Genomic DNA, 144,179 nt, shown 5'->3' on the forward strand with positions numbered 1-144,179 from the left:
TCAAGGTCTAGAGAGCTTTGGGCTCTTTTGAAGGCTAAGTTTTCTTCAAAGATCACATCCCTACTTAGTTCAATATTCTTTTGACAAGGTATATATATCATGTAGGCTTTGGAGGTTTCACTATATCCTACAAAGATTCCCCTTTTTTGAGAAGGCTCTAATTTTAATCTTTTCTCCTTAGGTACATGAATATAGATAGGGCATCCAAAAACCCTAAGGTGGCTTATATCCGTTTTTTATTTAGTAAAGACTTCCTTAGGGGTCTTATCTTCAAGATGAGAGTGGGGACATCTGTTTTGAATATATACAGCAGTGCTAGTTGCTTTTGCCCAAAGATTGATATTTAAATTCTGATCAAGAATCATAGCTTTGGCAGCTTCAATGATTGTCCTATTTTTTTCTTTCTACTATCCCATTTTGTTGAGGGTTGTAAGGTATTGTTAACTCCCTCTTAATCCCTGTTTTTTTACAAAACTCTTTAAATAATTCTGATGTATATTCCCCCCCATTATCAGTTCCTAGGGTTTTAATTTTGTTTCCTAAGTACTTCTCTGTTAGTGATTTGAATTTTTTAAACCTATTAAGGATCTCTGATTCTTTACATTTCAGAAAGTAGATCTAGGTTTTCCTAGAGTAGTCATCAACAAATATTACATAATACAGAAATCCCCCCAATGAATTTACAGACATAGGTCCACATACATCAGAATGAACTAACTCTTAAAATTTTACTTGTTTTCCTAGTACTACTCTGAAAAGCACCCTTAGTATTTTTACCTAGGGCACATCTTGTGCATGCCCCTGAATGATATTGTTTTAGCTTAGTTAGACCTCTGACAAGGTCTTCCATTGATGATAAAACTCTAAAATTTAGGTGGCCTAGTCTTCTATGCCAGATTTCATTGGCATCTGTAGTTTCATGAATTAGGGCTAAGTTGGGTTTTGTGCATAACTCATACAAGTAGCCTTGTCTTTGACCAATTATTTTAGCTTTCTTAATGGATGAGTTCTTTGGCCAAGCCAATACTTTGTTGTCCATGAAGGTCACTTTGTATCCATTGTCCTCCAATGCTGATATTGAGACTAGATTCCTCTTAATTTGGCAAATAATGTACATTTCTATATGTTATAATATTTTATAACCCAAATGAGTAGCATAGAATAGAAGGAATAGAATATGGCCCTGAAAAACAAACAATTAAGTTTAAGAAATTCTATCAATTGAAACTATATATATATATATATTTGGAGACACATTATATGGCCTGAAAGGAGCTTATGAGAGGAGATTGATAGACAAATGTAATTATGCCAAAATTGAGTCAACCAGACACTCCATGCATGTATATCTAAAAATTTGCTTCGATTGGTAGTTCCAATACATATTATTGTTGATTTTGGTAGTTGGATTACATTTTCAAACAACGAACATTAATTTAAAATTGAATATGCAATGTTCTAGGCTTCCTTCACTTCAATGCGGGATAAAATTTAAGACCAAAATAGGTTATAGGCTTCTATCACTCTCCTAAGTACCCAATTTTGTAGACCAATTAAACCTGCAATGGTATGTGTTCTTGCTTGTTGCCTAAAAACATGCCACATCTTCCTTGATCTCATGCACTTCTTTATCGTTTATTACAAGTGACACTACAGCAATCTATACCCAGAGTTCAGATGAAATGAAAATTTTAATTTTTGATAATCATCATTTCTGAGGACGCTTTCTGTCAATATAAAATTGGATTTTTTAATAGCTGTATTGTTCCTTCCTGTGATGCTTAGGTTTTCACTAGAATTATTCTTCTGTCATAACAAGGACTAATGGGCAAATCCAAATTTAATAGGTCAATAGAACTAGGGCCCCTGATGTAAATGGAAGTTCACCATTACCATAGTTTAAGTTCCTTGAAAGAAGTTACATGTAGGTGTCCTAAAAGACTTAACACTATGGATTTAAGCAAAACCATATACAAAAGGCTGCCTGAGATGTGATCAATTAGGCATAATCTTTCCTTCCAAACTACACTTTAGCTCTGGTGTTAACATTCTTGTCTGATCTGGACATTTCAATGACCAGTGAATAGCACTCAATTATGGTTTTTTTTTGCTGTGATTCACCCTGCCTGTAAAATTTACTATATGTTCCTGGGAGCTGAGAAATGTCAATGCAATGCTACCCAGAGAGAAAAGCATTTAAAACACATACTTGTTATACAGATAAAATGAGATAAACAATGCAGATGATGCATATATAAAGCAGAAGCATTTCCCGTTTGAGACAATTCAAGAAGAGTTGCAATTAAGTCATTGGATACCAGGCAATCTTGTTGCCATCCGGAATATATATCCCCTCTGAAATGATTCGCTGTAGTTTGTTTGTTTACTTCTTCAACAAATGCTAACAGGACTCTGTTATATTGCACAGTTTGAATACAATGTAAGAAAACTATTGAATGAAAATCCTCCAATATCAAGATATTCACATTTGGATTAACAACTACATGAAATCAATAGCTAAAAAAGACTGAAGAAAAAACATGCTAAGCATTTAAATTACACTTAAGAAATATTGGGATGCTGAATTGTAATTTACCTCACTTTTTTCACATTTTCCCAGTAACAATCATAATTACATTGCATCAATAAACTTTTGAACTTTAGTTTGGGCTCGTTCTTTTTCTTCCGGTCCATCCAAGTCTCCAATATTGTCATGATACTCCTGAAGAAAAATTGATATGCAGGAATGACCCAAAAGGAACTTAGATTAATGATAAATATTAATAAAGGAGGTAAAGAATGCTAAAATTAACTAACATCTCAGTACAATATAACAAAATGATAATCACAAATCATACAGCCATGAGATAAGAAGAATAAAATACGTTATGAAAGATAACACTTCTAGCTTCTATTAACCAGAACTCAAAGCAAAGGAATCTATATCAATAGATAGTATAGTATATGCTTGTAACATTCAGCATTTCCCTCCCTCACACAGTGGATTCAAAGGGGATGGCCTCTCATGGCTTCCATTGCAGTAGGGTCAGGCAGCATCCTGCCATAACTTAAGTTCTGTGTAGCTTTAGTACATCTGCATCATATCCATATCTGTGTATCAGCACAATCGACACCACAAAAACCTTGTCTGTAGCATCTGCCCACTTGGCATTAAACCTTAATGCTGGTCCAATGACAGCACAAACTCAGTGTTGCACCATGACCATGCGAACAGCTTCAACTAATTTATCTTCCACTGGAGTCGATTCAATTTATAATTCATACTGTTTGTATTTAAATTACCATGCACTTGAGAAAGACGTATATTTACAGTTCTCAATCTCTCCTATAAGCATTGTTCCACAGAGTTCTGGGGCCACAAGATGGGGGAACGCTGGGAATAGGTTTCAGAGATGTGGGGACCATGGACCCAAATTTGTGGACAGCAAGGACACAGAAGTTTGTGGAACAGATATACACACACACAACCAAAACAAATTTTATTTTTTGTTCTTTAAAACAAGAGTGGAAGTTAGGATTTGGAGACAGAACCAATGGTGAAGCTGAGGAATCTGACCAATCTAAATGATGAGGGCTCCACAGTTAAGGACAGGAATATCATCTTTCTTGAATCTATTTAATTATTTTCTTCTCTGTAATTAGAAGCTCATCACAGCAGTCGCAGAGCAGAAAATAGTAACTGTTAAGAGAGCTTGCATCCCAGAATCAGTTAACAAAACAATTCACGGCAGTTCAAATCCAATAGACTATTTTGTCTCCAATGCCTCGTAGATATTCCCTCTTTTTTCCAAGGTCAACCATCGGTACTTGCCATCACGTTGTCTTTCTGTTCAAATAATTAACATGAATCAAAATTGTTGATCTGACATTATGAAGCTTTGTTTTTTTGTTATTTTAATGAACTTTATTGCTGCCCGAGCTGTGGGGACTTCCTCGCACCATCAATAAAGTCAAAGGACTTCTAGAAGTCCACAGGCCGTTCCAGGGACATCAGGGCACCACTCCAACATCCCCAGCAGGGGGAAAACATGTCGGAGTTATCCCCTGCTTCTTGGGGGCATCCCAGCTACATCCCCACTCTGTTGGTGGGGGATGGGGACTGGGGACAGGGAACCGTTTCATCCCAGTCCTTGCATCCCCATTTCTGAAACTCTGCATTTCCATGGGGGCAACATCCCATGGAACTATGTCTAAGAGGTCTGCATCAAAACCTAAGCTACATGTGTATTAATATTCTGATTCAATATGCTTCAGAAAGACCGTTTTTACGTATTTGTCAAGGTTCCATATTTTTATGTTGTCCCAAATATTGTTACTGCAATGCAGATCTTTCTCGGCTGTAGAAAACCAACCTTTTACAATACAAATACATGTTGATCATTATTTCTTCCTTCTCCACATTATATTTTTTTATGGTACATTTGTTTTCATATATATTGGTTGAAATGCTGGTATTTCCTAGGCTGGTGATGACATGCTAAGTGAGGCCAAGGGAGTGCTCTGAATAGGAAGCTATCAATGAGCAAATGCTTCAACTTGATCTATATGCACAGTTAATGAACTTGAGTCAAAAGGACTTTCTCCATGAACAAGACCCAATCATGTAGCTACCGTATATTTCTGAAGGAGACAGACTTTGGTTGTGGCATATCATAGGGTAATGTTCACCTCAAGAGCTGCTCGTGATGTAGCAATTTGTCTCTACATTTGATTTCTCCAATTATTGTGCAGTTTACTCTGCTTCATTTTTGTCCTTTCAATTGTTTCTTTTTAGCTATGGTTCGTGCTAGATTGCTAAAGCTGTTTGTTACTCATTGTAGCATTGCATTAATAGCAAGGACAAGGTTGTCAAACTACTCATCAAATAACACAAATGGTGCAAGGATTATGTGCTCCTAGCCATTTTCAGTTGTTTCGCAAACCAGAGAGCAAGTTGTTTGTATGCATAATGCTTGTGCAGATGAATGTGGAGCTAGCAAGCTGCCCAAATGCATTACCAACTCTAGATCCTTGTGCACACATTATGTATGAGTCTTGTCCTACAAAAAGAAAGTTAGGGCCTGTGGCTTTTAAAGTGATGGAGGCATATCAATCTATACTCTGGAAACATTCTACAACACAATGTGAGGTGGGAATGGTGCATTTGGACCAAGCATAGCTGAAGGGTTCTATGGTGGAGCTGCAGTAGCATCAACTTCTAAATTGGTGCTACATCTAGGTGTGGAGTTTGCATTGCCTGCTGCTATCACTCTCACATTCCTTGGTATTCGGCCTCATGGTCTTCCTCAAACAAGATCCAAATAGTTCCTAATCATATTTTTGGAGAATCAAGCATTGGGCTATTTCCTTTGTCAACTCTTCTCTTACACTGCTCAACTCTTTCCTTCTACTGCTTGAACCATTCAAGCACATGTTTGTGTTCTTGTGCATAGGAAATTGGAGGATTTAATGTATCAACAAGAATCCGAGGTACCATTGTCACTTAGCTTCCAAATAAGCTTTGTTGAGAATATATGGTTACTTAGATGGCTCACATTTTAATTCTTCTGGATCTCCAACCTCATTTGGATATACTTTTCTACAAAAACAACAATAGAGTAAAATGTTGACTTGGAATATTTGGCAACTAGCATAAGTGGGACCTAAAAATCTTTTGCACATTTCTCAATGAGAAAGTCAGCCCAACTATCCATCACAGCATAGTAATTGTCTAGCTCCTATTTTGTGTTGTTGTGGAGATAAATACTATGGGAAAAATGTATTTGTGCATTAAGTACCACACATGGGGGAACTAGGCCTTGAATCAGTTACACATTCTCTAATTTTGGTTCAACTAATTCCTTCCCAAGAAGCTCCATGATCATTTTATAGTACTTATCCATGATATGGTTTCCATCTTGTAGCGTCATAAAATTGCGACCCTTGCAATTTTGACCGCGTTTTAGGTCCTCACCCTAGCGACTGCATCTCCCTACTCAATTGGGACCCCCCTCTGCATTATTTTTCCAAATCTCCTCTTGTTTCAGCCCTTGTGTCACCTCATGACCCTGTCCAAGCCCCAAAATAGGGGCACCCCTGTCCTGCCTCTTTGGGTGGCCGTAAAATGGGTCCATCCGACCCTTGGACCTAATTTGCTATTTAGGATTTAAAATACTAGCCAATGCATTTTTTATAGAGATGTTTAAATGGCTCATTTAGATATTATTGTTTTATAGAAACTAAAACTAAGAATAAAATAGCTTAAGTTTTATGTGTTTTATAAATCTAAATGTTTTTATAATGTAAATCTAGTTTTATGTGATCAACTAATTTGCTATTTGGGAATCCCTTTGTCGGCCTTTGGTGAGAGGAAAATTAAATCCCCCAAGGAAGGTATAAAAGGGGATCTAGTCCTCTCATAAGCAGAGATAAGCAAAAAAAGGGAAAACAAGCGGATGGTCTCTATTATGGTCATCAAGTGTTCAAGTCTTGAAGCATCCATCAAGTCTTCTCCTTCATGTGTCTTCTTCACTCATCCATTGGAGCAACATTACAACATTCATTTGCAAGCATGTGTGTGTGTTAGGGTTTTGTCATGTTACATGCCATTTCATGCAACACTTGTGATTACATTCAAGAAACAAAGCAACCATCATCAACAAATTGCAGATCTACAAGGTATACATTTCCATTATTCACATTTAAGTATTTGCAATTACTTTCTTTCAAGGTTGATTCCTCAACCTAGGTTTGACTAAGGCAAACCCCTATCCACAACCCTTCTTCCTTTCTTTTCTGTGTGTAGGTTGCAGGTGCGCGGCTGTAATTGCAGATTTAAGCTTTATTTGCAGAGACGACAAAACCATTTTCGACTCGCAAATTTTTCGGAGGACCGTGCATAACTTACACACGGTCCTGACGACTTTTCTCCAAATTTGCAAGGCAGATCTGTATCAGTCTAAACGTCTCAAATCCGAAGTTACAGCGCGATCCCGAATTGGTAGCTCCTTGTTTTATTTATTTTGTCTTCCTTTTCTACATAGTCAACAAGACAACATATCTATTTACAAAAGAGGGCAAATTACATTCCAACACTTGCAATCCACTTAGCATTCACATCCTTATTTCCCTTGGATTTGGATCTAATGGATTCAATCCCTCTTTTGAATGTAAAGTGCATTTTTGCATTAAGTAAAAATCACCCTAGTGGTTTCCTTTCTCTCTCCTAGGTAGGGAACCACGAGGGTCCAATTTTCCACTTTACATTTTAGTGAACCCGACGTTTTACATCTTAATTCTGATTTCTTACTGTTAGATCTGAGTAATTGCAATTTGAATTTCAAAATTTTATTTCCAAGTTTGATCTTTTCGCAAATTTTAGAGGTTAATTGCATAAAAACCCTAATTTTTCATTTTGAGGAAATTAAGCTTGTGAAGTATAGCATTTTAGTTGCTTGTTTCAGATCTGATTTCTATTTCAAAATTGCAATTCAAATCTGTCTTTTCATTCTGAAAATTAAATGCTTAAACAGCACAACCCTAATTTTTAAGAATCTCCTATTTTCGACCTTTCACTGCTAATTTGACCTATCTAGACATCTCCAAATCAACTTTTTTTTTTGGATTCTGCAATAAAATCATAATTTCTATCATCCCTAAAAATTTCGAAAAGAGTTGGTCGGACCGTGCATAACTTACGCACGGTCCCTAGCTTTTTTCCCGAAATTTTGGGAGTCGGAATTGACTATATTTTTCTACTTAAATCTAGGAAATTGGCATGCTTTATCAATTTTAACACCTCTTAAGGTCGAAAACAAATTCAAATTTCAACACACTCAACTTTTAAATTAATTTTCATAAAAGGGGTCCTAATTTTAGATCTTTTTCAGCAAAATTAAGATTTTATTTAAGAGACTTTCAATGGCAATCAATGGATTAGACTTATTTGCTATTTCACATATGATTACATTGTTTTTAACATATATTTATTACAATCATGTGTTGGATAATGGCTTCTTTCATTTCATGTTGCTTCTTGTCATTCATAGCACTTGATCATATTGTGTTGTTAGGATTTCAAAGTCATTTCCTTTTCAATTTGATCTCAAAGCTTTCATGTATCATTTATGTTGTATTATGGTGATGTTATTAACAAAATGCATTTCATATGTTAATCACCTTAAGGCTTTTGTAGATCCCAATCTTAGAGATCCTAATCCTTGTACCTCTCCTAGGGTTATCTTGTGTGAATGAGATGAGAACTAATGCTTCAACCAATGATCTTTTTAAAAGAGAGCAAGCATTGGAAAGCAACATGGGCCCATCTTCTTCTCATACACATGCCCTTGAGCAAGGGGGGCAAAATCAAAATATTAACATTCTTACATTTTTAGACCCTCCTTATTCTCCTAGGACCTATCTTCAACATCAAAATATATGTAGAGAGGATGATGTTATGCATTTTATTAATGATCTTTCTCGTCGCATAGAAATAAGTAAAAATGAGCCTTTAGATGATGAAGATGTTCATTCCCAATCTCCCAAAAAGGATAAGCATGATGAGAGAAAGGAGAATGTTCCTTCAAGTGATATTCCTTCCTCATCTACAAGTCCTTCTATTCCCCCTTACACATCAGATTTCAAAGAAAGTCATGATCCTATTCCCCCACCTAGTCATTTGCAACATTCTTATAGCCGTGGCTTTCATATAGTAACAAAACAAGGTTTTAGAGGACAAGGACTTGGGAAGTTTGAACAAGGAATTCGTGTCCCTATAAACCCTCCCGCACAAGCTACTACAGAATGCCTAGGAAACGAGACTCCTCTCCCTATGGACGAACTCCTTAGGCTCCAAAACTTTCAAAATCATCTTCAAGGACAACAAATCATAAGAGCCCGCAAGAATGCTTCTTCTTCAAAACGTCCTTTTTGCTCGTTTCATCAAACCCACGATCACAATGCCGATGATTGCCCTGATTTTCAGAAATCTATTCAAGAAGGCATAGACAATGGAACAATTAGAATCGTGGATAATCATCCTTCTTCTTCTAACAATTTTTCTCCTCCATGCCAAGAAGATGACTTAAAACATATTTATCATCCTGAAAGACTAGCTACAAGAATCTATTGGAGATTGAAGTATGATAAGAACATTTCCTTTCCTCCTAAAAAGTAGAATAACAATCTTGAACAAGTGAAAGGTGACGAATATTGCATTTTCCATGATTCATATTCACATTCTCTTGGACAATGTCATGTGTTTAAGAAATTTGTTCAAAAGCAATATGATCTTGCACGAATTTGTCTTACAATAGATCTAGTTGTATTTCTTGGCAAAAACATAGTGCCTTAGAACTTCTTTTCTCTTCATGTTGCTCTTCACCCTATGACATAAGTAGCCAACGTAATTGGGGGCTCTTTATCATTTGTGGTGGTGTTATTTCAATTTTAAATACCTTGGGGTAGCAACATGAAGTTCACTTTCCTTCTTCTTTCTATGGATTTATCTCTATCTTTGTGCATTATTCATTATTAGATCTCCTTTATTGTATAGAGTTATTCCTATGTGAGCTTATAAATGTTCTTTGGTTTTCCTCTTTGCTTGGAGAGGAGCATCTTTAATGAGTAATCCACTTCTTCTCTTGCCTTCATTCTCTTGGAAAACTTACCTCTTCTATGGTTTCGGTTATTCACAAGTATGATATGCCCCCTAGCATGGAATGATCTCTCATGAAATACATGTTCCTTCCGTGAGAGGATTTGTTCCATTAGGAAGGCATATTGCTTGAAAATAATCACCATTAGAAGATGTGTAACGCTTCTCCTTGTTCTCCTCACTTGGGGGGCAAGGATTTCGCTCCTTTCTCTTTCTTTCTATCTCATTTATCATTAGTTCCTTTAGGGGCTGCATTTTTCATATGTGATAATCATTTCTTACAATGGTATGTTCTTATGAATAATCCCTCTTGGGGAATATATGATGCTCTTTCTCTCTTCTCTTAGAAGATTACCACTTCTTGAGACGTGTATTTATGACATTGTTGCATGATGGATATCTTCTTGGTGTCGAAGGTAGGTATCTTTGTTCTACTTTCCTTAAAATATCAACATTAAACTACATTGACATCTTAAAGGGGGGGCACCCACACTGCTCCTTTTGTATTATGCTTCTCTTGCGCATTGTATCTCTTATACAATGGGTCATTCTCAGAACCAGAGGACAGCCTCTTAGAGAGAGATGCCGCCACTTTTCTCTTATACAGTGGGTCATTCTCGGAACTAGAGGGCAACCTCTTAGAACGAGATGTCACCACTTTTCTCCTATACAGTGGGATATTCTTGAAACCAGACGGCAGCCTCTTAGAGCAAGATGTCGCCACTTTTCTCTTATGTAGGGTGATTATTCTCGGAACCAAAGCATAGTCTCTTAGAGCGAGATGTCACACCTTTCTTGACATTTATACATCTTATATAGGTTGTAGCATACTCGGGCATAGACTCCTATGAGGTGCTTCGAACCTCACTTGCACACACGCGCATGAGATTGAGTGGAACTAACGGTGTTCTCACTCTCCTCCCTTACATGAATCACCTAGATAGAATCTAGGGGCTAGTTTTCCATGTCCTTTTTTCTCCATGGATCACCTAGTTCTAGGGGCGAGATGTCCTTGGTTCCTTTTGTTAGCCTTTCTTCTCATGGATCACCAAAGTGTGTATTCATGTTATCTCTCCTCTTCCTCTCATGAACTCATAGTTTTACTATTGATGGTTCATGGACGATGCCAGCTTTGCTCTTTTATGTAATTATTGGTGTTTACGTGATGGCATTTGTCTTTGTGTTTCAATTAGTTGTTGAAACATTTGAGTATCGAGGTCTCTTCGACTAGTTGATTTGTGGTCTTGTGTTTTGTTTTTGTCGTGTCTTTTGTACTTTGTCTTGTCTTGTTTGTCTTGTTCTTTTTGTCTTTTGTGCTCTTGCATATGTTTGAGGGAGTTAAGATCCTAACATTGGGGGCTTTTGTTCCTCAAGATTAGTGATGTCTTATACTCCTTGTGGTATTGCTTCGCATCTCCCATCTTCATCTCTCTTTCTTCTACTTTACCGGTAGTATTGGCGTAAGCCATACTCCCGCTAAAGTGGGGACTAAATGTAGCATCATAAAATTGCAACCCTTGCAATTTTGACCGCGTTCTAGGTCCTCACCCACTAAATGTAGCATCATAAAATTGCAACCCTTGCAATTTTGACCGCGTTCTAGGTCCTCACCCTAGCGACTGCATCTCCCTACTCAATTGGGACCCCCCTTTGCATTATTCTTCCAAATCTACTCCTGTTTCATCCCTTGTGTCACCTGATGACCCTGTCCAAGCCCCAAAATAGGGCAGGACAGGGGCGTGGCGCCCCTATCCCCCTTGGACAGGGGCGTGGCGCCCCTGTCCTCCCTCTTTGGGTGGCCCTAAAATAGGTCCATCTGACCCTTGGACCTAATTTCCTATTTAGAATTTAATTTCCCCTATGTCGGCCTTTGGTGAGAGGAAAATTAAATCCCCCCAGGCAGGTATAAAAGGGGATCTAGTCCTCTCATAAGCAGAGATAAGCGAAAATTGGGAAAACAAGCGGATGGTCTCTATTATGGTCATCAAGCGTTCAAGTCTTCAAGTCTTCAAGCATCCATCAAGTCTTCTCCTTCATGTGTCTACTTCACTCATCCATTGGAGCAACATTACAACATTCATTTGCAAGCATGTGTGTGTTAGGGTTTTGTCATGTTACATGCCATTTCATGCAACACTTGTGATTACATTCAAGAAGCAAAGCAACCATCATCAACAAATTGCAGATCTGCAAGGTATACATTTCCATTATTCACATTTAAGTATTTGCAATTACTTTCTTTCAAGGTTGATTCCTCAACCGGGGTTTGACTAAGGCAAACCCCTAGACACAACCCTTCTTCCCTTCTTTTTTGTGTGTAGGTTGCAGGTGCGCGGCTGTAATTGCAGATTTAGGCTTCATTTGCAGAGATGGAAAAACCCTTTTCGACTCACGGATTTTTCAGAGGACTGTGCATAACTTACACACGGTCCTGACGACTTTTCTCCAAATTTGCAGGGCAGATTTGTATCAGTCTAAACGTTTCAGATCCGATGTTACAGCGCGATCCCGATTTGGTAGCTCCTTGTTTCATTTATTTTGTCTTCCTTTTTTACATAGTCAACAAGACAACATATCCATTTACAAAAGAGGGCAAATTACATTCCAACACTTACAATCCACTTAACATTCACATCCTTATTTCCCTTGGATTTGGATCTAGTGGATTCAATCCCTCTTTTGAATGTAAAGTGCATTTTTGCATCAAGTGAAAATCACCCTAGTGGTTTCCTTTCTCTCTCCTAGGTGGGGAACCACGAGGGTCCAATTTTCCACTTTACAAATCTACAATGTAATGTCCCTTTTTTAATTTCCTAGTTTTTTGCCCTAAAATCCTACTAGGTTTACGAGCATTAACCTGCTCATGATATTTCTAATTTATTGGCGAAATTCAACCATGGGGAAGCTAGAATAAGGTGACTTGATAGGGTGTCCAAGAGATCCATCCATATGAGGTGTTGTACCTAGTTAGGTGTCTTATAGCTGTTCCCCCATCATCTTGCCATCCATCTCTCACTTCCTATGACTGAACTTCTTGGTGTATTAACTCACCATGATAGAGGAATGAGGTATAATCACAATAGAGTGCCCAGAAGCCCATGAGGTGGCGTACCTAGAAGAGTACCCCATCGCCGTTCCTGTCCTTGTAATCCCTCATTGCCCCTATCATGGCTGAATAGAACAATCAAGCAGGTTATATAATGAATCCTAAGCAGTCATAAACATACAGCATATTATAAAAAGTCATAAACAGTCAGATAAATATTATAAACAGTTATAAAGAACAGCATATTATTAATCATCAATGAACAGATAATATTCATCATGCTGTGCATAAAAAACTTATACCTAAACCCACAAGTAAATTTGAACTACTGTATATTTAATTATTAATATTCAATCTGAATTTATTCCATCTTTTTTCCTACCCTTTCTTTAAATGATCTCTCCTTTATACTTTACTGGTGGAAGAGTCACCACCTTTCTTAAGAATTGAGGCACCACCTTCCATAACAATAAGTCACCACTTTTCATACGAATTAAAGCGCCACCTTTCATTACAATTAAGTCACCACTTTCCATTGCTGCTTTTGAGAATAATATATTATTCTCCAAATTGATCTCTCTTCCATCTCTTCCTCATGTGAACTTTCTCTCCTTAAGATCTTCCCATGTGAGGGCGAGGTCAAATCTCGTCATCATGCCTGCCTCTTGGCAAGAGAGACAACCTTTCACAATTTGCATCTTTTGAAATAGTACAACCCTTCATAATTCTTGATCTTTGAAAGAGACACAACCTTATCCACTTCCCATTCCTTTCTTCTTCCACAAATCCTTCCTCGATTCACATGCTTCATTCATTTCTTCCCTCCTTATTCGTTTTCAAATGATCTCTTATCCCTCTTATATCTCATGTTTGAGAGAGTCACAACTCTTCATTCCATGGCTTTTGACCATTCATTAACTTAATACATTTTAATTATATTAAATTATTTTTATTCTTTTTATTTATTATTAAATCCTATTTCAAAATGAGGACATTACATACTAGTATGCAGAATTTGATTGTGCCACAACGATCCTTTTGGGTGCATTCTACAGAGATATTCACACGGTTGAATGTGAGTGTGACCAATGTCGTGCTAGCTTCAGCACTTTCACCAACATCTTCCTAACACTTAAATAAATATGGTATAGACTCCAAACAATTGTTATCACCCAAATATTGTAATAACTTGTATACATAGCTACTAACACTTCTACTACAATATTGATACCTGCTCAAAAGTAAAATTGTTATTTGAAGAGCAGTGATGGAAACTGTGTAAGTTTTGGCGAAGCTTCACTATGAACATTGCTAGTTAAAAAAGCATGTAAACATAGCTTTGCTTAAATAGGCTCAATTAAGAAAAAGGGTACTAAACAGCTCCTTAATGATCATTCCTGAATCACTGTAACAAGTGATTTTGCAAATCATCCAGCATGTTAACTTTCTATTCAAGTTAATCAAAAGTGGCATTCAATGTCATTTAATTCAAAGATTGGATATCTAACTGACACTTTCATGTGTGAATCATTAAAATGAGAGCATTCAACCAAATCATCCAACCATAAATGACCATTCCTTAATGCAAAAAGTAACTAGATGTCAGTTTTCTTAAGACACAATCATTGCAATGGCAGTGCATAACAATTCATGCATTGTATTTCTTATACTCGTTAAAAACACATCCTTTTCAAATGGCTATGAAATGATAACATAGGTGCCTAAACATTTTGTTATTGACATGTGCTAACTAGGTACAGTAGGTTTCCCCACATAGCTACTCAATAAGCTTTGTCAGACATGTTCCAGCTTCCACTAAAACCGACAATTGATGTCTAGTGTACTTTCTAATGATGACTCTGCATTTTAACTTCTTTATGTTTGTGTTCATTTTCAACTCAACCATCATTCATTTGTCACAATGCTATTTGATGAGATCCCTAGACATATATAACAATGGATTAATCATCGTAGACAAATGAAACTCATATGTTTAAAATAGTTCATTAGAAAGTGGCATGCATTCCACTTATCATTGCACAATTTTCTAAACAGATAAATCATAATGAGGTGCGCAGGAAGAAACAAGTGAGCTTATCTTTTAATGGGTATGTGCAAGAATAACCAATATGTATAAAATTATTTGAATAAAGTGATCAAATTTTCAGATTTAGTGGTGAAAACACATTGTGCATGAATACATCTGCACAAAAAATTCAATACTAACCATCTACCAACCACATAGATTCATACAAAACAATAAACAATAATCAACTTAACTAAGTCTAAATATAAGCTAATATAAAAATGTAATGTCCCTTTTTTGTGGCCTTTCCAATATCTTCATGAATTCCAACTTTCTTGCAGAGGGGCAAATGTTTCAAGACAGAATTGCAACAGTGGCAGTGAGTCCCATGGTACTTTCTGGGTACAGTTTTGACTTTATGGGATCTCTCCACACTTCTTGGAGAAGCTTCCTAATTATGGAAAGCGCCAATTTTTATAAGGTTTGATTTCTTGAGCGCTTAAGACTCTTTTAGCATGATCAGAATTTGATTTTGGTCCATTCTAATATTTTTCGTAACTTTGGCTGGATGTACAAAAAATAAATAAATAACTAAATGTTAAGTTGTCGGAAAAGCAAAATTAAAAGACAAACTTATGTTAATTATCTAATTGAAGGGGAAAGTCATTTTTAAGGAGCAAAAGGATAAGAAGCACCACAGTATATAGATCAAAGAAACGGGACTCGCCCGGACTTGCCTGAACTCGGCGAGTCCGAGTCCGAATCATACTCGTCGAGTCCCTAGGACTCAATCTCGGACTCGTCCGAGTCCAACGAGTAAAATCGCCAGGCTCGCCGAGTTGGCGAGTTTGGCTCAAACTCGCCAAACTCGGCGAGTCCCGAGCCCCAGACTCGGTCAGCGTCAAGCTAAAATAAAGACAAAGAAAAAATAGTTTGCAATGTTTTTTCAGTTCCGTTTTTTTTTGTTAATTATCTCCTATCCCTAAAAGTGACCTTCATTTCATTCACTTGCAAAAAAAGGAGGAGTAAAGTGAGTTGGGAAGAAAAACAAGGGTGCATAGAAGAATAACCAGCAAGGAGGAAGCTCAAGTTTTCTTCAATTTGTCACATTGGAGCTGCATTGTGTTTGGATTTGGTGCATCAAGAGTTGGATAGGAAGAATTTGCAGCTCATTTCAAGCTTGTTGTAAGAGGTAAGATTGTTTTTTTGAAGATTATTTTGTTTCTTGTATGCAAAAATTCCATTTTCTATTCATTTATTTTGAAAGTTTTACATTTTCTTTCAAAATCTTTTGTATGTTTGTATGTAGCATGTAGTATGTAGTTGTAGTGTTGTACTATGTAGGGTTTGTAAATTTCTTTTTTTTTAAAGTAGGGTTTGACAAACCCTACTTTAGCTTTTTTGAATGTATGTATTAATTTTATTTTGTGTTTGTACTGTTTTATTGCAGCAAACTTCACTTTATTATTTGCCTCAACTTCAAGTTTCACAAAACTATCCTAAAATGTCTGCTTCAGCTTCTAGACCCCCCATTAGAAAGGACCCTGCTTGGAAATATCATGAGGATTTTCCAGGGCAAGGAAACGGCAAACAAAATGTATATTTTGCAAAACAATATTCCATGGAGGTATATATAGACTGAAATACCATATTGCTGGTGTGCGTGGACATAATGCCGAACCATGCCTAAAAGCACTCCCTGAGGCCGTATGTGAATGTTATGTAATAGATGAGGAAATTGAAAAGAAAAAGAAACAAAGGGAGGATCGAGCGGCCATTGGGAGAGAGGCAAATTTAGGAAGAGGGACACAATTAGGTTGTGTTGGAGGCCCTTCTTCCTTACCTTCATATCGTCCCACTCAGTTTGCTACTACTGGTCCTTCCGCTTCTACTTCTATAAGTGGCAGTGCCACCGCCACTTCTCATGCTCCTAGCACTAGTAATTGTAGTGGGAGTGTTAGCATTGGACCTAGGATTTGTAAATCTAGGTTGGATTCCTTCTTTGTGCCTCGCACTACTCCTGGGTCCCAACCGTCGCTTGAGGGCATGGGTTGGAACAAGGAGGTCCATGATGCTGCTAAAATGGCAGTTGACAGGTTTTGGACCTACAACAGTATTCCATTCTTTGTAGCCAGGTGAATGTTTTACTAACTTTAAGTTTGATTGTTTTAATTTTTACACTTAACTTATCTCATTGAGTTTCTTTGCGACAGGTCTCCTTATTGGCAAGAAATGGTTGATGCCCTTACCATATGTGGGGTGGGGTTCAAAGCCCCTAGTGAGAGTGATTTGAGGGGACCCATTTTGTCTCAAATGGTGGATGATGTGAAGAAGGATTTAGATGAACAACGCCAGATATGAAGCACTAAAGGTTGCACCATCATGACTGATGGTTGGACGGATAGGAGAAATGGAACTCTCCTTAATTTTCTTGTTTCTTCCGCAGGTGATTGATTAATTTTAGTTTCATATAGTCTTTAATTTTTTATTTTTTATCTAATGGTTTATTGAATGATCATTGACCTAGCTTTATTTTTTTATTTCAGGGGGCACCGTTTTCATCAAGTCCATTGATGCCTCCACCCATTGCAAGAATGCCACCTACCTATGTGAGCAGATAGAGGAGGTGATTGATGAGGTGGGTGAGGAAAACGTGGTACAGGTGGTGACCGACAATACAACAAATTATATTGCTGCGGGTAAAATTTTGATTACAAACTAATTTTGTTTTCAAATTAATTACTATCTTGTAGTTTGTACCTCCATTAATTACAGTTTACAATGCAACAAATTATGTTGTTGCAGGTAGACTATTGATGGAGAGGCACCCATCTATAGTTTGGACTCCATGTGCTGCTCATTGCATTGACCCCATGTTGGAGGATATTGGAAAAATCCCATGGGTCAAGAGATGTGTAGAAAGGGCAAGAAATGTCTGCAAATTTGTATATAATCATTCATGGGTGTTGGCTCTTATGAGACAATACACAAAGCAGAAGGAGTTGCATCATCCAGGAATCACAAGATTTGCCACAAACTTCCTCACATTGCAGTCCATGCTTAGGTCTAAGTCTGCCTTGAGACGTATGATTGTTGGTGAGGAGTGGTCTTCCTCATCCTATGCTACCACCCTTATAGGGAAAGATATGGCAGACTGCATTTTTGATGAGCAAGACTTTTGGGTCCCTTGTGATGAGATAGTGAAGGTGATTTTTTTATTAATTCTACAATTTAACTTCATGTTTTATAACTTATTATATGTATTCTCTTATTTGCTCATTTTTCTAAATTACACAATATTTTCAATTTTGCAGTTTGTTAAGCCCTTGGTGGTTTTGTTGCGAGTTGCAGATGGAGATAAGCCTGCAATGGCCTATATATATGAGGGCATGGATAGGGCGAAGGAGGCCATCAAATTCGTCTATGGAGGAGATGAGAGCAAGTATGGTCCCATTTGGGAGATCATTGATAGGAGGTGGCATCATCAGCTTCATAGGCCCATCCATGCGGCAGCCTATTATCTGAATCCGGCATTCCGTTTTATCCCTTCTTTCAAGGCTGATGTGGAGGTCCTTAATGGGCTATACTCAATCATGAAGAAGATGGGACCTGCTAGTACTTCTCAGATAGACCTTATTCGAGAGCTACAGTTGTTCTCAGATGCACAAGGGAAGACCTTCTCTCGTCCTGTCGCCAAAGACGGTAGGACAACTATGATGCCACGTAAAAATAAATTGTAAGGCTTAATTTTAGTTTTATTGTATATTGTAACTTATTAAATGAGTTCATGAGTGAGACTGATTTTATTTATTTTTCTCATTTCCAACTCAGATCATTGGTGGAGCTTTTTTGGCCCAACGACACCAAATACTCAGAAGTTGGCCATTCGCATCTTGAGCCAACCATGCAGCGCATCAGGTTGTGAGCACAATTGGAGTATGTTTGAGCACATACACTCCAAGAGGCGCAATAGATTATCTGTGGAGAAGATGAATGATCTCGTCTTTGTTCACTACAACCTTCGCCTGAGAATGAGAAAGAATGCATTAGTTGACATCTCTCCTATCATTCTAGATGAGGTTGATCTTGAAGCAGAGTGGGCCAATGAGAATCAGACAGATCCTGGGACTCCTGCAGCTGTCTTTAGTGATGCTGACATTGATTGGATTGACCAGGTAGATACAGAGGTTGAGGTTGTAGCCATGGCAAAGGAGGAGCAGAGAGCACGAGCAGAGACAGGAAATACTGAGACTCAGAGTGACACAGCTATTCCTGATGTTGGTGAGCATGGCATGGTGTCACGGGGAGCGACTATGGCTGCTGAATCATCCAGGACCTACCTTAAACGCCTTTGCAGGGGGCCAGAGCGAGAGGGTGCACGGCCCTCTGAGCCATAAGCTTGTAGACTTGTAGTTGTATTTACTATTTACCTTTGGTATTTGTATGAAACATTTGATGATGATCATATGATGACATGGATTTTTTATTCCATGAGTTTTGTAATATTGTATACATTTGACAATATTTATATATCTATGCTTGTTATTTTCTTCAGCTACAATTTGCGTTTATGCTTATGTGATTTATGTATACCTATGTATGTAATCAAATGAGCCGAGTTTGATGATGTTATTGTGTCTTTAAGGTGTATTCAATAAAGGGTGTCTGAAACAAGTTTTAAATCTTTAAAAATCTCTAAATTTCTTGAGTTTTTCACTTTCCCGAGTCCAGCCGAGTCTGACGCCGAGTCCCGAGTCCGAGTACAAGTCAGCCTTGTCGAGTCCGAGCCGAGTCCGAGTCCCATTTCTTTGATATAGATAAATGAATAGATAATAACTTTGATAAATTATAACAAGAAACAGATGAAAAAAATAGTGATAAATTTGGAATACCAGTCTCTGAATTGGTTTTTGAATAATGGGAGAAAAGGGGAACTACTGGAGAGATTGGAAACTCATTTAGAGGGAGAACTCTTCTGGGCAAAGAGTAGTTGTAATAAAATCTGTTTGTAACTACCTGTGGCATATTTTGTTGCAGCTTGTGACAAGTTTCCATAGCTAGTTGCTATGTCACCGTGTTCGCCAAATTTTCAGCTTCGAGTTCAATATCCGGCAAATTTATAAAAACCGTATGAAATTCGCTAAAATTCGTTAAAATTCGCTGGTTAAGGAAGAGTTTTTTTCCGTCGGCGGATGACCACTTCACTAATGCAGTCGGCAGGTATGGGAGCCGCAAAAGGGCCGCAAGTCAACGGTATGCCCGATCGTCGGTAGGGTTTGTAATGGCGTCGGAAGACAGAGGATATAATTTTATAATCTTGCCCGATACAATGCGAACTAAAATGCCCGACAAGATTGACCCATAACGAAAACATTTTAGTATAATGTTGTTGCCCGATATAATATAAATGTTAACTAATATATTAACATTTCTTATAAAAGTTGTCCGATTTAACATTAATATATTATAAATTAAATATTTTTAATTGTTTAATTCAAAATTTTAATTATTTATATTTAAAATTTGACAAATTAAAATTAAAATATAAAAATATAATTAAACAAATTTAATATTGTTTATTATGATATTTTTTGGATATATTATTAATTTTTTTTTAAAAATCAAATTTATATAAAGCGAATTTAATGGCTAATTGTTTTTCGAATTTTTTCCTCCTGCCGAATTTCATTGTTGGCGAATTCAAACTCGAACACGAACGCAGTGACTTAGGCTGGTTGTAACAAATTCAGTAGTTGTTGTTGTAACATGTTCTATAGCTGCCTATAGAATATCAAACTAAAGTGCTTTCTTCTGCAACAGAAAATGTTTGCCTCTAGCATGTTTATCTTTGCAATAGTTAATAAACAAGTCTGAATTTATTCAGTAAATTCATTGTTGGTTTAAGTCTACTGAGAGAAACCAGGGCATGGTTGCAAGGACAAGCTATCATTAATTTAACCCCCATCCTTGTCAAAATCATTTAAGCTATAGAATGTGCATTTTACTCCCACAACTTGCATTCCAATCAAAACAAATAATCAGTACATTTCAGTGCTTACATACTCGAACCTAGTAGCCAAAAATATTTAGAAAAAAAAGCATGCACTAAAAGAAATGAATATGTTAGATTGTTTGTTATATAATGTGAAATCAAACATGAGAAACAAAACCTAAAGGTTCATGAGGTAAACCCTACAAAAAATGCACATTGAAAAAACTTATGCCTTTCTTCAAGATATTATACCTGAAGAATTCCCTTTACATTCTCCTTTGAAAGGCAATGTTGTCTGAGGAGGAGCTCTACACGGGCTCTGATCTTTGGATGACTGTTCTCACCATAAATTTATATTTAGTTTCCAGTAAAAGACCATCCAAACTATTAATATATGCTGTGCAAAAGAAAATGGGGTGTCAAACATGATAAATTGTGGAAAGTTGTTAAGTACACTTACTCAGAGTACCATAGATGACCAAGTATTACAGCAATCAACTGCAGTGGAGAAAATACAAGTGAAGATGTTTATATATTGATATGCATCATGTATTCTTCAAAGCTATAAATGAAAAATACTTGACATGTCTACTTTAAATCAAACAATTTTAATGAATTTCAAATACAAAAAGATTCAGTGTTCAAATTGTATGGAGCTCACTTACTTGAAGAGTATAGAGTCCAGACTCAAGCTTTCGATTGTATCTTTCATCATCATCTATCTGTTAAAAATAAAACATATTATTCTCTATAATAGGTTATGATGACTAAAATTTATTTTTTAAAAGTCAACAATGGAACGTTACTTTTAAAAACAATATAAATACCAAAAGACTGAATCTAACGAACATGATTTTCTCTCAAATAAGCAAAGAAACGCACTGCTATGAATGCATGTGCAAGACACATTATTTCCTTTTTTCCCATTTAAATATTCAAATAACAAGTGATGCACTAAATGTAAGAGCTGGTATAAAATGTTTTGCTACCATATGAGATTTGGTGATGGGGTGAACCTCCCAAAATCTAATAACACAAGCCACAATAGAAAAAGCACAATTGAAGATTGCAGACATACATTTTGCTGTTAATCTTAAATCGAGGATGCAATACAAAGAAAGAGATGAAATATACAATGCATACTAACAAGCTTTTCTTCAAAACCCCACACTTTGACACTTTAAACTTAGTTACCTTTCAAAATCACAATGTTGATCATCCTCTTATCCACTTACCTTATGGCATGAGTGATGGATTATCCCCAATATGTGACTATCGACATTTCCCTACATATATTTTATCAAAGTTCGAGATGCAAGAAAACCCCTATCACAATACCTTGGGCATGAGTTATAATCAAGGTTACCAAGAGACGAGGGTACTTGGAGACTCTGGAGACTGGTATCAGATTGGTACGACTAATTTTCAAAAATAGGAGACAGCGGTACTTGGAGAAGCCAATTTTTTTTTAATATAATTTAATAATTTCCAAAACATATCATGACAGAGAACTTTGAAAACAAGAACAGTGGTAAAGTTTAACATTAACGTTAAAATTGAACCATAATTGAAATTAAAATTGCTTATATTGTTGATAACTTAATACCATAGCCAGTCTCAATTGTTTAGTGAAACTAAGGTAATATAGATGTTGAGCACACTCAATATTGTTGACTAAATAGTAAAGGCAATTTCTCTTTAGACTATTTCAATGATAAGAAATCGGTCCTCTCAAGAAGTCTACACTATCAATAGATCCGGTCACTATAACTTTGCATGGATTTTTGTCTTCCTGCGAAACAGTTTCCTTATTTGTCATTTCTCTACGACTTGGCTTTGCTACAAGCTTATCTTATTTGTTTACTTCTTTTTTTTTTTGCCTTTTTACTGCATTTTGCCCTAAGTTTTCTAGGAGGAGACGTCCATTTTTGGTCAGGAGACTTTGGAGACAGCAAGAGACAGCAACCAAAAGCACCTTACATGTCAGGAAGTTTTCGTAGACGTCTCCGATACCGGTACGAGTCTCTAGGGGTAGGAGACGGATCTCCTAGTAACTATGGTTATAATCTAAGATATCGGATTCTCCTGGGTAAGCTTGGATTCGGGTCTTGGTTCACTTCCGATCCTAGTTCGAGCCTGATCCTTCGTGGATTCCCCCTGTGTTTCACCTAGGCGGCTGGGTCCTCTGTGGGTCCTGAGAATCAAAACCCACAAAGGACCCAGGCGCCTGGGTGGAACCTGGGGGGAATCCACGGAGAACCCGGGTGGACCAAGGCCCATGGGTTCCCAAAAACGAGGCCCACGAGTCAAAAAGTGACAAATTTTAATTAAAAAACACTTTTTTAATTTATTTTGTAAACAATAAACCCTAATTTTACCCCTTATGATGCATTTCATGCATCTAAACAATCATTCAACTCATTTTTCTTGCATCTCTCAAGTTTTTTTCTCTATAGGCAAGTTTTGAAGTTTTTGCATTTTTCTTCGAAGGTGTGAGACACACATCAAAGGTGTAGGAATCATTGAAGGAGGATTTAGCCATCAAAGGTGAGTGAACCTGAATTTTTTTCTAGTTTTCAAGTTTTTTTCAAATTTAAAAAAAAATTGTTTTTAAATTTTTTTTAATAAGTCTTGTATAAGATGGGGTTATAATGCCGATGTTTTTTCAAATTTTTTCAATAGTGTTGTGTTTTCTCTTTTTAGTTTAGGTGCATTATTCATATAATCATACATAATGGCTGGACCTGGAAGTGCAAATGCAAGCTCTAGTTCAATTGACCAAGTCCAAACTAAAAATAACCCATTTAAAATTGATCCAGATTCAACACATTGGCATTATACAACAATGATCAAGCAAATGTCTAGTGGTGGGAGTTTTCTTTGGTGGTGTAACCATTGTGGCATTGAGTATAGCAGCTCATACTATTGAGTGAAATGTCACCTTTACTTCATCCTCGAATGTGGAATAAAATTTTGTAAGGGCTCAGATGGCAAGGGGCTGCAAAAGCTCTAGTTTTGGAATATATTAGAGAACAAGAGGAAGCTGATAGGAGAACTGGCAACGCAAAGACTGATCATCCTCTTGCCCAGTCAAGCTCAAAGAAGCCTTCTAATAGTATTGGCTCCACAAGACTGGCTGGCCCACATCCTTTCATGCTAATACCACCAGTTGCTGCACTAGAGAATGTTGAGGTTTCATGGAAATGAGGCCCATTGGATATTGCCTTCAAAAATGAAATGAGAGTGATTGCAGATCAGAGCATTGGGCTTTGCATTTGTGGCAATGTGCTTCCTTTCAACCTTGTTAGATCACCTTACTTTCAAGACATGGTGCATACCCTTTGCAATACACCTTCTGATTATGTTTGTCTAGGGTATGAAAAGGTGTGAACCACCTTATTGGCAAAAGAGAAAGCATCTGTAGAGTCATTGTTGAAAGTCATCAAAGATACATGGCCGGAAACACATGTGTCCATTGTTTCTGATGGATGGAAAGATTGTAAAAATAGGGCATTGATCAATGTTATTGCAATGTGTCCTAAACAGGGAATGTTTTTGAAAGCATTGGATTGTGAGGGGCAAGTGAAAGATGCGAGTTTCCTTGCCAATATCCTCATAGAATGCATTGACATGGTGGGGTCTGAAAATGTTGTCCAAGTCATAACGGACAATGCTAAAAATTGTAGGGCAGTTGGGACTATAGTGGAGGCTACATATGGTCATATCTTTTGGACACCATGTGCAGCCCAGTCACTCAATTTAATCATGCAAAAGATTGGCACACAAATTGATTGGGTGAAAAAACTGTACACGGAGGGCAAGGAGATACAAATGTTTGTGACTAATAATCATATGTCACAAGCCATTTTTAGGACCTTCTCCAAGTTGGAGTTGTTGAAGGTAATTACTAATTTAAATTTATTTTTTATTTTTTTAGTTTTTATTTTTTATAGTCAATATATGAAGTGTATTTTTTTGTCATGTTAGGTTGCTGAAACACGAATTGCATCTCACACGCTCGTCTTAAGACGACTTGTGAAGGTGTGAGAGGCCTTGAGTTCTATGGTCATCAACGGATTGTGGAGTGTATGGAAGCATTCCCACACAGAAAGAGCTCGATATTATTGTTGGGCAGATGTTACACTAATTAAAAATAGAAGCAAGTAACATATTCAAGGCACACAATATTACCAATGACCGGCAGCATGCATATAAGCGTACAAAGCATAGGCCACAATATATCTTTGTTTTTACATTTTTATAATGAGGAAGATAAGAAACGGCTCGTTAAATGTATCCTTTAGAATATAGAAACGGTTCTTTAAGAACCTAAAGCCGTCTCCAAAAAAAATGAATGAATTTCAATTCAAACAACCGCTCAACAAAAACTTATGGGCCCAACCAAGAATAGGGAGTTTGTGCATTAGCTTAGCCGCCATTCACCAAGGACTACGCACCAACACATGGAGTCAAAACAAAAGAAATAATTCCAAAACAAAAATGCCAAGTGTTAAACAATGGAGCTCTTCGCTCATTCCGCCCACTTTAAAACAAAAAACTACCAAACAAACCACAATATTAATATTAATTATATTTCCTTCAAATGAAATATTAATCAGTCAAGGTGAAACATAATCATTGAAGCTCCCATCAGATGATCATGAACATAGGTAATATATTCAACACAACTAGCTGAAGTAAACAGGCAGGTAGCTCAAACAGACAGGCACATAGCTCAACCACACAAGCAAGCAGCTCAAGCAAGTAGGTGAGTAGCTCAAGCAACCAGCCAAGTAGCTCAAGCACCTCAACTAGTATTTCACTCAAATTCTCTAAACTGAAACCTTGACAATTATGCTTTGACATCAATGACAAAAAGTCCAACAATGCCCACACTCCAAAACTCCCATGTTTTGCATTGTTCACTCCCACCTACCTACCTACACAACCCAAGTAATCATTAATGACCAAAATTGACACTATAATTACTCCAAAGGGTGTTTCCCCACCTAAAAACAGTTGCCTACCTCTAGGACACAAATTCAAATATACTTTCAATCATAGTTGGCACACTCAAGAAGCTCTCAACAAGTATCTTTTGTTGGCAAGTTTCTTGTGAGAAGATTGCTGAGCTTCTAGTGAGTACTCGCCATTTTTTTTGGCAAGCACTTGCCAAAAACTCAACAAGTCCACAAAAAAGACTCGACCGATGCAATCAAGCGGGTCACACCTGGGGAATGTACAAAGAGCAATTAAATCCGTTTTTTTCCTTATAAATCCTTCAACACCCTCATTGTTTCTCACACAACAGGTTAGTAAGAAAAAAATTAATCTTTTTTCAAGAAATTTAATTAATTTTGATAGCTAAAATCAAGTATATAGGCTATTAAAAACTCGTAGTTTCCTAAAACCTATTAGTTTTAACGAATTTGCTTCCAAAAAATTGGATGTATCACCATTTTTTCATTTGTGCAGATTGTTTTAGGAATTCACGGTTTTTTCATACACTATCTTTCTGATTTTAACCTAATCATGGGAATAAAATGATAAGGGTATATTGATTTAAACTAATGCATGTTGACTTATATAAATTTTAGGGTAAACTTATGCTGATTTATAGTAATTTGAATTTCTGTGGAATTGAGGCTTAATTTTTTTGTATTTAAAATTATAATGTTGTACTTCCACTTTGTACTTGTGGGTTAACCATTAGATACAATGGCAAATAAAGAAGCCTTTGCATCTAGACCGGGCTCAATCTCAGCCCAATTGACACTGATTATAAGCACTCGTCCAACAAGAGTTAGAGACCCTACTTGGAAATATGTCATACAAGGACCTACACCTAGGAGTGTTATTTGCTTTAGATGCTAGAAGCTACTTCATGTTGGCATAAATTGTCTCAAATAACATCTTGCACTCACTCATTGCTTGTCACCATGCCAAGCCTTGTGAGAGAACAAAAAAAGAGATCAAATTTGAGATGAGTGCACACTTGGCATTGGCAGGAGAAGAAACACTTACAAAGGAAGGAAACAAAGGCAGCCATAGCAGCATTGATAGCTAGTGCCAATGGTCATGGTCCTAAGCACAAACAGATGAGTAAACAACATTTTAAGGCATAGTGGACTCCCTTTACGCTCCACGCATATGAAACATATCGACAACCTCTTCATCTACTTCAGGTAGAACGCCTACATTAGCTACATGCATGCCACAAAGCTTTTTGTGCCCAAATACATACCTCAATCATAATTGTCATTGAAAGGTACAAGGTGGAACAAGGAGGTGCATCACCAAGCAAATAAGGGATGTGCTTATTTTTGGTACTTCAACAATCTTCCTTTCAATGTGACAAGCAATCCTTATAGGGAATATTTCTTAACTGCATTGCCTGTTGCAAAAGAAGGCTACAAGGTACCTCCTTGTAAATTTTATGTGGAAGGCTGTTAAATTTATGCTTTTAAAATTATTTTATATTTATATTAAATTTCTGGATAAATTTATGTTGATTAATTAATAGTAATATATGTTCAATTTAGGCCTTTTTTGTATTTAAAAATTTTGTTCACGAATGCAACCAAAGAGGCAAAGCTAATAGTGAAAGAACAAAAAGAGCAATGGAGAAAATATGGCTACACTATTCTTTCAAATGGGTGAACAGATGGGAAAAAGGTGCACGATTATCAATTTTATGGTAACTTCAACTGGTGAGATGATTTTTTTGAACTCGGTTGATGCATCTAACAAAGTAAAAATGCAAAAACTTTGTCTAATGTTGGAGGTAGTTGTCATGGAGATGGACATAGAGAATGTGGTTCAAATCATAACAGATAATGTAGCAGCATGTGTGCATGTGTAGCTTGTTGCGAGTTTGCTCCAAGACAAGCATTGGACACTTTTGGACAATTCGCATGGTACATTGCCTTGCCTCCTTTTCGAGTATATAGACAAACTTGATTGGGTGAAATCAGTTGTAGATGATGCAAGGAGCATAACAAAATTTATCTACAGTCACCATTAGGTTATTAATTCGATGAGAGATCACTGCCAAAGGGAAAGAGTTGGTGTGATCGAGTGTCACAAGGTTTGCGACACTTTCCAACATTGCAAAGAATTATTGGTTTGCTGACTTCTTTGAAACAAATGTGAGTGAAGCGTGGCTAGACTCATCATATTCAAAGAACCTTAAGGAGAGAGTGTTGCAAGCATAGTCTTTTTGCAAGCATAGTCTTTGACAACCTTTTTGCACAGAGAGCTACAGAGATTATGAAGGTGACTTTAAAACTTTCATGTTAAATTCAAATTGAATATTTTATTTTTTTATTTAAGTATTTCATTATAAATTTTTAACTTTAGTCTTTTGTATTTCTAAATTGTAGATATCGAAGCCCTCGATTAGAGTTCTCTGTTTGGTAGATGGGGATCAAAACAAAATGGAGTATATTTAAAAGTGCACCTGAAATTATCACAAGGGGGGCAGCCTCAAATTTGATCCCATTTGGGAGATCATTGATTAAAAGTGGAACAATCAATTCCATCAACCCATCCATGCAGCAAGGTACTTCCTCAACCCTCATTTTTTCTATTTGGATAGCTTCTCTGATCCTAATGGAGGGGTTATTGACGACCCCATGACATGCATTTAGAGGATAACACCACAGGTTGAGGTGAGAGATCTCATTATTCAAGAATTGCACAGTTATAGGACCAGAAAAGGTAGGTTCTATTCTTTGGAGCTAGCTCAACCACTCAACCACAAGGTAATAAAATTTGGAGTGTAATGTCCCACCCCAGGTGGAACACTAGAAACTGCCACTGAACAACCTGCTTGTTTGTTTAGATTAAAAATAATATGTTTTTCTTTTAGGGTGTTCTTTCAGAGCTAGACAGAAGTGCAAGAGTGTATATTCTGTTTGGGTTTGGATTTTGTAATGTTTGATGAAGCAATATGAAACTGAGCATATGCAGCCTAAAAAGTAGAAACAAAAATTAAATTTAGAATCCTAAATAATTAAACAACAGATTATAAATGATAAATATTTAAATTTAATTTAAAATGAAAGTGAAATTATTATAGTTATGAAAGTAACCTATAACAACATATAAATATTTACAAACTTCTAAATTACACAATAGTTAATATATTCATATTTAAAATAATAACAATACAAATTAAAATTAAATATCATATTTAATTTTGATTTGTATTATTATTAATTTAAAATGTAAAAAATATCATAATAAACAATATAAAATTTGTTTAGTTATATTTATATATTTTAATTTTAATTTGTCAAATTTTAAATATAGATAATTAAAATTTTGAATTAAGTAAATAAAAATATTTAATTTGTAGTATATTAATGTTAAATCTGACAACTTTTATAATAAATGTTAATATATTAGTTAACATTTATATTAAATCGGGCAACAACATTATACAAAAATGTTTTCGTTATAGGAGTTGGTCAATATCATCGGGCATTTTAGTTGGCATTGAATCGAGTATTATATCGGGCTAAGATTATAAATTTATATCGTTTGTCTCTTGACGCGGCATCGGGCATTATACTGGTCAAGATAATAAATTTATACCGTCTTTCTCCCGATGCGACTAGAAACCCTACCGGCAGTTGGGCATACTGTCAACCTACGGCCCTTCCGCGGTCCCCATACCTCCCGATGGCATTAGTGAAGTGATCACCTGGCGACGGCAAATCTTCTGCCTGTTATCAAGCGAATTTCATAGGATTTTTATAAGTTTGCCAAATATCGAACTTGAAGCCGAAAATTCGACGAACGCGGTGACATAGGTTTTCATTGTGCGTCTATGCTCGTGGTTTCCTCTCTGCCTGCCTTTTTTGACTCTACGTTGTGCGTGGTTTCCTCTGTGCTCCACGGAAGACATGCATTTTTAACTTTCATTTTAGGGTTTAAATGACCCGATACGCCTGGATTCGTTGCTCAAAACGTGGATTTGTTTCAGGGGGAAAAAATCAGAACCCTATCTGAATCCACAAGGATTCCAGGTCGAATCTGAATCAGATACGTATCGTACCTGGATTTGGGGGAAAAATCTGACGTACCAGTAACTTAGCTTATAAGCATACCAGATAAGATTGACCTTTGTAGGAATGAAGTATGAAGGAGTTGTGAAATATTTGCAAGTCTGATTTGTAGTGGAAGCCAAGCTGGTTACTCAGAAAATGAATTAAAATGTTCCAACTTCTTCAAAACTGATATGAAAATTGTCCCACTCTACTGGTGATGACTTGTATTTGCAGACTTAACATTTATGATGCAGATTAGTGTTCTTCCTTGGCTCCAAACATCCTCAAGGAGGGTCGGCCACACAGGTAGACACCTCTCTCAGCAGTAGCAACCAAACTATCAAAATACTAACTCCAAACTCCTCTTCTAACTACTGTAATCTATCAGTTGAAGACTGCTTTCTAGCTTACCAGAACCATATAAAGGAAGGAGAATAGTGATATATCTGCCCATTAAGCAACCCAAGAGGGGTTGGCCTAGCATAAAGGCAGGTCACTCAGAAATTATGTTAAAGCTGCTCCAAACCTCTTCCAAAAACTGATACAAATACCTTCAAACTGCAGGAAATGGAGTTTCATACAAACCCCAATCTGAAAATGCATCAAAAGATTCTTGTTCACTTCCAACAAGCCAAATAGGGGGTGGCTAAACAAGCAAGCTCCTCTTTCACATTTCTATCAGCAAACACCTCTTCCAAAATTGGTTTCATTGTAGCCCAACTGAGATCCCCGAAATAGAATCTCCTTGCACACTCTTGGGTCTCTCGCAGCTGCAAGTGTGTTTACTTATGGAGGTTTTCGTCTCCAATAAGCAGCTCAAACCCCAAACCCCAAGGTTTAGACAAGCTCCACTGAGGAGACAAGAACAAGATAAAAAACCACATAACATTATGCTTTCTTCGCCTCCAAGACTCTTTTATCCTTCCTCAATGCTATGCCCTAATTAGGGCTTCAACATGGGCGCCCACTTATGGCTTTAGGTTGAGTTTAATTTAGAGTTAAATTAACTCATTATATCACTTCATTTGGTCTTAATGAAACCTTTTTAAAATAATTCACTTTTGCCTTTTAAGACCCCTTTAATATCTCCAATGACTTTATTATAAAGTCAATTTCATGATTTAATAATTAAGGCCTTTTCTAACTCACTTTATTATCATAGAAATATCACAAATAACCATAAAATGAGTGAAATCCATTTTCTCTCTCCTGGAACGTCTAGCAAGGAAGCACCTCACTCTCTCTCTAGAATCATGTATTCCTTTGAAGGAGATATTCTAGGGTTTAATGTAGTTTTGGACTGGCAACTTGGAGATAACAATATTGTCGACTGATTCCACCCATGTTTACTCTAAAGTGCCCTCTGAATTAGGAGAAAATCACCAGTCCAATGTTCTCTGCTTATCCTTATTAGTCTACGAGGACTTCATTAATAGACTGATCCTAATCTGTTGACTCTGGCTAAGGGGGCATTACATGTAGTCTTTATATCAAATGTATCTTACGAGTTTAAAATTTCAAATTTACAACTATTGATAATTTGATAAAATATAGTTTGACTTTGCTTTCTAACTCTACAATATTTTATTTTGTAGATTCTTGGTGGGTATGTTTGCACCCCAAATCTCCAAAGATTAGGCGCTCCTGATTTTGTGCCAACCTTGTAGCATATCCAGCCATGAGTGCAATTAAAGCTTGTTTGAGGCCATCCACATTAAGAAGAGTAAATTAGCTCAAAAACGCCTCATTGACCTTATCTTTGTGCAATACAACCTTCAGCTTTGCACAAGAAGAGTAGAGGACAAATTAGAGGAGCTTATTGATTTGGATGAGATTGATCCAATATAGCAATTGGAAAAGGCGAGATGAGAAACCTCCATTGCTTACTAAAGATGGAATTCTTGATTAAGAGAGACAAGCATTGGAGATGTATGTGCAACAGAAGATATGGGATTGGATGACATCGATGAGGCTAAAGAGTCATTGACATCTACTATAATGATGGACGTTGAGCCACAACATTCTATGCCAAGCAAGGAGCCATAGTAGATTCCAAGGATTAGAACCTCACCCTCTCCCCAATTTTACACTAGATTTATTAGAAATATGGATAGAGACAACTGAAGCAATAATAAACTAGCACTTGCACCAAAATGAGGTGCAATGGTTACGCTGATAGTAAAATATACTTTGGTAAATATATTAGCGGGTACAAATCCTAGATGTAAAAGGTCGATTACAAATGACAACGGGTAATTTTTGGAGCATATGACATGTTTCTTGTGTTCTTATATCACGGTATTTTTGTCATGAATTTTCAATATGCGATCAGAGTTGGGTCCTTTAATTTTTGCTTTGTAGATATTTTTATTAGCATATTAATACAACACTCATATGTTATGTTTGCTTGTGATGCATACTTGGCAATGTATTTCAAAACAAGTGTTCAACATCCTATACATATTCTTTATTATCCTATTAATCATTCAATTTAACAACTTAGTGACCCATGCATGATTAATGAATCCTCTCGTGTTCATTGTAACTACCCAAAGGCCAAAACAATAGCTATAAGCTCCTAAGTCGCATACAAAGAAACCCAACTATTCATAGGGGAAATGACCCATTAGTTGAGCATGTTCCAATGGTTGTTACAACACGTGTTGATTGAATGTCCAATTTTTTTATAATATTGCACCAATAGTTGACTTTAAAGTTGTTAGTGCTGATGATGACTACCCATAAGTAATTGAATGAAATGTATTTCTTCAAACTAAAAAGCAACAAATCATGTGATGGCACATCAGGACACCAATAGAACATGACCTTTTGGGCTTTTTTGACATCTCAACAAAAAGCATGCTGATGTGGACCTGAAACTGTAGTTACAAGCAGGGGACTTGCCAAATAAACTGCTGTAAAAAAATTGGCAGTAATTTGAAATTTTCACAAATTTTTTAGAAGCATAAAATTACGGTTTATATCTTTCCCTTGCCCTTCTCCTTCTTCACAAAATTTATCTTTCCTTCTTTGTTCCACTCAATTGTACCCGGAAAAACCCAAACCACAATAAGATATAATAGACTTTCTTTTTGAAGCACTCGTAAATTCTCCTGGTGATTTTGACCATACATCCAATTCCCAACTAACTCTTTAGCAAAGCTACAAAACCGCCACAACCATTGCGAATTCAGCCATGTTTGAATGGAAGTAGAAGTCAACGTGTTTACACTCTACCAGCATAAAATTGTGGTTGTTTTCTTCTTATAGACAAAGGGAAAGACAAGCAAGGACATCCAATTGTCAGCGACGTATATTTAATAGGTATACACTGTCCAATCCAGGCAGAAAGAATATGAACGAAGTATGCACAATAAATATATACCACTAGTATTTTTCCTTCCCCACATAATTATATGCCCTTAAATTGGTTTTGCTCTAGAATGGGCAGTGAAAATGAGCTTGGTCATAGAAACAATGTTGTCACTAGCATCAGTGAGAAAGGGGAATCCAGTTGTGGTTATTCATCTAGAGGAGATATCAGTGTTTCACCAAAAATCAGAGGATCTCCAAATGGTCCTAATCATGGAAACATGGTCCACTTTAGGACGGAACGGGATTCAGAGTTGGATAGACTGGATATGGTGGGAGAGGATTCAAAGCGTAGTTGGAAGGCCGGGTTAGGCTGATCTTCCCAAAATGCTAGAAGTTCCCATGATTGGGCTCTTTTAGAAAGCCTAATTCCTTCGGCAAATACCCAAAGGCTAAATGATGCCTTGTGTATTGCTTTGGATTCCATCTGATTTTTAAGCACCCAATAGGAACCGCACATGTTACAAAGTTGGTAGAGAAACTTATGAAAAATGGGGCTCGTGACTTTACTCATGCAACTCTTAGAAAATGGAGGAAAAATAATGCATTTATCATGATTTTCGTTGCACCAAAAAAAGTGGAGTCAATGGTTTGGCATAGTGAGTGGCCTTTTAAATCCTTTTTTCACCATGCGAAAACTTTACATTAAAGCATTTTGTCTAAAAGTTTACCAACCTTTGTTGATGACCGAAAAAATTCTCAAGCGTGAGAATTGTGGAATCCAGTGAGAAGTTCCCCACCATAAATATAGCCTATAGGCTAATAAAAAACAGATAATGTGTGTTGTTGTATATTTCATTCAAATACAACACAAATATATAGGAGTTTTAATCCCCTACATGATAGGTAACTCCCATAACAACTCTCCTATAAATATTGAGTTGTTTTAACAACTCAATACATGCCACTATTATAATAACTTATTAAACAACCCTTAACAAACCTAATAATTATTTTATGCAGCCTATGTGAACACTAATTCCCCAACACCCCCCCTTAGTGTGATCATGGGATGAAGGTACATCACAATACTTGAAGACCACACACAATAGCTCACCAAACAATATAAGGTAAGAGTAGAGACATACACATCTACTCTTGTCAAGCAATAGAGGAACTAGCCTCACTACGCTTAGTGTACTTTCATCCAAGGATAGGGACAAACACATCTACTTATTGAACCAAGGATAGGGACTAACACATCTACCCAGGGTAATACACCATGTTTGGATAGGGGCAAACACATGTATCCAATATCAAGGTTATCAACAAGGGCACACACATCTGCTCACAACAATTACAATTGGGGACACACATCCAATCATAATCACCAACTTGTGTAGCTAGGGACAAACACTTCCAATCACTTATGCCATCTTGTGAATGGGGACAAACACATCAATTCACAAACAACCAACAATAGTGACTGGGGACAAACACATCCAATCACTTACATCATCTTGTGAATGGAGACAAACACATCCAATCACATGCGACCAAGAAATGTGATTTGGGGACATACACATCCACCCACATCTTACAAAACTTGAGAATCAAGTCATCATCGCATATGCAACCACCATTATAGATCACTGCCACTTTGATCACAAATAATATGAGACGGTTGCCGCTGCCACCTGGAAACCGATCTTGGCTTTAGTCATTTTAACACAAATAGTTTTGTCACTAATGCAATTCCACAACCTCGTCACTAGTGACTGACGAGAGGTCATTGATTGTCCTCCAGCATCCAGTGCCTCCATCCTCCAATTGATTTGATCTAGAGAGCATATTCCTCCTCACTGTCTTCATGTGGAGGGTCTTCAGTAGCCACCCCATGAAGGCACTCTTCATCATCATCTGCAGCCAATGCCTTATCTGTTTTTAGCTTGCCATCAAGAAGATCCTTGGCACACTAAGTGCAATTCATGACAATGCGTCCCTTCTTCTTGCAATAGTAGCACAAAACTCTATTTTTGAAGAAAATATTTCCCTTTGGTGTAGAACAACTAGATTTGGAGAAATTGTTAGACCTATTTTTCCCATACAATGCAGTTTCCTCTATGGTTGAGTCAGTTTTCTTTGCTCCATCAATCAAAGTTGATATTATAGCATCTACTTTTTTTAATTTGAAAACAATATTTCCATAACTAAGAGGCATGCTATTTAGCAGAATAGCCTTTGAATCACCATCATTTACATTAGCATCTATACCAGCTAGTTGTTTCAATAGAGAGCGAAACTTACTGATATGTTGTACAATGTTGTCACCTTCCATCATTTTCAGCCCGAACAATTTCTGCTTTAAACCCATCTTTGCACTCAATGCTTTTGATCCAAACAAAGCAATCAAATTATCCGATACTTCATTTAAGGTTTTTGATATGTCAATGTGGTGAATGTATGCATCTGAAAGTGCAAGACCTATCTAAGCAATTGCTCTTTGATCCTTCACAGTCCACTTTGCATTTTCATTAGGATCAGTTGGCCTTGTTGTTGCTCCACTTACCACATCTGATGGATCCTTTTCAATAAGGATCAACTGCAATTTAATTTGCCATGTATGAAATTCTGAACCCTCGAATTTTTCTATCAATACACTATTTTTCTCCATTTAAAGAAATACTATTTGACCCCCCCCTTAAAATGGACATCGCGTACAAGCGATAACGCATCCAATTACAATTAAAACAATGACACCTTTCTCAACAAGATAATACAACTTGCCTATGATACAAAATATCTCCTAATAATATATTTTGAGCCATTCATGCAACTAACATTCACCATGATGATATTCAATGAGGATTTCTTCTGTTCTTTACACAGAAATTACCAAAACAAACAATCCATTTTCCTACATCTAATAGGAAATGTGCTAACCAAGATGAATGCAGTGAGCCTACATCAAAACAAATCAATGCCTGATCAACACGTGCAAGTTGTGGCTACCAAAATATGCTTGTCACAGAGGCTGCTTAAGACTTCAAATGTCCACCAATATATTTTGCATCAGCCGAGAACTGTACTTGGCCTTCAATCAAGAGTGTAAGGGCGTTGATCTGTCCATCTGCAACACTTAAAACTCTTGAATAGTACAAGCACAACCACCACACAAATCTTCTCACACTGCAAGCGTTTATCTTCTCCAACACATATAATCATATGTCCAGCTCATTCAATGGATTGATAACAACATTTTCTCATCCCCAATTTCCATTCCAAGCCTTGAGCTCGCCTAGAAGCCTCCAAGGGTTCACACTAACTATAGGAACCACTCCCAACCTTCTCGCGTTCTCTTCCAGCTTCAAATGTCTTGTTGCAGGCTTCAGGCCACTCCCATAAATGGCAACGACCAGTTTCAATGCCTCCACGAAAGCCATAAACCAGCTCTCGATGCAGCGCCAAGCACAATTACGTCCATGGTAAGAGAAAGGGGAGATATTTCAAAAATCCCTTTGGATATATTATGTATGAACTTGTTGAATACAGCTATCTAAAGTCCATAAGAGAATAGATTGGCCTTGGACTTTGAGAGAGTCACATGTCCTAGAGATTCTTCAAGCGATGAACAGTAACAAATACAGACTTGCATAATAAAAAATTATAATTTGTCTGTATTCATTTTCAAACATGCTGCCTTTTATAAATTTATATCATCAAAAGGAGATTTAGCTTTGATACCATATTAGAAATATGGGTAGAGACAACTGAAGCAATAATAAATAAATAAAGAGATAATACATGTTGCTGCTGCATATTTCATTCAAATACAACACAAATATATAAGAGTTTTAATCTCCTACATTATAGGAAACTCCCATAACAACTCTCCTATAATTATTGAGTTTGTTTTAACAACTCAATACATGCCACTATTATAATAATTTATTAAACAGCCTTAACAAATATGCAACCTATGTGAACACTAATTCCCAACAAGATTAGGGAAGAGGAAGATGTAAAATGTTGTAATTTCATTTTGTAGTATGTCATTGATGAATTATGACGGTGATTTTCAAAGACAGTCATCATAAATTCATAATAGTAGTCAGCTATCTGTTATATCAACCATCAAGATTCCGCATGATGATGCAATTTTGTACTCAATTTATATTCAAATCAATCTTATTTAATGGAAAACACTTTTGTACTCATGGACTCATTAAATACATCTTGTCATTGAATTTTGCAAAAAAAATTGTGTTTCTAATTTGAGCAATTTTTTAAGTTGTAGAGTTTTTACTAAGTTTGAGTCTGCCAGCTATGCTTTCAATGATGAAGGATGAAGATGACCCAAGCTGTCATTAATACAATGGTTGAGTTCTAGCTCCTGATGGTCCTCACACCTGTTCCAAATCGCTCATTCAATAAGTTTTGTGAGGTCCAAGCTTGCCTTACATGCCACATTCACAACCTATTCTTCCTCCTTGACTCTAAAGCGATACAACAACCAACAAAGCATTACATATGCCAATACGTTTTCCAAAATCATTTTTTATTTCCACATGATTGCAAGTGCAAAGGAGCTTCTAGGGTTTCAACTCCTGCAAATCCATCACCATAAAAGCAACATATGTTGTAAATCACAAGAAGGCTAATCTAGTATTCTAAATGATTTATGTACCTAAATGTCTCCATGAATCCATTTGTAGATCTTCAGGAAAATTCTAGCTTAGAGTTTCCTCTTATTACATATATTGATATGAATGTAATAGATATATGATGGATGTCAAAAAATGTAAGACATTGCAAGCATTATTATGGTCATTTGTTTATTGCATATGGATTTCTACAGTCTGGGGATGGATCCCTAAGTATGTTCAAATATTTGTATCATATTTGTGGTGTGTGCACAGCTCATAGTCCTTTGATTTCTTTATGTTGCCTTTGATGGTGTGTTGTGAGTGTATAACCCAATGGATTAGACACTAGTCTTAGAAAAAATGATCCACCATGCATCTAAATTGAAAACATCATTCACTGCTGATTAGGAGTAGGAAGGAGTTTGTATACAATTTGTGATTCAAAATTATAACAGATAAAGTCCTCAGCGATCCTTAAATTGTTATCATCCTAGAGAGCCATGTTGTGCATACCCACATCCTATTTTATTGAATGATGTGCTTATCAAGTTAACAAAGATTGTAGGTACGTTAATCATTGGCCTGGTGACATCTTTTGGGGTCAAACGTACACCATATACTACTACAGCAATATATCCATCTATCTATCTTCAATTGTGCTTAATCGTATTCAAGATACCTCTAAGGAAGCCTCCTGGGTCTTCTTGAGCCCAAAGGTGAAGGTCTTGCCCACCTTAGCAAATTGGTCCAAAGTTGCCCTGCCTCATCATAAGTTACAAGTTTGTTTCTTTGGGTTTGACACCCCTACTCCTCTGAGAATGACTTGGTTTTAAGGATTTGGAAACCTACAACTCTATGCACCAACTCAAGCATAACATTTATAACTTTGTAAAGATTTTTAGTAAAATTATAAGTTAAAATAAACAGAAAACTAAAATTAAACATACATGTTCTTTTACCTAATTGCAAGGTGGCTCTCCTACGAATGCATAAAGTTAATGAAAATAACGCCTCGTCCACCCTCTTATAACCTTGTATCTCATCACGTCTCGTCCACCCTCTTATAACCTTGTATCTCATCACGTATGAGGTTTAGATGATTGTCATCAAGAACCAACCACTAAATAATGTTGAGGCCAAGTATAACTACTATATCTACTTAACCTCTAAATCTGCTTTGAATGAAGAGCAGAAAGAAAAACATGGGGTTCATATAATAGGCGACACTTTATTATTAGAATAATATTAGACTATTAGAAGATAAGAGTTACAATTGTAATAAAGTCACCTTAGTGGCACGTTTTACTTATGTTTTTTTCTCTATATTACCCAGTACTGCCTATGGATACCCAGAAATATCAGAGGACAATTAGCCATCCCCAAGACAGCCAAGGGATGTTAAGGTGTCCTTCAACCATCCCAAGGATAGCTAGTTGTCCCTTGGGGCCCAGCCACTTTACAGTTACTTTAAAATAAACACAAAAATAATAAATAAAAACTGGTCTGGGGGCTCACAATTTGCAAAAAAACCTAAACCTAAAAGCAACATTATAACATTCAAAACAAAAAAAATAGCTCATTTGTAACATTTTGCAAATTGTGAAGAGCTGAAGCAAGAAGATCACAGCGTGAGAAACCAAGTGAAAGAAGGAAAGAGAACAGAACAAAGGGTAAAAGAAGACCAAGTCTCCATCATTTGACAAAGTTTATTATTTTTTGTTTAATTTTACAAATTCTTTAGCATTTTTTTTTTCTGTTTTTGTCGAAATTTCAAACACACTTTTTTTTCTGTGTTCTATGTTTGCACTTGCAGCTATCATTTACATTTCAACCAAAAAACTAAAACAATGAGCAGTAGCAACCGTGGAGTACTGAGGATAAAGAAATTGAAATTGAACAAGCATGCAAGGAGAACTGTAGGGGCAGCTACAGAAGAGTTTACTACCATCTTTTAGGCATACCTTGTCAAGGGGTAAAAGCAAACAAAGACATAGCATTAGCTAAGAAGGTTGGTGAAGCCAAAAAAAAAGGAATTACAAAGGAGTCTTTGCAGCCTAGTGGGTCATTGTCTAGTATTACTACTACTGAATCTAGGAGTGTTAAGCCTAAGAGTCTAGGAGGAAAGAAAAGGTCCACTAGTGTTGCAGGCATGTTTAAAATGCAATTACGCGATGTAGCTGATAAATCTTATAGCAAAGTTTTTCAGTACATTGTCATACCATTTCATGAGGCGCGCTTTGCGATTTTATACAAATGTTCTAAGATGCACTTGATGTTGGTCCTTCATATGTTGCCCACTAAAGATTATAAGCTATGCACCTCCCTCTTTGATAAGTAGTATTCCAAGGTGAGTATAATGATGGAAGAGTTGAGACAAGTTTGGATGGGGGATGGTTGCTCTATCATTATGGATGGTTGGACTGATAGTTGGCATTGGCCACTCATCAATGTTATTGTCACATGTTCAGCAAACTCTTATTCTCTTAGAGCTATTGATTGTTCAGGACGAGGAAAGATGCAAGCTTCAATTTCAGATTTTGAAGAATGTCAGAAAAGGTTGGACCCTCTAATATTTTAAAAGTAGTGACTGATTCAGCCCATGAATGCAAATTAGTTGGCTTAATGGTGGAGCATGCTTACAAGCACAATTTTTGGACTCCACGTTGTGTTCATGCATTGAACAACATACTGAAAGACATTCAAAAAATAGAGTGGGGGAAAAACGTGTCTGATTTTATTGTTAACTAATACATTGCTGATTTTAGTAATAAATTTATGGTTTTCATTTATGATTGATATTAAATGAATATATATTGATGATTTTATTATTAAATTTCTGATTTTATATTTTTTATTGTTTTATAACTTGTAAATTTACTAGATTATTTTCATTATTTGCAGATATATTTGCTCCATTATCTCACCTATAGCGCAGGTCATAAGATATGCTGATCCAAACTCTCCTAGTCTTGGAGAGATTTATGAGACATTTAATAGCATGCTTGGACAAATGAAGCAAGCAATTCATAGCAGGGAACCAAATTTGGGGGTTTATGATGAACACATTAGGCACATTGTGATGTGGCACTAGGACACTATGAACACCCCACTTCATATGGCTGCCTATGCTCTAAATCCCAAATGGTATACGGCAAGACCTGGAAAGTGCTTCCATCTGATTATTAGGAGGTGAAAGAAGGCTTCATGAAGGCCCTCGTGAAAATGTATATTGAAAAGTCTAACAAACTTAGAGCATAGTGGCTACCCATTGTGAGTCTTCATGGCCCAACATTCAGTAGACCAGAGGCAGGATGGAGAGAGCTAGATTAAGAATTTGTCCCATCACATATATAAAAGGTAAGCACAATAAATATCTTGTAATTTACCATTAAATGTGAAGAATTATGAAAAAGTTTGACTGTTCAACTATTGGTCTATTTGTCTTGGTTATAAGTTGCATTCAAAATAATAACGTGTTGCTTTCATCACAACAAATAGATTTTTCGGTTCAATTATTGGTCCATTAATATTGGATATAAAAGTTAGAGATGACAAAATTTTATGCTTACCAATAGGTGTTTGATCCATTTAGGTTGCATGTTAGCTATATTTTAAATAAAAATATGACATTCTACTAAAAACAAACGATTATTTTTTGTTCAACTAGTAGGGACATTTACATTAAGTTTTGGTCAAATCTTCAAAGAGTCATTTTTAGGACACTAGACATGCAGTTTTGACAAGTTGCATGATGAGTCACACTTCCAAACCTTAGTTGCAGATAGATGTGTGTCTATTTTACATTTCTAGAAAAAAAGAGGTCTTACAATATTCCATGTAACTACTACATGTTGATGAAGTTTAGCCTGCACAACTATTGGTTGCTCTTTCCTAGTGGTAGTGACTCAGACTCCGATTTTGATGGAGTGTTAAGGGATGTTGATTAAGGACAAATGCACTTTCTATATTTTTATCATTTTGTAGTTGACACTTGCAGCCTTTGAACATTTTGAGTTTATGCACATTGTCAATGAATGCAATTAAATTTTTAAATTTTATTACAACTTCATTTGTTTGTCGCTTTCCATGAACTGAAAATATCAATTGAACTCTAATATAATTTGTTAAGATTCTATGATGTATATGATGATTGCTTTATCAATGCTATCATATGAATATTTGAAACTCGTATATTTTCTAAATTTTCCCTACCTTTTGAATAGTTGTCCCCTAAAAAATAGCCTCCTTCCAGTCCCTGTTTTCAAATTGCATCCCTCTGTCCCCTACCATCCCCATCCCCATCCCAGAAATTTGGAGTAACAATTTTTTTTCTATTTCACTTTTTAGCTTCAAGTGATTCATGTAATGTTCATAACTTTATCCATTTGGGTGGTTTCATTCTCCAATCTTTATATAAGGAAACATCTTCGTTATTGGCATCCTATTAATTAATACTATATTAAAAATATTGTCTTCTCTTAATGTTTGCAGTATGGTATCAGAGCAGGGAATCACGTGAAAAGGTGATTTATTTATGAGGGTTTCAACAGAATGATTTGCAACCAGGTTCATCAGCAAAATTGCAGCTTCCTCTTCATGAACTCATCATTAGAGTTTTTGCATGTTAGAATCTCGAGTTTATGACGACAGAAATTGTATCTTATTTTTTAAGGAGTGGTGCAGGTGTTATCTGCAAATCACAGACCTGTTATTCCAAAAAATCATGCTACTTTTACCCAGGAAAACCATGATCAATTTTGTTCAAAATCACAAGCAGATTGTAATGTCCCCACTTTGAAATAGAATTTAATAATAATAAAATTGAAATATTAAAAAGTAAATTAAAATATATAAGAATATAATTAAATGTAATTAAAATTTTATTAAGTTAATGACAGTGTTACCCGGGGACGCGCCCCCGACCTGAAAACCCAGGGGACATTTCCCCCCTTCCCCAAATTGTCCTGCATTTTGAGGGGACGTCCCCGAAACGGGGGGACGCCTGCCCTAGCTCTGGGGGACGTCCATACATCCCGGGGACGGCTAGGGACGGCTGGGACGTCCCCAATCCGTCTCAGGGACGGCCAGACGTCCCCCATATCTAAGGCCATTAAAAAATATTAAAAAAAATTTTAAAAGTTGTATTTTCAATTTTTTTTTTAAATTTTCTAATATAGGCCCCTTATTAATTCAAATTGTTATTAAAAATTAAAAAAAATAAAAGATAACATTAATTAAATTTTAAATTTATTAATTTAATTCATAATTTTGACAATGAAACTATATGGCAGCAGTGTAGCCTTTGGGCATTTTGACACAGAGATTAGAAAATCGCCCAAAAATTGCCAAACTCAGCGAGTCAATAGAAAAATAACACCCAACGCCTTTATTAAAGAATAAGTTTTTTTGACCTCGCGGGGCCCTGCCCCTCGACCCCGCGCTGCCCCTTGACCCCACCTTGGGGCGCTGCCCCCAAACCCCCGTTGAAAAATATGGGGGGAAACTACGTCGATAGAAGTAGGGAAAATTTAACCTCTTTGTTTTGACATTTTGTATGTTATTTCTTTAATATCTATTATGATATGCATATTGACAATGTGAATGAATAGAAATTCTGATTTATGAATGCATAATTGCATATTGTCTATTGAGTATTAACAATGTTGTATGTTCGGAATTTACATTCTAAAATGTTTTCAACTTTTCATAGTATCATACACATGCTATATCCATGTTTTAATGTTTTCATATGAATATAATGTATGTATGCATGCTTTATCCATGTTTTCATATGAACATTTAGAATTTTGAAATTTTCCTATATATTTTAAATTTTTCCTATATTTTATATAGCCGTCCCCTTTGCCATCCCCCGCCATCCCCAAATTTGGCAAAAAAATTTGTCGTCCCGAAATCGCGTCCCGTCGTCCCCTGCCGTCCCCGTCCCGGAAACTCAGGGTAACGTAGGTTAATGAATAGTTAAAAGACATGAAATGAAAAGTTGTGACTCCCTCAAACATGAGATATAAAGGGAGAAGAGAACTTCATTTGAGGGGGATAATTTGGGAATCAGAATTGCAGATCTGATTTAAATAGAAGTGCAGAACTGATTGTGAAAGGTTGTGTCCCTTTCAAAGGGCAGAAATAATGAAGAGTTGCACTCTTTCAAAGGGTGCTAATGGTGAAAGGGTGTATGTCTTTCCAAAGGGCATAAATAATTAATAAGAATACACAGCAGATTCAATCATATACTGTGGTATGTGGGATGTGTTCCCTATGCATAGTTAATGAATACTTGCTGTGTTGTTTATGAATGCTTGATATAACATAATGGATGTTAGTCCTATCAGTTCATTGATAATACATATTATGTTATCGCTTATGATTGTTTAATATATAAAGGTATAGGAATGTGCCATAATATAGGATGCCTTGTATGTATATATATACTCCGTCTGATTATTATAACCAGCCTGACTAAGGATACATTGTTATACGGTAGCCTAATCTTTAATCTTTCCTATTACCCCTAAGAAGGATTGAATGTGGGAATTTTTAGGGAAAGGCGGTATTAATGCCTCGCAAGGTAGATAAGACCTGCAGTGGAATGGACATGTGCTACACCATACAAAGGCAATGGATAAGGGCTGTGGTGGAATGGGCATATGTTACATCATACAAAGGCACTGCTTGTGGAGGATGATTTTTTGGTGCCCTAACTAAGATACTTCCAAATCTCCAATAAGATTGATCATTAGGATGGATTAGGGATTAGACCTGGCTATGTTGATTATCCCTTGTATGATGTATGCTAATTGTTCCCTGGAGCTAACAAATGCATAATAAAATATAATAAGTATGGTGAGATGTGTTTAATTATCGGAAAATAGGCTATCTCCTAATAGGGGACATTACACAAATCATACAAGATTTTTTATGTGTTTTCTTTCAATAGGTCACACAAATGGCTAGGTTTTCTGACAACACCATTTTAATTTGCAAGAAAAAAAAAATTGCAGCAATCAAAATCGTAATGGGATTTACCTAAAAAATCATGTCCAAAAATTTCACGTGGTTTTTCATACGCAATAATTGCGATTTGCAAAACCATTTTTCTGCTCCCAACTAGGGGTCTCAGATTTTTTTGCAAAAATTGTCATTATATTCTACCAGAATTAATGCTACACCCTATTTGTTTTAGTGGCCATTAGTCCAGAGATTTTCTATGCCAAGATTTTAGGAATATTTTTTTCAGTGACTGAAAATTGCAGGTGGGTTCATGCAAGGTTAAATTCAGGCCCTTCGTTTCTACTCAAAACCAACAACTAGGGTTTTTTCCAATGGTCAAATAAGGCGCGAATTTCAAGGCAATTTTTTGGAAGCATGTGTTAGGGTTTTAAAGTTTTCAATTTCAAAAACTGGCCTTTTTTAATTTGTTAAAGATCGAAATTCCTTTGGATAAATATTATTGTTTCTAATTTCACACCTGGAAAGTAAAAATCCAGATGCAATTGATGCACAAGAACCTATAGGGAGAATAAATGGAAAGGAGACACTTCCTACAAATGCTAGTCAAATACAGGAATGGCAAAGCAGAGATGATAAATCCAAATCCATTATTGGTCTTCCCCTCTCTGATTTTGAGTTACATCATGTAGATTTGGCAAAACCATTGAAGGCAACTTGGGAGAATTTGAATATCCTATTTGGAGCAACAGTGGTCAATGCAAAGTTTTCATTAAAGCTTCAACTTTTCAATGCTCACAAACATGTACTTAAAGTTGAGTAATACAGCTTCTATACTTTGTCAAGTGAGAAGATTAGGGCCAAAGCATGTCATGTGGCTCCTAATTGCACAAGCTCCTCATCATTTGTGTGTTCTCTCATGAGATTCATGACCCATGTGTGGTTGTAAAAGTACCCTTGGCGTTCCATACATCTTCAGCCTCAATCTTTATACAACTTAATTTCCCTTTGTCTTCAAGGAGTAGGCAAAGACAGTGGACAACACAAGGTCTCCAAACCAACTTTGGGTGCCTTGCCTCTAGAAATCTATAAGCTACCAAATGCACAAATTTATTGTCGGTCACTACCTGGATGACATTTTCCACTTCCACCTCCATCACCACTTCATCAAACGGGTTGCACTACTTTTTTATTTCATTAGAAGTATCAACTAACTTCATAAAAATTAATTGTCTCCCTAAAGCCACTAAAAAATTAAAAAGCATACTATTCCTACCATTCATCTACCCATCAAATAAAAAGGTGCAACCTTTCCTTTTCAAAATTTGTTTTTTATTTCCCTACTAGTTGACATGTTTTGGACCTCATCCTACAATAATGGACCACTTAACTCATGATGGCTCAAAGCTTTTAACCCCTTACCTACCAACTCCCAATAAGGACTCAAAGCAACATTAAGCAAAAAATTGTTGTAGTACCAAAATTTTGCACATGGCAACTTTGCCTCATAATGCAATCCCCTATTCCATTTAGTAAATTCCAAAAAGGTTGTGCACCAAGCGAGTTTTTGAGGAAAAAAAAAATGGAATTACAATTGCCCACAGTGCCTAATTCTCATATCTATGGTCCAATGGAATAAGAGATGCCATTGCCTCTACCATTAAAAATTAGGGTTTGAGCTGCCATTGCCTCTGCCATCCTCTTTTTCTTTGCTTTCCTTTGTGCAAATGCAACAAGGAACGCTTTCACCTCCTTCTCAACCTTTGGAATAACTGTTGTAATGTCCCTTCGCAAATGACTAGGCACAGGACGTCAAATTCTGGCCTGCAGCATCCCCAAGGCTGGAATTAAATAATTGATAAAGGGAATGATGAGAATAATTAAAAATGAGCCAAAAAAGCTAAAGTCATTATAATTGGCACTTAATCATTCACTTTATATCATAAAAAGGGACCAACTTAAGTTATGAATTAAATCTTTCCTAAGCCGTAGTCCATGGTGGTGATTTATTTAATAAGAGGCAAACATTACTAATTGCCTAAGTCACCAAATCAAAGGATTGGAAGAAGTCAGTCGATGGCTTTTTGGGTTAAAGAGTTTATATATGAAGGTATGGAGATTTCAAGGGATAATTATTGATCATTGATTGTTCTCGACTTCTCTCTGCAAAATGAATTTTGGCAACTGAGGACGGAACCCCTGTTGCTTTTTGCTCTGGACGCAACCCCAGTGCAACTCGTCTATTCTGAATTTATTCCTGATGAATTTTCTCACCAGTCCCTAAGCACAAAGGGTTGAATTTTCAGACTGTGGCAAAGTTTTCAGTTTCTGTGTATCAAGGGTTTGAAGATGGCATGGCTGTTTCTGAAGATTTCCATCCACATCTACTTCTGATCGCTTTGTTGGGTGTTGTGAATGATTCTTGGTACCATTTTAGTTCACTGCTTGAAGTTTCAGAGACGTAGCCTGTGGAGAATTAAAAAACGGCTGCTAGCGCTTCATAAATCAGATTTGGTGTACTCTTGGAATCGCTGGCAAATAACTGCTGATTTTCAGACAGCAGCAACTTCCATAGACAGCATGGTATGAACAGTTATTGCTTAAGAGTCTTGAATTCAATATCTCTAAGTACAGTTGCAAATAGAAAAGTCAAATACAATATTGACATTTCTTTCAGATTGTATAAAGGAAATAAATACTTTGTTTTTTTTGTCGAGTTAAGCTAGAAATGTTCTATGTTCATTTTGTTTAAGTTGAATCAAAAATATTAAACAAAACTCTATGGGGAAAAAAACTACTTCAATGTTCCTATAAAGGAAGGAGGGATATTTCAACTGTTGCACATGGTGTAACATCTCAACAAGAGACCCATGCAAGGTGATATTTAAGGCACTTTATGCTTTCTCTCATATCCTTAATGCAATAGTTACAAATAACCACTCCTATGTTGGCCCTTTTGTCCCATGTTTCCAACAAGGGTCCTTAGGTTTGCCACAAGTTCTATGTAGAAGCCATTAAGAAAAACTAAAAATAAACCCTATCAAAAGGGAGAAAACGATAAAAAATCACTAACACTCTAGTTAGCAGCCTAAACTTTAATAAAAATGCTGCATATTTATTTAATTTGTTGATCTTCCTTCTCAATAATGCAGGCTCTCTTGATGAAATTCTAGGAAGAAAAGGTGCAACAACCATATGCTGCCTGTGAGAATGATAAGATCTTCCTTCTCTTACCATTCTACTTTTTTAGACTAGCAGGTGTTAGCTTCCTAAGAACTCATAATTTTGAGGAAAAACTTCACTTCATATTTCTACCATTATATTTATGTGATTGCTCATTGCTGTTAATTTCATGTGATTTAATTTGCTAATAGGTCATTAGCATCGAATAGGAATGACCAATAACGACCTATGATATATTTCATTGTTGAACAATTCAACTTGAACTTGACAAAAATATGACTAACTACCTTCACCATTTTTTTATCATTTACCTTTTTGAGAGATTGTCCAAAGCATTGTTGGCATAGAATTTTTGCTTTCAACATTCTATTCAAGTGGTCATGGAATCTTGGTATTGGCGAGCTACAACTTGAAATTCAATTCAAAGAATTTATAATTCATAGCAATGTCATTTTGGAACCCATGTTAATATAGCAGCTTAAAAAAAATGAAATCACGTTTTGAAGAATGCTCTTCCACAATAACCCCACAATGGAGTTACCAAAATATCATCCAACCGAAATTTCCTTCCACTAAACACCCAAATATGAACATCGCCAAAAGATGTAATAATGAAATCAATTTTTCTTTTAGTGCCAAGCAAGTTTCTTAGCAACCACAAGTTGCACAATTTTTGTGCACATAACGATCAGCTTTCAGGTTGAAATCACTATGTGTTCTATCAAAAACTTACCACCAAGTTCTATTGCGAGTTACTTGGCAAGCTTTATAACTCGCCTTGCAAGTACTCACAAGGTTTTGAAACTTTGAAAGAGGTGCACGCTAGTGCAATATATTAATAAATTAAATGCAAATAAAATTTGCATGCACCAACACCACCCATAAATGTGGCTTAGGGGGATATATCAAAATGGAATGGGTCCTCTTATCACAAAAGCTTGCACCCTTGCTAAGCTATCAACTCAGCAACCTTGTGAAACATGGAAACAACCTCGAAGTGTGGGACCTTGCGCGAGGGGGTTGAATCTCCGGAGAAGGTCGGCTTCCTTCTCACTCCAAGTGCAGGTGTTGAACCAACTCAACACTTCAAAACTAACTCCTAAGCCTATCCTAACAATTTGCTGAGGTAAAGGGAAGAGAGAATTGCTTGAAATAAAAGGAGGTGATGCACCAAGAAGAGATAGTTCCTCTCCCCACACAAAATGGCACAAGGAATCAACTGAAAAGCCTAAGAGATGCACAAGCTTCAATTGCATGAGTGACCCAAACGCATATGTGGAGGGTGGAATTTTCTAAGTGTTAATAGGGGAGGAGGATTCCCACAAAGTCACACTCTGAAAACCAGTTAACACAACATACATGTGAAAGGAAACCACGAACACACACTTATAATGAAGGTAAGAACACATACACATCATACATAAGTTGAAGGAAGGCAAGAATAGAGATTTTCAATTAATCATAAGGCCAAAGGCCAATCTTACAGTTGCAGAAATGCAAAAAATTACAAGTCTTCAAGAGAAGAGAAGAGCATAAGAAAGCTCAAGGCAGCAGGGAGAGAACCCTTTACAATGAGGCTTAACAGCCTTATATAGAAAAAAGGGTTACAATGGTGATCATGACCCTTGTATGTCAGTCTGGGAGTGCAGGGAAGTGCATGCACTTGACTTCTGTACATGCAAGCAACCTAGCCATACCCACAAAAGGCAACTCTGAGAAGGGTGGATTGACTGACCTTCCAAAGTCAGAGTATGCAGACATGACATAAGTCACCATAACAAGCATGGCCTGGTACCTCCATCGATGGAAATCCTGCCAAAAACATTAAATGCACCCCTGTGGCTTCACAAAAGAAGGTGCACAAGTCATCAAGTTGTCGGAGCATTAAAAGCCTTGAGTGTCGATCATGCCATTCGGAAGTGTCACCAGTCGGAAGGAAGTCCGGAGACTTCGGAAGCTTGGACTCCCGAAGTGAGGAAGACAAGGGAAGGAGCAAGGAACTTCGGAACCTCGGGGTTCCGGAGTTCCGGAGAACTTCAAAAAAGGCTAAGGAAAGAACTTCAGAACCACGAGGTTCCGGAGTTCCGGAGAACTTCAAAAAAGGCTAAGGAAAGAACTTCGGAACCTCGGGGTTCCGGAGTTCCGGGATAGAGAGAGGAAGAGAAGGAAAGGAACTACGGAACCTCGAGGTTCCGGAGTTCCGAGGGAACTAGGGAGAGAAGGCAAAAGGGGAAAGAACTTCGGAACCTTGAGGTTCCGGAGTTCCGGGGAACTGCTCAAAGGAACTTCGAAACCTCGGGGTTCCGGAGTTCCAGGATAGAGAGGAAAAGGGCTAAAGAGAGAAGGGGAACTTCAGAACCTCAAGGTTCCGAAGTTCCGGGCAAAGGAGAAACTTAAGAGAAGAGGCGAAGGAAGGGAAGGCTAGGAACTTCGAAACCTCGGGGTTTTGGAGTTCCGAAGAGGGAAGGAGAAAAAGGACAAGGAACTTCGGAACCTTGGGGTTCCGGAGTTCCGGGCAAAAAAGAGAGAAAGGCTAAGGAGAAGAGAGGCTAAGCTAGGGAAAGAACTTCGGAACCTTGGGGTTCTGGAATTCCGGAGAAACTAGAGAAAGGCTAAGGGAAGGAAGGGAACTTCGGAACCTTGGGGCTCTGGAGTTTCGGAAAAGGAAGGAAAGCGGCTAAGGCAAAAAACTTCGGAACCTCGGGGTTTCGGAGTTTCGGAAAAGGAAGAAGGGGAGAGACAAGGGCAAAGAACCTCGGAACCTCGGGGTTCCGCAGTTCCGGGGAAGAAAAAAAAACCAAGGGAGCAACCCTCCGGACAAGGCAACACCTCAATCTTCATGAATCTTCTCTCCTTGATCAATTGGGGCAGCGCTGGTCCATGGAACATATCTCTTATTGGTTCTCACTGAGGGACCAAGGGTGTCACAAAAATGACAACAGGTCCCAACAAATATATATTGAGCCACTCATGTCCAAAAAAGTCCCCAAAAGAATAAGAAGAAACGAACCCCAAGCGAGGAAAAACTCCACCTAGAAGGAAGACGAGGACCATGCAACATCCTGTAATGTCCCCTTTTGTAAATGCCCTAGTTTTTGCCCCAAATCACAATTCTAAGTAAAACAAGAAATAGAATAGAGTTGGTGATATTATTTACCTGGTTGAGACCCTACAAACATGTTAGGTAATCATTGAAACATAATCCATAAAATAGATCTTCTCAACTAGAAACATTATTTTAAATCAAAAGCATAGATCTTTCCTACTAGGGTTAGGAACATTAATTAAATCATAAGATATATCTAATTCATTAATAGAATTCAATCATAGGAGAGTAAGGATAAGGAGGCAAGATAGGGTGCTTAAAATGATCTTCTACCCTAGGCCCAAGAGCAGATATACCATCTCTCTTGGCCTCATGTGGCCCTTTGCCATCCATATGAGGTGGTGTACCTAGTGAGGAATCCTATAGTTGTTTCACCTCTTCTTGCCACCTTTATTCTACTCCCTAAGATTGGGGTTCCTTAATCCAAAAGTCGACCATCGTAGAGGTTTGGGGAAAACTACAATAAGGTGTCCGGAACATCGTTCCCTTCGAAGCCCAAGGGCGAGGTACTCCTTACACCCCCTTGGCCTCATGGAACTATCAGTCACCATCATGAGGTGGTATGCTTAGAAGAGGACCTCGTAACTGTTTCCCCTCATTGTATTATAGGGTGCCCAAAGCAATCCTCTACCATAGGCCCACGAGCGGATATCCCATCCTTCTTGGCTTCATGTGGCCTTTCGCCGTCTCATATGATGTGGTGTGCCTTGTGAGGAATCTATAGCTATTCCCCCTTCTTGTATTCCCTTCCTCACCTTGCCATGATTGATTGTTGCTATTAAGAATTCCATATTATTACTCGTGATATTATATTATCATAAATTAATATGTAGAGAATTGTGCATTATACTGCCTCATCTACCGGGCATATGTATTGAGCATATATATTTATCCATGCATACCATAACTGAATAATGATGCTACTGCCTGCAATTTTAATAACAACTTTAATCTGAACTGATCACTGGTGTGAGGTTATATTCTGATTTGATGCCTTTCGCTTTGCAGATCTGAATCTCTTTTCTTCTTCGATTGCTTTCTTCCTTGCTCTCCTAGATGGCTATCCCCTTGGAATGATCGATATGTTGTATATATATCTCCCAATCGATGCTGGATGGTTATGTCTTTTCCATGGTTACCACCCCTTGTAAAATTCGTGACTCTTAATAAGTTGTCTTTTTGCCTTTTAATTAATATCCGCTGCTGTAATCACACCCCATTAATGCTTAATAATATGTAAATCTATTCGCTGCATTGTTATCATATATGGATCACTGTAGATACTTCAGTTTGTGCATCAATGCAGATTTAGAATGCTTAACCTTTGATGCAATAGAATTGTTGCCTTCAGCTCTGCTTTATGGAGATAATTACTACCTGGTACATAATTTCTTTGGTCTAGGACCATAGAAAATTGTTAAGTCTTATCAATAAGACGATTTTCTGAATATCTACATCTGAACTTATCCTGTGGAAAATGTTATTAAGGCGGGGGGGCATGACACCTCCCCCACCACAATAATGTAGTCTTTTGCACCATTGAATGTTAAAGATGATCCTGTTCACTCAACAACATTTCTCCCTCTAGTTGGAAAACAAACTTTAGGAAAAGTGCACAAGGTCTTCCTATTCTTGAAACAAATACGAAGGAAGAAAACACAAGATGATGAACTCCAGATATTATTTATCAGCATCACATCAATGCTAAAAGATGTATATATATACATATACAAATAGACACACACACACACACGTGTGTGTGTATGTATATATGTATACATATTACATATGTTTATATATAAATATATAAATATATATATGTATGTATGTATATATGTATATACACACATATATATATGTATACATACATAAATACATATATATATATATAAAATAGTAGGGCCTTAGAATAGTAAGGGCCCATGTAGAACTATAACTCCCACCAACTATAATTGTTACTCTAGCAACCTGATTAACTGCCCCTATTATTATTATATTATTCTAGCTTCTACTAGCAAGCGTACCCATAGAAAACTATAGTGTTGGGCCATAGAATTGTAGGGGCCATAAAAAAATATAGAAAGGGGGGCCGTATTAGATTAATTGCGGGGTGGGTGGATGTGCCGTTGGCATGTTACATATAGAATCAAGAAAGATCAACTATCGGAACTTCACGTTTCCAACTATAGTTTCCCTATATATGTGTGTGTGTGTGTGTGTGTGTGTGTGTGTGTGTGTACATATATACATACATACATGCTAAGTCACCGCGTTCACCAAATTTTTAGCTTCAAGTTCGAAATTCGGCAAACTTATAAACAACGTATGAAATTCGGAAAAATTCGTTTAAAATTCACAAGATATCACATAGAGGTTTTTGCCGTCGGTGGATGGTCAGTTAACTGTTGCCGTCGGGAGGTATTAGGGCCGCGTAAGGTCGACGCTATGCCTTACCGTCGATGGATGGTCAGTTAACTGTTGCCGTCGGGAGGTATTAGGGCAGCGTAAGGTCGACGCTATACCTTGTCGTCGGGAGGTATTAGGGTCGTGTATAGGGCCGCAAAAGGGCCACGTAATAGAGAGGTTTGTAGACGACCGCAAAGCAATTAATCCAGTAGTGGTTGAAGTAGCACGGGGTCGATGAAGTAGCACAAGCATGGCTAGAAGCACCAAAAGCAACGGAGAGAGCAGGGTTTTCCAAGAGGAGCAGCGGCGAATCGTTCGGAGAGAAGAATATAAATTTTAAAATTAAAAAGACTTTAATTTGCCCGAAAAAAGTTTAATATGAACATTAAACATCTATTATAAGTTGTTGCCCGATAATGTTAACTCATATTAAACATCTAACATAAATGTTGATATATTAATTAACATTTATTATAAAAGTTGTCAAATTTAACATTTGATATATTAAAAATTAAATATTTTAGATTATTTAATTCAAATTTTTAATTGTTTATATATAAAAAATTGACAAATTTAAATTAAAATATATAAATTAAATTAAACAAATTTATTCTTGTTTATTCTGATATTTTTTAGATATATTATTTCTATTTTTTTTAAAATCAAATTTATATTAAGCGATTTCGAATTTTTTCCCCTTGCCGAATTTTATTGTTGGCGAATTCGAACTTGAACTCAAACGCGATGACTTAGCATACATATATATATATATATATATAAGTCTCTGTGTGTGTGTACATACACACACACAAACAAACATATAAATATATATATATGTATATATGTATATATATATACATATATATATGTGTATGTATATATGTATATATGTATATGTGTATTTATATGTATATATATATATATGTGTGTGTGTGTGTATACACACACACACATATATATATGTATGTATATGTATATACGTACACACACGCACACACATATGTATATATACATATATATGTGTGTGTGTGTAGATATATATCTCTATCTATCTATATATATACACACACACACACACACATAGACACACACATATATATATATTCATTTTTAGTATTGAATCATAATAGGGGTTGGATGAAGGAGATCGATAGACTGCCCAAAGCAACCCTCACACTAAGCCCAAGTGTGGATTTAATAACCCCCTTGGCCCACATGTGGCAGACACATCAGTCATCCATCATGGGGTGGCCTACCTAGTGGGGGTGCTTGTCTCTGCCCTCCTTGTTCGTGTCACCTTATTCACCTGCTTGTGATTGTAACTTCTCCAACAATCAACTATAGTAGAGGTTGGAGAGGAAAGCGCAATAGGGCACCCAGAAACCCTCCTATCTAAGCCCAAGGCAGAATGTATTACTCCATCGGCCCACATGTGGCAGACACATCAGTCATCCATCATGAGGTGGCCTACTCAGAAGGGGTTCTCATATCTGCTCTCCCTCCTAGTATTTCTTTCACTCCTCTATATGATTACTTGTCGGGTTTATAAGTAATTTAATAAAAATAGCATTTCATATTATCACACATACAAAATATATTAAGTTGAGTATCAAATCTATTATTCCATTGCATACAGAATACTTGTAGAATACAAAGCTTATTTGTAGGTTATTCAATTCCACTCTGCTGTTATAAGTTAAGTAGACCTGATCTGATGCAATTCCTTTGTTGAATGCTGACTCCTGCCTTTTGTTTGATAAGAGTAGATGCTGATCTGATTCAATATCCCTCTGTCCTTTTACTTCCAATGCTGACCTGGGTTATCTACCTTCCAAGAGGAATGCAAAAGGTGGTGTCTTTTATTCGGTTGCAACCTTTTTAAAAGTGACATCCCCTCATACCCACTACCCCTTAACTGGCAGTTCGTTAATCTCAATGAAATAGTTACTTAATACCATTCATTCACTAAATATGTACCTTACTGATTGTATCGAGAGTGTTATGAATTCAAATAGATTGCTGATCGTTGGGCTTCCTTAATTTTGCATAAATATTTTATTTGTTATTTGGGGCTTGGGGTCAGGGGCATGACGGCACAACTGAAGATTGTAGAAATGCAATATGACTGCTATTCCAAAATAGAGGATGGTGTACAATGAATGAGATGAGATATACAATATATGCTTGACAAGCGGTTATATATAGGATACTCCACTGAGAGATGTGAATGTACAGCCATTGTGGAATAATATGAGATGTTGTCACATGAGCAAATGAGATGCTAGCTATTCAAGTAAATACCTATCTAAGCAAGCTTATCCTACATGTACACTAATGTAATAAAGTAACAAACTAAATGCAAGAAAACATCTATGCACCAACACTCTAATGAATGTGTACGCACAACAAATTGCTCACCCCCAGCTAACCGTTTGAGTGTGCACCTTGCAATAGATCCTCACCCTCAACTACCCATATTTCACTATAACGTGAATAGGAATGCATCACACATACAAATACATACATATGTAAAAGTATTTGAAAAATCACCTCTAAATCATCAAGCTGAAGACGATCCATGCGTTCAGTCTCTGTCTTCACCCGATCTGAGTACCTTATAAAGTATAACGCAGTTAACAGAAACAATAACACACAGCATTAACACAAAAGTAAGAAACTTGTGAATTACCTTCGGCAACTCATTTAATTCAGTATTTTTATAAGGCAAAAACAAGCCAAAAGAATTTGCAATGAAATCCAATGAATACCTCATATAAAGTTCCATTAATCTGTCAATCTTTTCAAATTCACTCTCCACAAACTTGCTCAATAAACGATCCCTTCTTGAGCCCCGTGAAATGCCGTCTGGAAAAAAAATGCTCAACCCAATTATTAAACGAATACAAACAATACCAAATATTTTGTTTCAAAACAAAGAAATATGATTCTAGACATTGACAGGAAATTGCTATCAAAAAAAATTACAAGCAAATTGATTTTGAAACATTCCGATTGCTTTAAAAAAAATCAGAATCAATGTCAAGTTTATTATGCAATAATTCTGTAAATAAAATAAATAACTTTCGAAGTCTCTAAGATAGCATCACTGTTTCAGCACCAAAAGAGATTGCCATTAATTACCATAACGACTAAAGAACGAGACCCATTAATGTATCAAATTCTCTCCAGTTTGACCTGTGCAGATCTGGATTAAAAATGGGACTAAATGGATATAGTAATACTGCTAAATCACAAAGTTAATATTATAGTTGCAGAAATCTTTACAAACTTCTTGTGACGTTTTCACACATCACCCCATTACAAATGGGGAGCCCCACTTTTTGCTTTTTAAAGTAGATGTTTTGCCTAGTTTTCTAGTGTTAGCCTTTGCTTATGAGAGGGTGTCGGTTAGAATGCAAAAAGAAATGATCCTAGGTGTCAAGTTGCCTTAGCTTGTCAGTTTATTTTTATAAATGTTGAGTTTCATTTTGCCTTAGAACCTAAGTGAAAAATGATTTAAAATGTTGCAAATTGGTGAGATTTTCTATGAGCAAGTGCTAAGAGTCTCTATAGGAGTCTTTTCCCACTCCTAGGAGGTGAATTAAGTCATAAATGCACAAAGTCCCAATGGACTCCTATTTTCCCCCACTCAAGTCCAATTAAAATGATGCAAGTCTCGATGCAAAATGATGAAATTTGATAAGTCTAAGCATTTTCAATGCAAAAATATCATAGTCGTGACAGAAAACGTCCTTTTCCATGAAATTAAGGCCTAAAAATGAGTTGTCCCGATGAAGGACATTTTTCCACCCAGTTTTGAAAACATAAAAGAAATTGTCTCGATGGGACATGATTTTCCCCACTGTGTCCTAATGGACCATGTTTTTCCACTGGAAGAGAAAATTGACTAAGTATGGTATCACAAATTGTCCAGATGGCGTTCGAATTTCCCCAAGGATGAAAATGAATGATGCATGGACAAAATTGATGTGTCAACATAGGGGTCATTTTTCCCCAAGGATCAAATATGTGGACAAGATGAACAAATGAATGGATTTTAATTAACCTAGTGGGGGTTGCTTTTCCCCAGGTTGAATTTTTGCGACAAAATAAGCGAGTTGATGAGATTTGTGTTCTAATGGGCCACGCTTTTCCCCAAATACCGTTTGTGATGAGTTATGATAAAATTCAATGCAGATTCTTGTCCCAATATGGATCGATTTTCCCCAACTGGCCCAAATTTAATACAAGTGAAAGAATTTAATGACAAGTGGGCTCAAATATAATTATTTTTTTGCCTTGTTCCAATTATTTAATGATCAGCAATAATTATTTAGTGATAAATGTGTGATCCCAAGGCAAATCGATTTTCCACCAGGCCATTATAAAGCAGGTTTTTATCCCACATTGCTTGTGTGGTAAAATGTCAAGGTGAAAACATGAATAAGAAGGCTCAGCCAGCATTATAATATTATTATATTGCCTTGATGTGACTGATTGAAAACGTTGATTGGAGGCAGATTGAAGACTACAGCTGGGCGATTTTTGTCTAAGTGTCATTTTGACACCACTGTTGAAGGGGAATTTCCAGATTTGTTGCAGATTGGAGAGCGAAATTGGTGACTTTGGCGATTTTTATACTTGGCGCCACCATAGCTGGGAGCCACGATTTTCTTTGTGGCTGATTGCCTTGCAGATTGGGGGCGATTTGTGCACATTTCACTTGACACCATTGTTGGGATTGACTGCGATTTTGTCCAAGTGTTTGCTGGGCGAATTTATTTGATAGTTTGGACGCCATTGTTGGACACCATTGCTGGTCCAGGACTGAGATATTCATTTCCAGATCTGAAGTATCACCTCCCAGCCATCATTGCACAAAGGGCGATTTTGTTTGGACATCATTTTTGAAGAATTTAGGGGCATTTTGTGTGGACACCATTGCTAGTGGTCTGAAGCATCATTTTTAAAGTTGTCTTCAGACTGAAACAATATTTCCAGCCACATGGTTGTGCCCAAGCGTGGCCATTTTTGAGCTTGGAAGGGTGAAATAATTTGAATGCAAGTGTATGACATAGCTGTGACCACTTCTAGCCATTGATTTCCATCATTTTCAGAGTGTCTTCAGACTTTTGAAGGCCATTTTCAGACCTTGGAGTGTGTATTCAGACTTCAATATCAGAAAATCAGACTTTAATACACCATTTCAGAGTGTATTCAGATTTGGGTATACTTTGTTTTGAGTTTCAAATCAATCATTTTCTGAGTATACCAGGATGTCTTCAGGCTTGGTACTTATAAAACCAAATCTGAGACAACTTTCTGGCACCTAAATCAACCATTTTCAGGGGTGTCCTCAAACTTTATACTCAGACTTATTTATTGCAATCAAACCTATCCGAAGTCTGAAAATCAAGTTTTCTGAGGACAAATTTTCCAAATTTTGATTAAATCTCTTGTATTGTCCAGAATTCGTGCTACCTAATGTTGAATTTCTGATTTTCATGAGCTTACAAGTCTGAAAACTATTTGAAATCAGAACCTTAATTATTTCTGGAAAATTATTTGAGGACAAACTGAGGAACATTGTAGTGTCCAAATGGGGTTAGAATTTCCACTTCATCAAATGGTGTTCAAATCAAACAAAATTTCAAGAACAATGAGTCTCGATGGGGGTCAGATTTCAACTTGAGAGCAGAATTACAGAGGAAGGGACAAATCAATTCAAATGAAGATCAATGACAAAGTACTCCCTATAGACATCAAATTTCCACCAAGTGAAGAAATGGACAAAGATAATGCGGATGTTTTAGGGGTTGATCCGTCCCTACAAGGGCCGATTTCCCACCGAGGTTGAAACAAAGTTTATCACATAGGTGTTTGAAGGAAGGGACGCAAGATGATTGAGGCTTGATGTGAAAGAGGATAGACAAAGGCAGGGAGGAAACTTGACAAAGATATATTTCGATGAGGAAGATCAACATTTCAAGGATTGGCAGAGGATTTCAAAGGCAAGGATGTAGACTAGATCAAACATGAAGAGGACTTCACTATGATAGTGAACAAATGAAGGAAAGCATGTTCATGACATATGCACAAAGGGTTTCACATTAAGAAATCGGGAACTACATCAAAGAATCTCAAGTCTGAGAACGTTGAGGAAAAAGTTCAAGGCGAATTCCCTAACAAAGTATCACAAGGAATTCAAAGCATCATGAAGAACATTCAAGGCAAATTCACTTAAGTATACAATGCAAGCTGAGGTGGCATTCCAATCACCATTCGTTCAATCAAAAGATACCAAGTCAGCATTCATTCAAGGATGGAACAAGTGACACATGGCACTACATCAAATATTATTTATCTTACCTACCCTCATCTCTCATTGGCCAATGTAATAGTGGTTGTAACAAACCCTAATTAGGGTTTTATCTTGTAATCTTGGCCATTGATCTTGAATCAATCCGGGCCATCAAATTGTAATGAGAATATATAAGGCTTAGCTCTCTCTTTTGTAAAGGTAAATAGTTAGCAGTAGAAGAGTAGAAAATAGTTAGTATTTAGATCATTAAAAGTTAGTGTAGACTAGAGTAGGAGAAAAAGAAATTGTTGTTAAGGCTTGTAAATGAATATGGTGAAATGTGTGGTTCAACAAGTTGCATGGTTTCCAATTCTCATTTGCTTTTATGTTGATTAGGTGAATGAAAGATCTTGTGGATGATTCATGGTGAAATTTGTCTAATCGATACCACTAGTAAGTTCGCCTTTTGTGGTCAACTCGAATTTGAATTGAACTTAAATTCAATTATTGCTCATCCATTGGTATGCATTGCCTTGATGGTATTGAAATTGATGGTAGTAATTTGAACATCTATAACTTTACCTTAAAAGATTGCACTAGCTTTGTGGAGTTGTTCATTGATGTCAAAGCAAAGTCTAGTTGACTCTCACCTAGTTATCCACTACATCCTACATTCCTAAGATTGGTGTTTTATCCCACTTGTGCCCTAGTTGTTTATATGATATAATTATGCCATGTTATATGTGTGCCCTAGTTGTTATATGCTATATTTGTGATATGTTTAATCATGCCCCAGATATTTCATGTTCTAATTGAATCAACGTGCCATAGATGTTCATGTTTTTAAATGAATAATGATGCCCTATATGTTTATGTATAATTGAATGATGTTAATTGTGCTTTGAACAATGAATTGATGACTCATAATTAATAGATTGATGTTTTGATAGTTAACATTATGACATTAAGATATTTTACTTTTGTTAATGATATTTTGAAAATGTCATGGTAATGACGAGATTTTGGGCTAACTGGTTGAACTAGCTAAGTGTGTGCAGGAGTTCGTCGTCCTCCGAGAAGGGAGGGGAAGTATCATCAGGTCGGGAGGTAAGGAGAGAGAGAACTCATGCCATTTGGAAACCCTAACCGTAAGTGAGTCAGGTCGTCTCATGTTGACCATATTTTTCGTCAGCCTATCGCATCAAGTAACCCCATTAGTCTATATAGAGGTTTTAGGGTTTCACGACTAAGTCATTGATTGGTTTCCAAGTTAATTTGTTATTATTATTAATTTATCTATTATTATTATCATTCTTAATAATTAAAATAGAAATTGCATTGGCTCATTTTCATATATATATATATCATATGCGAATACATGTATATGTGAGTACCTGTAATGTAGATAATCAGTACCATGGCCAATACGTTCGTATACATGCTCCCATAGACATTTATACATAGGATATATAAATTCATATATATAAATATACTATATTAATGTTCTTTCAACATAAGGTCCTCGTACAAGGCATTAGCCGATTCTATTATGGCTATTTTAATAAAGTTAAATATATAAAAAGGGGCTTTAATATTGAATTATTTTATCCTAAATCATTCTTTAGCTACTAAAGCATATAGTGGCATTTAGCAAATGTATCGATTTGGTATAAATCCAATGTTTAACTTAATGTTTTTTTTAATCTTTATCGAGCAAATTTGAGTGAAACCACGGCATATATATTTAATTTATATTGCAAGTGAATGAATAAAAAATCGAATGTATAACAACCGACTCATCTGAAAGCTTCGGAAGGTCTTTCGCGTGACAGGTGTCTTCTCGGGGAAGACAAGCATGTTTGGCATGATTCTTCCAGACAACGGAATGGGTGGAAATACATTGTATTAGGGCAAAATGGGATGAGGAATGCATATCGTGAAGTTTATAGGCAGGGTTTTTCGAAAAAAAAATGGGATACGTTATTCTGGTTGCTTGCAAAATATAAAGACATAGGCACTCTGCAATTGTGGGAACCAGAGGGTTCAGAGTGGGAAAGCATTGTGCAAGTCATATTCAGTTACTTCTTTCTTCAATATCCAAGTCATGTTTTCTGTCTAAACTTAGTTTACCTGTGCAAGCATTATTCGTCTTTCTAAGATTGAAATAAGGAAGGATTAGTTTAAGAAAAACGTATATGAAATATACAGAATAGTTTGAAAATTATTTCTTATTTGAAAATGGAAAATGGTTGTGGTATAATCTCTTGTGTGTAGGGAAATTAGAAGAACACAAGGAATATTTGTATAGTTGTGTTTTTCCTTCTTGTAGACAACAACAAAATAAAGTTATATGCACAAAACGATAATACACAGCCATGGCTGTGTATACACAGCATAGCTAATACACAACCATGGCTGTGTATACACAGCATGCACAGCATAGTTGTGCATACACATTATGGTTGTGCATACACAGCATGGTTGTGCACACTCAGAATGAATGTGTATTGCATTTCCAGTGTGGTTGTGTTTGGAATGCTTAAACCCTTAAAATCCATGGGAGATACAATCATTTTATTAATGTATTCAAGGGAATTCTGAAAAGGTCAATATGACTGCAAACATATAGTGCAGTTGTAAGAGCATCTATAGGGTTTGTTTTTGAAAAAAAAGAAAGAGAATTAAAAAAAAAAAAACCTTGACAGCTGGAACTGCATGATGTGTTGTGTTTATTGATAACAGTTGAGAACAATTCTTGTGACAGTAAATAAGTTATATATTGAAAAGGCTCAATAAAGCTGGTTTAGTTTCTTATTTTGAAAATGTGAAAGATAGGCATAAATGTCTAACTAGCTGAAACTACATGAAGGAATATATATATATATGTGTGTGTGTGTGGGGGGGGGGGGGGGGGGGGGTTATTCTCGTGCTCTTCATATTCGATTTGCTTCTTCAACAGTTGGAAATGTATCGGTTCTTTCTTCTTGTTTCGAATTCTTCATAACTGCCACCGACTTGTATTAACTGGAAAATCGTTTCCTTTCTTAAAGTTCGCCAGCTCATTGTGTATGTCAGTGTGTAACTGACACCATTCTTAATGATTTGTCTTTTGCCTTCTTCTTTAGGAGTTTATCGGGTCTTGAAGCATGCTATTTATTCATATGTCGTGGGACATATAGAGGATGATCGACATTCTTATAATGATCTTTTGATAGAAATCTCAGGTCTTGGATGCTGCGTTTTTGTATCTACTCTAATATTCTGAGTTGATCATTCATGTTCGACTGTGAACATTTGGGTGTGCAGATTGGTTCTATTGCATCTTCTTCTACATTATTTTGTAAGCAGTTTTCTGATAGTCGTCTTCTATTTGAGCATCATCAATCATTGTTAAAATGATTGTCTTCTAAGTGTAAGAGAGATATGTACTTATTTTAAGACTTCAATAAAATCTATTTTTGGTGTGGCTGGGTTTTTCACCCTCAGGTGGAGGGTTTTCCCAGGATAATTTGTTGTGTTCTTGTTCTCTTAAGCTTTCTTAAGTTCTATTATCTGTGTTTATAGCATTTTGGTTCTATTTTTAACAATGGGAAGATTATAATGAGATCCATCAATGATTCCCTCGTTTGTTTAATGTTTTCAACAGTTAAACTTGTTTCTTTTTAATGTTGGATAAACAATTTTATTTTCATGCTTGTTAAAAAAGATACTTAAATCATCGAGGACGATGATTCACAAGGGGAAGGATATGTTACATTTGTAACATGCAACATCCTATGCAAATTTAAAATAACAACTTTTACATCTTTGAAGCAGAAAAAAAGGAAAAAGCTTGCAATTTTTTATTTTTTTTTACAACATTGATCTAAAACTTGAATTGATCAAAGATCTAAGCTATGAGCAAAATAGTAATTACGAATGTAACTTTAGCATTTCAATTTTGATGACAAGAGAGGTTTGGAAGATACATTTTTCCATATGCCAATATTCTAAACTTTCATAACTTTACCATCAGGCCAATGAGGAGGTAAAGTATCAACAGGGAGCTTTTCCGCCCAACCGCGGACTTATTAGTCCATCATGCCATATCCGACTGGATTGGCCCGACCCTTCGCAGGGAGGTAACGGAAAGTCTAACTCATGCCATCTAAACTGGTGGATAATCCTACACAAATCCCTAGTCGGTCATACACCATAGGCTACCCATAACTAGCATGCCCTCTGACTGGGTTGTGTATCTGGATCAGAGAAACGAGACTCACCCGAAATCGCCCAAACTCGGCGAGTCCGAGTCCGAGTCAGGCCAAACGAGTCCCAGAGGCTCGGACTCGGACTCGGCCGAGTCTGGAGAGTAAACTCGCCAGACTCGCTGAGTTGGCGATTTTGGCTCAAAATCGCCAGACTCGGCGAGTCCTGAGCCCCAGACTCGGCTACTGGCTGAGTTAATAAAATGACCAAAAAAAAAACATTTTAAAAAGTAATAAGTTTTTTTGGAAGGGCGAAATTTGACATTTTGGTCTCTCCGTCAGGATTATTTTATGGAATATAACATTTAAGTATAAGAAACATTTCCTTATATCTTTCTTCTTTCTTATACTTTAAGTTATATTCCATATATACTATCAGGATGTTTGAGAGTGGTTTTGGGCCTCCAGGAGTTATATTGCAAAATCTAGTTTTTGGAGGATTCTTCAGTTTTCCAGAATTAGTCAAATTTCAGGATCAGGACATTCCAGACTTAGCCAAATTTCAGGGCATTTGAAGATCAGGATGACATTCCAGACTTTATCACTCACCAACTTGACCTAGCTTGGACCTTCAAGAATGATACTCACTCACCAAGCAAGACCCAATTAGCAACAAGAGCAAAACCAGGCCCTAAGGAAGACTCTCAAAGAAACCCTAATTCAGACTTGTAATAAGTTTTTTTGGCCTTGCGGGGCGCTGCCCCTCGACCTCGCCCTGTATCGCGACAGGGAGCACGCAAGGGGCACTGCCCCTTGACCCCACCTTGCGGGTGCTGCCCCCAAACCCCTGTCGAAAAATATGGGGGAAACTGCGTCGATAGAAGTAGAGAAAATTTAACCTCCGAGTCTGACATTGATTGGATCGACCAGATAGATATAGAGGTTGAGATTGTAGCCATGGCAGAGGAGGAGCGGAGAGCACGAGCACAGACAGGAGATTCAGAGGCAGATAGTGACACGGATGTTCCTGATGTTGGTGAGCATGGCATGGTGTCACGGGGAGCGGCTATGGCAGTCGAATCATCTAGGACCTACCTTAGACGCCTTCGCAGGGGGCTGGGGCCGGAGGGTGCAAGCTCCTCTGAGCCATAGACTTGTAGTTGTATTTACCTTTGGTATTTGTATGAAACATTTGATGATGATCATATGATGACATGGATTTTTTATTCCATGAGTTTTGTAATATTGTATACATTTGACAATATTTATATATCTATGTTTGTTATTTTCTTCAGCTACAATTTGCGTTTATGCTTATGTGATTGATGTATACTTGTGTATGTAATCAAATGAGCCGAGTTTGATGATGTTATTGTGTCTTTAAGGTGTATTCAATAAAGGGTGTCTGAAACAAGTTTTAGATATTTAAAAATCTCTAAATTTCTTGAGTTTTTCACTATCCCGAGTCCAGCCGAGTCTGACGCCAAGTCCCGAGTCCGAGTCCGAGTTGGCCTTGCCGAGTCCGAGCCGAGTCCGAGTCCCGTTTCTTTGATCTGGATTAACAAACTGGTTGACACTAATTCAAGAAGTTATTGTTCATAACCTTACTCGGTCGAATTTAATTTCCCAAAGGTGTTCAAGTCATTATGTTTGTCTCTATGCTAACTGCATTTTGACTCTATAAGGCTCATTGGCTGTCATATATGCTTGGACCCAAGTTTCCCATGCTAGTCAACAAACTCGAGATGACTTTTATAATGTAACCTTTCTTTGACAAAACCCTAGATTAATTTAATACGGGGTTCATACTTGTGCTCTTGAGCTAGCAACCTACTCTCTCACAAGTACAACAGTCAAATAGTTCATATTCACACAGTCTCAACGATGTTTACACGAGAAGTAGCCCATACTTGGCCTTTATTAACTAGTATCTGCCATTAAGATGCAAATGATTAACATATGATGCCCTTTTTCACACATGAATATTACATGAAATACCAAACAGTCAATAGTCCTTCATAGTCTAGCATGTTTGATTGTATCGGTCAGTACTCTACCTCATCTTGAGGTTAAAGGCCTTATTTTATTTTAGATGTAAATTGTTCCCTTCTAGTTTTATAGAAGCATGGTTTAAACCAATAAACTTACCTTAGTGTGGAAAAGATGAGATAGACAACAGGCTGCTATCTCTCTCGTCAGCTTTAGCTTCTATGTTTTGTATGTATTATAAGCAATTGTGCTGCTACTGTACCATCCAATGAAACTATATATTTTTATATGAATGCCAAACTACATTAGGAAGCAATGAAGCTATGTATTTCTATACATATGACTATCTGCATTAAGTAACGTTATAAGCTCCCTTGTCTATCAAATCTTTTCGCACTACGGAAGGTTTACTAAATGTCTAAGTGCACCTGTAGTATTTATTACGCCCAAGTGCATTAATGAGCACTAAAATACTAATCTTGCCTGTCATTTCTTACCAAACTGAAAATAAATTAACCATCGTGATAGATGCTCTGGTATGAGCACCTCCTTGGCCCAAAGGTTTTCAAATAGTTGCAATCACACTTAAGTGTGAAATCAAAGTTCCACTCTTCTTGGCTGCAACTTAAGGTTCTTGGACATAGGTCTAGAAACAAGTGAGATTTAACTTATAGTTGACCATATTTGTACTCACATAGAGACTCATGTCTCATAATAGTGTTACATGATTTTAGTTGACAACACTAATTCTCATATGAAGTTTTCGTTTTATCCTTCTCCTAAATCATTGCATAAGGTATTAGAGAATTCAACTAATTCCTTAGATTAGGAAAGGTAAATGGTTTAAGAGCGGTCAGATGACCATAAAATCTTAAGTTTTGAATGAACTTCATGCATTATATGTCTTTGTTGTCATTGCAATGACTGAGTGTATTTTTTTTATAAATGAAATGCTAACTGCATTATGGGTACTGATGTTCTACCCTTACCCATTTTCTTTCCTAAACTAGGGTTTTAGATTTCAACACATGCTAGAGAAGGTTAATCTCAATTTGAATGATCAACCTCACTGCTGTGATTTTTTTTTCAAATTTGGATAGTTTTGAGACAGCTTAAAATGAGAAGGTTAATCTTTTTGGTATGCATACCTTCTAATCTGAACAGTATTATTTTGCATATCTTTAACCAGTTAAGCTCTCCAAAGTTTTTGGGTTATAAACCACACACATATACACATATATGTATATGTTAATATATATATACACACACGTTTGCATTCCTTCATGTAGTTTCAAATAGTTAGGCATTTATGCCTTTCTTACACATTTTGAAAATAAGAAACTAAAGCAGCCTTACTGTGTCTTCTCAATATATATCTTATTTACTATCAAAAGAATTGTTCTCTGTTGTTATCAATAAACACAGTGCATCAAACAATTCCAGATGTCAAGGGCTTTTATTCTATTTCTCATTTTTTACAAACAAACCCTATGAATGCTGCTACAGCTACACTATATATTAGCAATTATATTAACCTTTCAAAATTCTCATGAATACATTAATAATATGAGTGTATCTCCCACAGATTATAAGGGTTTAAGCAGTCCAAACACAACCACAATGGAAATGCAAATACACAACCATTCTGAGTGTGCACAACCATGTTGTGCATGCACTGCTATGTTGTGTATACAAAGCCATGGCTGTGTTAACATTTTGTGCATATAAATTTATTTTGTTTTTGTCTACAAAAAGGAAAAACACAACTTATACAAATATTTCCTTGTGTTCTTCTATTTCCCTACACACAAGAAATTATACCACAACCATCCTCCATTTCCAAATAAAAAATGATTTCCAAACTATTCTACATATTCCTTATTTGTTTTTCTTAAGCTAATCCTTCCTTATTTCAAACTTAGGATGAAGAATAATGCTTGCACAAGTTACTAGGTTTATACAAAAAGCATAACCTGGAAAAATGAAGAGAGAAGCGTCTAGGTATGGCTTCCTACACAGCGCCTAGACTCTGGAAACCTCTGAGTCTTCCCGAATGTATATCTTCTATATTATTTTTGTAGAAAAATGAACTTCAAGTGAGTAGAATCCCCATCGCTACTTCTAGGAAAAGCTTATATACTCCACGATATGGATTCTTTTTTCATTTCACCCTCCTTTCCTTGCATTTCTACTAGTTTCGTTGCGAAAAAGGTTCACGCCAAACATGCTTGTCTTCCCCAAGCTTCAGGTCACGCAAAGGCCCTTCATGCCTTCCAAAGCTTCTAGAGGAGTCGATTTGTTATTCCTTCAACTTTATTCATTTTACTATGTATGATTCTCAATATCCATAAAATATATGTCGTGTGTTTAACTCATTATGCTCGATAAGGATATTAAAAAGACATTGAAATAAGCATTCGAATTTTTACAAAATTCAATACCTTTGCTTTGTGCTACTATAAGCTTTAACGGCTTAAGAATGGTTTAAGCTAAACCGATTCAAATATTAAAGCCTCCTTTTATATACTTAACTAGTATTAAAATAACCATAATAGAATCGGCTAATGCATTGAACAAGTGGACCTTTGTTGAGAGGACATACGCAAAATATATTCATATATTTATACATACATGAATTTATATATCCTATGTATACATGTCTATGTGAGCACATATATGGCCGTATAAATCATATACGTACTCACATATACATATATTCCTATATGTGATATATATCGATATACATTTATCAAACATGAGCCAATGAAATTTTAATTCAATTATTATGAATAATAATAATAATGGATAAATTAATAATAATAACAAACTAATTAAAAGCACCAATCTATGACTTTAGAGTCGTGAAACCCTAAAACCCCTATACAAACCAAATTAGGGTTACCTGATGCAACAGGCTAATGAAAAACATGGTCAACATGAAACGACCTGACTCACTTATAGTTAAAGTATCCATATGGCATGAGTTATCTTTCATTATCTCCCGACCTGATGATACTTCCCCTCCCTTCTCAGAGGACGATGAACTCCTACACACACTTGGCCAGTTCAAATAGTTAGCCTGAAATCTTATCATAATTCTAACATTTCAAAAATATTATCAACAAAGGTAACATCTTAAATACAATCATGTTAAGTATCATTACATTAATTTAACAGTTGTAAGTCATCATTTCACTATACTAAGCACAAATACCATCTAGTGCATCATCACTCAATTATAACATAGACATCTAGGGCATCATCACTCGATTTTAACACGAAACACCTAGGGCACAATTAACATCGTGTAATATAGCATAAAAACAACTAGGGCACAAACAACGTGGCGTAAATGTAGCATAAAAACAACTAGGGCACAAATGGGATGTAACAAAATCCCACTTCTGCCCTAGTTGTATATATGTTATAATTACGCCATGTTATATGTGTGCCCTAGTTGTTCTATGCTATATTTGCGAGATGTTTAATCATGCCTTAGATATTTCAAGTTTTAATTGAATGAACGTGCCCTAGATGTTCATGTTTTTAATTGAATGATGATGCCCTAGATGTTTATGTATAATAGAATGATGTTAATTGTGCTCTAAACAATAAATTGATGACGCATAATTAATAGATTGATGTTTTGATAGTTAACATTATGACATTAAGACGTTTTACTTTCGTTAATGATATTTTGAAAATGTCAAAGTTATGACAAGATTTTGGACTAACTGGTTGAACTGGCCAAGTGTGTGCAGGAGTTCGTCGTCCTCCAAGAAGAGAGAAGAAGTATCATCAGGTCGGGAAGTAAGGAAAGAGAGAACTCATGTCATCTGGAAACCCTAGCCGTAAGTGAGTCAACTCGTCTCATGTTGACCATGTTTTTCGTCAGCCTGTTGCATCAGGTAACCCTATTGGTCTATATAGAGGTTTTAGGGTTTCACGACTCTAAGTCATTGATTGGTTTCCAAGTTAATTTGTTATTATTATTAATTTATCTATTATTCTTAATAATTAAAATAAAAATTGCATTGGTTCATGTTTGACAAATGTAAATATATATATATATATATATATATATATATATATATATATCATATGCGAATACATGTATATGTGAGTGTGTATGTAGGTAATCAGTGCCATGGTCAATACGTCTGTATACATAGGATATATAAATTCATATATATAAATATATGAATATATTATATTAATGTTCTTTCAATGTAAGGTTCTCTTGTACAAGGAATTAGTCGATTCTATTATAGCTATTTTAATAAAGTTGAATATATAAAAGGGGGCTTTAATATTGAATTAGTTTATCCTAAATCATTCTTTAGCCGCTAAAGCATATAGTGGCACTTAGCAAAGGTATCAATTTGGTATAAATCCAATGTTTAACTCGATGTTTTTTTTTAAATATCTTTATCGGTCAAATTTGAGTGAAACCACAGCATATATATTTAATTTATATTGAAAGTGAATGACTTAAAAATCGAATGTATAAAAACCGACTCTTCTGGAAGCTTCGGAAGGCCTTTCGCGTGACGGGTATCTTCTTGGGGAAGACAAGCATGTTTGGGGTGATTCTTCTTGGCAACGGAATGGATAGAAATGCATTGTATTAGGGCAAAATGGGATGAGGATGCATATCATGAAGTTTATAGGCAAGGTTTTTGGAAAAAAACGGGTTCTAGTTGCTAGAAGATTATTTTGTTCTGCAAAATAAAAAGACATAGGCACTCTACAATCGTGGGAACCAGAGTATTCACAGTAGGAAGGTGTTGTGCAAGTCATATTTAGTTGCTTCTTTCCTCAATACCTAGTTCATGTTTTCTGTGTAAACTTAGTTAACTTGTGCAAACATTATTCTTCCTTCTAAGATTGAAATAATGAAGGATTAGTTTAAGAAAAACATATATGAAATATACAAAATAGTTTGGAAAATATTTCTTATTTGGAAATGGAATAAGGTTGTAGTATAATCTCTTGTGTGTAGGGAAATTAGAAAAACACAAGGAATATTCGTATAGTTGTGTTTTCCCTTCTTGTAAACAACAACAAAATAAAGTTATATGCACAAAACAATAATACACAACCATGGTTGTGCATACACAGCATAGTTGTGCATACACATTATGGTTGTGCATACACAGCATGGTTGTGCACACTCAGAATGAATGTGTATTGCATTTCCAGTGTGGTTGTGTTTGGACTGCTTAAACTCTTAAAATCCATGGGAGATACAATCATTTTATTAATGTATTCAAGGAAATTCTGAAAAGGTCAATATGACTGCAAACATATAGTGCAGTTGTAAGAGCATCCATAAGGTTTGTTTTTGAAAAATAAGAAAGAGAATTAAAAAAAAAAAAACTTTGACAGCTGGAACAGCATGATGCGTTGTGTTTATTGATAATAGCTGAGAACAACTCTTGTGACAGTAAATAAGTTATATATTGAGAAGGCTCAATAAAGCTGGTTTAGTTTCTTATTTTGAAAATGTGAAAAATAGGCAAACTACATGAAGGAATATATATATGTGTGTGTGTGTGTGGGGGTGGGGGGGTTATAACCTGAAAAACTTGAAGAGCATAACTGGTTAAAGTTTGCAAAATAATACCACACAGATTAGAGGGTATGCATACCAAAAGACTCATATTATGAAGAATTCACCTTCCTATTTAAAGTTGTCTCAGCGTTAACCAAAACTGAATATATGACAGCAATAAGACTGATTATTTTAAACTGAAATTAACCTCCTCCAGCATGTGTTGAAACTAAAATCCTAGATTAGGAAGAAAAATGGATATGAGCCGAACAGCGGTGACCATAATACAGTTAGCATTTCAATTATAAAAAAAACATTCCAACATTGCAATGACAGCAAAGTCATGTCATGCAAGGTGTAAAAGATTATATGGGCAGTTGGTGGCTCATAAGCCATTTACCTTTCCTACTCTAGGGGGTTAGTTATATTTTCTACTACCTTATACAGTGATGTATGGAAAAAGATATATCAAAAACCTCTTATGAGAATTAGTGTTAATAACACAAATCATGTAATACTACTGTGTGTCTAAGAGTCTCTATGTGAGTACAGATATGGTCAACTATAAGTTAATCTTATTTGTACCTAGACCTAAGCCCTAAAACCTTAAGTTGCAGCCGAGAAGAGTGGAACTTGACTTCACACTTAAATGTGATTGCATCTATTGAAAACAATTGGCCAAGGTGGTGTTTTTTTCAGGAGCATTAGTCAATTTTGTAGTCCAAATATACACCCCAGTCAGAGGTTATACTAGTTAGGAGTTTCCTATAGTGTATGACCGACTAGGGAGCTGTGTAGGATTATACACCAAGTCTCAGATGGCATGAGTTCAACTTTTTGTTACCTCGCTACAAAGGGTCAGGCCAATTCAGTTGGATATGGCACGGGGGACTAGCAAGTTCGTGGTTGGCAGAAAAGAGCCCTGATGATTCTTTCCCTCCTCACTAGTCTATTGATAAAGTTATGAAAGTTCAGAATATTGGCATCTAGAGAAATGTATTTTCTAAACCTCTCTTTCCATTTAAATTGAAATGTTTAAAGTTACATTCGTATCTACTATTCTTGCTTAAAGCATAGAACTTTGTTTAATTCAAGTTTTCAGTTAAGATCTAGTTTCATATCAGTTATTTGATGTTCAAAAACAAAAAAAGTAGCGTTTCTTTCCTTTCGGTTAAAAATTGCAAAGTTGTAGTTTATTTTGCTTTATTCCGTTTTGGCGTGTTACAATTAGATTAGACTCTCTAAACCCTTTCCTTTCGATCTTTCTTTGTTAGATGAATTAGTCCCAAGTTCCAGCAACGTCCAAGGATTCAAGCATTCATGTACAACGTAAGTCCCCTTGTGATTCCAGCATTATCACATCAACTATTGAGTTTATCCACAAGTCAAGACCTGACATTTCGTAACCTTGGAGTTGTCTCATTTGATCGCAATGCATAGCATTTGAGAGACTTTGTTCAAGAGAGGATAAAATACCATGGTATTTTATTCTGTGTTCGATTGTGCATAAAAACACATCAACAAAACTCACGCTTTGTTTAGCCCAATCAGCAATCCAATCTTAATGGATCACCAATTTTTTCCTCCAATTCCTAGCATGATTTCTATGGGCACTTTACTGCAGTTAGTCATCAAGATTTTTCAATTTGTCTATGAACTATGAGTTTTTCTAATTTTCTGTTAAAACCTCATTTTACAGTGCAAATTCTGATTTTGTTGTACTGACCAAACATTGGATCTTAGGGTGCACTCAAGAGTACTCATTCTTCAGCAAATATATGTTACATTCTCATTCAGTTAAGAACTAATAGTTGCTTTGTGACTTCATCACCTGTATTTTTGAACTATTTGGAGCTTGGTTAAAAGAAACAAAATTATGAAAAATTGCATTCACAATGAAGGTGCATTCAGCCTTGATGGCCTTAATTTTCTCTTGAACCTTAAAAGAGGCAGTGCCTCTTGACCCCATTGGGAGTTGACACCCCCACACCCCTTGTTATGTGACTTTTCCCCCAAGAAAAGAGAAAGTTATGAAACAACCTTTTAGAGATAAAACGAGATAGATATATAAAAGATATTATGGTCCTTTGGTTATAATGGAGATTAATAAAGAATATCAATTCTTTTAAAAGGGGAAAAATAACTATTTATTAAATAATATTAAAAGGAAACTCTTGTGAAAGGGTGTGATCATTCGGAAACCACCCCTTAAAAAGTCTATAAAGCATTCATGTCAAACTTGGAAAAGGGCATAGAGATCACTTAAGGAAGTAGAAGGTAGTTTGGTGGGCTATGGGCATTGGAGAAGGGGCACATTGTATGTCCAACTCAAGGTGCAATGTACACCCAAGATTGACTTGGCCAGGGTTGATACTTGGAAAGCATGTGTGTTAGTTTTGAATAAGCACCGGTTCCTCCTAGATGTGCCATAGATGCCAAGAGCACTAAAATCTTCCTAGGGTGAGAATGATCATTCTAAGCACTTTCATTCAGATAAGTATTGGAAAACCTTAATGTTATTATATATACAAATTTAATGATAATATAATTAAATTTACTATATTAAATATTTAATTTAGAATTCTTCCCAAATTATCACATGTATAGTTTATGCTGGCTATTTTATGTTAGTTATTCAGGTCAATTTTAATAACTTTGCATTTTGTAAATTATCTTAATTCTAATATTTAATCTATTAAATCTGCTGCTATTAAACAATTCTAGGAGAAAAATGGCATTATACCCCTATTCTATAAAAGTTAAAAATAAAAATTGTTCCGGCTGCACCAAATGGGAAAGAAGCATGTTTTCCTTTATTTGGCATGAAATTGAAAAAACAGCACTTTATCTCTATTTTCATTAAATTTTCAGTGTTTTTCAATTTCCCAATTAATTGAAAGAAATTGGTTTCCTGATAAAAAAAAATTAGCTACTATGGGTAATAATGACATTAGAACAGTCTGTTTAACTTGATAAGGTTGTTGACAGACAGTTTACTACTCTTTTGACCTTATTTATTGCAGTGTTGACAACCAGAAACTGCTGTTCACCAAACAAACATACTGCAAGGACCAATGTTTCAGTTGTTTGACCATGGAATCCACTGTGTGAATATAATAAGTCTGCTATTTTTATACTTCAACTGTTTATTAATTAAGTACCCACATTAAATGAGAGTTTACTGCACATTACACAGCTAGTACAGTGTTATATGAGATTCCCAATTAAGATGCCTATAAATTTCCCTGCATGGAAATATTAAGACTTCTTAGGGAAAACAATCTTGACATCAGTCACTCCAACCAAGACATCTGTAAATTGCTATCAGTTGATAAGGTCTGTAAATACATAATACTGGGGGTCTTCAAATTTCTGTGTAAATATGTCCTGATAAGAGATTGGTGATGCCTGCAAATTTTTCCATAGAGCAAGAAATAATTCACATACTTAGACTTTGCAAACCAAAAATATTTGACACAGCAAGATCTCAACAACTTAAAAAATGCTTAAATTTCTTAAAAAACATAAGCTTTATGCAAAATACAATCACAAAATATATCGAATCAAACTGTAAAGCATTGTCTGTTTCCTATTAGATTTGAATAATAATAGAGTACGAAATAGCATAATCATGCATTCTTCAATGACAAAACTCTTACAAGGAAAAATAGTTGGACTTATTAGACCATGCAAGGCTGCACACAACTCTCTGAAATCTGATTAAATTTAAAATTGTTTGTGGAATGACTCAGAAAAGCAGTATGTTTTAGCAGATATTGTAGACAAACATCCCAATTCCTTGATCTATTATATTTGTTAAAAGACTAACATGAGGTAAATATTCAATTAAACATTGCCAGTGTATATGATCAAGCAAAGCAGACATTGCCACCTCTGCACAATGCAAAAGTGCATTGACATCTTGATTACCTAACCCACAAGTAAGGAAAGTTTTAAAAGGCAAAGAAAATTAAAAACACTTCCATGCATGTGCTCCATTGGCTTTTACTAGCACAATTGCCTTTCTTCCCACCATGCTTAATGCTGTGTGAGCTTCAGCTGTGAGCATCTAGGGCTTACATAGAAAAAAATAGTGTTTTTGCAGTATGAAAACCACATCGGAAACATATTTCAGCATAAAGATCATGTATGGTGAGTTTTAGAGTCTGGAACAACAAGTACTCATGCAAGTTCAGGCCTAAAACTTTCCAAGTACTCTGCATTCCCAAGTCATGAGTTTATACTGTGAAAACGTGGCCCACAAAAACAATCTGTGAGTACTCAGCGACTGCAAGTTTTTCAACTATGCATCACAATATCATCAAGTCATCTCTAGCAGACATGACATAATAATGGTTAGCTAAGATGATTTGAATTCAGTGAAGACAATTTGGTAGAGTCCCACATTAATTATAGCTTATTAACTTATTAACTTATTGTCAATGAATGTCAAAGGAACAATCTTCCAAACATGTTTCAATGAAAAGAGCTTGCACTGCCTTAGACCTGCCAATCTTGAGTAACTGACTTGTCAGATGATGTGTACGTGGTACTAGCATCAAAATGTTTGATGTGCATTTTCTCATTAGATAAAGCCATCCTAGCTGGATGATCCATAACATGCATAACAAAACCTAACAAACGAAGCACCAATGGAAAATGCTTTGTACTCTGTATACATCTGTTGTTGTACATAACTCTTTAAAGACTTGACATTTAGTTCAGACAAAGAAAAAGAAGTCTATTCAAACCTAATCCTAATGAATACTCCAACAAAAACTTGCAACATGTTTAAAACATGAGACAAAGATGAAATTACATATAAAATTTTCAACTGTTACATCCAATTAAAGCACTACTAGAAGCATAGTCAGCAGTGATATGAACAACCTGTATGCACATTGTAGGAGTAAAAACTGACCAGAACTGAATAAATCTATTATCAAAAACTTTTCTTGCACTGTTTTCTGTTTTCTATTCCAAATATATAAAGTATAAACTCAAAAGAAGTCTCATAATCTCTTACGTAATAATACTTATTCTGTTAAGAAATATGAATTGTCATCCTGTATTCCAAAAACTCACCATTAAAAAAAAAAGCGATATTTGTGTTGTATTAGCACAAGTATAACTGGTTACAATTGCCTATTTTAAGCAATTATTCTTTTTACTCTCCTAGCAAACGCTACAACAAATATATTTAATGTCATTGAAGACATTATCTGTGATCAAATTGAAAGCTGCATCATGTTAACCCCAGCAATATTTCTAGCATACAATCCCCTAATCTTCAGCAGATCATCTTGGCCACAATGATCCTCTAAAAGTGAAGATAATGTTGATTAAGCATTCTCAATGCTGAAAGTTCACAGGATATTAACTAGGGAGCTAACTTAATTCTTATGGTCTCCATCAAGAGCTACAAATGCCTCTTCTTTTCAGCCCAATCCTTTCTTAGCATCTCCTTATGCTACTTAATGCAATCAGTCTGTATGTACGACCAGGCTTTAACTGAAATCCAAGAGGCCATGTCTTTCACAAATTTTGTGAGCATAAAGACTGTAAAAACAGGGTTAACTTGACTTCTGCCAGCCTTCCTACAATATCACAGAGTGCATAGTCTAAGACAAATGTTCCTGGTACAAGCTTTATGCGGCTCCTATTATACCAAAGAGAAACTCATCGGGTGCATGCACTCCACAAGTTCAAGCTCTAGCAGGAGGTTGGAGTACTGCTACTATAAATAGCATTACGACCAATGTTCTGATGTCAAATAATGCACAAGTTCCATCTCAATTGCAGTGTGCTCCCTCTGCAACTATACATTCATTTTCTCACAATGTCAATAAGTCTCACACAATGGATGGGGGTCGTTGTTTATCAGAAGGACAACCCCAAGCATCCAATTCTGTATCAACATCTTCTATGTGCAGGTCTTCTGCCATGGCTAATCATTGTAATATCAAATCTCAACAATCTGTTGGCAATCAAAAAGAAATTGAACCTTACCAGGAATAGAAGCCAAAATCAACAAAACAGATTGCAAGCGTATGTACTAGAATTAACACTGGTGTTTCTTAAGTAAACGGGTTACCTTCTCCAACATCAAATTGTGTGAAGATTGAAGACATAACTACTAAATTGCATTAAAAGTTAAAAAAAGATGCATGTTCAGGATGATAAACATGTTATCATGCCAAATTATCTTCAAGTTCCTCAAATTGAGCATATAGGTTTTAGTTTTGGATCAAGTATTGGGAATTACAAAATTCCAAGATCAATTTGGGAATCCCAATATCCTCAAAAAGACTCAATCAAGTGAAGAAGAAATTCTAAAAGTATCCTAGTTTATGATTGCTTAAGGACAAGCAATCTTGGAAAGGGCCGACGGTAATGTCCCCTTTTTAAAATGGGATTATAATGATAATAATAAATTAAAATACAAAAAATACAATATTAAATTAAAATTTTATCAAAAGTCAAGGGGCATGTGATGAATCAGGACTATTGAGGGAGAAAGATATATAAGAGACACCAAACAAGGAGAAGTAACCACCATACAAAGAATACATCTATTATTATCATAAGCTGTGGTTGATTTAAGCTGTCGATGAAACCCCTCAATGGCAGTAATTGAAAGACAGAAACTCACAATTTCTCAATTGTGATTTCACATGGAAATCGCCATTGTTCTAAGTTGACTGATCTTTTAGCATACATTATTAAAATTTCAAGTTAATAATAATTGTTATTTATCAGCAAATTCTGATTGCTGTCTTCAAAAGAAATATTTAATTGTGCAAATTCGATTAGTTATCACAAATAAAGATTGGAAAAGGTATAGTTTCTGGTGTATTTATTATTGTATAGAAATTAAAAATTACACTTGATTGGATATGACAAAATATTCCCTCTAAATTATTAAAAATTCAAAGGGGACATTACAGGTATTTACGAGAATTTTTGTTTCTTGAAATGTTTTTCTTTTAGTTTTCTAGCTAGGCAGGCCATGAATCTGCCAGGGTCTAGGCAACTTGCAAGTGTGCCAAGGTCTGCAAGGACCCAGGCAGACCCTAGGTGAACCTAAAGACATCACATCCCTAAACCTGAATCAGACCCATACACTTACAGGTGTCGTTCTCAAAATTCAGTGAAATTGGGAAAATATCAACTGCAGGAACATCCAACAAGAACATGTCAATTGTTAACCAAAGAAAGGAAAACGAAAAGAAAAAGAAAGCCTAGGAGAGGATCTAATATTCAAGAGATATAAAATGACACAAGAATGTAGAAAACCATTAAAAAAAATCACCAAAGATAAATTAGGAAGGTCTTGACTCCATGGAATAATAAAATGTCAAAAGGCAGATCCATCAAAGCCATATAAATTATAAAACATAACTTACAATACCGTAAAAAAGAGGGGATTTTGAGGGCTTGAAAAAGAAAGTAATAGAAAAAGAGAGTACCGATGGAATCACTCAAATAAAATCAACTAAAAGGAAGAAAAGAATTTGGATTAGCAAAACAAAAGGCCGAAGCATTTAAGCTCAAAAAGATTAGACATCTCTGTGGGAAAGAATATGCATCATCCTGCAAAATACCCAAGTTCTATTTCAAACATTTTACAAGATCATCCAACTGACATTATCTACACAATGAATTGAATGTGTACTGCAAGATGTTAAATTTTCGTTTTTATTTTTTTTTAAACTAGCATTGATGCAAACGTAAGACAAAAAAATCAGACCATTATTTAGCTATTGTATATTCGCATGGTTCTAAAGAATTTACTAGATAATCACTTCACCCACTTTTAAAGAGCAAAACCTCTAGGCTCTAGCTTCGTAAATCCATGTTCAGATGTTACATGTCTTTGTGGCAGGCTGGTTGGGTAGATTGGTGTGGATGCAGGCCTCTGTATGAGCAATTACATTTCCAGGTGTTGCAAAAGCAATACTCTAACAATTGTGTAACATGAAACAGGTGGGGTCCTTCAAAGTCGTGAAAAACAAATAAAGGCCTGCTTACCAAATAATGAAGCAATCAAAGAGATGATCCGCTCTTCCAACTCTTCCTGGTACCTTCCCCCTTGAATCTTCCTATTCGCGGCAATCTGATCACAGCAGTAAATCCCAAGTCATATTTAAATAAAAACAAAATTAAAATGCACTGTCAAAAAGAAAAAACTGAATAATGTCTACAAGTATGACCTAACACGCATGTTTCCAAGTAAATGCACATGTGTGTGTAAATAATGGCTACGATGAAAATCTTCAGATACAATAAACAAACATTGGAAATTCCTTAAAAAAATTCATTTCAATTGACAATTGGACAGATAAAAAAATATGGAATTAGTGAATGCCATGAGGTTTGTTGGGATGTTTCCTTCCTTACATAAGATTTTCTTGAGCAAGTATTGTTGGGTTACAACTTATAGAATATATATCTGTTTCATCTTGCCAACCCTGTCACAGAATTTTCTCCCAACTCTAAAATTTAGGAGTCTAACGACAGGGGTTTGGTTGGCTCTGCTTGTTTCATGTGTCTGCTCTGAATTGCAGAGAAAACTCCAGTGTGTGGTAGATTCGGTATCTTTTAATTGCAGGGACCTAAGTTACTGAGTTCTGCCCCTAGACCCTCTCTTACTCCCACCAATTCAAACCAGGTCCTGATCCCAGGCTGCTTCAAGTTTCAAAATGGCCCAGGCACATTCTAATTTTGATACCCTACCGAGGTATGTCCTGGATTCATGGAGTACCCAGGCCCAGCATGAAAACCCAGGCCTTAGCTGGGGTGTGCCCAAGGAGAACACGGGTTGATCATATTTTTAACAGTTTTTGTTTTGAAAGAAAGTCAACTAAAAAACAAAAAGTAAGCTTTTTTGATACTCGAGGCTGAAACATCATATTCTATGCATATTTTAATTGATTTTGTTTACGTCACTTTATATTTAATATGTTCTACAATTTTTTAGTAGGAATACCCAAGCCATATCAAAACTGGGGCCAAAAAAATCGTCAAACTACCACACCCATATGCAAACCCTTACCTGGATGAGCAGCTTTAATAGTGAATCTGCCCTGCATTGTCTTATGTCTTATTATACTTCCCGCTGCTCCTATCAATGACAAGGCCAACGGGGATAGCTGATGAATTGGGCAACTTTATAGGTCAAGACCATCTAAAGCAAGGAAGCTGTTGAGAGAACTATTGCACCATGGAAGAAAATCATCAGGTTTTACTTTGGACTGACAGATGATGTGAAACACAATTTCTTTTTTGCAAAATAGAGTGATCAGAACCTCTACAGAGCAAGCACAGATATATTTGAAAAACGTCCTGATTGAGGAATTCAAAGACCTAAACTGCTGCAATGGACTGCAACATACTTAAGGCTGTGCTCTAGGCCAGATTGAGTGAAAATGTACTTGACAGTAAACACCCGAGCACAGGATTATGATAGTAGCTCCACTCATAGGAGTTGCTAATATCTTGATTAATTCCAGAAATGCATTGGCAATTCATGAATATTTACCACAACTTAAGGGGGATTATGATGAGTCTGGATTAGATGTTAAGATTGAAGGGAATGGTCGAGGATATGATAAAATAAAAAGAACCGATCTGCATTGCTCCAAGGTGCATGTACGATGCAGCAGGGTTCAATAATAACATTCTACAGAATTGGAGATCTGTCAGAGTTTCTGTGAGCGTTGAGAGAGGAAGGGTCAGATCCAGTTGAGTGTTACAAGTAGGCAAAAATTAAGTTTCCTCACTCTTGTGATAAAGTATGGGGTACCCCTTGTTCCTGATGTAAGTTTCTCTAGGTGAATATGCAGCTGTTGATGGCTCAAACTTTTTCTCTTTTATCCTCTCTAGTAGTAGATTGCAGCATAAAATACCTTGACCCAGATTCAAGCCATGGCAGATGACCATGTAGACATGGTAGGCAGATTAGCAGCCATTTTTTGTCCCATAATAAAAAACATATGTTTTAGTGACTACCAAAGAGTGCTACCAGAGCCCTCAGTGACATATATTTTGGAAAAGTTTTTGTAGTGTCCAGTTTACTTATACTGTTATTATGCCTCTGTTGTGCAGCATGAGGCTCCTTGGGTTGAATTGAGGATGTTTGCTACCCTACTACAGATAGTTAAAAAAACTAAACATTAAGATGTAGTAAGACAATTTAATGGTAATAAATGAGAGACTAGTAAAAATTTGATTTTTCAATTGGAGTGGCTCACAAAATGGTGGTATCATGGCCCTGGTGACCCAAGGGCATGACTCAATCACTACCTTAAAAGACTTCAGCCAGAGATTAGTAGATGTGTTTGATAGGAGGGATCCAAAGATTCATTTCAGAGAGTTAGCTCAGCTTAAGCAAGAGGGCAAAGTGGAAGACTATGAAGCAGAATATCAGAGGCTTTCGGTGATGGTTCCAAATGTGACAGAAATGAGGCTCATAGTTCTTTTTGTAGAAGACCTATCTGAACCCCTTAAAGGATTGGTGAGGGCATTTGATCCAAGTTAATTACAAGAAGCCATTAAGATTCAATGGCTAAGGGCAGATTCTATTCCAAGAAGGCACCTCCTATTGTGCCCAAAAGGCCTCCCCAGAAGAGCATGCCTCCACCTAAGGGATTACTCCCCAAGCCAAACCAAATGGAGGTTTCTAAGAATGAACTCCAAAGGGGAAAAAGCTATGCTTCACGTGCAGAGATCCATGGCAACCAAGACATACATGTCTAGGAAAGGGGCAAATACACTATAAAGAGGTAATCTCCAATGAGTATACAGACGATGATAAGCTTGAGCAGAAGATAGTTATGGATGAGGTTGAGCATGAGGACCAAGTAGAGGAGCATCTAGAAGGTAGACTTGCAGCAGTATCCGGGGCACCTAATCATCATGCTTCTCGTGTTATAGAGTCTTGCAAATACATAAGGTGATAGTTCTTATTGATAGCGAAGCTACTCACAATTTCATTGATCAGGGGCTAGTGACTAATATGGGATTGAAGACTTCGAAGGGTTTAATGTCACAGTGGCAAACTCATCCCTGCAACTGAAGGATTCAGCAAATGGAATTGACTTTAGGGGGGATACAAAATGCAAGATGATTTCTACATTATTGACATTGGTGATACAGAATTGGTCTTAGGCGTGCAATGATTGTACTCACTTGGCAAATATGAAGAGAGTTATCAAACTATACAGTTGAAGTTCAAATCTAATAGGAAGAAGGTAGTTATCCGTGGCCTTCCTAAATAGGGACCTGTTGGTATGCGTTTTATCATTTACCGAACATTAGAATAAAATATCCAAGGATATTCAATCTTCCCCTAAACAAAATCACTACTTGTGCCAAGATTACGAGCAAGACCACAAAGCGACTCCAAGATCTATATGTGTGAACAGGCAACTTTGTGTTGGATAGCTAGCTTGGTTATGTATGCTGAAATATAAGGGGGACTTACGCTTGGCATGTTCGATTCACAATGAAGATCTATCGTTTGGGTTTGGATCATGGACTTCAAGAAAACTGAAAAGGAGATAAGGTTTAGAAATTCTAATCTATTCCTAAGAATTCAAGAGACGGTATTGACTAGGTGACTTCAATAACAACACTTTGCTTCGCCACGCTTAGGACAACTACACAAAGTGAGTGCGATCTTCAAGGGATGTGCTTATGATTTTCATACTTATGAATGGTACTAACAGTTGAACAATATTACTCAAAGTAGAAGTTAAATCCTCCACAAAATAAGCTCAAACTAACTTTACACAATGAACAAAAATCTGTTCATCAAAAGTATGAGCGGAATTCACCATAAATCAACACTTATTGCCATAAATCAATACTTATAGAATCTTGCATTCTTCTAACGTACATGAAATAAAATCTAAACTATGATGAGGGATAAGAACCATGCCAACTCCAAAATAAGAGAGGTAATCACCATCAATTTGAACAATGCATTACTTATTACTTTGGCAGTTGTAAGCAACAATTTACTTATCTCAACATGTTTTGCAGCATGCTCCCATGATTTACAAATGAGGGGCGAGCTCAATTTATAGGCTTCCCAATTATAGGCTCCCCAATTACAATATAATGGCCAGGATTGATTTCAAATCAACGGTCGAGATTACAAAATAAAACCCTAATTAGGGTTTGGTACAACTAACTACCTCTCAACCAATGAGAAAATTACATCTAAGGACACTGGTCCTTCTTGCTAAATATAAACCAATAATAAAATAGAAGGTTGTTGCATTGTGAAGTGTGCCTTCTAGAAGCTTTTCAATAAGTCAAGTTCATTGAACCTGGACATGTTGATTTTGATTGTTGAATGTCCTTCTTGAATTCTCCAATTTGTGCCGAAATTTTGCCTAAGTATAGAAATTTGTTTGGAATAGTCTTTTTACCACTATCTGATCTTGATTGGGAGCATGTCTTTGACTCTTTAAGAGATGAAATCCTTCAAGCCGCCTGGAATTTTCGCCAAGCCTGAAGACTTTTCTTGATGCCTGGAAACTCTTTCAAGTGCCTTGAATTTTGGAGAAGAATTCCCATGTGCCTTCGCCACAATGAAGGAAATTGGAACTTTTTCTGTGAAGTATCTCCCGTACTTAGCCAGATTTTGGCTAGTCAATTTTATTTTGTGGAACCTTCATGTGAATCCTCCAGCACCTAGCTAAGATTTTGACCATTTCTATGCTCGGACACACTTTGCCTGTGGATTTGCCTTCAATTCTGGATTTGGCTTGTGCTGAGTAGAAGAAACTCCACCCTTGGACAAGGATTTTATTCATCTTCTCCTTACTTTTCCTGTTTATTCTTCTTCTGTCTTCTTGATTCCTCTCCAACCCTTAGTCAAAATTTGATTCTTTTGGTTGTGGAAAATTCCACACTGGCCATTTTTCATGTGTCAAACTTTTATTTTCCAAGCCATTCGTTTGTTTGACCCTTGATTTCATGTGCTACTTTGTCAAATTTGTTTTTCCCTTTAGCCATTTTCTCTCTTCGGCATGGCAAGTCGATTGTCATCATGTCTTATCCTTAAGCCATAGGCAAATTTTTATGTCTTTCTTAGGCATCTTCACATATACCATTTATGCCTAGTCAACTTGGAATGTTTGTCTATCCATCTTAGCAAACTTTGTGCAATTTATCTTGACAAATTTTATTTTCTTCTTGAACAGACCTTTAAGTATGTTTAGCCATACTTTTCTTTAGCAACTTCTATCTTGCCACCTTCATCTTCTCCTAGGTGGACTTCATGAGTTCTATGCCATCCTAACTTTATGCCATCCTTGTGCTTTTACCATGCGTTCTTTTGGCAGACTTGATGGGCAACCTGCCATGTGCTTTAGGAAGGCGGAGTTTGTCTTCTATTCGCCATTTTCCTAGCTTCACTTGGGCAGACTTTGATCATGTCCTACTACCTTTGATTTCACCTTCATCCTTACCACATGTTTTGGAATTATGATTGGTGGACTTTGAGTATTTGATGCCAAGGCAGACTTGAGAAAGCCTTAGCCATGATATCCTTGCTAGGGCGGAGTTCAAGGAAGTCTTGACATGTTTTGCTTCCATACTTGGTTGGGCAGAGTTTGAATATGCTTGGACATTGATTTGTCCTGTCATGGCAGATTTGAAGTTTCTTTTGCCATTTCTCCAAGGCGGAGTTGGCATGCTTTATGCCATGTTTTATATGCTTGCTCGAACCTTGTCTTGTTTGTCTACATGGCGAACTTCATATATGTTTATGCCACCCTTGTCTTGGTAAATCTTTACCATGCCTTTTACTTGTTGTATTGGCTTTTATCCTTCTCCTTGTAGGCTAACTTTGACTTCAATTTGCCAAGGCAGACTTGGCATGCTTTATTCCATGTCTTGCTTTCAAATTACTATTTAGCCTAGGCAGACTTGAAGGATGCTTTGACATTCTTGCTTTGGGCGGAGTCTAGCTTACACTTGCCTTGGGTGGAGTTGGAAGCCCTCTTGCCATCTTGCTTGATACTTGGCCAGAGTTTGGAGTGTCTCGAACATGGGCAAAGTTTGAGAATGCTTTGACATTCTTCCAACATGCTAGGCGAAGTTTGGGTTTAATGTGCCATTCCACACCTTCAAGCTAGGGCAGACTTTGCCATAAGTCAGCCATCTTTCCTCTTCACTTGGCGGACTTTACGAAGACTGTGTGCCATGTTTGCTTCAGCTTTTCCCCTTAACCAAAGGTAGGAGTTTGATTAACCTTTGCCATCGGTTGCTTAACTGAAGGCAGGAGTTTGCCAATTGTTTGTCCACTTCTCCTTTGCTTGAGCAAACTTGGAAGACTTCATGTCAAGGAAGACTTGGCAGCATGTTGAACATGTTTGCTCTTTGCTTGATTGAACCTCTTACTCCATGCCTTCCAATTTGAGCGAATTTTTCATCTGGACAGCCATGTGCTTACTTCCATTGTCACCTTTATATTTGATCAGACATGTTCATGCCATGTTTATCTAGAACAAAACCCTATATAGGGTTTTCACCTTGCTTTTTGTACTTGAAGACATAATTTTTCAATTCTGAAGACATGGGCACTGATCATATGGCCTGAGGAATGATCTTCTGGAACAAAACCCTAATTAGGGTTTTTACCTTGCTTTTTACACTTAGAGGCAAAATTTCTCGATTCTGACGACATGCGTAGTGATGATACGACTTGAGGAACAAAACCCTAATTCTACTTTCAAAAAAGCAAACCAAAAAGCTACTTCTCGGAATAGGCCCAAAGTGCCAAAAACAAAACTTTCTAAATTTAGAAAAAAGCAAAAAAGTAGAAATTCCTAAAAATAGAAAGTTGTCAGAAATGACCCAAAGCAATTGCAATCCTCGTCCTTTAGACCTTCTACGCATTTTGACAACATTCAGACATTGATCTGACCATGAATTCTCTATTTGGGTCAGGATGATTTCTCAAAAACTCATAACTCCTCATTGTAAAAAGACTAGTGATTAGCAGTTGCGTTGCCAAAGCAAAACCCTAAAAAGCAAAAACAGGGGGTTCCCATCTGCAATGGGGCAATGTGTAAAAAAGGTCACAACAAGGCCCATGATGGTTTTAGCCAAGAGGATCATGAAAGCTTTTTGTAGAGACCAAGTAACATGGGCAACCGAATGTTTGATTACAGATATGAGTCCCTCCAAGGATGGGAGATCCAACCATGTTGATATTCAATCCATTTTGCACAAAAATAGTAAGGTTTTCAATGACATTTCACCTTGTCTACCACCAAATAGAGGACTCCAACATGCTATTGAGCTTGAGAAGAGAGAAAAACCAATCATCATGACTCCATATTGTCATCCCAAGTGATACAAGGAGGAGATTGAAAAGGCAATTATGGAGCTATTAGATATAGGGCACATAAGACCCAATTCCAGCCTACTCACTTCATCCATGGTATTGGTAAAGAAAAAAAATGGGAGTGAGGATGTGCATTGATTATAGAGCCCTCAACAAAAGCACAATCCAAAACTGCTACCCCATAACCAAGATCGATGAATTGATTGATGAGCTTCACAAAGTAGCGCATTTCTCCAGAATCGATCTACAATCAGGGTACCATCAAATAAGGGTTAGAGATGAGGATGTGCACAAAACAGCCTTCTGTTATCACTATGGGCATTATGAGTTCTTGGTCATGCCATTTGGACTAGCCAATGCACCTGCTATTTTCCAATCGTGGATGAATCAGATATTCATTCTACAATTGAGAAAAATTGCATTCGTTTTCTTTGATGACATTTTGATTTAAAGTAAGACATGGGAGGACCATTTGAAGCATATAGATGAGGTGCTTGGCATACTCAAGCAGCACTCTTTCTATGTCATAGTCTCCAAATATGAGTTTGCATTGATTAAAATTTTTTGTTTATGGTTCAAGGTTAGTGCCCAAGGGGTTAGTGTGGATGAGGAGAAAATCAAGGCAATCAAAGATTGGCCTAGACCAAAGAATTTGACACACTTGAAAGGATTTATGGGGCTTTGCAACTATTACAAAAGAATTGTAAAAGAGTTCTCACAATTTGCTGCTCCTTTGACCAACTTGATGAAGAAGCGGGCATTCTCTTGGAGTCCAATAGTGCAGCAAGCTTTTGATAATCTCAAGGAGGTAATAAGTTCATGTCTTGTTTTGGCAATTCTGTATTTCTCACTCCCTTTTGTTTTAAAATGTGATTCTTCAAGAGAGGGCATTGGGGCAATGCACTTGGTGTGGACCCGATGCAGCCCAATGCGCCCACGGTGCATGCCCAACGCGGGCAGTCTTGATCCAAAATAGACACCCCATAGCTTTTGAGTAGGAAGCTCAAGGAGTCGGAGAGGAACTTCTCTATTTATGACAAGAAGATGTTGGCCACCATGCATGCACTAGCCAAATTCTAGCAATACTTGGTTTGTGGAAGCTCTTGGTCAAGACAGATCATAACAACTTGACGTTCTTCCTCAATTAGAAGGATTTGAACAATAGACAGCAGAAATGGGTAAGTAAACTTCAGACCTAGAATTTTGACATTGAGTATGTGAAGGGAAAGAACAATGTAGCGGCTAATGCACTCTCCAGGAAGCCCTAATGGTTGATTGGAAGGCTGCCATAATGGTTGAGTATGCTAAGAATACAGTTGCTACTAACATTCTAAATAGGAAGTTGCAAGAAGACAAGTTCAAGGTGGTTGATGCGTTCAACCTCTACAAAGATCGGGTGTAACTTATACCAAAATGCAAGATGAAGAAAAGACTTTTGATAGCATGTCATGGAACACCACTTGTTGGCCATCCAGGTTTCTACAAGACATACAAACAAATTAGGGAACATTTATCATGGAAAGAGCTCAAAAATAATGTGTTGCAGCATGTGAGAGAATGAGTAGTATGCCAACAAAACAAAACAGGGCATGTTTTACCAGCTGGTTTGTTGCAGCCCCTACCCATCCCAAATCAAAAATGAGTGAGTGCATCCATGGATTTCATTACAGAGTTGCCAAAGGTACAAGGTAAGGATTGTATGTATTTGGTTGTTGATAGGCTCACTAAATATGCTCACTTTCATGTGATTTCTTCAGAGTATAAGGCCCCACAAGTAGTAGATCTGTTTTAGAGAGATTTTTAGACTTCATGGTTTGCCAAAGAACATTGTAAGTGATAGGGACATCAGATTTATCAACTTATTTTGGCAAGAGCTCTTTCGTTTGACAAGTACGGAACTAAGTCCAAGCACCAGGTATCATCCTCAAACCAATGAGCATACCAAAATTCTGAACAAATGGATAGAAGGTTGCTTGAGGAACTATGTTACAAAACAACAAACAATGTGGATTAAATGGTTGCACCTTGGGGAGTATTGCTACAACACCACATATCACATCAATAGATATGGCTCCTTTCAAAGCACTTTGTAGATATGACGCTACTTCATTCATGGACTTGATCCTCACAAAGAGTAGAGTTCCTCGGTCAAGGGATGTGGTGCAATAGAGTATGGAGATCTTAAATGCTCTCAAAGAAAATTTACAACAAGCCCAAAACCACATGATGTATGCTGATCAACACCAAATAGAAAGGGTTTTTGAGTTTGGAGACATGGTTTACTTGAGGTTGCAGCCCTATAGAATGTATTCTCTCAAAGGAAGTGGCATAGAAAAATTGAAGCCAAAAATATTATGGGCCTTACAAGATCTTAAGGAGGGTTGATGAGGTTGCATATGAGTTGGAACTACCAAAATATAGCAAAATACACAATATCTTTCATGTGTCATGTCTCAAGAAGCCTCTTGGACAGCTAACCATTCTATAAGCAGAGTTGCCACCATTGAATGATAAAGGGAAATTGACCTTAGAACCAAAGGCAATCTTGGATGTGAGGGAAAAGAGGTTAAGGACCAAGGTTATTCCAGAGCACTTGGTAAAATGGAAGGATCTACCTCTTGAAGATGCAAAGTGGGCAGGTGTGAAAATCTTTGAGCATCCAAATATGAGGTTGCTTGAGGACAAGCAGCATTTGAGAAGGGAGGACTGTCATGTCCTTGCTAGGTTTAAATTCAAAAATTGTTAGAAGCGAGAAAAGTGTTTTTCAACACTAAAAGACATTGAATATTTTAATATTGAATAATTTAATAATAATATTAAATATATAATAGTAATATTAAGTATATATTGAAATTATTATTTTTTTGCTCAAGCCGAACTGTTGGGAGTTTTTTGGCACCTATATAAAGTCAGTGATGATCATCTCCAATGCAAGGAATTTTGGAAAATCACATTCAGCAACAGGATAGTCTAATGGGACAAACGCCCAGCCAACACATAACAGGTAGGACGAAACCCCTAAACTGTCTTCTGGCAAAGTCAACAGCATAGGAAATAGTATAACGAAATCATACAATTATTTGTAGATCTTTATCAACAGAGGGAAGAAGTAGTTTTCAAATCGGACGTTTGTAGATTAGGAAGAATCAGCTAGTTTCTGTGCAAGGAGCAGGCTGAGGACAGGAGTATAGCTCCATTACTATAAGTCAAATCACCTATATTGGCCAACATGTCATATGAATCGCTATTTATAGAAGCATAGCACGGCAGATCAGAATCATCTTTCTCAGTTGTCATGCCCCACCATAGACTGAGATCACAGCATTTTAAATTTATGAACCATCACTCCCAATGAGATAGCAATGCCATGTCCACGCCATATATAAATAAAACTCTGGCAAATAATAGTATTTCCCTGAAAAGGGCTGACCAAGGTTTAAGACATTTAAAATTAGCGACTAGGGTGAAAGAGGCCGACCAAGGCAAAGGGAATTTAAACAATAAAGGGGGGTGAATCCCAAATGGCATATAAATGCTAATTATCATCTTTAACAAAGGCGCAGCTGGTGTTTAATGAAAAGGCAGCAGGTGCACAAGAAGAGGGGCTCTTCAAAGATTAAGGGATGTGACCCTTCCCACCTTGACGAGAGGGCGTCGAATGATTAGAGAACAAGTATAAAAGGAATTAGGGAATAAGAAATAAACTGAGAGAAGAAATAAATATTTAATGGCAGCAAATAGATTAAAGGATAAATATAGTAAATATAGTAAATCATAGACATATATATGTGTTAATGCCATAGTGATACTCGCAGAAATTATTGATCTTTGTGAATAATCTGATTGCTTCTCTTTATTATAAATATGTGATAATAGATTCATATAATAACCCATTTTGAATTTAGAGAAACGGATTGCAAATAGGAAGGATGGACAGCCTTCCAAATCATGTTCTTATCAAGTACATCACCCCAAGTTGCAATGGACGGCCAGCCTTCCATGCTCGTGGGCAAGGAGGTGGAATGGAAGACTGGCCTTCCATACTCTTGGGTTTGATCAAGGAGGACAACCAACCTCCAAGGTGAACTCAAGGATGGAAAGGTGACCCACCTTCCATGCTCTTGCGATACAAGGGCAACCAATCTAGAGATTGCAGTTTGCAAACGTTTCAACAAATTCCTAATGAGATTATCATAGAAATCCACATTGGAATGGCTATTGCCTAAATTGGATTTTACTATAAATAATGTTTATATGATATCATGATGTATACCAATGCTTCAGAAAAATAGATGTTATCTTGGCTTATGGTTTAATGTGAATTTCCAGTGACTAGTATTGTGTATAGGACCTAGACCAATAATTCTCTTAAAGGGCATTTCAATTGGTAAATTTATATTCTAAAATATATTAAACTTCTTATTTTTTAATTGGAACTGTGGTTTTAGGGCAAATTTTAGGAATACCTCTAAAAGGACATTACATCAGTGGACGGTCTTACTGAAGTCTGCTATCCTCATATTGCGCAACTTCCAAGGAACCTTTCACCTGTATCTATGCACCTGGAGCTGTGGACGCAACTGAATCAGAAATCATTGAAATTTTGTATGCATGAGAGTCCAGTATGGGATTTACAACTAGATGTGCTGTAAGATTCCAATGCGTTTGAACTATTTTTGATGATCAGACCCAAGGATTGGTGTATTAGAATCATATCTCTATAAATAGGACTATCCAACTGTTGTGAGGTATTCACACATCGCCCCATTGCGAATGGGGACCCCCACTCTTTTCTGCTTTAAAGGACAGTGTTAGAGTCCTTAGCTATTAGCCTTTGCATTGGAGGGGTATAGTTGGTTAAGAGGCCAAGAGACAAGAGGATAGCCCTTGTTATGAGAGGTGAAATGAAGTGGTGAATGAATGGAGGGACCCTTTATATCAAGCATAGTCAACAATTCCAGTATTTCCTTCGTCATCCAAGTGACTCAAATGTATTTCAGTGAGAGATGACTCCTAGAGGCAAAATTTGACTAAGTACATAAAAACTTCAAGTGCTCCCTAGTAGGAACGAATTTTGCTCCTATTGCCCATAGTTAGGAGCGATGTGGACTTCTTGAGAAACATTTGAAGAAAATGAGTGAGTTTATGAACCTTTAACAACATCTTGATCATGGATGAAGTGAAGTCCATCATGATTTCAACCAGGGAGTGATGAGAGATTGCTAGTAAAGGATGCTTCAAGTGCTCCTCTTCTGGAGCGAAATTCACTTTAGGTGCCCCTTTCTTAGAGCGAGTTTCACTTCTAATGACTCAGGTAGAAGGTGAAGCCACAATCAAGGGAGTTTTGAGGTCTTTCACTATATAGGATTCAACTCAAAAATGCATCTTCAAGCTACTTCAAGTGCTCCTCTTGTGGAGCGAAATTCACTTCAAATACTCTTGATTGAGAGCAAAATTGATCTTAGAATGCACCATGAGCTTAGTTTGAAAAACTTGAATTAATGGAATGAAGGAGAATGAGCAAAAAAAACACAAAGTGTCAAGTATCAAATATCAATCCACTTCGGGTGCACCCCTTTTGGAGCGAACTTCATGTGCTCAAGTCCCAGAGCGAAATTCCTCCTTAGACCTCATTTTGAGTTTGGCATGACGTATTGGAGTTGAGAAGGTGAGTGTAAGTGAGTGAAGGAGAGTTAAAGTGTTAACTTGAAAGTAACTTCAAGTGCTCCTCTTTTAGAGCAAGCTTCATTTCAAGTGCTCTTTGATAGGAGCGAAATTTCCTTTTAGGCCTTCCATGAGGTGAGTTTGACATGTTTTCATGAATGAATGTTTGAAAGACCTAAGATTTGAGTCGATGAAGCAAAGAAAAGCGAGTGAGAGCGAGTTAGTTTTTGATTTGAAATTCACTTCAAGTGCATGAACTTTGGAGCGAATTTCACTTCAAGTTCTCCTAATTGAGAGAGAATTTGCCTCATTTGCCCAAGATAAGATGTGAAGCTGCTTATAGATCATTGCCTTGAGCCGATTTGATGTCTTCATATGCTTAGAAAAAAACAATTTTTAGTTAAGATGATGAAAGGCAAGACTTGAAATCCACTTCGAGTGCTCCTCTTTAGGAGCGAAATCCACTTCAAGTGCATGAACTTTGGAGCGAACTTCATGTGCATCACCTTTGGAGCGAACTTCATGTGCATCACTCTTGGAGCGAACTTCAAGTGCATCAATTTTGGAGCGAATTTGCCTTTGAAGCCTTGATTGAGTTTGAGTTGTCATGAAGGAAAATAGTGAGAAAGACTTAAAGACCACTTCAAGTGCTCCAAGTTCATGAAAAATTGATTGCTCAAATAATTGGATAATCTATTCAACAATATACAAGCGTATATATAGAGATTACAAGACGACATTCTAGATTAAGAACAAGTCGTTTAAGTGAAAACTAAAAAGCTTAAAAAGCTAACTATGTGTCTTTAATAAAGAAGCAATAGTTTCACTTAACCCACCAAAACAAGCTAAATAAGTCGACTAAAAAACTAAATAGCTAAATAAGTCGACTAAAAACTTAAATAGCTAAATAAGTCGACAACTAAGATGACCACTAAGAATAGAAGATGACCATTATAGAAAATATTAATATTATTTTAACACCCTCCCTAATGGTCATCGTACTCAATACCCTACAGAAGACACTGCAAGTGTTATGATCACAAATGCAAACAACACTCCGCTGCTACAGAGACCCTCCTAGGATCTGCAGAATGTAAATGACCAAGAGTACCAAAAGCCATCCAAGCTAATGTAGGTCTCACACGCGAATTAGAGATCTAGCACACGTGAATTAGAGATCTGGCACACGCGAATTACTGAAGCTTGAAACCATGATTTTGAGGAAAAATCAGCAAACCCTTTTGCAAAAGAGTATCGAGCACTGTTTGCTCCAGCAACTCCTAAACAGACTGCAAGATACCACGGTTGCAGATGTTCGCCCTGATAGTGCAACCCAAAACTGGTTGCAACAAAGCACAATTTTTGAGGAGAAAAATCGATCAAAACTAGAGAACTTCGCGAATCACAAATCCCACGGGAACTTCGCGTATTACAAATGATTTTTTAGGAAAAAATCATAAAAACCAGCAAACAATTTTTGAAGAAGAAATCATGAAAACCTAGAAAACTGGATTTTACAAATCATCAATTTTTTGGATAAAAACAGTAAAAAACACAAAGATAGGAACACCCATCATAAATCCAGATACCCAAAATCTCATGTAAACTTCACGAATTACAGATGATAATTTTTAAGGAAAAATTATAAACCCTGCGAACAAATTTTTGAGGAAAAAATCGTGAAAATCCTGAGACTTGTAGGACAAGAGGCCTTGCCCAGAAAAAATAATAATAATAATTTTTGTGGAAAAAATTAATAAAACCCAGAAATAATACAGTCGCCATCAAAAACCTAGGTCGCTGCGTGGTTAGGGCAAATATAATTTCTCGTCACTCAAAAACCCAACACAAACCCATTGGAAAAAAACAAAACTCTCGTCGCCAAAGGAAAGATGCAACCGTCGCGCACATCAAAGGCAGAGATCAGTTTGGTCAAAACCTAGTCGGCGACCCACAGAACACACGGTCGCCACGAAAAAATAGCGGAAAACTCTGAAAACCCCGACGCGGGTCAAACAAAAATTTCGGGCCTAAATCACGAAAATCATGCAACATAAAAACATGGCCGATAAAATGGAGGTCGCAGGCGCTGACGGGTTGAGAAGAAAAAACAAACATCGCCGCCCAAAAAAAATTGTGCCCAAGTCAAAAAAAAAACGCGCCGAAAAGGTCAGAAAATCGAGGACAGAATACCGCGAAATTCGCACAAAGATCACAAGCATCGAAAAAAATGCGGAAGCCTTCTTAAAAAAAAAGCACCAAAAATCTAAGGAAAACCCTCGAAATTGCAAGGAGAAACTTTCAACAGAGGGAAAAAAAAATGACACCCAAACCCTAAAAACCACTGCTGCAAAATCTTCGAACAAGCACAAACCCTAGCATGAAACCTACAAAAAAAAATTCGCCCAGAAAGAGGGATTTTTTTCCAAAACTCATCAATTCAGATTAACTCTAAAAAAAAAAATTCTCAAAATTACATCCAAGTAGAAAGGCTACAAATTTTTCATTAAAAAATTTGCCAAATTCCGAAAAACCCCATCGACCCGCTCTAATACCATGAAAAATAGATTGCTCAAATAATTGGATAATCTATTCAACGATAGACAAGCATATATAGAGAGATTACAAGACGACATTCTAAATTAAGAACAAGTCGTTTAAGTGAAAACTAAAAAGCTAACTATGCGTCTTTAATAAAGAAGCAATAGTTTCACTTAATGCACCAAAACAAGCTAAATAAGTCGACTAAAAAACTAAATAGCCAAATAAGTCGACAAATAAGATGACCACTAAGAATAGAAGATGACCATTATAGAAGAGATTAATATTACTTTAATAGTTCAAAGCGAAAAACTTCAAGTGCTCCTTTGGAGCGAAATTTGGTTCATGTGCCCAAGGTTAAGAGCGAAATTTGGTTGTAGAGCCCTCTTCCAAGTTAATTTGACACCCCAGCTTGCATGAAGGATAAAGTATTCAAACCTGAAGTGATGAAGGGCAGAATTGGACTAGGTTTGAGAGAATTTCTATTGCCTCTTATTGGGAGTGAAATCCTCTTATCAAACCTGTAAATCACATAAAATCAGATCAAATTAGGAGGTTATATAGAAGGTATATATCATGTGCGTTTGATGCTCATTTGTTTGTTTTCAGGAGATGAAGAAAGAAATCAAAGGGATCAAATTGGAGGAGGATCAAAACAAGTGTCGTAAGGAGGAAATTTCAAGGTCAAGAAGATGTCTTCAAGAGGAAAACTTCATCAGCAAATACAAAAAAACATCAAGGATGGTGATTGCAAAGCAAAAGGAAGAAGATTGTAAGATCTACACCACCATGCAAAGTTGAAAACTTCATTTACAAGCACAAAATGCCCAAGAGGAATCTCAACTCTCACCACACCATGGAGACATGAAGAGATCAAAGGAGTGCGAAGGAGAAATCATATAATCACCCCACAGCAAGCAAGCGAGGATGGAAGAATGACTCAGCTACATCAATGCTTCCCATCACCACTACTTTGAGCAAACTTGAAATGTTGAGTATCAAGAGATACCTCTCAACATCCCTTCATGATGAATCAAGTCTACGACTGCAAAGTCGAGGTGGCATCCCAGTCACTACCTCCACCAATCAAAGAAGTTCCACATCAACATGTCTAGATGCAATGTACTTGACTCGTCCACGATGGCACAAACTCCAATGCACCTACCCCTATTATCTATTGGTCGTGTCAATGTGTTGTAATTATTTCATTGGTCAGAATTGAGTTTGTTGTAACAAACCCTAATTAGGGTTTTCATTGTAAAATTTTGGTCATTGATGGAGATTGATCTTGGTCGTTCATGGTAATGAGCTCTCTATATAAAGCTCAAGCTCTTCATTTGTAAAGGTTAATAGTAATAGAATAATAGTAAGAGAATTGTGAATAGAAAAGAAGAGTAGTTAGTAGCTCAAGAATAGTTTAATAGAAGTTAGAAGTTAGAATAGATTAGGAGAAGAAGAAATTGTTGTTAAAAGACTTGTAAATAAGATACACTTTTCATTGAAGTTACAGTGAAATGTATTATTTCAACAAGTTTCATGGTTTCTACTTCTAATTTGCTTTCATGTTGATTAGATTGAATGGAGGAATTTGTTGAATGCATTTGTGTGGAATCCGTTTAATCCATACCACTAGCCTCTTGTTGATAGTAAGTGTGCCTTGCGTGGTCAACTAGAATGATATGAGCTTAACTTCAAATTGTTATACATCCATTGTTTATGCATTAACTTGAATGGTAAATAATGCCTGATGGTAATGATTTGAATATCTTTGAACTATCCCTTAGAAGATTGCACTGAGCTTGTGTCAAATTGTTCAAATTGATGGTGAGACCTCGCCCAGTAGGATTCCATCGAGTTTTTCACTCATTCTCTTGTATTCATAGGACTAGAACAGACTCTCTAAACCCTATACCTTTTGCTCTTTCTTTATTCTCCCAACAAGTAGTTAGGATTTAAGTTCCAGCGATTCAAGCATTCAACAATTCAACGTAAGTCCCCTTGTGATTCCAGCATAATCACATCAAGCCATTGAGATTATCCACACGTCGTGACCCGACATGCCAGAACCTTGGAGTTGTCTCAAGTGATCCTTATGCTAATCATTTGAGTAACTTTGTTCAAGAGAGGATAAGATACTTTTGGGTATTTTATTTTGTGTTTGCATGTGCATGAAAAACACATCAACACCAACCTCTGTTCTGTTCACTTTACTTTGTTTCTGCAAGTAGCATTAATGAGCTTGAGCAAGTGTGTAGTCTTAGAATTGAAATTTTCAAATCTGCAAATCATTTTCTGAGTTTCGGATCTGTGAGAATTTTTTTGGATTTGTTTTTGGTTGAAAATTGTGGAACATTACATATTCAATTAGTGATTTGTAGAAGTTCACTCATTTCAACTCGTGAACAATATGCATATATCTTAAGCATATACCCTTTTTCAATGTTTCATAAATATTAGTAAGTTTGTCAGTTGGTATCAAAATAAAAACCCAATACATATCTTGAACCCTAAACCCCATGCTCATTCTCTATATCCTATCTCTTTGCTTAGTTTTGTCCTAGCGTCAAAACTAAGCTACATTTGTCACATGCTAAAGTTTTGGAAGATGAAGTAGATTCATCTCAACCCACAAACCCTACGCACATATCTTACCTATAGATCCCATGCTCAAGTTCTTAGTAAATTTAATAAATCTATTATCTCATTTAAACCACAAACCTCAGCCATATTTTAAAATCCAACAATCCCATGCTGGCCTATATAACAAATCCTTATATCTAATTTCTACCCTTTACTTCAATCTGAACTCAACTAGAAAAGCAAAACAGCAGCTTTCAGATTATGATAACAAAGCATCTTAACCATAAAGGGCTATACGGGGCTTTTACCCCATGCTCATTTTATGTAGCAGTTTGAGGGCAATTCTTCATCCCACCCACAAACCTTAGAAATATTTTAAGCTGTAAATTTGAAAACCAAAAGCATGAAACAAATTATCTTCAAACTAAGATTATATAAGAAAAAAACAATCGTCAACAAAATACATAAATAACAACTTAATCAAAAGGACATACAATCCTCGTTCTCTTTTCTTTGGATATTTTAGAGAGTTACTTTCAAAAAAAATCCCAGCATATCTGTTATTTCATATCAACAAACTGACCCTAGACATATTTTAACCCCAAACTTCATGATCAATTTGTTTAATATATTACTTCATCAACTCACAAATCCCAGCCACATATTAATACTAAATCATGTTTGCCTACCCTCTAGCCCATATGACCTAGTTCACAACATTTATTTCTGTCCGAGCTCAATTTTCTATATTTTAAGTTATAACTATCTATAATCACAATCCGTTGGCATATCTTAACAGTAATTCACTTTTAAATATTAATCTCAGAAACAATTCCATCCTAAACTAAAACTTAAAAAAAACTGAATTTGCCTTTGTCACACATTTAAGTGATAGAAATCAGAAACTTGCCTTACCCATGAAAGCTGCAAAGAGTGTCTTCAGCCCCAACACGTCCACAAATCTCTCACATGCTGGCGAAAATTTTGTCATGGCAAAATCCAGAGTCCTCATTGCACTCCCGTAGACAGATTTCTTTTGTTTCATTATAATTATCATCAACTCTACCCCCTCTGCCTTCACAAACCTCTCCTTATTCTCCATTGGCATCACCAAACTACATAATCAAGCAAATCAAATCTTTTAGGTTTCCAAAGCTGCCTTATGATAAAAAGAAGCTTTTAAGCTTTATGTAATCCTATGTTTCTAATGGTATTACTATTACCTACAAAGACAGTCAAACAAATTCTCCACCATCTCTTCTTCATCCCCACTCTTTGGATCCTTTGACTTGTACAGCGCCACTGCCTGAAGCACTGCATCAACACCATTCATCCCCCCTAAACGTCGCTGATTTGCACTACTGTTCTGCAACAGTATAGCCAGAATCTCTGTTGCGTATTGCTTGTTAGAGTCAAATTCCCTTGGCTTTATACGGCCCAAAAGAAACCTCAAGAGCTTTGTTCTTTCACAGACCAATTCAGCTACCGTAGGTTTAACTTCTATCATATTTTCAATTGTGGCAAGAGTGTTGTAGACAGCTGTTGATTCGTCCGGGTCAGTCTCATCTAGCCTTGTGATCAAATTCAAACGTCATTAACATTGAATAAATAAATGTACAATTAATTACAATAACTGAACAGTAGCTATTAGTGCAGTGATACAGAAAAGGTCATGACTGTGTATTCCTGCAAACCTCCTTTAAAAAACTATAAGTATGCGTGCTGGCTAGATAGGACCATATAATCAAAATTTTAAAAGCAAGCTAAACATATAAATAAAAACTAAAATAAATTCCTATGCAAGTCTCAGTTCCAAAAGTCGTGAAGAGCAAGTGCTGGTTATACATTACCAAATTCCAAACACAAGCAAAGCACGGAAAGCATGATGAGCCAGGATATGTAATTGAGCATCTTGCTACCTGGGTTCGTGGTGCAGCTAAAACAAATTGATATAAATTGCGCGATTCCAGTAAAGGATTGTGAAGAGACTATGAAGCTCATGACTTGGAAGTGCTATATGTTGTGTGTACACTCCAGATGTTTTAACATTTCCTACTAGGGAAACCTTCAGCATTGAAGAACAACCATTAAAACTTCTGTTGTGTACTTTCACTCAGCCCAACACAGACACCAAGTGGTCATGATTTTGACATATCGTGCGTTAGAGGAAAAGAAAACAGATAGCGGGCATAGGTACGTTGAAAGGAATGAACTTGCGAGAAACGATCTGGGCAAACGACTTACTTGACTTGTGTCTGTTTAATTAAGAAAAACAATTAAGATTTTGAATTTTGACAGTCAGGAATAATATCATGTATTTGGATACCAGTATTTAGTATTTTAAAAGTCTCGTTTCAAGTCATCTTCGAGACTCCTCTTCGGGAAAATTACAAGATCAACAATGGCGCAATTTTCGATATTTCACAGTGAGAAGCCCTACTTAACTAAGTGCATACATGTAAAAGACTGAACATTTGAGGACCATATGTGAGAAAATAAGTAGCAAAAAGACTACAAGTGCATGGTACTTATCGTGCAAAGAAGCAACATGTGACGTACCTTGCAAGGTTTTGGACCAAAAGCTCAAGCGCATTGTTTTCAAGGAGGGCGTGGACGAGGACGGTTGCAGGGTCTTGAGCGTCGTCAAACACGTCCTCGTCGGTGAGGTCCTGAATAAGAGCCACTACATCGGAGGCGATGTCTGTGTTGTCATGAGTCAACAGGCCCAGAATGGAGGGAATGGTGTTCAGCTGCACCAGCTCCGGGTACAGCTCTGGCGCGCCCGCCAGGGTTTTCAGCTTTGTTATCTCTTCGTGCAATTCCAACTCTGATTCCGCGAACTTTTCAGGGTTTTCCGCGTATTTCATGCGCGCTTCGAGGTTTTCTTTGAGGCGGCGCTCGAATGAAAGCACCAGTTTTTTCAGTCCGCGGATGTCCAGTGCTTGGACATTCTGCCCCTGCGAGTTCTCCAATGCTTCTAGCAGGCTTAGCTCCACTTCGCCCTCCTCTTCTTCTTCCATTTCTTCTCTCTTTCGCTTGCTCGGATTCCACCCCATGCGCCTTCCGACCGTTTTGTTTGTTACCTCTCGGTATGTACCCTTGTAGCGCCAAACATATATTTAAACGGCCACATGCCCCAACCTTCAGACTTTCGGTTTTAATTAACATATATCAGCATTTGAGTTCTCTGCAATTGACCTTAACTCGCAGGTCTTATGGAGTCGACTGTCAAATTTATAAATTTTCAGAAGTTTATAGAAGAATTAATTTCATCAGATTTGTAGAAGAAATTATGTAGTGATTTGTTTATGTAGTGATTTGTTTTCATAGTATTCTAACAAAATTCCTATTTGCACAGGAGAGGTGGTAACGTCAATATAACTTATGTGGTGAGAGTATTTGTTTTCATAATATTGTAATAAAATTAGTATTTGTTGTATAGGAGGGGTGGAATGGTTATGTCAATAGAAACTTATATGTAAATAAATATGTTAAAGAAATATATTTTTATTTTTTATATATTTACATATAATTTTGTTTGTAACAATTTAAAAATGTGTATTATATATTTGATCATATTGAAATAAAGAAAAAAAAATTGGGAACTTCAATTTTCAGGATTTTGATGATTCATTATGCTGAGCCTGGCAAAATCTTTTGGGTGATTCTTTTATTGTGTTCCTACATATTGAAACAAGAAGTTAGTTGATTTTTATCATGGGTAAATGGATGGTCTTGCGTATGACAAGTACAAAATGTAGAAATTTGAAAGTTTGTGAACGAAGCAAAGGAATTATAGGTGTGAGATTATAACATCAAAATCATGTGAGAAGCACCTGACTTAGTAATATATGAATATCAAGCAACAACTTGTACAACATGAAATTGTTAATCGAAGGAGAATGGTAGTTCTATTTGAAGACCCTTTATTGATTTAACTCTAGGTATAGCCTTGTCTTTCTATTTTAACTATATCAATTGTTCTTTTGGGGAGTGTTAGTCCTTGGGATTTATGTATGGTGATTGTCCATGCCATGGATAGTGGTATTTGTCTATGATTACCTAGAGATATGGGTGTTATAGGTATACTTTTTGGGTCATCTTGGTTCCAAGGTGGGCCATTATAACTATAGAATTGGATAACTACATACAAAGGTAAATCTAGTGGTTTAGAGCCAATTGTATACACAATATCTAATACCTCTCCAAGAGGCCCATTGACAAGCTCCATTTGAATCCATACGCTTGTCATTAGCATTATAAAATTGGCCTCTACATAGTAGGAGTATTTGGGTATTTCATAAGTAATTCATAATCTTGTTCAGTTGAATTTGCATTACGCATGTTTTGTAATATTCAACGGAAGTCAATGACTCTGAGTGTCACCTTGTTGATGCAATCTCATTTGTAATGTAATGTTCCCATGAAAATTTGGTATTTGATTGTGATGCATAGATGGGTTTGTCCATAATAGATTGTAGTTGTGTCAAGTCACCAACAAGAATGATACATGTCCTACCAAAGCATAAGTATTGTTGGTAGGGGAAAGCTTCACGCAATCTACTATCTATTTTCAATAGTAACTTTGGTCCTATGAAGCTCATCTTGTCAATGAGGAGGTATTTTACATGTCTCGTGTCTTCTTGAAAAATTGTTAGTGACTATCCCTTTAATGGTTGCATTTATCTTATTGTAATCTTAAGGGCAGCATGTATAGTTGAGGAATGTATGTTGAATGTGGCAATTCCTATAGGAGCAACAACAAGGAGTGGATTAAAAAAAAATTGATGCTAAACTCCAAAGTGCATGTCTGATGCAATGGATTAGGTGGGATTTTTTTCTACCTGTTGTTTCTTGCATGATCATGTGCAAGGGTTGCATGAAGGAATTATCATTATAATATTCTTTAATAATGGTAAGTGTTAATTCTTGTTTGGGAGATGGTGGATGTGGTGGATCATTTAACTATAATTTAGATTGTTCATCTCGTTGGGACATCTTATTTTTGCTTATGAAATGTTCTACAATGTCATGTAAATGTGGAGGTATTGAACATTCATCCCATTTGTTGATAATATTAGTCATGCAGGTACCAAGCATTTCAAGGGCATTCAGATTTCCACCACTAGCAAGCCCCATTTGTGATAGTAATTCCTATTCATTCATTTGAATTGTATTTCTTATATCTATCTCATTATCAATGATCTTGTCCTCTTCATGGTTAACCTTTATATAAATCAAGCGATCAACATGCCACACATAGTATTTATTTACATCCATTTGCTTCCAATTTGCAACAATGTCATCTTTAGTGAGACGTATATCTCAAGAAATGTCATGGAAATTCTTGTACAAAAGTACCTCACTCCAACAAAATGTTCAAAAATGTTCAGACCCCTCATTGGGAATAACATAGAATCAAGGAAAGGCATTGACAATTGTCTTTTGTTTCCTATCTTTCCACTTGCACCATTTGCGAGTAGAAAATGAGAATGATTATGCAAATGCAAAATCAGTGTTATTGTTTCCATCTTAATTTAGTGTTGGATGTAGGAATGTAGATAGATCGTTTGTAATGTAATTTAATTTGCATTTCTTTTGATACAATAGAATAATTTTCACCCAACATTGTGTCATAAATGAGTGATTGCAAATAAAAAGTGACAAATTTTGTAGCATATGGCATGTCTCTTGTACACCTATATCATGATCTACAATGATCTCAATCATAAATTTGTGTTATGTTGCTAGTGCTCGATCTTCTATTGCTTGATTTTTACAACAACTCTCTAGTTTTCTTTATGCTTCATATGCATATTTGGAAATATATCTAAGAACGAGCGTCTTTTATTAAATGGTTCACATATTAACTATCCATATTGAAATCATCTTTGGTTATGTATATTTAACCTACCATCATTTCATGCAGGGACATATGTTTTATATCCAGATTCATCACGAGACAAGGAAGAGCCAACACATTCATTCCAAGGAACTTTGCAACAACACTCTAAAACTTTATCCCACTTGCATAGGCATTTTGCTTCAATATATTTTGGGTGCCTTTAGACATGATTGATCAAATATTCATAGTCAACAAGTGCATTTGTAAAGAAGATCTCATTTGTATTTAGTACACGTGAATTTTCTTACAAAGATCGATGTCATGTGTTGTTTTTGTCTGATAAAAAATGAGGGTTCCATGCACTTACATATTTGTCAAAGAATGACTTTGCTCTTTCTACATGAACATGGTTTTCTTAGTCGAGGTAGTCTATCTTTGGTGCATTGCCAAGCCAAATGAATCCATGTACATGTGCAGATCCTCGATGTTTCCATTCATATCTATACCAATAATCTATTGCACAAAGGAGCTTCTATGTTACTTCTTCGCAAAATATTATGAATCATTGATTCAATTATAGGGACATCATATGTGGTTTATTAATAATGTTGTATGTGTTATCTTTGTTATTGTATGGTCTAGATGGCATACCATTTTAAAAGAGTCGTTATAAATCTAGCCATTTAGTATCCACAACACTTGATTCAAAGAAGAGAGTAGGGAATCCCACCTAGGTGATCATATTTGAAAGCTCATCATGACTCTTATTCTAATATGAGTGGGTCCCTCTCAAGGAAGATCCAAAATGCATCAATTGTTTTGCAGTTGAGTGTTAGGCAATTGTTGTATATGGAGGTGAAGACTATCAATGTTGGTTGGTGTAGACACCTAAAAATGTATCATTAATCATACACTAATTATTCGTCCTATTCAGTTAAGTAATTCTTTCATTATTTAATTAAACTAATTATTCTTTTGAACTAATTCAATCATCACCTTCAACATTATTAATCATTCAATTTCTATCAATTCTCCATCAATTAATCATTTAACCCCCTTTCAAATATTAATTAAATATTATTTATTTAATTAATTCTATTTCTAATGATTAAATAATTTCATTTAAATTATTTAATTAATTAACTTATACTTCTAATTCCCCAAATTCGAATTTCAACTCATTTCATCTAATTTCATTTTCATCAAATTCACTTTTCACCAAATTCTAATTTCAATGAATTTCAGTAAATCTCATGTGCATTTCATCATTCGAAAATCTAAATTCAAATTCAAATCAAGATGAAAATGAATTTCAAGTTCAATCTCCTACAACACATGTTGAAAATCTTGACTAATTGATCTAATTAGTTAACTCATTTAACTCTCCAATCTCCCCTTTTCACTCCAAATCACCTTTTCTGACTAATCCATCTATTCAATTATCTCCCTAATCAATTCAGTTTTCTCCTCAATCAATCTAGTCGACTAGCTAATCAATTTAGTCATCTTCCTAATCAAATCAGTTATCTAGTCAATCAATTTAGTCTACTAATCAATCAAATGAGTTAACAAATCAATCTAAATTGCTAACAAACCAATCAATCCACTTAACTGATCAATCAAATTCAGTTATCTATCAATCAACACTTCAGTTCCAAATCTCCCCCCATCTCATTTGAAAATCTATAAATACCAGATCAATTTCTCAATTCAATCTAGAATCACAGTCTCTAAAATAATTGTGTCAATCTTACGTAGGAATCTCAGTGCAACACGAGAGAGCCACCTACATACACAATTCAGAGAAGAGCAATAGAAGCTTTGTTACATCAATTTAGGGAGTTTAATTAGATTTCATTTTATTATTCAATTGATTTAGCATTGTCTCATTGTCATTTAGGAGTGTTTCTAATTAGACTAGAGTTGTTATTCACTCTTATAATCTAATTACTAATGACTGAATTTACCCCTAAAAACAAATGGTGAACCCGACGTGAAACTGATCTCCTGATGTCTTTTTTTTTAATGATTTGCAGATTTTGTACGGATGTTGAAAAAGTGATACACATTTGTATGTGCAGAAATTCGCATTTGTTAACAAAAGTTTGCATTTGTTCACATGACAATTCGCAATTGTTCACACAACATTTCGCATTTATCTAATCTAATTCACATTTGTAGGGATAATTTAAAATTTCAATTTTAAGTGTCGTTTCTGTTCTTCATTCATTTGCGGTGCTAACCCATAAATGTTTTTCAATTCTGGAAAATTTATTTTTTATGCATAAAATGTGTCTAACCCTATGGCAGGAAGAGTAACCTTCAAAATTTCAGGTGCCAGAAAGAGAAAATAACACAAAAGGCAGAAAAGAGCTCATGAACGACTAATAAGAGCAGAGAAGAAATTTCAAGATCTCGAAGAATTGGTAGCCTTATCCCGATATTATCATATTGTGCAGAGATACATGGAGAGAATTGATGCATTTGACAACATTGAGATCATGGGGAACATGATAATGGATCAATCTCATTTCATTTAAAAACTTCTATCTTCTATCTTTTGCTTATGTTTAATTAATTCGCATTTGTTCCGGTAGCAGTTAGCATTTGTGCAGAGGGGAGTTCGCATTTGTATTGACATAAATTCGCATCTGTCATTATACAAATTCGTAAATGTGCAGATCTCAATTCACATTTGTTCAAATGTTGATTCACATTTGTCAGAGACCAACAGAGGATTAATGTTTTGTCTATTCTCAACTCTCTGTCATTATAATGATTTGTTCCAACAGACTGTGAAGTCAATATTGTAACCAAAGAGAAATATAGGCTTGTGAGCCCACAATGTGCTAACATTTTCATGAAATTGCAAGGATAGTTGGACTTAGTCTAGCTAAACACTTACTTTGGTGCTCTGGTGGCTAAAATTAACACCATGCTTTTTTGGAGCAACATCTCCAAATAGTTTAGAAAAAATTGCAATGAAGGGATAAAGTGAACTCTCTTGTTTTCCGTGTTTTCAAGGTGATAGGCATATGCTCTCTCCTTAACTGGGTGACCAAAAACCCATACCCACCTTTTCATGCTTTCTGTCATTTTTTGCAATAGGATAAATCATTTAGCAAGCCTTCCCTCCCGAGAAGCCCATAAGGTCGGTGAGAGGGGAATGACTTGAGTGGGTAATGGCTAAAGCCAAGTAATCCAACCCACTATAAATCAAATGTGGAAGTGATGAAAATAATGTCCAACGGTAGTTTTGCATTGACAACCTTTCCCCAGTATCTTTAAGATGTGAAAAGCCTTTATTCTAAAGGTTGGGAAACCTCCTCAGGGAATTTATCTTTGACACACCGAACAAAACCCTTTTTACAAACCATAGGCATAAAAATCAAGCTGAGTTAGTAACCAGACACTTATAATATCACAGTGCAAGGGTGCGGAAGAATTCACCCCCGAGACACTCACCATATATCTCCCAAGAAAACAAGCCAATTGAGAAGCAATTCTCTTTGGTTCAAATTTTGGCAAAAGGCAAAAAAACGGGGGCACCCTAGGGTGTGACAGGGTTGTTTGAGCTGACAGGGTATCAAGATGTGGGCTATGGTATTATTTGTGACCTTTTGAACTTAGGAGAGTCTGATTGATGTGTTATCATTTGGCCAAAAATCTATCGAAAACATTGGAATTTGAAAAGATCCTACAAAACAAAAGGGATTTGAAAAGATCCTATTAAACAATTCTCTCTTTTGATGATACATAGTGTCTTCTTGCTCGTCGATGTGATTTTATCATTCTCAGAAAGTCATACTTCAACATACAAAAACACAACAAGGAAATCAGTCAAACACGATCTCAACTCAAACAAGTCTATCAAAGATCAACACATCAAATCAAGGTTACCACTTTTGGAAGTATGAAGAAAACAAGTTATCTCTTGTGATCTTAGGTCTCAATTGCATAGTCCATTTCGCATAGTACATGCATAGTCACCATTGCATGCCCTCATACTACACAAGTCTTTGCATAAGTCCTCATTTAGATAAATAGTCTTTGCATTCTCACCATTTACGTCCCTCTGAAGATCCAATTTATTTTTGCATATTTCAATAAGCTTTCATTAGAATCCACCTCTATCATCTTAGTCTCAATCCAATCCTTACATAGTTTCATTCACATCTATCACAGTCCACCACCTAATAGAAAGTCTTAGAAGCATATCATTTGCATGGGTATAAAAGGTGATGGTGAGTTCCCATTTGAACAACCTAATCTTGGGCCAAACAATGATCAATTAGAAATAATTGATAGTTTGGATAATGTCGTCTAGGAATTGAGAATTTATTGTTGGAACACAATGGATAACTGAGAAGGGGGTGAATCAGTGGTGATCAATAAAAACTTTTACCTTCTAAAAGATCTAAGTGTTAATAACTTCAATCCAAGACTATGAGCAAAGATATTGAATAGATCAACACACACACACAAGAGGCATACCATAACACATGAATATATGAGGAAAACCCACGATGGGGAATAACCTCTATGAGAAATGTTGTTGGAGCCTACTACTCCAATCCAGCCTAACAATAAAAACACTGGTTACAACTTTTATGGAAACCAACCCAAAGGAGCACCAACCCCTGAAGTTTATGGGCACCAACCCAAAGGACCACCAATCGCTAGCTTTAGGGCACCACCCCAAGGAGCACCAACCCCTAGCTCTGAGCACCCACTCGGAGATTACAGTGAACATATATTGAGTACATTTTAAACACCTTATTGCAAATGAGGTTTTGCAACTCACAAGTATTCTTCTCTTGAGATTGAACTCACTTGTTTCTGCTCTATGATCTTAGGCTTCAATCTTTGCTCTCAGTTTTCTGTGTATCTCGACTTTGATTCTTTGCTTCCTATTATATATTCTGCCTCTGATCAACTTCTTGTTGCTTCTAGTTGTCTCAGCTTTTTGCACTCTGCTCACTGGAATTTGCTGCTCTGTGTCTCCACACTCTACTGTGTCTTCTCCTTGTCTCTACAGATAACTTTCTATTGTGGAGACGAGAAAAGTGAGATCGGGTGACTAGGACCTAATCCCACTTTTGCCAACACATTAGGAATACAAAAGAGCCTAGGGAGATATATCACTTTGGCTACTTCTTGTGAAAAAGAGAGATCCAAGGACTATCTCTTAGGGTTTCTATTCCTTTTGTTGCAAATGAAGAGAAAAACTAGGGTTTGAATGATCAACTACACTAGGATATGAAGAATGAAGCACAAATGAACTTGAAATTGAACAGACTTGTAGATTTGAAACTGAGATATTGAAAGCATGAAAGGGGGAGGATTTTGGATGTGTACCTGATACTGCAAATTGAGCCAAACTGACCAGGACCAGGGTGCCAGGCCACTGTCCTTGAAAATCTAACAGATAGTTGTAACTAGAGAGATGAAATCTAGAAGTCCTAAAGATGAAACCTATTGAAAATGACTGATTTTGAGGGGGACCAGGGTGCCACGCCCTTGTCCTTGATGTTTTTCTGCAAATTTGAGACTTCTAGGTTGTGCTTGTGCCTTTTTTTGATCCATAACTGCTTCCGGGTACTTATTTCTACACTTGCAACTAAAAAAGGAAATGTTTGGGTGGCTATATAGGGTTTTGCCTCAGTCAAACTCCTGTGTTGGTGATTTGCAATTCCACAAATAGCCGATTTGTATAGTAAAATAGTGTGTGCAGTAATCTTGTGTGCGTGCAAGACCCTAGGATGAATGCAAACAATCTAGAGAAACCCTAAAGAGTAAACCCTAAATGCTTGTAATTGACAAATTAAATGCTCTAAATCAATGGTGCAAAGTGATATAAAGTATGAATGTAAATATTCAAGTTGATTTAAAGAATCTCATACAAAGACATGAAAATAACATGAAATCGTACCAATCCCCAACGGAGAGATATTGCCACTAGATCTCCTATTACTCTTTAATGTCTTCGAGGATCCTAATTGATGATGAATGTTTGATGTAATGTTGTTTAATATTGTTGAAGACTCCACATAGGCTTCTCTTTCACTACATAGAAGGCTCCTTGTGCTCCAAAAACTTGCTCTTAGATTCTTAGATCTGATAGATAGATAGATCATAGTTACCTTCAAATGAAGAAAGCGAGCTCTTATGTATGAAACCCTAGATCTTAATTTTGACTTAATTTCATCTTTAGGCCAACCTAGGAATTGAATTTCCTACCAATATTTTGGGGTTAAGCATTATAATATCATAGAATTGTGCTCCTGAAATTTCGGGGAAAAAGTCGAGGACCATGTGCACTCCCGCCACGGTCCGACCAACTTTTCACCAAATTTTCAAGGTCATTAGATATGATGGTATTAGAGTGAATACCAAAGTTACAACTGATTTTGAGGTGTTTTCATATCTGAAATCAGGCCTTAAAGGTTGAAATAAGACATAATTAGGGTTTATGATTAAATGATTTATTGAAGGAATAAAATAAAAAGGGGCACACTTAGGGTAAAGGGCCCAACTTTATAATGTATGAAGTGATGAAATAATAATGCACGATGCAAACACAGTAAGGTAGGTGCCAAACTAAATGTGGAATTGTACCACCCTAGCAAGGGTGTACAATTTACGACACTACATCTGTTATCTGCTTAGATCATTTCTCCCTCTCTACCTCGGGTTCACCTTTCTCATACTACTCTATTCTCTATCTATCTACTTCTACACTGCTCTCTCTACTCTATTTCTGCAACTTTTGTTCTTGACGACAACCTTCTTCCCTGATCAGTAGCACCATACACACAAAGACATCCACACTTTCTCTATTCTCTCCTTCCTATTTCTTCAAATTCTCTATCTCTCTCTCTCTCACTGCGAGCCAACTACCCCAGTCAGTCATATTCATTTCCCTACAATCGACACAAATTCCAATGTTGCTTGCAAGTTGTTTACTCAGTCGGTTTACCTCTTTCCAGCAAGCCACTTAAATTCCTAGTTGCGCCAAGCCGTATTCTTCAATAGCTTTAAATCTAAGTTGTCGATCTGTTGGATTCAACCAGGAAGCCTTGATCTCAACTATTATTGTGGCGGTTCCATGTGCCACATCATCGTACATCTCAACCAAAATATTAGATCACTCTCTATCATTTTTGCCACTCGTCCTTATAGCTTTGCCAACTCAGCTGCCTCATAGCTATCCTTTCTCTGCATGGTCATCTGTGTATTTGTAAGATTTCATTCTTTGTCTTGAGTACGATCTCAAATAAGTTGCCCACATTAAATGTGTTTCTATCTGTATTCAGGTCATTCTGTACATAGATTACTAAACTTAGTAATCTCAATCTGCTCAACCAATTTAATCCATTCTCTATTGATCACCTCGAGCCCATCAACCAACTGCTACTGATCTGTAATTAATGACTTTTGAACCCTCTATCGACCTACCCCGATAGAATCGTCAACAATCTCCATCGTTACCAACTTTTGTATTGATTGGATTGACCAACACTGTCTTCAATACTTCAGTTCTCCTATTTGACCACATGAATCATACATGTCATCATATTCGACATCCAGATCAGATGGTCAAGGTTGGTCATTCGCCACATGGGACTCTGTATTTGTCGGCATGCAATGTATCCTCAAAGTCTTCTCAATCTCCTCAATCTGCATCTAGGTCACTCAATCAAACCAAGTCAAACATCTACGTGGACAATCGGACTGCATTCGTGGCATGCTTAGATTAGTCGAACATCATGTTGTGAATAACCTTCGTGTTATGCAGACATATTGCACCTATCGAGTTTACAATAAGCTATTATGTCGATCAACTCTGTCAACTGGATTTTTCTTTATTCACGTTCATCGCCATAGTTATCCCGGATTCGTATTGCTCAAAGCTCCATTGGTATAGTTTTAACTATCGAGTTAACATTTTGACTCTATTTTGTCTTCAAAACTTATTCAGATGACCTTGTGAAGCCTTTGATCCCTCTCATCGACAAAGTTATTCCAATGAAAAAACTCATCTTTGATTTCACTCGTCGCCATAGGCTATCTTGAACACAGTCTCCATGATGACACACCTTATCAGCATAGGTTATCCCGAGTTGAAAAACTTCAAGCCAAATGACCACATATATCAAAATAACCATAACTATCGGCATAGCGAAAATGTGCTAGAGCAATAAAATAAGTTATACCGATACCACACTATCAACCCACCCTTTATCGGCATAGGTATCCCAAAATTCAAACTCTACGGTAATAAACTTCATTGACATAGGCTACTCTAAAATGCACACCCATCAGAATAGCTAACACTATCAGATTAGCTTCTGGACACTAACCCGTCAAAACAAACCTATTCTGATGACTCAACTTGAACCTACATCGACATTGCTACTCCGACGCCGAACTCCAAAGACCTCCTCCATATCGACATATGTTATTCCGATGAACTTACCAAGGAGACTTCTCTTCGTTCTCCTCTATCGGAATAGCTTATACTATCGGCATAGTGGAAATTTGTTAATTCGCCTTCAAAAGCTACCCCGATACACATCCTTAATCTCCTGTTCGACATAGCTATTCCCACACGGTGATTGTCGGAATAGTTTACTCTATCGGTATTACCCAAACTTGTTATACTCCCTTTATCAGCTATCCCGATGTGTGACATTTCTTTGACATTCAGTATCGTTATCCCAATCCAACAAACCACATACTTTGCATGACCCGATATCGGGCAGACTTATGTTGATAGCAAATTCCTACACACGACTCGTTATTGGTATAGTTATCCTGATAAGATCACTTCACATGCACAACACTTAATCAGTAGAGTTATCTCGATATTACTTGTGATACTTATTTATCAAACCATAATGTGATCGGTATAACATAATGGAGTCTTGCCAATATACGCTATTTAACTTCATAGACTTTATAGGCATTGTGGGAGTTTGCAACAACGGTGTCAACATGGACTAATCTTCCCTTCATCATCATCTTAGCAACACCACTTCAGTCAAAGTGAAACAATATCATCTCTTTCATTCTGACCTTCATTTGGGGCACACATCATCTTGCATTTTTATCCATGTCTCTGCATATCTATGCACCACTATCTAGTAGGTGTGAAGCTGTCAAACAACAAAATTTGTGACACTTATCATCTGCATCTCTAACCAGTCTGATCTTCATTCAGGGACACTCGTCACTTGTTGCAACTTCTCAGCCCTCACTCACACATGTTGACATGAATGACAACTTCAATGCCAACAATTTCCCCCTTTGGCATTGATGTCAACACTGCATATTCTCTCCCCCTTTGACAACAATGGCAAAGGGGCCCTGACAGCCAATAAAGTTTCATCTGAATTGACATGTGACCACCAACCATGGATATCTACATGCTCCCCTCTAGGCCACATGTTCTTCTAAACAAAAACATCTCTCCCTTTAATTTATTTGATGTGCCTGAGCATAACCATTATGACCGTGTCCACCTCTATTGATTGCATGTTAGATGAACCATTATTACAATATAAGAAGCAGTGTTAATAATACTTATAAAAATCACTTGTCTCCCCCTGAGACCTGCAACTCCCATGTTGAAACATCCTGCAGCTTCATCTCATCTGATATCTTTTATCTTCATTCTTATTGACCTGTCCTACAACCATTTTGTTGTGTAGACCATCTGTTGGCCATTGCAACAGTAATCAATCTCATATGTAGGTCTGCAACTACAATTAAATGCCATATCACAGTGAACTATAACTTTATGTCATACTAATGTCAAGGCTTAGTATGCTTCCAAGGCATAAACTTTTGCAACTCTCAACTTCAACAAAAATTTCAAACATTTTAGACTAAGTCAATATTAACTACACATGAACAATCATCCTCCTTGGCTTCTTCCCCATCACTTAATGTCCTCGATTACATTTACATTTTCTCCTTTGCATAAATCATTTTCCTCCACTTCATCATAATCAACTATAAAATCTGCCATCCCATCTTCTTCCTCCATGTCATCCTTTAAAACAAGGTCTCCCTTATACCCGCAACATCATGTCCTTGCACTTGTCCTTTTCAAAAACTTTGGGGGCAAAGGGTGTGATCAGTATATAACTCCCCCTAAGCTCTTGCATCTCCTTGATCTTGAGAGGATGTCACCTATGCATGGAGTGCATAGTGCTTGCCCATGGCCATATCCTCTTGTTTCCTTTTCCATACTTGTTGGACTTCCCTTCTTTTCTCAAGTGCAAAATTTTGAGCAGCATCTTTCATCTTTCTTGATTTGTAAATTCTTGCCTTGCAATACCTTGTAGCATGGCCAAAGTTGTTGCAGTAGCAGCACACTATGTTCATCCCAAACATAGGAGTAGAGGAGTTTTTGTTGAATTGGTTTGATCTCATTATCCAGACCATGTCATTGTGACTAGCAGCTAATGGAACCAATTGATTTCTTGACATCCCAGGAGCATTTGTTTATTTTGTTCCGTACATACCTCTATCTTTCACCTATTTTAGCAACTCTTTCATGCTAATAATAGTGGTTATATCTTGCATTATTGTTGAAAGAGTATGTGTAGAGTCTGCCATATGAAAATTATTCTTTCTACATTCATGACTCTTATGACCAATCTTGTTACAATTGTAACATACAACATTTCTATTTCTTAGAGTAGCAAAAACATTTTTGCTCTTATAACTTGGAACGGATCTATGAATGAGTCTACAACTTGAAACTGTATACCCATATGTATTACATTTTTGACAGACTAAATTTTTATTTCCAGAGAATGTACCTTGATCATTCATAAGCCCTTATCTACATTCACTTGCTCTATGTCCATATCCTTTGCATGAAAAAAAATAACCAAAGAAGGATGGCCTATTAATTACAAATTTATTTTGCCAAACATGTGGAGATCTTGCAAGCTTGTTTGCATCATTCCTTCTTCCTTTGTTGTTGATCCTGGGATGCTCATTTACAACAGACGTATGTCTTGATTTTCTTTTATTCCTAGTCATGTGTGCATCAACATTGTTTGATCTTCTTCTAGCAGGAGGTCTCCTAGATACTCTTCTTGTGACATTATCTCTATTGTAGCCATCTCCATTCAGTTTGCCTTTTCCTTTTGAATCAACCTTGTTCTTTTTTGTAGAAGCAACCTTCATCTTCATGTCTTCAGAAGTAGTAGTCAAATCTATTTTCTTCCTTGGATCATTCCTGACTGTGAAGGTCTGTCCATTACCATTCAAGCTTGAAGACACAAAATTTATATCAGCTTTTAATGATTCTCCATTGGTAGAGAAATTTCCAACCTCACATCCTAATCTAGTGGTGTCTTTTGAGTGCTTTTGTCTACTCAACATTTCATCTAGTGCTTTGATTCCACCATCATACTTTTTCCTCAGTTTGAGCTCGTCTCTAGCTCTATTATGAGATTTTCTATTTCATCCTTTAGATTTTGACACTCTTTTTCTTTTAGTCTCAACTTCCAACTCTATCTCTTCGCATCTTCTTTGCTTGGCATTAAAATCAGATTTTATGCCTTCACACATCCCTTTGGCTTCTTCTAGTTGAGTTGTCAACATGTTGATATTCTTATTGGATTCTTCAAGACATTTGCTCAGTTGATCACATTTTTCTTGGACTAATTTTTTGTAGCATTTATATTCTCACTTAACATTTTTAAGCTCTTCAAGGGCACTCATTAACTCACCTTCAAGATCAAAATTAGCTTCAATTTCTTCTTCCTCTTCATCACTGCCAAAAGGATCTTGCCTACTAGATTGAGAGGCACTATCACAGTTAGATGTTTTCTCCACATTTGAAGTTTCTTGTGCCATGAGTAATCGAGATTCTTTTACATCCTCACTGCTACAATAGTCTGATCTTCTTTTCACATTTGTACTTTTACAAGATTTTCTCTTCTTTTTACTTTCACTATCTGACATTGCAGTGCAAGGTTCATCTCCATAGAGTTTCTTTAGTATGTCCCATATGCTCTTTGCATACTTGCATCTCTTGACTTTTGAAGACACCGCATCAGATAATCCACTAGGTATAGCCTTCATTGCTTCAACATTGCATTCATATTTTCTTTTTTCTTTAGGATCAATAGGAGGACTAGTAGGAGCAGAGTAACCATTTACTATAGACATCTAGACATCATAACCTAAGGCAGACAAATATACTTCCATTCTAAAAGACCAAATGTAATATTTTGAGCCATCAAACATAGGAGTAGGGATTGACTAAAACTTGACCATTGTGCTCATACACCAAAATCTACCCAAGTTGGAGAAAGCTTTTCAACTAGGGAACCTAGGGCTTTGATACCAATTTTTGGAACACAATGGACCACTGAGAGGGGGCTGAATTAGTGGTGATCAATAAAAACGTTTACCTTCTAAAAGATCTAAGTATTAATAACTTCAATCTAAAACTATGAGCAGAGATATTAAAAAGGTCAACACACACACACACAAGAGGCATACCATAACACATGAATATATGAGGAAAACCCACGGTGGGGAAAAACCTCGGTGAGAAATGCTACTGGAGTCTACTGCTCCAATCCAGCCTCACAATAAAAACACTGGTTACAACTTTTATGGGCATCAACCCAAAGGAGCACCAACCCCTGAATTTTATGGGCACCAACCCAAAGGAGCACCAACCCCTAGCTCTTAGCACCCACTCAGAGATTACAATGAACATATATTGAATAGATTTTAAACACCTTGTTGCAAATGAGGTTTTGCAACTCACAAGTATTCTTCTCTTGAGATTGAACTCACTCGTTTCTACTCTTTGATATTAGGCTTTAATCTTTGCTCTCAATTTTCTATGTATCTCGACTTTGATTATCTACTTCTTGTTGTATGTTCTACCTCTGCTCAACTTCTTGCTACTTCTAGTTATCTCAACTTTTTGCACTCTGCTCACTGGAATTTGTTGCTCTCTGTCTTTACACTCTATTATGTCTTCTCCTTGTCTCTACAGATAAATTTATGTTATCTGCTCATAACACTTCTCCCTCTCTACCTCGGCTTCACCTTTCTCAGACTACTCTACTCTCTATCTGTCTGCTTCTACACTGCTCTCTCTGGTCTGTTTCTGTAACTTTAGTTCTTGACGACAACCTCCTTCCCTGATGACCAACACCATACACACACAGACATCCACACATTCTCTATTCTCTCCTTCCTATTTCTTCAACCTCTCTCTCTCTCTCTCTCTCTCTCTCTCTCTCTCTCTCTCTCTCTCTCTCTCTCTCTCTCTCTCTCTCTCTCTCTCTCTCTCTCTCTCTCTCTCTCTCTCTCACACACGCACACACACACACACACAATGAGCCAACTACCCTAGTTAGATCACATTCACTACCTTACAACCTATACAAATTCCAAAGTTGCTTGCAGGTTGTTTACTTAGTCAATTTGCCTCTTTCCAGCAAGCCACTCAAATTCCTAGTCGTGCTAAGCTATATTCTTCATCAGCTTTGAATCTGAGTTGTCGATCTATTAGATTCAATCAGGAAGTCTTGATCTCAGCCATCATTGTGACGGGTCAACACACGACATCATCATACATCTCAACCAGAATGTTAGATCACTTTGTGTCAGTTCTGCCACTTGTCCTCACAACTCTGCCAACTCAGTTGCCTCATAGATATCCTTTCTCTGCATGGTCAGCTGTGTATTTGCAAGATTTCATTCTCTGTCTTAAGTATGATCTTAGACAAGTTGCTCACATTAAATGTGTTTATGTTTATCTTCAGGTCGTTCTGTACATAGATTAATAAACCTAGTAATCTCAATCTGCTCAACCAATTTGATCCAATCTTTGTTGATCACCTCAAGCCTATCAACCAACTTATACTGATCCACCATTAATGTCTTATGCATCCTCTGTCAACCTACCCTGAGAGAATCATCAACAATCTCCATTGTTACCAACTTTTGCATTGATTGGATCGACCAACATCGTCTTCAGTACTTCAGCTCTCCTATTCCACCACATGAATAACACATGTCATCATATTCGACATCCAGATCAGATGGTCAACGTCGGTCATTTACCACATAAGACTCTATTTTTGTTAGAATACAATGTTTCCTCAAAGTCTTCTTAATCTCCTCAATCTACATCTAGGTCACTCAATCAAACCAGGTCAAACATCCACGTGGACAATTAGACTTCATTTGTGGCATGCTCAGATTAGTCAAACATCATGTTGTGAATAACCTTCGTGTTATGCAAACATATTGTACCTATCGGGTTTAAAATAAGCTATTATGTTGATCAACTCTGTCAACTGGATTTTTCTTTATTCACGTTCATTGCCATAGTTATCCCGAATTCGTATTGCTCAAAGCTCCATTGGTATAGTTTTAACTATCGGGTTAACATTTTGACTCTATTCTTCCTTCAAAACTTATCCTGATGACCTTGTGAAGCCTTTGATCCCTCTCATCGGCAGAGTTATTCCAATGAAAAAACTCATCTCTGATTTCACTTGTCGCCATAGGCTATCCCGAACGCAGTCTCCATGATGACACACCTTATCGGCATAGGTTATCCCGAGCTAAAATACTTCAAGCCAAACGACCGCATATCAGAATAACCATAACTATCGGCATAGCAAAAATGTGCTAGAGCAATAAAATAAGTTATATTGATGCCACATTGTCAGCCCACCCTTTATCGGCATAGGTATCCTGAAATTCAAACTCTGCGGTGATAAACTTCATCGGCATAGGCTACTCTGAAATGTACACCCATTGGAACAACTAACACTATCGGATTAGCTTCTGGACACTAACCCATCAAAACAAACCTATTCCAATGACTCAACTTGAACCTACATTGACATAGCTACTCCGACATCGAACTCTAAAGACCTCCTCCATATCGACATAAGTTATTCCGAGGAACTTACCAAGGAGACTTCTCTTCGTTCTCCTCTATCGGAATAGCTTATACTATTGGCATAGTGGAAATTTATTAATCTGCCTTCAAAAGATACCCTGATACACACCCTTAATCTTCTGGTTGACATAGCTATTCCAACACAGTGATTGTCGGAATAGTTTACTCTATTGGTATTACCCAAACTTGTTATGCTGCCTTTGTCAGCTATCCCAATGTGTGACACTGCTTTGACATTCGATATTGCTATCCCCATCCAACAAACCACATACTTTGCATGACTTGATATCGGCCAGACTTATGCCGATAGAAAATTCCTCCACACAACTCGTTATCGGTATAGTTATCCCGATAAGATCACTTCACCTGCACAACACTTAATCGACAGAGTTAACCCAATATTGCTTGTGATACATATTTATCATACCATAATGTGATTGGTATAACATAATGGAGTCTTGCTGATATATATGATTTAACTTCATAGAATTATAGGCATTGTGGGAGTATGCAACAACACTGTCAACATGGACTAATCCGCCCTTCATCAACATCTTAGCAACACCACTTCAGTCAAAATGAAACAACATCCTCTTTCATTCTGACCTTCATTTGAGGCACACATCATCTTGCATTTTTATCCATGTCTCTGCATATCTCTGCACCATTATCCAATAGGTGTAAAGTTGTCAAACAACAAATTCTATGACTCTTATCATCTACATCTCTAACCAGTTTGATCTTCATTCAGGGACACTCATCACTTGCCACAACTTCTCAGCCCTCACTCATAGATGTTGACATCAATGACAAATTCAATGCAAACAATTATCTTCCTTAATATGAAGAAGTTGAATCTGTCATAGACAACGAAATCCAAAAGTTAGTCTGAATTGAGAGGCAAGCTGCACAAGAAATTGCTCAACGGAGAGAACAAGAAATTGTTTGACGGCTCCTCGAAAAATTTGCAAGAGAAGATCAAGTTCCTCATCATAACCCTCAATAGAGTGTCCTCATTTTAGCTTAGCTTGCATACACAGTTAGTCCTTGCATAGTATTGCATTCTACCAAGTCGACCATTTGCATTTTAGGAAAGTCATAACAAGTCATAAGATCACTTTAGAGATAGTTTTTTACCCACAAAAAGATCACAATGAGCCAAAATGGATCAAAACAATGACCCTTTGGTCAATCCTACCTGGAACATGGACTTGTCAACATATCAAAACCCATAGCCTAGAAGACCTACAACGCTGCCAACAAATCCAAATAGAATACCTTCAATAGATGAAATCCAACATAATTTGACACAAGAGTAATTGGAGCCATCCCAACAACACCCAACACTTCTCATGGTTTTAAATGCACTTATCAACAATGATAGAGATCGATACCTTTCTCTTATGATTCAAAACAGGGCCAACTTTCCCCTAAGTGTTGACATCTTGACAATATTGCCATCGGGAGTGAAATTGACACAAACTCAAGCAACATTTTCTAATTCAAGCCTAAGTAATACTCACAATATGCAAGTTGCGACAACTCAAGCCACAATGGATTCAACATAGAATCTTCAATCAAGAGCCACGTCTTCAAATACCCATGTCACATCCAAAACAACACCCACTATTACATCATAAACAACATCAAATATTTTTAATACCTCAACACAAGCCCAAACAATGGTCGCTCTTCCAACAAGTACTTCTCAACCAACAATATCAGTCGCCATTGGATCTACTTACAATGGTCAAAATCTAAATTAGGCCCCAACAAGGATTTGTAGCTCAAGCGTGCCAAATGTTAGCACTCAGTTTGCATATTTTATACCATCTAGTGGAAGTCATGGCACATAGTTGTGTACTCAATCAATGTTCCAATAGGCACCAATATACTCAAACATCATTTCCTTTGTAGGGAATACATATGGAACTGGTACACTCTTGACTCAAACAAAAGTCTTGGCCAAAGAAGTGCAGAATCTACAAAGGCAAATGACAAACATGCAAACATAGAATGATAAGAAAAGATATACTATGGAAGATATTTTTCCTTGCCCATTTGATAGGACTCTACACATGCCACCTTTTCTACCACATTTTGAAACTCCAAAGTTTGACAAGTATAGAGGAAAAGGTGATCCAAGAGATCATGTCTGAGAACTCTTCACAACATGTATCGAAGTTGCTCATGAGGACACATACTTAATGTATCTCTTTCCCAAAAGCCTTGGAGGGACAACCTTAGAGTGGTTTTCATACCTACCACCAAAGATTGCTTCATGGGGTGAGTTGGCTGAGCAGTTTATCACAAACTTTTCACACAACATAGATAATCCAGTTACCTTAATGGATTTATGTGCAACTAAACAAAGGGAAGGTAAGGCAGTTGCTTCATTCTTTTAGCGATGGAGATCATTATACCACAAATGCCTTAGCAATATTCCAAAAGTGGAGCAAATAGACATATTTATTAAAAATCTCATTCCACGGATTAAATATCTACTACAGATGCAATGTTTGGATACCTTCAAAAAAATCACAAAGAAAAGGTATAAAGTGTGAAAAGGGTTTGATGGATCAAAGAATATTTAAGCATCATAAGGATAATGGACTGACCAATAATTCAAACATTGAGAGGTCAAAGTTTTGGTCTAAAAAAAAGAACGTCACAAATGATGGGGTTGTGGATGCCTGTGTTGTCAACAGAGCTCAACCAATTGTGACGCTTCAAGGACCAGTTGATTCTTTTGTCTCCAATAGAGTTTAGTCTCAAGGAATCTATACACCATCAACAAATGCCAATGTAGTCCAATCTGGTAATCAACGACCTCCAAATATCAGTACACCTAGAAGAAACTATACATCCCTTGGCGAACCAATTGAGTCCTCTCTTAAAAAGTTGATACAAACCAATGTCATCACTCTACCAGAAGTCAGACCATATGAACTAGATCCATTCAAACCTGCTTGATGGAATGATATTGACTATTATGAGTACCATCGTACCAGAGGCCATAAAACAACAAGTTGTTATAAGCTCAAAAAATCTGATACAAGACCTCATTGACCGAGGTGACATTATAGTGGATGCTAACAAAGGATCAACCAACAAATACCATACCATTTTCAAAGACCCTTTTGTTCAGCATGACAAAGGAAAATATTCCAACTCATAGACACAAAATAACACTGCAAACTACACCAATGTAGCATATAATTATACAATCAATGCAATCAGTGCAGGAGATGCAATAGTAGCCACAATTACCATCAACCCAAGGAACCGAGATTGTGCAGTTATCACTCGTAGATCGAAGATCACATTACAAGGTGTATCGCCTAACCCCTCTCCACCAACAAGTAACTATAATGTGGTTGACCAGCTAAGAAAGACCCCAACTCAAATTTCACTATTTGAATTGCTTCGCATCTCACCATCTCACAAGGCAATATTAGATAAGGCACTACAAGAATTTGTTGTTGCACGGGACATAGATGAAAATGCATTCCAATCCTTGGATGGAAATTTGGCAGTTTCCAAGGTAGCATTCACTGAGCAAGATGTACCAATAGATAGTCCCATGCACAATGATCCTCTTCACCTAGAAGTTTTTGTTCATAAAAAGAAAGTAAGAAGAGTGCTAATAGACAATGGAGATAGACTCAATATATGCACTCTAAATTTGATCAAGGCTTTGGGATATTCACTACATCATGTTGATCCTACCAAGAGAATCAACATTAAAGCATATGATGAGGAAGAACGTCCATCCAAGGGTATAGTGACATTGCTTGTACAAGTAGGACATGTTACCACAAATATTTAAGAGCAAGCATGGACAACCAAGTCCCCATTAATCAAGAAAATCCACTCACCATGCAAATGGAATCTCTAAAATTCTTTGACACACCAGCATCATCATCTCGCACACCTACAATACCACCTCTCCAAATCAAGGATGAAGGGTGTTGTGAGTATTCTTGTTCTCGAACATTATCAGTAGGATAATTGTCTCCTAGATCTTTTGGGAGAGCATTACTAAATCTGACCAATAAAAATAAAGAAAAAGAAATTGTCCAATTCTCAAACTCTTGTTCCTTTATAAGATGGGGAGAGCTTAATGAATAATCCTTAGAAGAAGATGTCAACAATTGGTTATACAAAGAAGAAAGTGACAATTCAAGTGTTAGACTTCCTTTGGAACAATAATGCAATGGCTTCAAGATGTTACAATAACATGGTTATGATGGAACAACAGGCTTGGCGACACATGCTCAAGGTATAATAAAACTAATATTATCATTAGACAATCCAAAGAATTGGGGATTGGGATATACTGGTCTAACAAGAAGTTAAAGAACATCTTGACCAACAACAATACCACTCACAAATGAAAATGGAGATCCTAACTCACCAAGTCAGACCAACACATCAATGATTGCCTTTGCACCAACGTCACATGTCAATGCAATGACAGAAATAGGAATCACACCAACAGTGGCAGAAATAGAAACTGCACCAGCATCTCATGACAATGCAGTTATGGAAATAAGAATTGCATCAGCAAATGAATCAAGTAATGCTTCTACATCTACCAATATATCAAGGGAAACAAGAATAACAACAACTAGAGGTGGTAATTCCATATTACCCCTATCTCTCATTCAAGCCCTCAACGAGGCTTCTATCCTGGAAGAAGGGTCGAGTCAAGAAACTCTCCCATTCATTGTCAACGCTGCTGAAACTCCTCTTTCTCCAATTGAGGAAATTGATGAAGATGGACCAGACAGGGAAACATATATTGAGAGTATAGTTGATTCCCATGACTATGAGTTCTTATCTCTCCACAGTTGTTGTACATATTCAAATTTTAGAGCCTATGACAACCAATCACCTATGGATAATGGCATTGAACATGAGGACAAACAAATTGATCAAAAATTGGTTAAATATGTATTTGATAGTAGGATTTGCATGATGTCAGCATCATCTCCTCCTGACGATGATACCTTTGTCTTATGTATCCTCACTTGATAAGCTAGGGGCAAGAAGATCCACTACATTTGGATTGGTTCCAAAATGATGAGGCCATACCAGAATTCCTAGGTGCTAGAGATGGACTTTTTTACGATGATCACAAAGCTGGTTTTGCTATAGATCTGGATGGAACAACCTACTTTGGAGAAGCAATATCCCCTTCCAATCTAGAAGATGTAAATGAAATAGAAAATGTATCTACAAACAGATTGGATAATCTTCCTCTAGAAAAAGAACAATCCGCATTGCTAGTGGAAGAAACTGATGAAATCAACATCAGAGAAGCTAAGAATGTACATAAGATACAACTGGCTAAGTCTTTGAACCCCATGGAAAAAGAATTGTTTATTCAATTCTTCTCATAGTGATTGATTAACTTTGCATGGTTGTATGCTGACATGCCAGGGTTAGATCCTGAATTGGTATTACATTATTTGCCATTGCTGCCAGGTGTGAAACCATACAAGTAGAAGCTATGGAAGATGCATCCTCAAATAGCCCTGTCAGTCAAAGTTGAACTACAAAAGTTTCTAGATGTGGGTTTCATCAGACCCATAGACTATGCATAATGGATTTCAAACTTAGTACTAGTAACCAAACCCACTGGAGGCATAAGAATTTGCACTGACTTCAGGGATCTAAATAAATCCTATCCCAAGGATGATTTTCCACTTCCTAATATAGATATGATCATGGATCTAACAACCAGACATGAAATGTTGTCACTCATGGATGATTTTTCTGGTTATAACAAAATCAAGATTGCACCAGAAGTCCAACATAAAATGGCTTTCACTTGTCCTTGGGGAACATATTGTTGGAATGTGATGTCATTCGGTCTCAAGAATGTTGGTGCTACTTATTAAAGAGAAATGACCACCCTGTTTCATGACATGATACATAATGTCATGGAAGATCATGTGGATGACTTGTTGGCTAAATCAAAAACCCAGGAGCATCATCTGGATGTCTTGGCTAAAATCTTTGATAGATTAGAGAAATATAATGTTTGACTCAATCCAAAAAGTGTGTTTGACGTAACATCTGGTAAACTCTTGGGATTCATTGTATCTAATAGAAGCATTGAAATAGATCCTGAAAAGGTGAAGGCTATCCTCGAAATTCCCCACCCTCCACACTCAAATAATTAAGAAGTTTGCAAGGGAGATTACAGTCCATAAGTAGCTTCATTGCCCATTGGCAGACAAGTACCAACCACTTCAACATCTCTTGAAGAAGGGTGTAACATTCAAATGGACAGAACAATGTCAGACGACATTTCAAGCATTAAAAGAATATATTTTATCAACACTAGTTTTGGTTCCACCGGTACATGGGAAACCATTACTATTGTACATATCTGCAACAATTTTTTCTTTGGGAGCTTGCTTAGCACAACATTATGAGCAAGGTAAGGAGATAGCTATCTAATACATCAGTATAACACTTATTGGATATGAACTCAACTACATGCCTATAAAATGAGTTTGTCTAGCAGTGATCTTTGCATCTCATAAAATAAGACTCTACATATTGAGTCATAAGGTCCAGCTCATTGCACATTTTGATCCACTTAAATACCTATTGAACAGAGCAGCATTAACCAGAAGACTAGCCAAGTGGGTCATGATATTGAGTGAATTTGGCATAGAGTATGTCGATAGAAAGGTCATCAAAGGGAAGATCATAATAGATCAATTAGAAGAGGCACCATTATAAGACAATCATTCAACAATGGTAGACTTTCTAGATGAATCTGTGTTTTCACTTTCAGCATCCACAAATTGGAAATTGTACTTGGCTGGGTCCTATACTAATCATGGAGCAGGAATGGAAATACTTTTCATTACTCCCCAAGGAGATTCCATTCCAAAATCATTCAAGATCAACTTTCCTTGCACCAATAATATAGCCGAATATGAGGCCCTAGTCACAGGACTTCGCACTGTTGTGCAATGTAACATAGTGGAATTACAAGTCTATGGCGATTCACAACTTATCATCAATCAAGTGAATGATGATTACAATACAAAATATGACACCTTACAAATAGTTGGTGGAAGAATACAAGCAACATTTCACCAATATAACATTTGATCAAATTACAAGAGTACAAAATAAAGCAGTTGATGCTATGGCAACAATAGGATCTCTCTTAGATATTCCTAATAATGGGACACATTTTGAGTTCATAGTGGAACAACTCATGGTACCAACATATGAAATACCATCTTCTGATTATGTCTGTATGATAATCAAAGCTGAATCTCCTTGGTATAAAGAAGTATACGCTTACTTACATGATCAATATATGTCTCCTGATCTCTCATACAATCAAAGAAAGAAACTTGTACGTCAAGTTGTAAGACATACAATCATTGCTGATACTTTGTATAGAAAGGGTTGGGATGGTACTTTGCTTCACTTCCTCAATGTTGAGGAGACACAAATAGCTCTTAAGGAAGTCCACGATGGGATCTGCAGTGCTCACTCTTCTGGTTCTGCACTGGCCAAAAAACTACTAAGAACCAGATACTATGGCCAATGATGGAAAAGGATGCTTACAAGTATGTCCAAAGATGTAGATAATGTCAGATACATAGAGATCTTCAAATGATTACATCACCATGGTCATTCTCATAGTGGGGACTAGATATTGTTGGGAAGATAAACCCTACCTGCTCTAATGGACACAAGTTCATACTCACAGCTATTGAGTACTTTACTAAATGGGTTGAGGAAATCCCTATGACCTACACAACAGACAAACAAATAGCTAAATTCATCTTGAACTATATCATTTGCAGATATTGAGTCCCCATATGCATCGTCACTGACACTGGGTGACCTTTAAAAATCAAGAAGTGAGTGAACTTTGCAACCAATTCCACATTCAACAATGTTTCACAACTCCTTATTATCCCCAAAGCAATGGTCAAACTGAGGCAATGAACAAAACCATATTGAAAATGAAAGAAAGTTTTCAATGAAGCTAGACGAGATTGGCACCTTCAACTGAATCTAGCACTCTGGGTCTATCGAACTGGTATACGCACAACTACCGGTGCTAAACAATACTCTTTAGTATATGGTTCAGAAGTCATTTTGCCTATTGAGGTAGAATTACCATCGCTAAGAGTTTCTCTAGAACACATCATATTAGAAGAAGATTGCAAAGTTGCACGCTTACAAGAACTTGAACTATTGGATGAAAAATGACAGATCAATCTGAATCATTTACAAGGGTACCAAAACAAAACGAGATAAATCTATAACAAAAGAGTAAAACGCGAAAAACCAAGAAAATTTGAGCCTAATTGGCTAGGTCCTTTTGTCATAACAAGAGTTATTGGAAATGGTGCCTATAACCTAACAACAATGGAGGGAGATCCCCTCCCAGATCCCATGAACAACATGCACCTTAAAATATATTACATCTAAGGGCTGGGTAATTTAGTCTTTACTTTCGACATTTGCATATCATTCTCCTTAAAGTATTGCACCTCGTATAGTTTATTTCCTAAATGCATCGCTTTCAAAATTTTTATAGCATATAGTCCTTGCTTATAGTTGCATCAATAAAACAAGGAGATTGTCTAAGTTTTTCATCTATTTGTGCTGGAAGGAGAGAAGGTGGTCTCATTTCCTAGATATTGGTACATGAAGTTTTAGGAAGTCTTAAGGTCATTCACCTTCAACCTCACCTTGTGATTAAGGTTTATTAATGGTTGAGTAGAGATTTCACTATTGAGGCTTGTTACCCAAAATCTATCAATTGCTATATATCACAGACATTAATCAAATGATCTAAGCCATTATAGATACCTAGTTGGTCATGTGGCTAGTGAAAAATCCAAAATTCTACTTCAGCATTGTTGTAATCATCATACCCAAGTAGGTTTCATTACTTACAAGTCAAGGTAATAAGCTAAAAAAATTACTATGCCTAGGTTTCATATCAAAATATCTAGGTAAAAAAGAGCAAAGTTATATAACTAGAATATCATAAAAGCTTGACCAAGGGAACGTGCAAGTAACTCCATCAGGGCTATGGATGCCTACTAGAAATGGAGCAATATTCGAGAGATTATAGTGTATAACCTCATCGAGGCTATAGACGTATGACTGGCAATGAATTTATATCCAGGATGCTTTTGAAGTCAAAATAACTCATCTAGCTAGCCACAAAGGATTCCAAGGGTCTCTAATGGTTATAAGAGTCATAATAAATTCAATTGCACACACATAGGCAAAAGAAGATCAAAGTTTCAAGAATTGATGGAGAAGTTTTTCACGCCTCCATTCATAAATCTTGGTTACATAGTGTTTTAGGTTGATGGTTTAAGGTTTTCTGAGAATGGATTGAACTCCTATCTCTAAAATGTTTCTCATCTTTAATTCAATTAGTGAATTTTAGAATGAAAATGAAAAACACACACAATCATCCTTGTTCGAATAGGAACTGCATCTTCATCTTGCATACTAAATTACCATAGGTCATGTCTAAATTCATTGTCTCCACATGCATCACCTAGATTATTATGTCATAATAGGTCTGCATATTGGGGGCATAGTTGAAAAAATCCTAAAAATCAAAAAAAGTCTTGAAAAAATCCTAAAAATCAGAAAAAAGTCCTGAAAAAATCCTAAAAATAGAAAAAGTCTTTAAAAAACTCCTAAAAATCATAAAAATGCAAAGTATCCTAAAAAGAATAAACAAATACTGGACAAATACCAAAGATAATTTGAAAAACGATCCTGAAAAAAAAACACAAAAACATCGAAAAATCCGACAAAATCAACCAAAAACATTGAAAAATCTCTTGAAAAAGAACTAAAAATCGAAAAACATAAAAAATTTGCAATAAAATGTGATGTAAGAATCAAACATCCTAGTAGATATCTAGCAAACACTTCACACGAAGTTCACAAAGGATAAAACTATCTAATCAACATCTACAACCAAATTGTCTTATCAATCGTCAAACTATCCATATCAGGTGATCATTATCTTGTCTTAAACAGAAGAGGATACACTTGAAACCAGACAGGTCAGTCTTAAACGGGGTCCAAACTTTCTAAAACCAGACATTATCAACCATCACATCAAATAATCAATGCAAAGGCACAGTCAGTATAGCTACTGAGTTTTGTCTAATTTGGTTTTCTCTTTTATCAATTGGCGAAGATCACGCTTTTATGCTACTCAAGGATGTCCAAAAGTGACTAGAGTAGTCGTGATGGGCATGATCATTTTCTTTGTTTGTTGTTTATGGTGTGAACCAATGAAGTTTTGGGGCAATGGTGTTATGGGTGTCTGTAATAAGAGCATTCAATATTTGAACACCACACATACCTCGACTCCTAGCATCATTCCCATAATGGAGGGTTCACTCCTTGTCTGCTACGTGTTTGTTCTTGCAATGAGATATCTTTACGTATTGGTTCTTTATACCCTGATGTACGCAGCTTCATTGTTACATAATAAGGCTTAGTGTTGAATACGTGTTGCACTATGAATAAAGACACAAAGGATTATTAATCACCAATCAAATCATTTCATTTTCTAAATCTCATCATGCTGATTGTCTCAATCAAGATCATCATTTTTTGTGGATTGACCTAATTTTTCTTTCTCATCATTCTATCATTTAACACCATCTCTCTCACATCAATTTTTCATCCTACTAACATTCCTTCTAATTTAATTAAGTCAAAAGGTAAAATAATATTCTGGAACATTTGAAACAAAAAGAACTAGTTGCATTCATTTAGCTCATTGTAATGTCCCCTTTTCCGCTCTAGTTTTTTTTGGGGACCGTTAGCCTACTCTAGAGACCCGTAGGCTAGTCAAAAGCAGAAATTAGGGTTTCCTACCTCTGGGAGGATGTTTTTGCATTTTCGACGAAATTTGTCAGTTTGGGTTCTGTATTCCTTCTAGGTTTTCAGAAAGCTTCGCAGTGAGGGTACATGCATAGCAAGTTATTGAGTTTGTTTGACTTACTATTTTTAGTAAGTGGAGGAAAAAGTAGTTGAGTTCTCTGGGTTTTCTATGATCTCTGCAATGGTATAACATGCAAACCAATCTTAGGACCTTTTCAGGACTTACTATTTTTAGTAAGTTTGGCAGCTGCTCAGAATGTGGTAAAAATCACTTTGGAAACACTTACTATTTTTAACAGTATGCTATTTATAGTAAGTATTATTTTTGGTAGGGTTCTGCAGCTCAGCTCAGTGGCTATTTATAGCAGCATTATTTTGGCAGGATCCTGTGTTCACTAAGATGATTACTTTTAGCAATTTAGTTCAGAGCTCCAACTCAGTTCAGTTTTGGTGATTTCCAGCATTTTAGTCCCCGACTCAATTTGGCAATAATCAGTATTTGAAGAGAAGGTATTTTTCATATATTAATACCTTAGGCATAAGGTTTTAATATTTGATTATTTTATGGATGGACAACTTAGGAAAAAGGAGAAAATAATATTTTTATCCTAAGTCTATTTGGCAAAATATTTTACCTTTATATAAAGGGGTGCCAAAATGCAGTTTAATTTTATTACTTATGGTTGGACACCTTTCGAGGAAATTCTCATTAAAAAAGGTTTATACTTAGTGTTATTTTAGTATTGGCTAAAGCTGGTGTCCACTTGAGGGAATAATGTATTTGTTGCCAAATAAAATATTACTATTCCTTGGGCAATTTATTGTTGAGGAAAAATATTTTATAAAGTGAAATATTAATAAGGCAAGATGGACGCCTTATGGAGAAATAAGTTAATTTTATAATATATTTCACTTATCTACCTTGGATGCCACATTATGATTTTATTGTCATTTTTATAAAGTATATTTGCTCCTATGCGAAGGTCGATTTGGAGAAAGGAGAAATGAAATGTGATTTCAAAATAATGTGAAGCGAATGTGCATTTGGGTTTGGCGTTCATTTGGAGGGAATGTGAATTTGAATTTAGAGACACAAAGTCTATAAATAAGAGTGTTGGGCTCTTGTTTTTGGTATCCATGAATATTTGTAACGAAATGCTGCCAAATTGGTGCCAGAGTTGAGCTTCGAAGTTGAGAGCTTCCTAGCAACCATCAGTTTCGTACTTGAAAGACAATGCCTAGCTGATTATTTGTGACTATCTTTCATCTAGAGAGATAGATTGTGTTGATCGAAGTGATTGGGAGATTTTTAGTTTTTGGTGTGTTGGGTGTGTTTCCAGTTGCTGGTTTTTCGAGTGTGTTAAAGGTGTTTTTTGCTCGTGGCTCCCTGTGTGCTTGACGTGTGGATCTGGGTACCGGCTCCATTTCTTCCCATCCCTTAGGAAATAAAGTTCACCATTTTGCGGACCTTGAAAAGCTGATTTGGATTTTGTCTAGCAAGTCAAACTTCCCAGCAAGGTCGTCCCCTTTCCTTGGCTACCTCAGATTGTGCGAAGATTGTTTGTGGTGTTCTTAATGAAGGTTTGAGGTTCTATTTGTTTTGTCAATTCTATATCTTTCATTTGCATCTATTTTTGTGCGATTCGAAGTTGATTTGGAGAAGTTATGAGCATTTTGGGGTGTTCGTAGCTTGCTGGTCTGTGTGTTTTCTGTGCATAATTAATTTTTAGAATTTCATAGTTGTGTGTTAGAAGAGATCTTGGGTGTGAGTAGTCTAAGTTGGTTGGGGAGTGATTATCTATTATTGTTGTAGATGGACTTGTTATCAACACTTGATTCTTCATTCTATATGATTTGTAATGCTGGTTAGTAGTACTAACAACAAAGTTTTGGTATTTCTTAGTCCCACTGCATAAGTGGAAGAGTCTGGCTATGTTGTCGATCTTTGGGATTGTGATATTTCATGTACTAATAATTCATAATATGCATTGTAAAGCTAGTTAGTAGTACTAACAACTATCTTTTGGATTATTGCTTTCAGTGCCACTACGTAAGTGGAAGAGGCTGGCTTAGCCGCCTATTTTGAATATTTTGCAATATTGTCCTCCCGCTGCATAAGTGGTTGAGTTGATTGTAATGTTTTCCTCCCATTGAATAAGTGGTGGAGTTGATAGTAAATTTCATTTCTAGTCCTCCCGCTGCATAAGCGGTTCAATGATTGTTCTTCAGTTTCTTGTATTATCCTTGGCTGGTTTACCACCAAGTGATCTCCAATATTCTCCATATCCTGCTGAAAAGTGGAAGGGGTTGGCTTGTCGCCCAGATATTGTTAAAAGTTTTCAATTATTGGCATCTAAGATCCCCTCAACACTATATGCTCTCACCCTCCCAGATTGGGCTCTTGATGATCAGAAAGTGGAAGGGTTACTTTCAGCAGTATTGTGATTATCTTTCCTAACCTTAATGGGTGCATTGTAGTGTTTGATGTGTTTAAAAAATAAATATAAATAAAGGGGATATTACAGTGGTATCAAAGCTGATTTTCCTGTTGTGAATTTAGTTGATCAGAGATCTCCATGATCGATAGAGAAGTTTGTTACTACATCAGAGAATCAGCAATTGACACTATGGCAGAGAGAACGACAAAACAAAATGAGTTCGTAGAAGCAAGAGTACAAAGAAAATTCTACACCATGATGGACATGATGTCCCAGTTGTTGGCCAAACTTAATCAGAATTATGGTGGGATTCATAATTAACCCACTAATGGAGGTGAAGCTAGCATTTCTAATAATCCTTGAAGAACACTTGGAGGGTCAGTTTCAAGACCTTTGCAACCCATCTTCCTACCCAAGGAAGTGCCTCAAGCTAAAATTGAGATATGAACAGTGGACAAAATAAGGAATAGTTACATGGAGTATGCTTCTCTCCTTGCAAAGATCCGGAATGTCCTCACCTTTGACCGGTGTATGAACCAAAAGAAGAAGAGAGGTGGAAGATATGATAACCACCCTTATGCTCCATGAGATTATCAGCAAGCCCTTGGAAAGGTTACTCTAGCCCACTTTGACGGGACTGATAAGTGTTCTGCTAGATCGTGGGTTCAGAAGTTGGACAATTATTTGTCCAGATCAATGTCGGAAGAAGATGAAAAAATAATAATTTTGATTGTGCATGATGAATATCTTAATATTTCTCATGGAGCTAGTGATGGTGTTGAATGCACTCATTTGCTTCCAAGGGAAGAGCAAATGAAGATTAAAGAAGATACTGTCATTGAGATTATAGAACCAACTATGATAGATCAGCCACAAGGAGATATGAATTCTTTTGGTTTCCCACTAAATGAGTCTAGCATTATTTCATCACCTTCACCTTATCTTGGCAAGGAGTCAAACCATAGTTTGGGATCTATTGAGTATGATAATGTTCACCAATTATATAAAAATGATGATGAGACAAGCTTTGAAGAGGAGGTACATGAGACTTGGGGCAACCATGGAATCACTACTGAAAGGTATGAAAAAGCCTTTGATTTTGGTATTCATCATAGCAGTAGTTCACTTTCTTTGGAAAATCAGTTTGTGGTTTCCAATGATAACCCATTGTTTGAGATGGCTATAGTGAAGACATATGGCAATCCACTTTTTGAGTGGGAATATGGAACATCACTTGGTTCTAGCCTTATACATGGTGAAAATAACAATGTGTGGAAACCAAGAGAAGATTCAAGATCTAAGTTGGATGATACTTGGAGCTATGGTGAGCACCTTTTAACTGAGCAAAGCAATCAACCTTTTAGCATTTGGGATCCAGGTGTGAAGGTCGGTAAGGATGACGAGGAGATCATGTGGGATGAATTTCCATTTGATCTGGATGATGAAATGGAACTTGATGAGGATTCTATATCAACAAATAATGGTGGCGTTACACTTGATCTTGGGCCTACCTTCTCCTTTGATCAAAGTGACAATGGGGTGGAAGGAGATTTAAAAGTCTATAAGGCTCCTAATATTTAAGGGTTTGATGGTGTTCTTGAACATAAATAGGATCTATTAGTGCACAGTGTTGATCATCATCTTGGTGTTGAGCAATATCATCACATGGATGATGTGGGGTGTGAGACTAGGGACAACCAAGGTGTCGCTAAAGACAGGAATGGAAATTTTGATTGTAATCAAATGATCAAAGAATTAGCGAAGTCTAATCCTATTTATGATATTGAGCATTTTTAGCTAGTTGGTGGAGTTAGACAAGAGTCTTGGAGAAGCTATGGGAGCAGCAATTGCAAGAAACAAAGTTCTGATTTTTTCTTGCAGCTCATCACCAGTACACCATCTCTATATTCTTATGAGTGGGATGGCTTCAAGGTTCTTGATAACCCATTCTTTGAAGTGGGTATTGAGAAAAGTTATGATAACCCTCTCTTTGTGATGGATGATAATACATGTGGTGAAGTGATCGAACATGAGATTGAATATCGTTTCCAGTGTATGGATGATGTCCTGTCAAATCATGAGGATGTGCCATGTTTTGTGATTAGTAATCTTCCAAGGTTGATTGATACTAAATGCATAAGTGGGATTGAGGATGAAGAATCCACTTGGGAAGTGTTGAATCAAGATGATTTCAATGTCTTTGACATCAAGGTGTTGTCAAAACATAGTTTAGTGGCTATACAAGGTTTCATTGCAGCAGCAAGGAGTGAAGATGTTAGACTTGTTACTCTTGAAGTAGGGGAGAAAGAAGGACCAAAACGTGGTGATTGCATGCTTGATAAGCTATTCCTTGGGTTGAATGATAATGAGGCTCATACTAGTTCATTTTAAGGGTTGGATTTGAGAAAAACATTTGTTCCATACTCCAATGTTATTGAAGCTTTCATGGTTAGGCTTCAAGGGTTCACTAGAGGAGACATCGATTTATTAAGTATGCACTTGGTCATCACTAGCACTTGGGGATGTGTTGAGCTTTCTTCTTAGTGTGTTTGAAATCTCTATTGGCTGGGAATCCAAGCTCAAGATCGTCAACATGGACTGAAGGAGCTTATTACACATGGAAAGAGGGATCTTTGGAGGGATAAGGAACAAATTTTCAGACTTGATGGTGTTGTTTCTTTCTTTACCAGCCATTTGATGGTTCCTTTTGCTCATCAACTAGTGGATTGGGAAGATATTATGAGCAAAGGATGGTTCCATGCTGAGTTGGAGTCACTAGAGAGGAAATTTCCAACCTTAGACGTGAGCAGATGTGTTGTTTTGGGTAACAATTTCCTATGTTGTAGTAGTTGTTCATCTTCTTGGATGCTAATTCTTCTAAAATCATATCTCAAGTCAATCATTTCAGACTTGGTGGGCTGCCGATGTACTAGTTTCAGACTTCACAGTCTCCTAGTAGGATGGGTTTATGGTCTCAAATGAGAGGTATGGCAAGTTGGGGCAATGAGTATCTGTGTATGGAAAGTGTTCAAGCTCTAACTAGTGGTTATTCTTATGCCCTCTCTTCTACTTATGAATAGGACAACGAATCTTTTCTTTTTATGGTTCATCATTTTGAGGTGTTTGGAGTGGGAACTATGAGAGATTTTAGAATTCTCCATGGTTGTATCAGAATAATTCAATTGAGGCCTAGTAGATTCATGTGGAGTTATGAGAATGAGTTTGTTGAGCTCCTAGAAAGGATTGTTTTCCTCCTTGGAGGGAGATTTGGAGAAGTCACATTTACAGTCATCGCTCTGCTTGACACTTTGGGGAGATATGTTGTGGAGTTTGATTGTGAGTTGAGTAGACCTAATTTCCTATTGCCTAGGCTTGTGATAGACAGTTGAATTGTTGATATTGATTACTCAGAGCTTTATGGGCATGAGATGCTACATGATATTGATTTTAGTCCCTCAAGATTTTTTAGTCTACGCATCATGCATGGAAACATTTTGGAGTTACAAGGGAGGTTAGTGCAACTTAGCTCGATGGCTGTTTCTGGCAGTATTATTTTGGTAGGATCTTGTGTTCACTCAGATGACTATTTTTAGCAGTTCAGTTCAAAGCTCCAACTCAATTCAGTTTTGGTGATTTCCAGCATTTTACTCCCCGGCTCAATTTGGCAATAATCAATATTTGAGGAGAAGGTATTTTTAATATACTAATACCTTAGGCATAAGGTTTTAATATTTGATTATTTTATGGATGGACAACTTAGGAAAAAGGAGAAAATAATATTTTTATCCTAAATCTATTTGGTGAAATATTTTACTTTTATAAAGGGGTGCCAAAATGTAGTTTAATTTTATAACTTATAGTTGGACGACTTCAGAGGAAATTCTCATTAAAAAAGGTTTATACTTAGTGTTATTTTAGCATTGGCTAAAATTGGCATCCACTTGAGGGAATAATATATTTGTTGCCAAATAAAATATTACTATTCCTTGGGTGATTTATTGTTGAGGAAAAATATTTTATAAAGTGAAATATTAATAAGGCAAGATGGATGCCTTATGGAGAAATAAGTTAATTTTATAATATATTTCACTTATCTACCTTGGATGCCACATTATGATTTTATTGTCATTTTTATAAAGTATATTTGCTCCTATGAGAAGGTCAACTTGGAGAAAGGAGAAATGAAATGTAATTTCAAAATAATGTGAAGTGAATGTGCATTTGGGTTTGGTGTTCATTTGGAGGGAATGCGAATTTGGATTTGGAGACACAAAGTGTATAAATAAGAGTGTTGGGCTCTTGTTTTTGGTATCCATGAATATTTGTAATGAAGTGCTGCTAAATTGGTGCCAGATTTGAGCTTCAAAGTTGAGAGCTTCCCAACAACCATCAGTTTCGTACTTGAAAGACAATGCCTAGCTGATTATTTGTGACTATCTTTCATCTAGAGAGATAGATTGTGCCAATTGAAGTGATTGGGAGGGTGTGTTTCCAGTTGCTAGTTTTTTTAGTGTCGAAGGTGTATTTTGCTTGTGGCTCTCTATGTGCTTGACGTGTGATTTTGGGTACCAGGTCCATTTCTTCCCATACCTTGGGCGATAAATTTCACCATTTTGCGGATCTTGAAAAGCTAATTCGGATTTTATGTAGCAAGTCAAACTTCCCAACAGGGTCGTCCCCTTTCCTTGGCTACCTCAGGTTGCATGCAGATTGTTTATGGTGTTCGCGGTGCAGGTTTGAGGTTCTATTTGTGTTGTCAATGCTATATCTCTCATTTGCTTCTATTTTTGTGCGATTCAAAGTTGATTTGGAGAAGTTATGAGCATTTTGGGGTGTCCGCAACTTACTGGTCTATGTGTTTTTTGTGCATGTTATTGATTTTCATAATTTCATAGTTGTGTGTTAGAAGAGATTTTTTGTGTGAGTAGTCTAAGTTGGTTGGGGATTTATTATCTATTATTGTTGTAGTTGTTGGACTTGTTATCAACACTTGATTCTTCATTCTATATGATTTGTAATGCTGGTTAGTAGTACTAACAACAAAGTTTTGTTATTTCTTAGTCCCACTGCATAAGTGGAAGAGGTTGGATATGCCGCCTATCTTTGGGATAGTGATATTTCATGTATTGATAATCCATAATGTTTATTGTAAAGCTAGTTAGTAGTACTAACAACTACCTTTTGGATTATTGCTTGTAGTCCCACTACATAAGTGGAAGAGGCTGGCTTAGCCGTCTATTTTGAATATTTTGTAATATTGTCCTCCCACTGCATAAGCGGTTGAGTTGATTGTAATGTTGTCCTCCCATTGAATAAGCGGTGGAATTGATAGTAAATTTCATTTCTAGTCCTCCCGTTACATAAGCGGTAGAGTGATTGTTCTTCAGTTTCTTGTATTATCCTTGGCTGGTTTACCGCCAAGTGATCTCCAATATTCTCCATATCTTGCTGAAAAGTGGAAGGGGTTGGCTTGCCACCCAGATATTGTAAGCAGTTTTTAGTTATTGGCATCTAACAATCCCCTCAATACTGTATTCTCTCACCCTCCTAGATTGGGCTCTCGGTGATCAAAAATTGGAAGGGTTACTTTCAACAGTATTGTGATTATCTTTCCTAACCTTAATGGGTGCATTGTAGTGTTTGATGTGTTTAAAAAATCAAAAAAATTAAGGGGGATATTACAATCATTCATCTAGCTTATTCATTCAGCCAATTCATTTAATATCATTTATTAATGTTTATTTCATTTATTTGCATTCATTTAATGCACCATCATTTAAATTCCTTTTAGTTGCATTATCATATTAGTTTAATTTCATTTAAATACATTATCATTAAACCATTTACACACATTGATATATTTTCATTCAGTTTCACTCACATGCATATTTCATTTCGTATTGCATCAAAACATCATTTTAATAGCATTTGCATTATCATTTAATTACATAATCATTGCATTCATACATCAAAATACACATAAAATTATGCATCACATAGAACTGCATCACATAGAATTATAGAAAGCATAAGTAACATCATATAGACTGCATAATAGAAACATGAATCGTCAATAGAACATAAAGCATATAAACCACCACCAAAACTGCATATCATATATAACTAAAAAATGATAATGTGATAATATACAAAAAAGGCACAATAACTCAAATAATATTGTCAATAAGTGTCAACCAATACTATCCCTATCACCAATAGGATCCTGCCTATTAGATCTTGCTCCAGGATGTAGACCTCCTAGAGCTCGATTGACCTCTGAACTCACTAAAACTAGGAGCCCTCTGTCCCTCAGGAACTACACCATGATAGAGCCATCTATAGTATAATGCCTCCAAAGCGGCATAGTAAAGTCTATTGGATTGTGTTAGTATATATGTGCCTAGAGTGAACTACTGATCATATGCATCTCAAACTAGTTGTGCATGTCGACGTTCATCATCTCGCTCAGCTTGGTGATCCCTCTCTCTCTCCATGGCAACATAATCCCTATGAAATAGCTCCCTCTCATCACTCCCTCATTGCCTCAACCTCACCACCTCATTCTCTAAACTTTGAATCCGCACTCTCAAGACCTGCAGATCGTCGTCGTCATCATCACCTCCCTGAGCACTTACCTCTGCAACGAGAGAATCCTCTAGCTCTGGCATATCATTGTCATGTGATCTCTCCCCCTCATCTCCCTCAAATGATCCAGAAGATGAACCATCATCCTCGCTACTAGACTCGGTGTCTCCACCGATTTCTACATCCTCATCCTCTATCTCCTCCTCCTCTACCTCCTCTTCACCTGCTACAACAATGGCTACAACTTGTCCACCTCCTCTATCTCCTCCTCCTCCATCCCGTCCTCCTCTCCTCCTCCCTCCTCGTGGCCTCTGGTGTCAAATCTATTGTGGAAAAATAGGAATGGTAGGATATGTCAAAGGAACAGGTCTACCCGACAACCACCAACCATCATACTAAAGCGTAGTCCCTGAATTTGTCAACCCAACTCCCCAACCCCACTACATAGGAAGAAGAGCATCAAAATCAAAAATCACAGCTTATGGCTGAACACACGCCCCCCAATCTCTAACCTCTTGATATATCTGAGCGAAATTGGTTGTCACATCAAGTATGCCCTGTATCTCTCCAAACTGGCGGAGTACACGACCTGGAAGATGAATATAAATGATCTTGAACTGACCCACATCACGACCAATCAAATACCTCTGTTATTTGCAATAAGGAAAGTGTTGCACATCATTGGAGCAACTGGGGAAACCAAGGTAAGGCCTCCATGTTAAATACTGCAAGATATCAAACCGATGCCTCCTGTTGGTGTTCAAATCAAAAGATTCCTACACTCTAGAGAAATAGCCACTGACTCGTGGTTAAGCAATAGGACTGGATTTGGCCAATGAACAAAGTGTAGTACCCTGACTACAACTTTTTACTCTTTAGGCTCTACAAAACCTAGGTGGATATCCCTATGACACTGTTACTTTGATGCTCTCTCTCTTTTGACAAGACACTGTACTTTAAGCAGATGTTTCAATGAAAATATACCAGGGAAAGAATGAAAAAACTCATACTCTTGGCTCAGACCTTAGCTTATGTCATCTTTTGGTACATTGAAACTGGTTCTAGTCTATGTTACTCCTAAACTAATCCTAATACTAAAAGCAAATAGATTTTAATGATTTATTCTGAAACTTAGAAAACATGACCAGTGCTTAACTCTTATGGAATACAGAGTCTGAACAAGATCACTATACTCACAATAATGTGGATTTTAGCTTTTAAGACTTAGATCTTTGAATACAAATGCCTTACATAAGTATTCAACCTGAAAAACACATTCTCAACTCATCTCACACTAATTCACACTATGCTACTGTATTCTTGGTAGAATTTAATTCACTTGTTGCAAATGAAACCTACCAAAGCATACACATTCTCACTTTGAAAAGACAAGCTTAAAACACTCGTAGTATTTAAAACTCATATAACACATGAATCAAAAAAATGAGACTAGAACAGAGAATGTATTCTTTATTGATCTTCAGAGTAAATAAGTACATTCACAAAATTGTAGTGCAATTTTCTACAATAACTTTGTTCTTCTATTAAGCTCTTCTCCTAGTACATGTGATCACAAAATTTTTAGAAACAATAATCAAGGCCCTAAATTCCCCTTTATAACACAAGGGAACAGAACAAGCTTCAAGCTAATGAGTACACAAGATGAAACCCTAACTAGGAAGAGGTACAATCAAAAAGTGTCCTTGTAGGCGTGCCCTTCTCTCTTTAAGTCATTCATTCCTTGTTGTGAGAATTCCTTGTCCAAGATTGCAGGCTTGCAGATGACTCACCTGGTGGTCCTTACGTATTGTATCCTGTCAAGTCCAAAAAATGGGCTAAAGGTGCCACTTGCTGCTGTCTAAAAAATTGGGATGATGGTGGGTGAAAGTTGTTAGCAACCTTCCAAAAATGGCACTGTCATTCCAAAATTGCAAGGGGACAAAAAGTTAAAGAAAACTGACTAGTCTTCCTCCTCCTCTAATCTTTGTTGGAGGACAACACAAAACTTGTTATACCATTCATCCATCTTGCTAATTGTCCAATCAAAAGTCTTTAGACCTTGCAGCCTATTCATTGCAGTCTTAGTCTCCTGAGGTGGGACCCCTACTACATCCACAACAAACTAATGATATAGCCCATCTACATCCATGATCATGTCCAAAATTGTACTATAGGAGGCCTCCTGATCTGGATCAAATTCCAATGCTTCAAGGACTCCTGCTATAGCCTTTTCAAAATCTGCACGCCAAGAAATCATATCCTTAAGGTGTTGCATTGGTGTCAAAATTGATGGGATGTCCCACCGTTGTAACCCTTTGAGTGATTCAAAGCTATCACTCATTGCTTTCTTTTCCTTCTCCATGATTGAGAGCTCCTTAATCAATTGATTGTAATTTTTCCATGTTACTTCAATTTCCTTTGCCTCACTCCCTTTATTTTGAGATGATGACAAAATAATCTCCTTCAATCGTTGCCCCTTTGGAAACCAAGTAGCCCTAGTAGGCAGATAAAATAAAAGAATGGAATCCAATTCACTATCAATCTTGGTTAGAGAAGAATAATTAGCACAGACCTCCTCTAATCTATCCATAACTCTATCGGCTACCTTCAAAATTGAAGCCTTGTTTTATCTCATAGTAATTCTTTGAGGCTTCCTCTTTGGCTTCTTATAGCTCCCTAAAGGCCTTCTCTAACTCCTCAGGCCCTATTCCTCCTGAGGTCCCTATCTGAGATTTAATAAAATTTTCAATAAATAATAAATGATAACTATGATTAAGCTGGGCCAAACTTTCCCAGAGAACAATGTGCTTTGCTTCTAAATCCTACACCATTATTTGGGCAAATTGGGCCGCATGGGAAGTTAGAGAAACAACCTCTCTTGCAGTGGTGTCACTAGCTGTCATCAAAATTGCTTCCCCCTCTATTGTTCTAATCCAAAAGGAACAATTGGCTGATTGACATTTGATCCTCTAGCTCAAACTCCAAAGCCTTTGATATCTACGTATATCTCAGACCCATACTTCTCATATTCTTTAACATACCTTGGGTCATTCTACCTAATTACTTGGTCTAACAAAAATATTTTTCTATGATCCCATCATGGGACTAGGAGAATGACACTTTTGGCAACCATTTCCCTTGCCTCCTTAGGGCTACATTGAATATTGTCGGGGTCTACAATTATCTCTTCCCCCTCAGCTCCATTTCTCAATTTCTCTTTGAGACAAATCGATTTAAATTCAAGGGAGTTTACAAAATTGTCATCTGACATGAACTCCCTTGAGGCAGCCACCCTTTCATCATCCACCTCATGAATAGGGATGACACTAGGAACCAAAGCTCTGTCCATGTCATCTAACTGCTCTGCTGCTTCATCCTCATTGAAAAAATCTCTAGGAGGGGAAGGGGGATTGGGATCATCAGTCTCAGGGATGTTTACAAAATCTAAGATCTTTGTTTTTCCTTTCTCCACTCTTCTTATCTCTCCCATCATTGGCCTCTTATCTTTGGCTACTAATTTAGAAGACCCTGGTTGCCCCTATTCTATGATAACCACCCCGTTTTTGGAAAATGTGGGGATATCAACAATAGGTTGCTCCTGAAAATTTTCTCCCTTATTCATGGCTTCCTTCCTTTGGATGTCTTTTTGAATTATTTCATCAGCATGTCGAAGGAGAATGATCATTATGGCAACATCAGATTGGAATTCCTCTCTGGAAATCCCCTTGTAGTTTTCATCCTCTACCATTCTCTCCTTTTCTATCCTTTTCAGCAGCTCCCACTTCATCTTCCTTTGGATGGCCTCACCTGACAGAGCATTTCTTAGCAAGTCTTCTATCTCATAAAATTGATGATGGTAGCCCTTTTCTTTGAGTTTATTTAGCCTTAAATCCCCTATGTACCCCTCGGGATCATAATTTATGGCCATAGCCACCTTAAGCCTATAGTTCTTGATCAAAAAATCCTGGATCTTTTCCAAATTGTCATACCCAATGTTGAATTCTTTGAAGTGAGTGGCTTTGGGAAGATGCTTACCCTTTCGTTTTGGGATCTAATCCTGATCCACCCACATCATTTGCCACATGAATTTAAAAAATGCAAGCCTAGGAGATACAAAAATTGGGAGCCTATGAGGAGCCTTCTCAAAACCATAGCACCTTATAATTGTGCAGTCATTATAAAAGAAGAAGTCTCCAAAATTATGGCTAAAAGCCCCCTCTGCATACTGTACATTTAGATCTCTGCAGGCTTTTATTCTTAATACCTTAGTTATATGTGCAGGAAACCTTGTTATCACAACATTCAACATATCCAAAACCCTTTTGACAAAATAATAAAAGAATAAACAATAATCCCCAAAGCGAGAGCCCTTGTCCCACACTTGTTTCCATCTCTAAACAGGCCATGGTAACCCTGTTTGTGGATCTAACATTCTGATGTTAAGCTTTGGTGACCATGTTGACCTGTTTTGATACAAAATGAGATGGCACACCAAAGAAGAGTGCTTGAAGTTCAGTACATTTGTTTCATCCTTTGCCTTCATTAGGCTCTCATATAACTTGGTTTGGAGAATTGTAGCAAAGTCAAAAATTTCATTAGTGGATGGGTGTTGAATGGACACTGCCAGCATCATGTAATCAAATGGAAATAAAGTAATCCGACAATCTTCTCTGAGGACCTAGGACAGGGTGTATATGGTGAAAATGGATACAACAATGTTGAAAGACTAAATGAATTCAACCACAAAACCCTAGCCTAACAACAACAAAGATCCACCTTAACATATGAAGATTACCTAAGACAATGCAAATCAAATGAAATCACAAATATTATACCATCACATGTCCAATAGGGTTTGGATCTCCATTCTTCCTATCTCCATTGATCTTGCTTGATATATTTGTTCTCAGATTTTATGTGCACAAGAGCTCAACAAAGAATGGAATGTGGTTGCAAGTAGGATTGCATATGCTGAAAAACGTAGTGTAGTCAAGTGCATAATTTGATTAGGGTTTGATAATGAAGGAAGCATCTCCTTATATAGAAGACACTATATGAAATGGAGGGATAAGATTGAGAGGTGTAAAAGGAGGTCGGCTATGATTAGAGGGTAGGTAAAAGAAATAATAAAATAATGAAAGGGGTAGGTAGTGTATGAATTAAGAGATGAATGACATGTGTCATGGGTAGAAAAGGTTAATGAATTAATTAAATAAATAAAGATTTATATAATTAATAGAAGAAGTGGGATAATTAAATAAATAAGATATTTATTTAATTTAGAAAAAAGGGTAATTTAAATAAATACATGTATTTATTTAAATGAGAAATAAGGCTAGCAGAGGATAAATTAATTAATTAAATAAATAAAGATTTATTTAATTAATAGAAGAATTAAGCTTAGATAATTAAATAAATAAATTAGACTGGACAATTTTGAGAGTCTACATTTTGCCCCTCTTTGAGACAATGCGGCTTGTCGCGTTGTTTCAAAGAAGATAAGATGAACTGATACAGAGTTGCCCCAAGATGGGAATGATAAGCCCCTTCGAGAGATTGGATGAAAAATGTCTAGAAAGATCGCAGACAATCTCTCGATAAAAAAGACGGGATAGAATGGACTGATCGGATAAAGTGACAGAGTCACGGGATAATGAAGACTGACTCGGGGAACGAGGGCTAGGGCGGTCTATAAGATAAACCATGAGGGGAAAACATCCTCATTGTCATCTACACATCCAAGAGATCAGAGTGCAGAGCGAGAATAGAGCAGCAACAGTCAACAGCAATGGCCTTTGTTCACAGATTCGACTGCATTTGCCGATTCCAGAGGCCAGCAGAGGCAGGAGAGC

At 36.7% G+C, this 144,179-nt stretch overlaps 1 protein-coding gene across 1 annotated transcript; it reads right to left on the bottom strand.

Annotated features, from left to right (window-relative positions):
* Positions 1-2,226: 2,226 nt before the first annotated feature.
* On the bottom strand, positions 2,227-100,850 carry LOC131060717 (uncharacterized). The gene is made up of 11 exons (XM_057994096.2): positions 100,131-100,850; positions 98,795-99,142; positions 98,482-98,686; positions 79,454-79,538; positions 56,160-56,256; positions 55,942-56,005; positions 21,385-21,441; positions 21,180-21,217; positions 20,972-21,053; positions 2,597-2,722; positions 2,227-2,412 (listed from the first exon to the last, which is right to left on the bottom strand). Exons 1-10 carry the CDS (start codon positions 100,625-100,627, stop codon positions 2,633-2,635), a joined length of 1,563 nt encoding a protein of 520 aa, XP_057850079.2. The 5' UTR covers positions 100,628-100,850; the 3' UTR covers positions 2,227-2,412; positions 2,597-2,632.
* Between the last annotated feature and the right edge of the window lie 43,329 nt (positions 100,851-144,179).

Source organism: Cryptomeria japonica, chromosome 11 (assembly GCF_030272615.1).
Source record: "Cryptomeria japonica chromosome 11, Sugi_1.0, whole genome shotgun sequence".
NCBI lineage: Eukaryota > Viridiplantae > Streptophyta > Pinopsida > Cupressales > Cupressaceae > Cryptomeria > Cryptomeria japonica.

What these genes read in the sequence shown, in the direction of transcription:
- LOC131060717 (XM_057994096.2), bottom strand. Translation starts at nt 100,627, where the DNA reads ATGGGGTGGAATCCGAGCAAGCGAAAGAGAGAAGAAATGGAAGAAGAA. An exon ending in TTAATGGAACTTTATATGAG is followed by an intron (nt 56,006 to 56,159) that starts GTATTCATTGGA and finishes ATACTTTATAAG; the next exon opens with GTACTCAGATCGGGTGAAGA. An exon ending in CTGGACTCTATACTCTTCAA is followed by an intron (nt 21,218 to 21,384) that starts GTAAGTGAGCTC and finishes TCTCCACTGCAG; the next exon opens with TTGATTGCTGTAATACTTGG.